The 124,511-nt window shown below is 41.3% G+C and overlaps 1 protein-coding gene and 1 gene segment (V, D, J or C); one reads left to right on the plus strand and one right to left on the minus strand.

The window, feature by feature from the left end:
• Positions 1-1,425: 1,425 nt before the first annotated feature.
• On the plus strand, positions 1,426-66,202 carry LOC132827240 (Ig heavy chain C region-like). The segment is given in 9 exon segments: positions 1,426-1,526; positions 8,798-8,851; positions 13,704-13,819; positions 13,960-14,301; positions 16,615-16,929; positions 26,925-26,988; positions 62,494-62,609; positions 62,748-63,089; positions 65,880-66,202. Coding segments are annotated over 9 exon segments (1,773 nt in total).
• A 31,998-nt stretch (positions 66,203-98,200) lies between these two features.
• gp1bb (glycoprotein Ib platelet subunit beta) lies at positions 98,201-112,160 on the minus strand. Its single transcript, XM_060844067.1, has 2 exons — positions 112,035-112,160; positions 98,201-100,797 (listed from the first exon to the last, which is right to left on the minus strand). The coding sequence occupies exon 2, from the start codon at positions 100,783-100,785 to the stop codon at positions 100,186-100,188; it is 600 nt and encodes a 199-aa protein (XP_060700050.1). The 5' UTR covers positions 100,786-100,797; positions 112,035-112,160; the 3' UTR covers positions 98,201-100,185.
• Positions 112,161-124,511: the final 12,351 nt, after the last annotated feature.

The following is a 124,511-nucleotide window of genomic DNA, read 5'->3' on the forward strand; positions in this document are numbered from 1 at the left end:
GGGTGGTGCTGGGGCTGGGGACAAAGCAGCAAAGAGTGCAATAGGTAAATTGTGGTGGGGATGGAGGTGATAGGTCAGGGAGGAGGGTGGGGGAAGGTAGCAAAGAGTACAATGGGTAAATGGAGGTGGGGATGAAGGTGATAGATCAGAGAGCAGGGTGGAATAGACAGGTGGGAAGGGAGATTGGCAGGTAGGGCAGATCATGAGGACAGTGCTGAGCTGGAAGTTTGGAACTGGGGTAAGGTGGAGCGAGGGGAAATGAGGAAACTGGTCCACACTGATGCCCTGTGGTTGAAGTGCTCTGAGGTGGTAGATGAGGCGTTCTTCCTCCAGGTGTCGGGTGGTGAGGGAGTGGTGGCGGAGGAGGCCCAGGACTTGCATGTCCCTGGCAGAGTGGGAGGGGACATTGAAATGTTAGCTCACAGGGAGATGGGTTGATTGGTGCGGGTGTCCTGGAGATGTTCCCCAAAGCACTCTGTGAGGAGGCAATGTAGGGGAGACTGTGTCAGGAGAAACTGATACAACAAATGACATTGATGGATGTGCAGGTGAAATTCTGATGGATGTGAAAGGCTCCTTTGGGGCCTTGGCTGGAGGTGAGGGAGGAGATGTGGGCGCAGATTTGCAATTCCTGCTGTAGCAGGGGAAGGTGCCAGGACAGAAGGGTGGGTTGGTTGGGGCGCATGAACCTAATCAGGTAGTTTTTGCGGAATGTGGAAAACGGTGGTGAGGGAAATATGTCTCTGGTGGTGGGGTCCATTTGGAGGTGACAGAAATGTCGGCGGATGATGTGGTTTATGCAAAGGTTGGTAAGTTGAAAGGTGAGGACCAGGGGGTGCTGTCCTTGTTTCGGTTGGAGAGGCGGGGTTTGAGGGCAGAGGTGCGGGATGTGGATGAGATGCATTGTAGGACATCTTCAACCATGCGATCTCTAAAGTAGGAGGCTATCTGGTGTGTTCTGTGGTGGAACTGGTCCTCCTGTGAGCAGATACGGCAGAGGCAGAGGAATTGGGAATACTGGATGGCATTTTTGCAGGAGGTCTGGTTGGAAGAAGTGTAATCCAGGTAGCTGTGGGAGACAGTGGGTTTGTAAACAAAGTCAGTGTCAAGTCGGTCATCATAAATGGAGATGCAGAGGTTCAGGATAGTGTTTTTCCCCACTGGTTACATCCCCTTTCACCTCACTGAAATTCACACTGACAATTCTTGCCTTTTGTCCCTTGCCATTTTTCACAAATAAACAAAACATGATAGTATGATTAATGATCCTTTAAAGGTCACCTTATTCCTCAGAATTAGATATTGCATGGCTCCTCTTCCTTTGCCCACGGGTGCAGGCTGGTGTAATTGGCAAACACGTGGCAAGTGTAAATTGAGGCAAAAATGTCAACTGGGGTACTCTAGTAGCAAAAAGAAAGAAGGCCCATGGAGGAGCAGAGCTACCTGGTGGAGCATGTAGGCAACTCGTTGAAGGCAGAAGAGCAGTGTGGGAAAGTCATTATTAAACTACAAGGCATAGGTTTGGGGTGAGAAGGGAAAGATTTAAAAGGGACTTAATTGGCAATTTTGTCATGTAGAGTGTGGTGCGTGTACCAAAACAGCTGGCAGAGGAAGTGTGGAGGATGGGACAGTTATAATATTTTAAGCACATCTGGATGGGTATTTGAATAGGAAGGATTTCGAGGGATATTGTTCAAGTGTCGATAAAGGGGATTAGATTCACTCAGGACATCTTTACGACTTTGACCGAAGGGTCTGTTTCTATGCTGCACATCTCTATGGCGGTAAGACAAAAATATTAATAACAAAGGCTCCATAGACATATGCACAAAGTACAACATCAAGGTGTCACAGCGAATTTTCAAAAAACAGAACTTCATGCTCAACTAGCATTGTGCCCAGTTCTGAGTACCACGAATTTGGAAGAATCTCAATTCACTCTGGATTGCACAGAAAACTTTATATGAATGGTTCTAGTGACGTGTGACTTCTGTTACGTGAATGGATTTAAGAAGCTGGGGTTTTTCAATGAATAGACAAATTTCAAACGAGATTGCTTTGACGCATTCGAAATGATGAGGAAATCAAAAGGGTAGCTATGGTGAAATATTGCTGCCATGAGTTAAAATCTGAAATACTATTTTTAATGTGAATTGAAAAGAAGCAAAAGTGGCATGAGAAAAACTGTATTTTATTCAATGACTGATTAAGATATCTGCTGCAATGTTTGATATTGTGATTGATACAAATTTAATCCTAAATCTCAATAGGGAACTGGGTAACTTTTAAAGAGATGTATTTGCAAGGCTACTGGGCAAGAATGGTGCAGTCAATTCTCGCTGAGTTACTCTTGTGGACGACCTGATGGATACGATGGTCCAAATGGCCTTGTTCTGTTCTGTTATTATTCAATGATACTCTAACATCATTGACATTGGTTATACCTGGACCCAGTTAGACATGCAACAAATTTTATGTATGCACAGAGACAGGGAAGGGGATTTTGTGGGACGAAATACAAATGAAGAACGCCTATGGCACAAGAGGGTAAATGTAAACTGACCAAGAGAAGGGAGTTGATCCAAGGCAGCTGGAATGTTAGAGAGGCTCGGTGTCTCGCACTATTGTCTCAGAGTGCCACGGACACAGGTGAGATTCCAATCTTGGGCAAAAGTTTGGAGTTTTAGTATTCTTCCAATGTCTGCGTGGCTTTCTTCCGTGTGCTCTAAAGATGTGCAGGCTCAGCGGAATAGCCACGGGAAATGCAAGGTTGCAAGGATAGTGTGGGATGCTCTACTGAGGGTTGGTGTGGACTTGATGGGACGAATGGACCGTTTCCACACTAATGGGTTCTAAGATTCCACATATGGTCATACAATACAGATGAGGCTGTTGGGCTTATCAAATCGACATCACCAAAAATAAAGTAATACATCAACTCCTCCTCCTCACCTGCACAAGTTCATGTGCTTTAATGTTATGATGATTCATCTGGGTAATTCAAGATAGAGGACAGGAAAAAGTTGTGGCTATGAGAGCTGTTCCTTTTTTGAGGTATTTTATGCATTGGAGGTGATTTCTTGGAATTCCTGGTGCAGCAATTACTGTTCTTTATGCTGTTGCATTGTTTTGAAACGTTGCAGGACAAAAGGTCTAAACAACGGCACTTTAAAAAAGAGGAGGACAGACAAAGCCATCATCTGACCACATCATCAGAGAAAGAAACCTATACTGCTATCTGACACAGCAGTGAATCTGCATAGTTACTGTCTTTGCTGCTTGAGTTCAAGTATCTCTGGACATTGGAGTGCATCCAGGAAACATTAACATACAGCAAAATTGACAGCTGATTATGGAGAATCATTGTGGGAGAGCTCACAGCACAGGAACTGGTAAGTGCATCGTTTACAAGGATAGCCTTGGTGTAAATCTACAATAGTGAGAAGAATGGTTTCCTTCTTGATTATGTGTTTTATTTAGATCTCTGTCTCATTTAACTTTTAGAAGTATAATCCAGAAGTATGAAGTTAGGCTGGAGCATTTTCTTAGCGCAATAAGATGATGTCATTTTCTGGGTCTGTAGATTGTAAAGGTGGCCTTTTCGGAGAGAAATGTACTCTTGCTATCAGATATGGGAAATTAGGGAGAGTTCCCATGTTGCTAATGATTATGTATGCGGAAGTATCTTTGGTTGCAAATCTTATCACATGGCATGGATCAGGTGAAGCATCAGTTAGAGGCAATAAGAAATTTACTAGAGCTAGGAGATGTACTGGATGGCAGTTATAGGAAAGGCGAAAAGCTGCAGATACAATCAGGCAGATGGGTTAACTCCAGGAAAGGTAGGAGGGAGTGAGAGGCAGTGCAGGAGTCTGCAGGGGTGATCTACATCTCAAACAAGTATGCTGTTTTGGAAAATGCAGGGGGGCGGGGTGGAGGTGATGGACTCTCAGTGGAATGTAACACGAACAGCTAAGTTTCTGGTCCTGAGAATGGCTCTAATTTAATGAAGGATACGTCGGGTTCCAAGCAATCGATTATGGTAGGGGGTTGGCTAGTCAGAGGCACAGACAGATGTCTCTGCGGTCAGCTGTGAAAAATCAGAGTGTTGTGTTACCTCGCTGTTGTCATGATCAAGGATATCTCAGAGAGGGTACAGAACGTTCTCAACCTGGACAGGGACCAGCAGGTGGTCGCTATACACATGGGAACTAACGACTTAGGAAGGGAAAAGAATGAGATTTTGAAGGGAGAATGTAGAAAGTTTGGCAGGAATTTAAAAAGGATGTCCTCGAGTGTAGTAATATCTGGATGACTCCTGGTTCTATGAGCAAGTGAGAGTAAGAATAGGATGATAGAGTAGATGAATTCATGGCTGAGGAAGTGGTGCAGGGAAGAAGGGTTCACATTTTTGGAACACTGGAATTTCTTCGGGACAGAAGTGACTTGAAGAAGAATGGACTGCATCTGAATTGCCAGGGGAGAAATGTATACTGGCAGGGAGAGTTGGTAGAGCTACTCTGGAGAATGTAAACCAGTAAGTTGTGGGTAGGGTGGGGCGGAAAATAGTGAGGAAAGACATCAATTTCAGATTGGGACAGTTGGGAAACGGAGTGAGTCAAACAGTCAGGGCAGGCAGCAACAAAGCAGAGAGCAAGGTATGACAGATTAATTAAACTGCATTTATTTCAATGAAAGAAGCCTAACCGGTGAGACAGATGAACTCAGGGAAAGGTTAGGAACATGGGACTAGGATATCATAGCAATTACACAGACGTGGCTCAGGGATGGACAGGGCTGGCAGCTAAATGTTCCAGAATACAATGCTATAGCAATGATAGAAAGGGGAGCAAGAGAGGACGAGTGATAATATTTTTGTTAAGGGATAGAATTTGGGTGGCTCCGAGAAATACGAAAGGAATAGTCGCATTATTTGGATTATATTATAGACTCCACCCCCCCTCCCCCCAGGAGTCTGCAAAACATTGAGAAACACATTTGTAAGGAGATGTCACTTATCAGTTCGAACAATAGGGTGGTTATGGTAGGCGATTTTAACTTTCCAAATATAGACTGGGACTGCCACAGTGTTTAGGGTTTAGATGGAGAACAATTTATTAAATGTGTACAAGAAAATGTTTTGATTCAATATGTGGATGTACCTAGTAGAGAAACTGCAAAACCTGACATACTCTTGGGAAATAAGGCAGGGCAGGTGACCGAGGTGTCAGATGTGGAGCACTTTGGGGCCAACGACCATATGTCTATTACTTTTCAAATAACAATGGAAAAGCATGGACTGGATCAAAGAGTTGCAGTTCTAAATTGGAAGAACGCCAATTTTGGTGATATTGGGATCGAACTTTCAAACCTTGACTGGGAGCAGACATTCAAAGGTATTAGGGATAAAATGGTAACTAGGAAGTGAATATGGTGGTTCAAAGCAAGACAGCCTTTGTGTGGACCCAGAAGAGATGAGGTTGTTACTAAACGAGTATTTTGAATCAGTGTTTACTACAGAAAAGATACAGAATGTGGGGCAACAGATGATGATATCTTGAGAAATGTCCATTTTACGAGAAAGAGGTGTTGGATGTTTTAAAATGCATAAAAGTAGACAAATCTCCAGGACCTGATCAGGCATACCCTAGAACTCTATAGGAAGCTAGTGAAGTGATTGCTGGATCCCTTGCTGAGATATTTGCTTCATCGATAGTCACAGGTGAGGTGCCAGAAAACTGGAAGTTGGCTAACATGGTGCCACTATTTAAGAAAGGTAGTAAGGAAAAGCCTTACTACTGAAATCGATGGTGGGCAAGTTGTTGGAGGGAATCCTGAGGGACAGTGGTGGGCAAGATGTTGGTGGAAATCCTGAGGGACAGGATTTACATGCATTTGGAAAGGCAAGGACTGATTAGGGGTAGTCAACATGGCTTTGTGCATAGGAAATCATTTCTGACGAACTTGATTGAGTTTTTTGAATAGGCAACAAACATGGATGACGGCAGAGTGGTGGACATGATCTGTATGGATTTAAATCTGTCTGACGAACTTGATTGAGTTTTTTGAATAGGTAACAAACATGGATGACGGCAGAGTGGTGGACATGATATGTATGGATAATCAACAACCCTGAGGGTTCACATCAGAGGATGAGCCTAGGTTTTCAGGAGATATCAACAATATCAAACATGTCATATTGCTGACTTTTTAAAATGTATTTCATTTGTTATGTTAAGGGAAACAGGCAAATAATTAGTCTACATTTCAGAGCAAAGTTCAAGCAAGGAAGGGTCTGTAATTTTCCAAGACTGTCGATTCCCTAAATGTGGCAATTGATCGCTTGCATGTTGCTTTGCAAATTCTGATTAAAAAACAACCTCAACGATCTCAGCAGGTGGACCTTTCAATCTCAAAATGTTCGCATTACAGATGCTTCATCATTTTCTTTGGCAAGGCGAATGCTGTGTAGTGATTTGATAAAAGTTTTCAAAATCATGAAGTGTCGTACAGAACTAATAATGCGAAATACTTTCACTTGCAAAAATGCCGAAAACCACAGGGCACCATCTTAAAGTGTTTTGCAAAAGAAAGAAACGAGATGCAAAGAAACTAAAACCCATTCACACAGCAAATAGTCGTAGAGTCATAGACATCTACAGCACAGAAAAGGTCCTTCAGCCGATTGAGTCTCTACCTGTGAAATGATCCACCTGCTTTTATCTCATTTAGCAGCATATGGCCTGTAGCCTTATATGCTTTGGCATCACTAGTGTGCCATCTAAATACTTAAATGATACGAGGTTTTCGGTTTCTGACATCCTTACAGGCAGTGAGTTCCAGATTCCCACCAACCTCAGAATGAAACAAAATATTTTCTCAGATTTCCTCTAAACCTCCTGCCTCTTAGCGTGTTTGAGATGGACTGTCTGCAATTTTGTGGAAACAGGCTTGACTGAAACATTCAAGAGGACATTGTTTGTTAATTTAAGTAGAAGGAATGAGCAGGGAAAACGTGGTAAGGGAATGGCAAGCACTAAGTCAAAATGCCCAGACAGCCAAAGGCAGACACCATTGGTTGAATGGCTTCCTCCTACACCATTCCTATGCTGCAGTCCATAGTATATGAAATATCATTCAGATAATTATTCGTGATAATACACAACGTGGTGAAAATTGTTGCAATACTTCTTGAATTTTTTGGAACAAGCTTCACACAACTCATTTACTCTTTACATTTGGCATTAGGCATTTGAGTGACAAAGTCTGTTTTATGCATTCCTATTTTATTGTATCAAAACCAACAATGCGTCGTGGCGGTAATGCATTCTCTTTCAAGATGCACGACAGGAACTCTTAAAGGTTCCAACAACAGCAGCTCCCAAGTCACATATTGCTCACATTAGAACCAAAAAAAGGAAGGCGTGAAGGAACAGCATCATCTGCAAGTTTCCCTCCAAGTCGCGGTTGTGATTTTAGAGCTACACATGCAGGTTAAAGGAAAATGTGATCGCCATTGTGCAATGCCCTAAGTTAGAATTTGCCCGAAAATCTGCAAAAGTAGTTGACCAATAAGTTTGCCAAGAGACAGTCTAAGATGGCAGAGGGTTTTAGTGCCCAATGCTATCTTGATTCCACTGGTAAGTGCAAATGAGTACCTTCTGGTAATTGTGGACAGACGTGTGTAAGTCAAGTGGCAGTGTTACCCCCCCAACCCCCCTTCAGCTGACAGTCCTATTCGACTGATATAAATTAATAGTTTTGATGATGATGCTCGCACAAACATTTGTATTTCTCAGCCAACTTGATTCTATGCTATTGAATGCTATCACTCAATGCTACCACTCCCAGTGTTTCTTTTGATCTTGAGTGCGATCTCATTTTTCTGCTGGCTGCTTAATATTTTGGAGCTGTCAATTAATTGAATCATGCATTGCCTTTTTCTCTGGATTCCTCCATATGACGCTGAGGTATAAAGACATTACTGTCATTACAACGCTCTGCACTCTAATTCCTAACTGGGCCAGCATCCTTCACTGTTTTCATTGGATTCACGTTGTTGATTACTCCTCTGCGTACGCAACGATCGAGGAAACCTTACTGGTCCAATCACCAGGAATTTCCAGGAGTCACTGGATGTTCCAAGAAGCTGGACCATAAAGGATTAATGTAATCCTGTTGGTTACACACGATAATCGTGCAATTTATGAAAGAGCATTTAGGACCCAGAGAAATTCACGAACTACGTTACATAGTCTTGTTAGGACGTCAGTTCTTTGCTACAACTCCTGTGCACTTTCCCAATTTGACAAGCAGACATTTAATTGTCAGTGTCAATACAATAAGCTAAAAAAAACCCAGCATTTTCTGGAGTCCAAAGTACTATGCCCATTGTGCAAGGGTAATGGTGACAGAATCTTAACGCCATTGATTTAACAATCCATCGGCTCAAGACAAGTTTCTGCCAACAGAGTTCAAATCCCGACAACGTACCTTCTTGTGGAATTACAACTCAATTGGTAAACTCTCGAACTGAAAATATCATTGATAGTTGGGAACACATGTCTATTACAATAATATCCTCCAGAGAAGGAAAACCTATCTGGTTTGGCCTACTCGTGAAACCAGATCTATGGAAATGCGGTGTGTTCTCAGCAACCGAATGAAATAGCTGAACAATCGATTAGGGATTGTTCTCTTCCCAATAAAGAATAAGTAAATAAAATGTACAAAATTGTCATTAGGTTCACGATAGCCTTGAATGCCCGTTCTTTCTGAATTTCTGTCTATTAAACAGCTGGCTTACATCACAAACGAAGGAGCATATCACCTTCTCCTCATCTATCAGCTGGTAAGCGCTGACGATCTCTAGCTGCAATATGGTATCCGGCCACTAGGTGGTAATATTGTATCATATATGTTTTAGATTAGATTAAATTCCCTACAGTGCGGAAACAGGCCTTTACATTTTTTAGATTAGACTAGACTTACAGTGTGGAAACAGGCCCTTCGGCCCAACAAGTCCACACCGACCTGCCGAAGCGCAACCCACCCATACCCCTACATTTACCCCTTACCTAACACTATGGGCAATTTAGCTTGGCCAATTCACCTGACCCGCACATCTTTGTGACTGTGGGAGGAAACCGGAGCACCCGGAGGAAACCCACGCAGACACGGGGAGAACGTGCAAACTCCACACAGTCAATCGCCTGAGTCGGGAATTGAACCCGAGTCTACAGGCGCTGTGAGGCAGCAGTGCTAACCACTGTGCCACCGTGCCGCCCAAATGTTTTTTATAACACTCCCCAATATGCCCCATACCCCTCAGATTAGATTAGACTTACAGTGTGGAAACAGGCCCTTCGGCCCAACAAGTCCACACCGACCCTCCATGTTTGTCAAGGGTATGTGAAAGATCTCTTTGAAAATCCTCCTGTAAAATGCATACCATTTACAATGTCCAAACCACGAAAATAGCACATTTATATTAAGACTAGCTATAATTCTTTACTTAAACTTTTTGATGTTTCATGAATTGTCCACAGCTCCGTTGCTTAAATTTGGTCCATAAAACCTCAAAGATACCTAAAACATGTGTTAGACCGCATGACATTGAATCAATAAGTAACGATGAGACATTAGTACCACCTTGCGTGTTCAACAATTCATTATTACATTGTATCGGAAGTTGCAGAGTTTCGACGTCAAATGTCCAATATGATCGTATCATCTCTACGCTTGCTCGCTAATTATTACTCCTTCATTAATAAGCGCAATAATATACTTCAATGGGAGCTAACTGGTGTATTTTGATATTAAACGTTGCCCCATATTGCTAACTCCATTCACAGGTACCAGTTAATGTTTTAAAGAGAGCACATTTGGCAATTGCACATTCATAACGGAAGCGTTGACCCATCTTCACTGCCACCGTGCTAAGTGGGAGGATTTTGAATACTTTCAGTAACCCAAGACTGAGCAGTCGTGAGACATTATGTCCTTTCGTCAGCAGCAAAATCGTATTCAACAAAAATCTTTAACTTCTGGTCTACCATATCCCTTACTCAGCCATTACCATCAATTCTGTTTCAATGCAGAACGTGGAAGACCAAACCCGGAGCAGCACCATACATATTTAAAATTAAAACATCAGCATGGTGAAGTTACAACACAGAATTACTTGCATACCAACTAACTGAAACGGCATGTGATGAACCAACAATGGATCAGATGCAAATTCTGCCGTCCTGCCACTATCAATTGTGAATGGTAGTGGACTGTTAAACAATTCAGTGGACGGAAAGGCTGATCAACTATTCCCAATGTTCTGGATGTAAGGTTCATCACTGCGTTGGAAGGTTAGCTTTCAGACCTTTCGCCACCATACTGGATAACATCATCAGTGAGCACACCACCCCCACCCCCCCCCCCCCCCACCTCCCCTCCCCCTCCCCCCTTCCCTCCCAGTGAAACGCTGGTTTTACGTCCCACTTTCTTTTTATGCATTTAGGTTTGCTTGGGTTGGTGATATCATTTCCTGTGTTGAAATCAAACCTTCCGGCTCAGTGAGCAAACTTACATCCAGAAACTCAACCTGAGCTACAAATCTACTTAGAACTCACTAATTTCCAATCTTACTGTTAAAAGAGCCCATGCATCAGTGTAACAGAGAAGGCTGAAGCATTTGCAACAATCTTCAGTCAATAGTGCCATGTTGGCAATCCAACTTGGCCTCCTTCAAAGGTTCCCAGCATCACAGATCCCAGTCTTCAGCCTCTTCAATTCACCCTACGTGATTTTAAGAAACGATTGATGGCACTAGATATTGAAACTGCTATTGACACTGTCAACATTCCTGCGATAGTACAGGAGAGTTGTGCTCCAGAGCTGGCTGTACACCGACGCAAGCAATTCCTGAGCAGTTGCAGTTCTGGCATCCAGTTAACAACGTGGAAAATCACCTGATCCACAGGGATAAGTGCAGAACGAATCCAACACAATCGAAGTCCAAGCAATTTACTCTCAGTCATCAGAAAAGTGATGGAAAGAGTCATCGACAGTATTAGCAAAGGATACCTGATTCGCATTAAGCTGCAGATTGACACTTGGTTTCTGTAGGATACTTTCAGCTCAATTTCGTGCCAGGAGGCCTGGGTTCAAGTTCCGTTTGCTCTAGACCTGTATAATAACATCGAAGGAGAGATTAATTAGAATGCATTTAAAAAATCGGTTTCAGTTCGATCACATGGGCACTGATCTTATTGCAACCGAGTCATAAACATGGCCAGAAAACCTGAACTTGAGAGGGGGAGTGAGAGTAAGTATCTCTGATATCGAGACAACATTTGGTCCATTCCTCCAATAAATCTAGAAATGGGCAGAAAACTCTCAGTCATTTTAGGTCATATCTAACACAAAGACCAACGGTTGTGCTGCTGGGCGATCAATAGTCTCAATTCCAGACATCTCTGAGGAGTTCCTCAGTAGTTCCTCCAAGTCCTACTGTAGGCCCAAACAACTTCCATTGCTTCATTAATGACCTTACTTCTAGCTTGAAGCTATAAATGTGGATGTTCAATGATAATTTCACAATGTTCAACACCCAACTCACACAACGTCTCAAATACTGATACGTGTCCATATGTACCAAGATCCAACCAAATGATAATTGGCAAGAGACATTCACAGAGCAGCAATGCCAGGAAGTGACATTTCCCACTTATTCAATAATCTGTTGAATGCCGTTAACCATAAATTGAACTGGACAAACTGTGGCTATAAGAGTAACTCAGAACCTCGGAAATTTGCAGCAATTAACTCATCTCCTAACTCCCAAAATCTGCCAACCATTCACAAAGCACGAGGCAGGCATTTATGGAATGCTCTCGATTTGCGTGGATAAGTGAAGGCTCAATAGCACTCAAGAAGCTCCATGCCATCCAGAAAAAGCGACCTGTTTGACTGGCACTTCATTCAGTATCTCCAAATTGCACACATCTAACCACAGATGATCAGGGACAGCATTGTCCATCATCTACCAGATGCACTGCAGTGACCCATCAAGGCTCCGTCGTCAGCACCTTGCAGAACAGATGTCTCAATCATTCAGAAGACCTAGAAGATTAAGGCCAGCATATGCATCGAAATATCACAAGCTGCAAGATTTCCTCTGTGTCAAACCAATCCTAAATTGGAACTATCTATCGCTGTATCAAAGTCCTGATCTCCCTTCCCAATAACACTGTGGGTATATCTACATCACCAGCTCCCTTTATCCAACTCCCACAACCACATAAAGAACATTGTTTGAAGGAGATGACTCACCAACCCCTCGGCGAAAGTGAGCACTGCAGATGCTGGAGATTAGAGTCAAGTGTATGGTGCTGGAAAGGCACAAGTCAGGCAGCATCCGAGGAGCAGGAAAATCGACGTTTGAGGCCTTTAATCAGCATCACCTTGTCAAGAGAAATTGGGAACATGCGATAATGCTTGGCTTATTCATTAGTGCATATCTCCCCCCGAAAGTGTGGATATGTTTGTTTTATATATGTGTGTATGTTTGTTTGTGTGCATACACACATCATAAAGATTTACTAAGTACACATGAAGAACTGCAGAAATGCAAAACATTTATCCCTGTTCAGCAAAAAAAATGTATCTGACATCTACAGGCTAAACAGCTAAACGTCAGCAGTTGGAAAACATTTGGTAACACCAGTTTGGCATAGCATTCTTAGGCACGCGGCAAAATCGGGATTTATGGGTGAAAACCAACAAGGACTTATTAAAGCGAAATTGTGTTTAACAAGCTTGATTTAGTGAAACGCTAAGGAAAGTTTCTGAATAGTGAGCATTTGATGATTGTGACTGGAGTTGTAAACATACCGTTTCACTGAGTACTGTGTAATAAACGTGGTAGCTAAAATGAACTGAATTCGCTTACAGGGGAGCTGTTCAATATTTAACTAAACGACAAAAATCAGAGAACCATGGTAAGTGGTTTTTTTCTCAGGCTTGCGTCAGCATGTGCTGCTCTAACTCCAGAAATGAGTGATGAAGTAATTGTGCTCCTGTCCTAATGGACTGTTGGCGTGGAAATGCGGGCATTTTTTAAAAAAGAAATTAGTTACAGACGACAATAACTCAGAATTACTGAAAATCTTGAGGAAAATGATTACATTTTCCCACAAGACAGAAAAACGACTAGGCACATGGCAAACGAAATTTAACAACGTGAGGTAAGAATTAATTTTGATAGAAATTATGAAAACAAAATGAATGCAAATGTAACTGAACTATTTCCATTATTCCAACCGTTAGGACAATCAGTCCTGAACTAACTTCGCCTTCCTGCATATGTATAAATAAAACCTATTTAAGTAACTTGTTCTTCGCCTGGACCTCATTGCTAATTCCCCAGTTAACACTGTTTTTGCTTTCCTTTATGTTCTTCGGGCTTCTGAACTACAAGCATAACACCATCTAATCTTCGTTCCTAACTGTGCCCCATCTTTTGTTACGCTGGATTCAATCATTCTTGTGTCATAATCTATGACTTTGGCAAATTGTTTCTCTTTTCTAAAAATAAGACTGCAATGCGTTTATGCAAATCCTATCTGAGGCTTGGTCCTGTTGGCCGATATCACGTGGTTGTAGATTTGCATGAATCATTAAAATTCAGTAATTTTCCTGGTTTGCAGGTACTTAATGGAGGTATTGGAAAGATCCCAGCAACACGTTGATGCCCCAACCAGTAGAACCTTCACCATGACTGAATGGGTTGGATTTCTCGCCGCACTGATGCTCTGTCTCCAAAGTAAGTAAACATGCTAATTTGCCTTATGGCTATTTTTTACGTTGCTTTTTTTGTGTTGTCACGCTTGAGTTTAACGGCCGTAAACGAAAAACAGTTGTAATTGCAACAAGTGATTGATCTCTGACTTGTTGCTTCACCAGGTACGTACGGGGATCCTGCGCTGACTCAACCAGGATCCATCTCAACATCCACGGGGGAAACTGTGAAGATCACCTGTACCATGTCCGGAGGCAGCATCGGTAGCTACTTCGCAAGCTGGTACTGGCAGAAACCCGGAAATGCCCCGGTGTTAGTTTGGGACGAATCTTATGATACGGCTTCGGGAATCCCAGACCGATTTACCGGGTCTGTGGACACATCGAGTAACAAGATGCATTTAACCATCACCAACGTGCAATCGGAGGATGCCGCCGATTATTACTGCGCGGTAGCAAGTAGTGGAATAGTGACATTCGGGAAAGGAACCAAACTAAACCTGAGCGGTAAGTTAACTGTGGGCCACCTCAACACGAGGTCTCGATTTGAGTTCGACATTTTTGTGGAAAATTACCGAATTGGAAACACCAGTGCCGAGTCTGGCCTAGCGATTGTATCCTGACCCTCAAAGCCCCGCTCCAAACGTTCAGTTTTACTTAATTACAATTTTCGCGCGACGCCGTTTTCATTCCACTGAAAGCAGCACCGCGATATAAACGCCGACCCGAGTGTGAGACGGCGGAAGGACAGTGTGGCGTTTTGCTCCAATTCCCTCTCATTTGTCTCTAAGCAGCGAAAACCACTCTCCATGATTTTCAGTTCTACCTTTCACATTAATCCAGATGACTGAAGTGAACGTAGTTTTTGTGCTGGGGTCAGTCAGTTTGACCAACGCTGATCCAATTTCTGCGGCGCAGTCACAGGCAGGATGGTTATTTTATTTATAGATCACCGGACTAGTTACTCTTGTTCGCTCAATCGTTCGGGCATGTCTTAGGATGATTTTTTTTCCCTCCAGATCATTGTCTCTGTAATTGAATTGCCGAATGTGTGGTTAATTTCAGTGAGTGGTTATATACAGAATGTGCAGATATTCCAACGGTGTGTAATATCATTTTTTGGCTGCACAGGTTGAAATGGGTTAAGGCGCAACATAAAACAGAAAGGCATCATTTCAGTACATTTATTCTTTCTTCAAACAAATGTCTCTGGTACACATCTCAGGAGAAGAAAAAATTACCGGAAAATACTTCGCGCTTTGGTATTAAGTTAATTAATGTCTTGGAATATTGTTGAATAATCCCGCGGGACGCCGTCTATTACAGTCTCAGAATATTCACCTATACTGAGGATGGTACAGGAGCTGTGGTAGAAGGAACTGGTAACACTTAACTGATTCCTCTCAATTTCAACCTGCACGTTGTAACAATGTACAGGTCAAAGCGAATCTCTCAGAATGCTTTTGCAGGAGCCGGTGTGGGATTGGGTGTACAAAGTTACAAATCACGCACACCAGGTTATACTCCAAATAAACCTGTTGGACTATAATCTGGAGTTTTGTGATTTTTAACTCTCAGAATGCGGCTACACTGTTTATTTGAGAGGGGCAACACTGGTGCTGGTTAGAAGCGCTGACGTGCCTGACTTTGGAACTCGGTGCCAGAACGAATTGCTGCAGCTTCTAGATCAAGATTTGGAAAAAGAACTGTTTTAATCATCGAATTACATAAACCGTTTCGCTCAGTGTTTGCAGCTCACTCTAGTTAAAGCGCGAATGGCTATATATTTATTTATAGTACCATGAGAATAATTCTGTTTAATCAGAAGAAAGAGAACAAACAAGTTGCTAAACACTACAAGATATACAAGGTTGAACGCAGGAGTGGTGTAGGGCGGGGGAGACAGGAAGGCGGTGCTGCGGGAGTGAGGGCGAGTGTAGTGGTAGTGATCAGATGAGCGCAGATGGTGCCCAAAGAGAGAGCAGCTCAAGGAATTAAGATTGGTACAGCATGTAACAGAACCTCAGGACAGGCCAGTGGCAGTCAATGTATACTGTTGAACTGCAATCATTTCTGTAGTGTAAAAACTGTGAGGCCCTTCACCGGTAAATAGCGCTGTGATAACGAGCTGTTGTCTTTCGCGACATTGTCTGAGAGATTGATGCTGGCCAGGGGCATTTGTGTTTGCATTTCCAAGACAGTGATGGATTCTGTTTATCCAATAAGGACGCAATTAGTTACAAGGTTGGCAAATATGTTTTAGGAAACTCAGTCGTTTTGTTGAAATGATATCTTCTAATTCCCTGACGCCACGGATGCCTCCGATCCTGGTACTTCGTACGCGATGGGAGAGCCCTCTGCGATTTTCCAGGTGTTGTCACTAATAGATTGTGGATACAGAAAATCTGAAATAAAAAGCAGAGACTGTTGGAGAAACTCAGCCGGTCTGGCAGTATTTGTGAAGAGAATTGACGTTTGGAGTCCAGTGACTTCGCGGGATTTTCTCTCTACAGACAATGTCAGACCTGCCGTGTTTCCCCAAATACTCTGCTATGTCCAGATTTATATATATATTTTCGTTTTAAATGTTCTCACGTTGGAGAACCTTCGTTTGGTACCTCACAGTTGGCAAAATGAAAAACAACTTCTCGGGTTATATCTTCCCTAGAGCTGTAGATCTCAGGTTCCAGTTTAATTTTCATCAAGCTAGGGTTTCTATTATGCTACTCTTTAAGTAGTGACTTCGAATTTAAAGAGATTTGAAGGGAGTAAAATATTAATTCCAGTTTTATTACAATTTCATTTATTGCTACTTTACAGAACCGCGGAGACCCACAGTTTCCCTCCTTCCACCTTCATCGGTTCAAATCACGGAAAAGAACACGGCGACCCTGGTGTGTTTGGTGAGCGGTTTTAACCCGGGAGCTGTGGAAATCGAGTGGTCGATAGATGGCAGTGTCAGGGGGGATAATGTTGAGACCAGTCGGATCCAACAGGAGACGGACAACACGTTCAGCGTGAGCAGTTATCTGACCCTGTCAGCCTCAGAATGGAACTTACACGAACTTTACTCCTGTGGGGTTAAACACGAGACTCTGACAAATCCACTTCAGGGAACTATTGCGAGATCCAACTGCATCTGACAGAAGATTGTCAGCAGATAAATGTTGTACATTTATCCCTCTTATTAGAGAAACTTATTGAAAACTAAGTTCCCCAATTAGCTATTACATGTTCAGTTTTAAACGGAACATTTCTAACAAACGCAATAGTTCAAATTGTCGGCTGCGTCCTGCTTTCTGTAGTTTAAAGAGCGTTCACCCTGAAATTATCAATGTTTCAATGTAACGTTGCAAATATAGCTTTGTAATAAAACTTGTGTCCCATGATCTCAGCTGCGGTTATTAATTTCTGTCCGACGTCACTGAGGCCACTTAGAGCAACATGCTGAATATGAAAAAAGTCAAGTTTAATGGTTTAATCTTATTTGGACACATACGATAGGTTAGTTGGAATTTATGAAATTAATCATACGACTTTTTTTAAAAGATACACTTCTCTAGCTCATATCGGTATAGGAATGAGCGGCACTTCATGCGCATGCTAAAGTCAAAAGCACATTGTGAAAGTGCTAACGCATCTGGGTTTACAAATTTAGAGTAAACGCTACGCCTGCCTTTTCTTTTGGGGACCTAATTCTGCAGTGCAGTTTCTGACGTGGCACGACAGTTTCTCTTTTTTTACGAAATAGTTTAACAACTTTAATTCTTGCTCATCATAGTTATTTTGACATTGGTGGCAATATATTTTGTGAAACATAACTGCAGATTTCATGGGGCTTTTTACCAGAAACCAACTCACTTAGAAACACGCTTGTAAAATTCTACTTCAGAGTAATCTTGAACTCAGTGCAATATCTATTCCTCTATGTTGTCTTTCTTTGGACTGACTAAACAATTGAACATTATCACAATTATAGGAAGAAAAGTTGCTAAAACGATCTGAAGTTTATTTTAGAAAGTATTGCTTGCAACGAATATTTCATAGATTGAATGCTTATGCGCCCGTTTAAGGTACCATAAAACATAACTTATAATAAGAACCTGGGAAGTGATAGACCTGGAACATCAAAAAGTCAATTTGCACAATGGGTGGAGGCAGAGTGAGGCTGTTTAAATAAACTCCGCCATCTGCAGATATCTAAGGGAAGCAGTTGGCAATTGGTTGGGAGGCAGGAGAGTGCCAACAAAGAGTAAGGATTCATTTCCTCATCGCCTGGGTGGGGAACTGGATTCTGGGAGCAACAAGTTCCAACGCAACCGCTTTTTATAACATATACTAAATACTTAGATGAATGGGAAGGGAGATGTATATAAATGTTTGCAGATACACAATGCTAAGTGTCACAGTGAGCTACATGGCATCCTCAATGAAATCCGGTAGAGAACGTGAATATCCAAAATACTGACATCAAAATATCGCAGTGACAAATTACGCGTCCACGCTGAACTTGAGAGTAACAGAAACGGATATTTTACTCAATCCTCAGATGTTCGGCATTGTGGATTAGTGAACAGATTTAGGTGCTCATATGAAAAAGGAATGAAAACCAGAGCATTATTGTAATAAGACATGGAAAAGACACTCATAATACTTGCTACAAGAAGACTGGAAATAGTGTTTCTCCAGTACAGAGTCGCAGTCAGACCATATCTGTTGTGGTACACTTAGTTTTTGGCACCAAAAGATAGATACCTCTACCGGATTTCATTAAGGCTGTTATGTAGCTCACTGTGACACTTTGCATTGTGTCATCTGTAAACTTTTATATACGTCTCCATTCCCTTTCATCTAAGTCATTAGTATATGTTTAAGAAAGCGGTTGCGCTGGAACTTTTTGCTCCCAGAATCCAGTTCCCCACCCAGATATTAGATACGTTGGCATTTGAAGGGGTAGAATACAAATTCTTCAAGATGATCCCCTGATTTTAAGCGTTTAATTGCCTTATCAAATTTCAAATATGTGTTTTGTATTCACTTAAATATGAAGGTTGAAAATTGGTCAGGTAAAGTTGTTGGAAACAATTAACAAAACACAGGTATAAACAAAAAAAAACTGCTGCAGCACATGATGCAAAAGAAAACTAGCGCAGTATTAAAACTGAACCCGATTAGCATTGAAATCAAGAAGAAACCCTTCACAAACTTTATTAAAAATCAGGCAGCGTCAAGAAACCTAGTGCTTCCAAATAAACCTATTGGACTGTAACTTGGTGTTGTGCGATTTTTAACTTGGTCCACCCCAGTCCAACACCGGCAACTCCAGATCTTCACAAACTTGCACATTGCTTTCAACAGTGATGCGTAATCTTCAAAGATAATCGGTGAATAGAAATTATCAAGATTGTCATTGCTATATCTTTGTTAGGTAAGGGTAGCCAGAATCCCCGAGTTCAACTTCCACCTGCTCCAGCAGTATGAAGAACACCTCTGACCAGATAAATGATAAAACACCAATCAGAAAATATAGAGCAAAGATGAGCCAAGGAAGAAAAGCTACAGATTAAACATAATCAATAAAATAACGAACGCTTGGTTTCATTGCTATAATTGGATAACGGTGCATTCTATATAGTGCCAATAATCTGTGTTGATCTGACTTGAAATGTGTGCATCCTCGAAATGCGAATATTGCTTTCAAACTATATTGTATTAAAGCAATAGGCTGAGGTCATGGGCTCGAGTTCCACCGTTGTATATGGTGGAATTTGAATTCGATTAATAATGAAAATCTGGAATTGAAAGCAGATCTGGAATTCGTCACGGAATATTTTTCTTAATTACTTCATTTATTAATGTCCTTTATAGATTACAGTGTGGAAACAGGCCCTTCGGCCCAACAAGTCCACACCGACCCGCCGAAGCGCAACCCACCCATACCCCTAAATTTTACCCCTTACCTAACACTACGGGCAATTTAGCTTGGCCAATTCACCTGACCCGCACATCTTTGTGACTGTGGGAGAAAACCGGAGCAAACCCACGCAGACTCGGGGAGAACGTGCAAACTCCACACAGTCAGTCGCCTGAGTCGAGAATTGAACCCGGGTCTACAGGCGCTGTGAGGCAGCAGTGCTAACCACTGTGCCACCGTGCCGCACATGGTAGCTCTGCTATCCTGAACAGGTCTGGGCCGCACGGGATTCCACATCTACATAAATAGTTAACTTTTAAATGCCATCTAAAATGTTCTAATAAGCAATTCGGATGCAAATGATCACTACAAAGTCTGCGAAAAGGAATGAAACTGGACTGAGCTCCCAGCAATTATCTCGGCACGAGAACCGGTAACAACGTACACCACAAAATTCCTTAATAATATGTCTTATTCATTCATGGGCATAGGCGTTGCTGATTGGGCCAGCATTCCTCGCCCATTCCTAGTGGCTCTCGTGAAGGTCTCAATGAGCTGCCTTCTTGAACTGCTGTAGCCCATCAAGTATTTTAGACCACGATGTTATGAGAGAGGAACTTCCAGGGTTTTGAACCAGTTACAGTGAATGAATAGCACTGGTTTTCCAAGTCAGGTTTGTGAGTTGCTTTGAGAAGAGCTTGCAGGTGGTGGTTGAAATGACTCCACGAAAGCCGATATCCTGTCACTAAGCCACCCTTTGTTTATAGGTACATGATACTGACCTAGCTAGCTCAGAGCCGGCTCATGGAGTAACCAGAACACTTGACGCTCCTCTGAATATCTGTCAACTAGGATTCTCTGATTAGTCTAGGAAAACAGCCCCAGTCAGGGAACTCAAATTCTATGAGGTTTACCTGGCTTACCTCGTTCCAATCACTACAATGTTATTCTCATGCATTTGCAGTCCTTGTTCTTCTGGATGGAAGTGATAAAACCAGAAGTTGGACGAAAAGCTGTACAGGCCCAGGTTCTGAGGAAGGGTCACCAGACCTGAGACGTTAACTCTGATTTCTCTTCACATTTGCCGCCAGAGCTGCTGAGCTTTTCCAGCAATTTCTGCTTTTGTTTCTGTTTTGCATCATCTGCAGTTCTTTTGGTTTTTAGATTCTGGATTTGGAAACTGCTGTCATAGGATCTTTGGCGAATTTGTCCAGTGCATCTTGTAGATAGTGGACACTGCTGCTACGAATTGTTGGTTGTGGAGAGAATGAGTGTTTTGGACGTGGTACCAATCAATCGGATTGTTTTGACCTGGTTGGTATTAAGACATTTGAATGTTGTTGGAGCTGCATTCGTCCAGGCAAATGTGAAATACTTTTTAATCACATTTCAGGTTTATACCTTGCAGAAGATTAAAAAATACTTTTTAATCACATTTCAGGTTTATACCCTGCAGAACAGGATTTGGGACGTCAGGAGGCGAGTTCTGCCACGGTATTCCTGGACTCTGACCTATTCTTACAACCATTGCATTTATATTAAAAGTCCAAATGTATTTCTGGTCAATAGCAACCATCAGGATGTTGAAAGTGTGGAATTCTATGATGATAACGTCATTGAATATTAAAGGGTGATGGTTGTAACTTCTCATTTTGGAGATGATCACTGCCTACTACTTGCCAGCCAAGAATTAACAAAATTTTACAGCCAGTTTATTTAGAGCTAACAAATATTTCCCCGGTCTTATTGCATTTGGACATGGAATGCTGCAATATGTGTAGAACTGTAAATGGTGCTGAATGATGTTTACTAGTCAGTGAACATTCTGACATCTGATTTTATGAAGGTGGGAGGATCATTGATGAAGCAGCTGAGAATGGTTAGGCCTCGGACACTTCCCTAAAGAACTCCTTCAGAGATGTCCTGGATATGTGATAAATGATCTCGAACAAGCACAACCACTTTCCTGTGTGCTATGTCAGATTCGAACCAGTGATGCAGATTTTCCTCTAACTCCCATTGTGATAATGCTGCTCCTTCAACGAGGCAATGTTGTCCTTTTTATCAGGAGGTCGTAAAAACACAGTTTCCAAAAAGTAGAGTTTTACAGCCACTTTGATTATAGCAAACAAATACTGCCTCAGTCAAAAGGCTTTCAAATTTTTGAAAAAAAAAATTATACATGAAAGAGGAGTGGCCAGTTCTCCTGGCTCATCTTGACTCTGGTTTGGGTTGTCAGCAAACAGGAGAATTGAAAAAGCTGCTGGACCCAAAGAAGGAGCTATAAGCTGACCCTCCTCTCTCTGTGACATCTCTCCTGTAAGACCGTGTGTTTGATTTTACCTTTTGTGTCAAGAGCTGTTTATGGGGATTGTTGCAAATGTTTGAAGCAACAGAATTAAGTTGGGCTAGTCTGCTGGGTTTTCCAGTGTGTTAAATTATTCAGGATTCTGTTCTCTTCTGTTTGCGTTTCATTTGGTAACCTTGAAGTGGAATTAACAGACAACCTGTTTGATCGTGTTGACAAACCAGGAGCAGATAAATGACACACCAGGTATCTTTAGCTCAGATAAATGTACTGAGTTACAACGGAAAGATGACAATTTAAAACAATTGCATCAAATGTCACACACAGAAAAATAATCTGAATGTATCCTTGAATGTCATGTTCTTAAAAATGATGTCTTAATGAGGAAATGCAGACCATCACATATTCAGGCAGATGGGAAATGGACAGACGTTCATCAAGTTGTATCACCAGTGGGTTATAGAACAGAGGTGTCGCGAGTTGTGCATGAGCTGACACTAGAGGGACATTTACGAGTGAGCAAAGCTCAAGTTACAATGCAAACGCATTTTTACTGGCCTGGACTGAGCAATGGTGTAGTTGAATTTTGCCAGGTATGTCATACATGGCAGGTAATTGGAAAACCACAGGCAATCATAAAACACACACACTTAATATCTATTCCTGAATTTGAGGAAATTTTTACAAGAGTCTTAATTGATCACCTATCTAAAACAAAACGTGGGAGCCAGCATTTGTTAACAATAATGGATGGATTCACTAGATATCCAAGGGCTGTTCTATTACACAATATCACAGCTAAAAGGGTTGTAGAGGAATTACTCAAAATTTTCATGAGATAAGGCCTTCCCACAGAGATACAATCAGAGCAACGGTCAAACTTCATCAAAAGTATTCAAGTAAGTTATGGACAGCTGAGGAAAAAGAATTCAAATCTTCTATGCACAAACCAGAGTAGCAGGCAGTGCTAGAAAGGTGGTATCAGACACTAAATACCATGTTGAGGATTATAGTCAGGACTATCCAGATGATTGGGATAAGGGAATTTCGTTAGTACCTTTTGTGAACAGAGACACATAAACAAATCAATCAAATTCAGTTTTTGAGCATGAAGTGAGAGGACCACCAAAATTCATTAAAGAGAAATTGGTACGCTAGAATTCAGAGACCACATATTTGGACTGCGTGTCAAATTTTAGGGAATGATAAATGGAGTGGGGGAGTTGGCTAGACAACATTTAAAAGTATCACAGCATACAATGAAACAGGAAGCAGACAGAAAACAAAAACTCACAATTTTGCTATTGTGAATGAGGTGTTAATGTTGCTTCCAGTGATAGGTGGACCTTTAGAAGGAAAGTTTAATTGATCTTATCAAGTCTAAAGGTAAATCAGTGACATGAGCTACTTGATAAGGACTCCGGGCGGAAGGAAATCTCAGAGCGTGTACCATGTGATTGTGCTCAAAAGGTATTTTGGCAGGGAAGGAAAGCTAAAAGAAACTTATTGGTTACAACACGGAGAGAGAAAAAACAACTTCAAAGGATTCTGAATAGGACATTCCTCAAATTTGACAATGAAGAAGTTGTCAAAAATTGGGATAAATTATTGAGTTACCTTCCACAGGAAAATCGGTATTACCTAAAAGAGATTTTACTATTACATGAGGAGGCATGTGGAAATAAGCTGGGATACACTAACCTAATTATGCATGGTATAGATATAGGAGATGCTGTCCCGATTAAGCATCATCCTTATAGACATAATCTTTAAAGTTAGCACAGTTCAAAAGGAGATTTAACGCATGCTCCAAGACAACATAATCAATGTGATTTACAGTGACTGGAGCTCACCCATAGCAATGATGCTGAACCCAGATGGCACCTAACGGTTCTGTGTGGACTATTGCAAAATGAATGAAGTTACACAAGCTGATGTCGGTAAAATTCCACATTTGGAAGACTGTGTTGAAAAGGTAGGACAAGCAACTAAGTTGGACTTACTCAAAGGATACTGGCAGGCACCTTTGTTTGCAAAAGTGAAGGCAAGATTGACTTTCATAACGCTGAATGGATTGTATCAGTTTAAAGTCATGCCATTTGGCGTGAAAAGATGTGCCAGCCACATTTCGGAGATTAACCAATAAGGTCACTTTTGGATTACCCTACATGTTGATGACCTGGTGATTTTTAATCGCACATGGAAGAAACAATTGCAACATTTATCATCATTGTTTGATGGACTTTGGAAGTCAGGCTTGGTGATAAACCTGGCTAAAAGTGAATTTGCCAAACCCAAGTCACCTTCCTGTGAGGTGTTATTGGACATGGATAAATGGCTCCCTGGTATGCCAAAACAATGGTAATGGGGAGTTCCCCATGCCATCAACAATAAAAGCAGTAGTACAATTCCTGGGATTGAATGGATTTTGTCGAACATTTATGCCAAGTTTTAGCAGATTTGCTGCTCTATTCACTGATTTGCTCAGGAAAGACAAGAAATTCCAATTGCCAACCGACTGACAGAGGCCTGTCGACACATTTGAAAGCTGTGTTAACCACTGCCGCAGTATTGGCCACACAGAATTACACAAAGCCATTCAAGGTGGCTATTGATGCAAGTGATGTGTGTGTCAGTGCTGTTCTCTTGCAAGGAGATGACGAGAAGGTGGAAAGATCTATTGGCCGTGTCTCCAGGAAACTGAACATTCATCAGCAGAAATATTCAACAGTTGAGAAGGAGTATTTGAGCTTAGTGTTGGTGTTATGAGATTTCAATGTTTATGTTATCAGTAACATATCTGAGACAATCATATACACTGATCATAACCCATTGATGTCTGTGGAGAAATTTAAGGACAAAAATTCCAGACTGTTTAGATGGGGCTTGTTGTTACAGCCATTCAGTTTGAAAGTTGCACATATGGAAGGACAAGAAAATATGATTGCTGATGCATTTTCAAGACTTGAAATAGAAACAGAGGCGTTTGATGGCAGGAGTAAAACAGACTGAAACAGAATGTAATAGTGCATGTTTATAGTCAATGACATGTATGCATGTGTTATAGAGTACTAACAGTTTAGGACTAAGGGGATTTAAAATTAAGCCATCTTTGGGTATTGATGGTTCATTTTTTTTAAAGGCGGTATATGTGATGATGGTGGTGCTCCTTTAAAAAGTTAATGTTGCGCATGTTTTTTTAAGAGATCGTAAGAACACAGGTTCAGAAAACGTTTAGGATTGAATGGTTTTATGGTCAGTTTGATTATAGCTAACAAATGCTGCCTCAGGACAAAAGGCTTTCACGTTTTTGCAAAACAAAAACCTGTACAATGAAAGGGGAGTGGCCAGTTATCCTATCTCAGCTTTGCGCTGGTTAGGGTGGTTAGCAAGCAGTAGAGTTGGAAGAGATGTTGGACCCAAAAAAGCAGGTCCAAGCCGATCCTCCTCTCTCTGACATCTCCTCTATAAGGTCCTGTACTTGATTTTACCTTTTGTGCAAAGGCAAGTATTGGAAACAACATCATTAAGTTGGGATATTTGCTGGATTTTTGGATAGGTTATGTTAGTCAGTGTTATGTTCTCTTTTGTTTGCTTTCATTCGGTAAACTTAGAATAGTTTATTTTTTATTTGTCATTTCTACCATGTATAAGTGAAACAGTAAAAACGGGGCAGCTACATGGACAGCACAAACTATACACTCATACGTGGCATAAAGTGCATAAGAAGTGCAAAACACGTAATTTACAGTGCAATAGTAGAATGATAAATAATAGACATTTTTCTTGCAGCAGTTCGAAGTCGTGCAAAGAATTTCAGATGGGAAAGAGTCCGATTACATCGTGTTAAGAAGCCTGATGGCTTGGGGGAAGAAACTGCTGCACAGTCTGGCTGTGAGAGACTGAATGCTCTGGTATTTTCTGTCAGACGGCAGAAGAGGGAAAAGTTTGGATGACGAGTATATGAGGTCTTCCACAATGCTCTTAGCCTTTTGGATGCAGCATTTGATGTAAATGTCTGCAATGGAGGGAAAAGAGATCCCAATGATCTTCTCAACTGTCCTCACTATCTATAGTAGAGAATGTGATTTGAGATGGTGCAATTCCCGAATCAGGCAGTGATGTAATAGCTCAAGGGTCTCTCAATGAAGCCTCTGTAGAATGTGATGAGGATGAAGGTTTGGGAGCTGGGCTTTCCTCAGCCTGTATCGAAAGCAAAGACGCTGCTGGGATTTTTTGGATGTGGAGCTGCTGTTAAGAGTCCAGGTGAGATTCTCCGCCAGATATACACCAAGGAATTTGGTGCTCTTCATGATCTCCACGGGAGAGTCATCGATGTGCAGCAGAGAGTAGTTTCGCTGTGCACTCCTATCAACAACCATGTCTTTCGTCTTTCAGAGAACGTGGTTGCTGGCTGTGCACCTGACCATTAGTGGCTGCACCTCCTCTGTTTGCTGACTCATCATTCATGCTGATGAGACCTTCCACAGTGACATCATCAGCGAACTTGGTAATGTGATTCGACCTGTGCATCATTGCACAGTCTTGTGTCAGCAGGGTGAACAGCAGTAGACTGAGCACCCAGCCCTGGAGGGTCCCGGGCTCAGTGTGATGATATTGGAGATGCTGTTCCCAATCCGGCCCGATTGTGGTCTCCCAATAAGGAAGTCCAGGATCCAGCTACAAAGGGAGGTATTTAGGTCCAGCAGACACAGCTTTCCAATCAGGTGCTGAAGAATGATGCAGAAGTCTCTGAATAGTAGCCTGATGTACCTGTTCTTCTTCTCCAGTTGGGTGAAGGCCGAATGGAGGGTAATGGAAATAACATCAACAGTTGAGCGGTTTAGCCGACACACGAACTGCGAGGTGTTCAGTTTTGTTTAAAAATTTGGTTTTGTTTAAAAATAGGTGGTTTTGCCAGCTGCATCACTCCTGGATATCTGTGTTACACCTGCAAAAACCAACTCGCAAAGTTAGGGTCTGGGCTACTTTTTGAGAGGGTTAACACCATTAACTCCAGTTTTGCTACAGCTCATTGGCAACAAACTCAATGAAATGCGGCCTTGATGTTAATAGCTGTCATTCTCACCTCAATTCTGAAATTCGGCTTCTTGTCCGTATTTGAACCAAAGTTGTAATGAGGTCAGGGGCTGAGTTAGTCTGGCAGTTAAACAGGGCGTGTTCATGAGCAGCTTATTGCTAAGCAAGTGCTGCCTGATGGCACTGTTGGTGACACATTCTATCATTTCACTGATGATCAATAGCAAACTGATGAAATGGGAATTGACCAGGGTAGCATTCGTCCTGATGTTTGTGTAGAGGACATACCTGGGCAATTGTCCACATTGCTGAGTAAAAGCTACTCTTGTAGCTGTGCTGTAATAGGTTGTCTAAAGGCGCTACAAGTTCTGGAGTACAAGTCTTCAGCACAATTGCCTGAATCATATCAGGGCCACTGACATTGCAGTACCCAGTGTCTCCATCAGTTTCATGATATCACGTGAAGTGAATCAAATTGGCTGAAATCTGGCATCTGTGATTCTGTGACCTCTAAAGAAGGCCGAGGTAGATCATCCACTCAGCACTCTCAGATGAAGGTTGTTACTAATGCTTCAGCATAATGAATTGCACTAATGTGTTGGACTGTTCAATCAGTGAGGATAGGATATTTGTGGAGTCTCCACCTCAATGAGTTATTTAATTGCCTATTATTATGGACAACTGGATGTGGCAACAGTGCACAGCTTACACCTGAACCGTTAATTGTGAGATCACTTAGCTCTGTCTATCACTTGCAGCTTATGCTGTTTGTCGATCAATTAGTCCTGACTTGGAGCACCATCGGGTTGATACCTCATTTTGAGGTATTGTGATTTGCTCCTGCCATGTCGTACTGCAATCTTCATTGAGTGGATGCTGGTGCCAAATGTAAGAGATCTGAAGTATTTCGGTAAAACAACATCCTGGCCAGGTCAGTCTCATGGATCACATTAATCAGATAACATCCTGGATGCTACCATTTTATTTTCTGTCATGTCCTACCAATAATTGCAGCCGAGGTGATGGTACCACATAGTATGCAGTCAGGAGGGAGTTGCTCTTAACAACATGAACAGTTGTTTAAGTCTTTAACAGTTAGTTCTAATTCTATGAAATCTCATGACATCATGAGAACGATGTGCAAGGCTATCTCCTGTTATTTCTCTTGTAGCCTTTCTCATCTATCCCCATCATGAATCAATTAGCCCCCATTTTGACTTCATTTAAATGATGCATTGAATGTGGCAAAGGCACAGAACAGATTCATGCTGGGCTGCTTTAATATTACTAACCAAAAGTGGATCTATGGCGCCACTGTTGCTTGAGCTGGCCAAGTCCTAAAGGATATAACTGGTCGACTAGATCTGTTGCAGGCGGTCAGGAAACTAAGGGAGAAACGCATATAGATCCCATCACCAACACTTTCATAAGAGATGCAGTCCTTGTGAAATCGATCCTTTATGCTAAGGATACCATTTATCCTGTAATATGATCCAACAAATGTGATGAAATGGTATTAGTTTTGATCTACTAACTCAGGACTGAGCATCTGTGTGTCTGTATGGATCATGAGAAGCAGCAGAATTATATTCAATCAGAATCTGTAATGTGATTGATAGCAGTTTGACCCAGCATATCTCCTTTTCTCCGACCAATATCAAGTCAGGAGATCAACTCTCACATAATCCAGAATTCAACAGAGCCAAAGCTAGCACCTTGCATACCTAAAGAAAAGGTGTCAATGTAACCAAACCATTGCACAAGACGGCGTTCATGCCAAGTATGTGATTGACAGAACTAAACAATATCCCAACTAACTGAGCAAATCTAAGCTCTGAAATCCAAACATACCAAGCCCTGAATGATTTTCAACAGCTAAACAACTAACTGGAGGATGTCAGATCATAAATAGCCCCACCTTTAGCCTAGGATGATCAGTGCAAATTATTATGGCAATGCATCTCTCATCAAAAGCATTAACTTGACAGTCAATCTCAGTCCCATTCTGAAGTTCTTAGCGTCACAGATGATAGTCATCCGTCAATTTTATTTACTCTGTGTAAGATCAAATAATCGATCATTGTCACATGTCCCCAAAGGGTTAACTGAAAAGTTTATAAGTGGCCACTTACAACGCCATGTCAGGTACACGGATACATAGTTACAATCCCCAGTTACAGATTAGAGAAGAAAACAAAGTTACATTATAGCTGTACAACGTGATAATAGACCAGAAAAAAAGCAAGAGAAAAAGTTAGAAAGATAAACATCACAGTTGCCCTTCGAAGGCTCTCCGCAGCAGTCCAATGCAGGGGACCTCCAAGTGGTTTGACTGCTGGCTGCTGACAGGCTCCACACTAGGCCATTATCTCCACGCGGCACTGAGCCCCTGATCCCGAGCGTCCCCATTCTGCCTGCTGCTCGCAGGCGTTCCCGTTCCTTCCGCTGGAGTCTCAGCTGCCCCGCTTTGAAAGCAGAGAGTCAGAGGCCGAGTGACCAAGACTGAGAGAAGGGAGAACAGAGGGAGAAAAAATGAAAAAGAATATGTGGAGCGGGAGAGCTCCGGCTGGAGATTCCTACTCCGCCGCTATTTTACTGTTTGGCTAAAGAACAGGATACAGGAAAGTCAATTGGCTTTGAGAATATTCCAAGAATAGTATGTTTTTTAAAAAATAATACCGACCCCATCCAAGGTACGCTGTTCTAGTATAGCTGGAACAACGGAATTTACCGCACAATGTGCCCAACTATAGCTTGTGTGCTCAAAGTAGGCATATCCAACATGGGCAATTAGAGTCCAGTAATAAACTCTTAGCTATTAGCAAACTGATGGAATGTGCCATGAAGAAACATTTTTTCAGGATGAACCAGATGACTGACGTTCATTTTGGGTTCCTACGTAAAGCCTTTGTCCAAGCGTTGACGTTTTGTGAACACAGCATCATAGAGAATGATTGTGCTTGACATCAAAGCGTTATCTGACCAAGTGAGGCTTGAGGAACATATACTCGGGGTCAGTCAGAGTCAGGGTAAAAGGCTGGATAAACTATGTTAAATGACAGAGGAGAAAGTGAGGGTTGCAGACGCTAGCGAGTCAGAAGCAAAAAGTGTGGTGCTGGAAAAGCACAACAGGTCAGACACCATCCAAGGAGCAGGACAGTCAATGAATGGCATAAACCTTTCCTCAGGAATGTTGATGGTGTGAGGGTAGGGGGTTGAGACATATGCGGTGGTGGGAGGAGGCTGAGAAATGGAGGAGGATAAATTCTTCATGGTGGGAATCCTTGGAAGAGGCTTTGCAGTCAGGTTTTCAGCAACTAGGAGGAAGTGAGGACTGCACATGTTGGAGAGTTAAAGAAAAAAACGCCCTTGTCCCTCCACATTCCTGATGAAGGGCTTATGCCCGAAACATCGACTCACCTGCTTTCTGGATGCTGCCTGACCAGCTGTGCTTTTCCAGCACCACACGTTTTGACTATGTTAATTAACAGAATCAACAGATCAAGCTCAAGGTATGAGTTGTGCTCCTCCTGTGCAGCTATAACCTTGTCTGCCTTCCTGTGACTGAGCACACTATGACCTCCATACCACTGTTTGCTATGATCTGTCTGTACTGATCGCAGAACAAAAGATTTTCCCTGTACTAGGTGCCTGTGTCGACAAAAAAAATCAAATCAATTGCAAGGATGTGTTCAAAGACACTCTCATGACTCGCAAATAGTTGTAGCTTTGGTACACAAAATACCGTTACACGTGCCATTCAGGACGAAAATCTATTTTCATTACCTTCGTATACTTCACATGTTCTAGCTGCCAACTAAATGCTTAATGTTAGTTGTTCATGAACCCAAACGGTTTAAAAAATACAACCTTGTTATAGTTAAGCGTGGTAGATTTATTTAAAGCTAAATTCTACCTAAAAGCATTGGAAAGTTAACATATTTTTCTAATAAAATTACATTGCACTTAAAATGATTAATTTTATAATTAGCTATTCCTGAAAGGCATGTAATGTTCTGACTGGCCCGAAAGTGCAATTGTAACTAGTTTTCGGGTCTTTAACTAAGATTTAGCTCAGAAATGTCATGATCCTTTGCTAGAGGTTTATTGGCTTGTACGCATATGATTTTGAATTGTGTCATGAAACCATTCAGGACTCCCGCTATCTTTGGGAGTCCGGTGTACCTGAATTGCACCTCATCTTAACAAATTACAGACTCAGAGTGGGTTTTTTCCTTTATTGCTGACAGGTTATCAAAGAGGAAATAAGGTTATTCTATCTGCCTTCCATTTTCTGCTCTCAGACATATGTCCAAGGTAATATTCAGTGTCTCTCTCAACAATTTTCCACACTGCCACTATTCTTCTTCATCCTTTTCATCCATGTTGTCCCTTATATAATGGTCTGTTTTTGTCTTTCATTTTGTTTCATCCTTCAAGGGGAAACATCTCCACTGGCTATAATCATGCTGAGCATAAAGAAGATAGTTGCAGTTGTTGAAGGTCAGTCATCTCAACCACAGGATGTCATTGCAGGAGTACCTGGGGATTCTGTCTTTGGTTCACTTATCTTCAGCTACTTGATAAATGATCTGCCCTCCATCATAATGATCAAACAATGTGCAACGTCATTCCAGTCAATTTCAAAACAGACTACACACGTACACAGTAAGAGCCGGATAGTATTTCAACTGCAATGTTAAGCTCCATTACTGCATTTTTACATTCCTCTGTATTTTATAATGTTTAACGTTATGAATTGGAAATAAACGTCGCAATTGCAAAGTTAGATTGACCAAATATCTTTATTTCATCAGGTTCGAACGGAATGCCTGTCCTGACTCAGCCAGGATCCATCTCAAAATCCCCAGGGAAAACTGTAAAGGCCACCTGCACCATGTCGGGAGGCAGCCTCGGGAGCGATGGGGTTCAGTCAGGTATTCCATATCGTTTCAGTGGGTCCATGCACTCATCGAGTAACAAGATGCACTTAACCAAAACAATCTGCAATCAGAGGATGCCTCCAATTATTATTGTAATGGGGAAGGACTTTCGAGAGAGGACCTAAGCTGAACCTGGGCAGTAAGTGAATTATTGATCATCTGAAAATTGGAATTCGGAATTAACCAACGTTCGATTGTGATTATTTGTTTTCAGTCGCAAATCTCTAAATCCACAAGCACGAGTGTGGAGTTATTCTCAGTCATCCCGCGATTATTTTTCGTATTCAAATCATTGCATTTCCTCGGTGCAGAGGCGCACGTCAAAAATGTTTTACAAACACTTGGCAAATTGACATTTTGTAAATCAGAAGGATTTCTCTCACTTGCTTTCATTGAGAACTTATGAATCGCTGATGTTCAGGGGACAGCAAGATACCTGCAGTCCAAGTTACTGCGCATGTCCTGACCCTGCATCGATATTGTATTAAGATGACATTGGCGCTGCGAGCTTTGCGTTGTGAGACAACCTAAAGGAATCCAGTTCCACTCGAACCTTATATCATACTGAAAATGTTCGGAACGACAAGCCATTCCTGCGCAGGGAGATGAAAACCACATTATTGCTGACAGAGTCAGTGTTTTGAGGCAAGTGTTTACGTCAGGAATTGTTCGGTCCGCATTGTCGTCGCTGAAAGAGTATTCCTGATGAAGGGCTTATGCTCGAAACGTCGAATTCTCTATTCCTGAGATGCTGCCTGGCCTGCTGTGCTTTGACCAGCAACACATTTGCAGCTGTGATCTCCAGCATCTGCAGACCTCATTTTTTACTTTACTGAAAGAGTACTATCAACTAACTACGGTAGTGCTGAGAAAGGACGCAGACATGTTTTTTAAAACAGCGAATGAGAGTGTTGGAAAAATTGATCCAAAGGATACAGTCAGACTTCTTTGATGAATACAAATTCTGTGATTCAACCCCATGGGGCCTTATAGATGTTACATCTGTGGCTTTCATAGCCCCACTCCAAAAACTGCAAACATTTCTGAAAATGTTCGTGCGATGCGTTTCCATTCCACTGAAAGCAGCACCGAGATTGAAGCGCCGTTCTTAATATGAGCCTCGGGAACTACAATATGACGCTTTGCTGCAACTCCCTCTCGCTCTTCTCTCCGCAGGGAAAGCCGTTTAGTGCAAGATTCGCAACCTTACCTTTCACAACAATCTCCATTACTACAGAGAACTTTGTTTTTGCGCTGGGCTCAGTCACTAATGATCAACGGAGATCCAGTTCTGTACTGACGCAGCCACAGCCAGGGTAGTTATTTCTTAGTCATTCATCGGACGTGTCCGTCCAATTGCTCGTTTGTGTCTGAGAATAGGTTTTGTTAACCATTGCCGCTGTACCTGCACTCTCTCAAGCGTTGCTGAATGCGTAATCTGTGACAATAAATTATTCGCAGAAAATGTCGATAATCTAACATTGTGTGTAATAATCATTATTTGGCTGTACAGGGTGAAACGGGCGAAGGTGCAATGTATAAACGAAATCTTCCTTTGTCACATTTGTTCTTTTTCTCGATACATCTCTAGCACATATTTCAAGAGAAAGAGGATTTACTGTAAAATATTTCGAATTTTTATAATCCTGTGAACAGATGATTTAGAATTTTGCTGAATAGTCTCGCGGGTCTCCTTCTATTTCGGTGTCAGAATATTCAGTTAAACACCAATTGTCCAGTGATTGTGACAATTGAAACTGATGACACTTACTTAATCACTCGCAGTTTCAACTCGTACATTTTTACTATGTACATGTCAAGGTGAATCGTTCAGAATGCGAATAGATTGTTCATGTGAGACGGGCAAATTTGATGCTGTGATGTAACTGGCATCAAAACTCAGTGTCAGAACCAATTGTCGCGGTTCAGAGTCTAGATTAACAATTAGAAAACGTGTTTTTGGGTTCCTTTATCTGGAATCATAGACGGCCCCTCATTAAGCTAAAGAAGCTACAGCTTCCACAGGCAAGGGGAGGACTGGACTTCCCAGACTTTAGGAAATATCAGTGAAGTTCCCTATTAAGTTACATAGCTGATTGGGTCTTGTTTGATCCACAATCAATCTGGCTGGACATCGAGGCCTCTCAAGTAAAATACCCACTTATTAGCCTCTTATTTTCAGACAAGAGGAAAATCATTACAGATCACTGTAAAAACCCCATAATACTAAACATAATTAAGGCTTGGAATATAATGCGGCAAAATGAGGGTAATTTACATAAAACATCCCCCTATGCACCGATAGTAGGAGCATGGGGATTCCAACCGGGGTTTACAGATGCCACTTTTAAACTCTGGAGATCCAGGGGTATCTCATGTTTAGGGGACCTATTTAAAGATGGGGTCCTCATGTCTTTTGAACAGCAGCATCAGAAATTCGGATTACCTAATGGAGACCTCTTTCGATACTTCCAAATTCGAGATTATATACAGAAGAAGACTACGTTATTAGATAGTCTTTATAAATCAGATAGAGAATGTAATGTCCTACGACCAGTGGAGGTATCCTCCGTCAGCACTATTTATCATTTACTACATGATGAAGTATCGGGAGATATGGACAATCTGTTAAAACATGGGATCAGGATTTGGGACTAGAAATCTCTATAGAAATGTGGAATGATATTTGGGGAAATGCTAGAAGAATTACTATCTGTAACAGAACCCAGGCTATCCAGCTGAAGATACTTCATAGGGCCAATATAGCACGGGCTCGATTGGCAAAATTTAAGTCAGGAGCATCTCCAATGTGTCCCAAATGCAAAATAGATGTGGGCACTCTTGTACATTGCCTATGGACTTGTCATAAGATCCGTAGATATTGCACTAAAGTAGCAAGTACCCAGACAGAAATTTTAGGAACGGAAATTAGAGTGGACCCTATCCTTTTGGGCTTTTCGAACTTTCCCTCCCTGGATATGCACGGGAAGAGACTATTTTCTATTCTCTCTTTCTGTGCAAGGAAAAATATTTTGGTGAGCTGGGTGGCTGAGGACCCCCCTGGACTTTCAAATTGGCATAGATTAATTATGGAATGTATTCCCCTTGACTTCCTTACAAATATGGTGATCCGAAAGACTGAATTATTTTATAAAATATGGCAGCCCTTCTTGAATTACATAAATGCAGATATTTCGGCCATCCTAACAAGGGCTTTTATTTAATGGAGATTACAAACCTGGCTGCTCCGGGGCCCCTTAGGAGAGGAATCCCGCATCAATACGGGTTTTATTACATTTGATGTTAATACATTCCAAGCATGTAAGAGACTCAAGTATACACTTTGGTTAGTTGTAGGTTAGATTGGTAGAAAGTTGACTTTTGTTTTTTTTCCTATTTCGGTATTTTTTTCCTTTGTTAAATTTTGACTATTGTATATTTGATTTAATTGTATATCAATGTTTGTATTTGAGAGTTTTGTTTATTTTTCTAAACTTGTAAAAATGTTAAATTTCTAATAAAAATATCTTGATTAAAAAAAGTGTTTTAATTCTTGCTTCAGATTAAGTAAACCACGTCACTCCATATTTGTCGCTGGTCTTAGTCAGTGCTAAGGGAAATTTATAAATACAGGATATAAGACCATAAGACATAGGAGTGGAAGTAAGGCCATTCGGCCCATCGAGTCCACTCCGCCATTTAATCATGGCTGATGGGCATTTCAACTCCACTTACCCGCATTCTCCCCATAGTCCTTAATTCCTAGTGAAATCAAGAATTTATCAATCTGCCTTGAAGACATTTAGCGCCCCTGCCTCCACTGCACTCCGCGGCAATGAATTCCACAGGCCCACCACTCTCGGCTGAAGAAATGTCTCCGCATTTCTGTTCTGAATTGACCCCCTCTAATTTTAAGGCTGAGCCCACGGGTCCTAGTCTCCCCGCCTAACGGAAACAATTTCTGAGCGCCCACCCTTTCCAAGCCATGCATTATCTTGTAAGTTTCTATTAGATCTCCCCTTAACCTTCTAAACTCCAATGAGTACAATCCCAGGATCCTCAGTCATTCTTCGTATGCTAGACCTACCATTCCAAGGATCATCTGTGTGAATCTCTGCTGGACACGCTCCAGTGCCAGTATTTCACTCCTGAGATGTGGGGCCCAAATCTGGATACAGTACTCCAAATCGGGACTAACCAGAGCTTTATAAAGTCTCAGTACCACATCGCTGCTTTTATATTCCAACCCTCTTGAGATAAATGACAACATTGCATTCGCTTTCTTAATCATGGATTCAACCTGCATGTTTACCTTTTGAGAATCCTCGACTAGCACTCACAGATCCCTTTGTACTTTGGCTTTATGCATTTTCTCACCGTTTAGAAAGTAGTCCATGCTTGTATTCTTCCCTCCAAAGTGCAAGACCTCGCATTTGCTCACATTGAACTTCATCAACCATTTCCTGGACCACTCTCCCAAACTGACTAGATCCTTCTGCAGCCTCCCCACTTCCTCAGTACTACCTGCCTGTCCACCTTTCTTCATACCATCGGCAAACTTGGCTAGAATGCCCCCAGTCCATTCATCCAGATCATTAATATATAACCTGAACAGCTGCGGCCCCAACACTGGACCCTGTGGGACACCGCTTGTCACCGGCTGCCATTCCAAAAAAGAACCTCTTACCCCAGCTCTCTGCCTTCTGTCAGACAGCCAATCCTCAATCTATGGCAGTAGCTCACCTTGAACACCATGGACCCTCACCTTACTCAGCAGCCGCCCGTGTGGCACCTTATCAAAGCATTTTGGAAGTCTAGATAGACCACATCCACTCGGTTTCCCTGGTCTAACCTACTTGTCACCTCTTCAAAGAACTCTAACAGGTTTGTCAGGCACAACCTGCCCTTACTAAATCCATGTTGACTTGTTAGAATCCGACCCTGCTCTTCCAAGAATTTAGAAACTTCAGCCTTAACGATGGATTCTAGAATTTTACCAACAACCGAGGTTAGGTTAATTGGCCTATAATTTTCCATCTTTTATCTTGATCCTTTCTTGAACAATGGGGTTACAACAGCGGTCTTCTAATCATCCGGGACTTTCCCTAACTCCAGTGACTTTTGAAAGGTCTCAACCAGCGCCTCTGCTATTTCCTCAGCCACCTTCCTCAGAACTCTAGGATGTAGCCCATCAGGGCCAGGAGATTTGTCAATTTTAAGACCTTTTAGCTTTTCTAGCACTACCTCTTTTGTAATCGCAACCATACTGAACTCAGCCCCCTGACTCCCTTTAATTGTTGGAATATTACTCATGTCTTCCACTGTGAAGACTGACGCAAAGTACCTATTAAGTTCTCCAGCTATTTCCTTATCTCCCATCACGAGCCTTCCAGCATCAGTTTGAAATGGCCCAATGTCTACTTTTGCCTGTCGTTTGTTTCTTATGTATTGAAAGAAAGAAACATTTTTGATGCGTGGCTTTTACAACGGGCCACATTTAATAGTCATAATCATGAGAATACTTTTGTGTATTGAGAAAAAAAATTAAAGTAACAGTGAACATTGATGTCGTCTGAAACATGACCTTCGGACAATCAATGCAATCAAAGTTAATAAATGACTCCTGAGCAGCAATGCATACCATCTACAAGATGTACTGTAGATATTCACAAGGCTCCATATGCATTAATTTCGAAACCCTCCACCAATGATACTAATAAAGACAAGAACAGCAAGGGAATACCAGCACTTGTAAGATCCCCTCCAAGACACTCACAATCCTGACTTGGAAATATACCACCGTTCCTTGATTGCCACTGGGTTAATACTCTGGATCTCCCTCCTTAAGCATGTCACGAGACATAGCAAGAGAACTGCAGCGGTTCAAAAGGCCGTTCACCACCACCTTGTCAGGGGCAACTAGGAAAGGCCAATAAATGCTTGCCAGCTAGAGACAACACATGTCTCACCGAGTTCACAAAAAGTACTTCAGAAGAGCAGACTCCGCTGTAAAGTAAGAATGCGGCAGGCCAGTTGAACACAGTAAGGATCACTAAACAACCATATTGTAATGAGCAGTTTGTTTTGTCGTTGTTGATTGGCAGATAGATTTTACCAGTGCAGATATGAACTTACTATTTGCAAATTAAAGTTAGATCGGGGATATTAATATCTAAGGTAGATGTAATCGGTTAAAATGACAGAAGTTAATTGTTGGAAAATATTTTCTTTTAGTGAAATATTATCTTTTGACACTCTGGTACCAAAAGATGTATTTGATTCTGGTACCTCAAATGCTTTAGGACAGCCCTGTGCAATGTACCAGGGTATTCTCGACAACAGGCGAAAGTGAGGACCGCAGTTGCTGAAGATCAGAGTCTGGATTAGTGTGGTGCTGGAAAAGCATGGCAGGTCAGGCAGCATCCAAGGAGCAGGAAAATCAACGTTTCCGGCAAAAGCACTTCATCCGGAATGCTAACTCTGATTTCTTCTCACAGATGCTGCCAGATCTGCTGTGTTTTTCCAGCAATTTCTGCTTTTGTTCCATTTCGATTCCAGTGCTGAAGAAGGATGATAGGACTTGAAACGTTAGCCCTGTTTTGTCTCCAGAGATCTATCAGTCTTTCTGTGCTTCTCAGGCAATTTCTGCTTTAGTTTGTGTCAGATTTTCAGCATTCACACTTCATTCCTTTCGACAATAAGACCAAAAGTCTTATGAGCAGAAATTAGCCCATTCAGCCCATCGAGTCTGCTCCACAATTCAATCATGGTTGATAAGTTTCTCAACCCCATTCCCCCGCTTTCTCCCTGTAACCCTTGATCCCCTTAACAATCAATAACCTATCTATCTCACTCTTAAATATACTTAATGATTTGGCCTCCACAGTCTTCTGTGGACATAAATTCCATAGATTCGCCAATCTCTTGCTGAAGACATTTATCCTTATCACAATTCTAAATGGTCTTTCCTTTACTCCATGGCTGTGCCCTTAGGTCCTAGTTTTTCCTACCAATGGAAACATCTTCTCAACATCTACTCTGTCTAGGACATTCAGTGTTTTTTATGTCTCGATTAGTCCTCTCTTCATCCTTCTAGACTCCATTGAGTATAAACTCAGAATCCTCAAATGTTTCTCATATGCTAAACTGTTCATTCCTGGGACAATTCTCATGAAGCTTCTCTGAACGAACTCCAGAGGAATACCTCCTTCCTGAGAAATGGGGCCGAAAATTGCGCCTTATAGAGCCTATGAAGTACACCCCTGTTTTTACATTCAAGTTGTCTCAAAATAAATGCCATCATTGTATTTGCCTTCTGATCTACTGACTCAACCTGCAAATTTACCTTGAGAGAATCCTGGACTAGAACTCCCAAGTATCTTTGCACTTGAGACTTCTGAATTTCCTCCCCATTTAGAAAATAGTCCACGCCTGTATTCTTCTTCCCGAAGAGCATTACCTCACATTTTCCCACGTTGTACTCCATTTGCCATTTCTTTGCTCACTCTCCTAACCTATCTAAATACTTCTGTGGCCTCCCCACCTCTTTAATGTTACCTCTCCCTATATCTACCTTTGCATAATCTGAAATCTTAACCACAACGCTCTCAGTTGCTTTATCTAGATTATTAATGTATAAAGTGACAAGTTGTGATCCCAACACTGAGCCTTGCAGAACATGCATTGTCATTGGCTGTCATCCTGAGAAAGAGCCATTTCTCCCCACTCTCTGCTTCCTGCCAGACGGCCAAGCTTCCTTTAATATCATGAGCCCTTATCTCAGTAGTCTCCTGTGCAACACCTTATCAAAGGCTTTCTTGAAGTCCTGGTAGATGCCATCCATTGGCTTTCATTGGGCTAATTTCTTCATTACTTCCTCAACGATTTGTTAGGCATGACCTCCCTTTGATGAAAGCATGTTGATGCTGCCGCATTTTGCCACATATTTCCAAATATTCAGAAATCTCATGCTTCACAATGGATTCCATGATCTTACCCAAAACCAATGTTAGACTAATTAATCTTTAATTTTCCATCTTTTGCCTTACTCTACTTTTAGACAGGAATATCACCTTAATGATTTTCCAGGTTTCTGGGACTCGCACTGATTCTAGTGATCCCTGAAAGATCATCAATCACACTACCATTATCTCTTCAGTTATCTCCCCCAGAATTCTGGCGTGCTGTCCACCTGGTCCAGATGTTTTATCCACCTTCAGGCCATTCAGTTTTTCTAGCACCTTCTCCTCGGCTCTTCCCGCTCTCTCGCTTGAATTTTTGGAATATTATTAGCGTCTTACACCGTGGAGACTGCCACAAAGTAATTGTTCAGTTACTTTGTCATTTCCTTGTTAACCACAATATCTCTCGAACGTCATTTTCTAGCGGTCCAATGTCCTCTTTTGCCTCTCCTTTGCCCTTTATACATCTAAGGAAACTCTTACAGTCTTCCCTTATATTACTGGTTAGGTTACCCTCATATTTAATCTTCTCTCTCCTTTTGTTTTGCTGCCCTCTTGCTGGCCTTTGTCATCTTCCCAATTATTTGGTTTCCCAATGCCCTTCACCTCGTTATGTCCTCTCCCATTTGCTTTCATGCTATCCCTGTCGTCCTTTGTCAGCCATGGTTACCTCATTCTCGTTGTACCATGCTTCTTTTCCCTCGGGATGAATTTCTGCTGTGTTTCTTGAATTACTCCCAGAAACTCCTGCCATTGCTGTTCCAATGTCTTTCCTGCTCGGTCCCTCTCCCAGTCTATTCTACACAACCGCTCCCTCATGCCTCTGTTGTTAACTTTATTCCGCTATAATACATTTCTGTGAATGTGAGTGACTCCACATAAGGAGTGCAGACTTTTGTGTACAAGTTTGCTGCTCTAAAAGTGATTGAAAGTTGCCTGACTCTGTGATGGATATCCTATCAGTCGACTAAATGTAAAAAAAAATAGAAGACGGAGTTCAATGGGAAAAAAAAGCATGACTTATCCATTTTGAACCTAATAGTAATGTAAACTAAACATTTACTTAATGTTGTGTCATGAGGAGCTGTGCACTAATGAATAGATATAATTGTCCATGAAACAAAAACGCTGAAATAAGGTGTATGCATGAAAATAGTGTGAATGCATTGCTGATGTTGATCGCAAGAGGATTGGAAAAATGTATGTAGAAATACTACATCCCCAACACAGAAACTTAATCAGACCATATCTGGAATTACACCTTCAGAATTCGGCAACAACATGTTTTGACTTGTGAAAGGGTAGAGCACAAATTTTTCTTGATTATACTTTTATTTTGAGTGTTAAATTGTGCGCAAAGATTTTGGAAGACTATTAATTTAGATGACTGTTTATATCAAAGTATTGCAAAGACATTTTTGTTTTATCCTTCCGTTTTAGAATGAAGGAGTAATCTATTTAAGTACTTCAAATAATCAATGAATGTCAGACATAAAATGTCTACCTCAAGTCGGATGTAAACCATTAAAATATATGTATTTTTAAGTTGCTGTTAGGTCATCAAAGATAACTAATTATAGGACATTTTCAAAAGGTCATTTGATATATCTATTGAAGGAGAAAACGTGAAGAAATATAGATGAAATAAAAAATGAGAAGTCAGGATCAAATATGCTTTGATTAACCAGCGAAAGCAAACTGCCTATTTGCATGCTATTTTTTTCGGTGCAATTGTTAGCAGTGAGAAACTATCAATACACCAGAATATGGTTGCACTGTATTCACTGCCAATAATATGTATTGATCTAATTTTAAATGCAGGTGGATGCAAAGTTTGAGAGGCATTTTCAATCACAATTATTCTGTCCGCTTTTGAAAACAAAACTGCTAATACATAAATCAGACTTTTTTTGCAGCCCACAAGCCACTCTCCGTTGTTGCAGTAGTAGCCAAGAATTTAATCAGACCAACATGAGACCACTTCTGAAGTACAGCATTTACAGTTGTGGTCTCATTGCTTACGGAAAGATACACATGATTTACAGGAACTAAGATGAAGATGCAAAATACTTATTCTCCTTGAAAGAAGAGTGATGTAGAAATTGAATAAAATGGCCCAGCTTCCTAGCATTATAATAATGAGAGATGATCGCACCGAAGTACGTAAAATTCTCAAGTTGCTTGAAAGGTAGATGGCATGATGATGCCTTAGGTGACAGCTGGATCTAGAAAAACGAGGGCGGAACCTAGTCATGTATAATCGGTATGATGATATAGTTATTCATCCGACAGCTTTGAATCTTTGGATGTTTACCCAACAGTGATAGGAATATTTAGAACTTCACGTACATTCAAAACAGAAGTTTTGTATCCAAAAGGATTCATGAGATTTGGGATAGGAATGAAAATAGAATTGAGTCAAAGAATATCATTATCATATTCAAACGTAGACCAGTCTCGAGGTTTTGAATTGCCCACTTCTATTCATTCTTATTTCTCATGTTAATTTTAAATTGAAATGAATCAGTCCTTTCTCGCTGTCAGCTGGTGCCATTGTTGATCAGTTTTAATTAAACAGCAGAAAGCATCTCTTACAGTTAAGGGCTGGTCCAAGGTTACACTTGCGAAAATAAACTCAACATAAGACTGGCAAACATGCCTTTTAGGATGGATTCAGTCACGTTTCCAAAACGACACCATTTTCAGCTACAGGCATTGAGTCAGCATTTCTTTTTCATCAACATGTGAAAATTGAATCAGATTTAGTGTTACAGATGTTCTGAATATTAATTCTGACTTGAATTCTATTAAGTTAGGGGTCAGCCCATAAGAGTGACGCACTGTGAAGCAAAACACTTCAAAAGAGTAGTTTTTGCAATAAATAATTTAATATTTTCCACATCACATTGTTCGTACTGGTGTTTCCCTCTTTATGAAGCCGAATGATGTTGCTGGGACTGAATGACAATTAATTTTCAGTGCTCGACAGAATGCACATCATTACATAAACATAAAACAAAGAACTGTGGATGTTGAAAATCTGAAACAAAAGAATGCTGAGGAAACTCAGCACGTCCAACAGATCTGTGGAGAGAAATCAGGGTTAACTTTTCAGATTCTTTAGTTCTCCACTCCAATTATCTTAGCAGTAATGTCGTCTCTGCTTTTATTGATATTTGTCTTCCATGGCAAACACAGAAACAAAGTATGGCTTAACTATTTTAATTGTATTCTGCGCCTCTGATGGTGTATTCTGACACAGTGGCAGTGTCACAACCTCTGGGTCAGAAGTTTCCGGCTCAAGTTCAAAAGACCCTGGAGTGTTTCATAAAATGGCTAAACAGGTTGATTAAAATACATTCATTAGTAATATGTTACATCCTGTCATCTTTCCTGATGGCCAGGAAAATTCCACTGGAATAGAGGATAGGTAAATTAATTCCACTATTGAAAAAGACGTAGAAAGGAACAGAGGTTTAAAGACTGAATGGCCTAGCATTGGTGGTGGGAACATTTTTAGAGCGCATTATCAGATATTTAACACCAGAGGACTTGGAAAATAGGTGAAGTACCAGAAAGAGTAAACGTGAATTTACGAAAGGGAAACCATGCCTCAAAAATCTTTTGGGAGTTTTTGAGAATGTAACTAATAATGTTGATTTGGTTTGGAGGTAGGCAACTGATATTGAACTTTCAGTAATATTTTGATAAGGTTCCAGAGAAAAGATAAACATATAAAGCAAATGTGCTTGGGATTGGGTTAGTGTACTGACGTGGATAGAGAGCTGGTCAGCAGGCATAAAGCAAAGAGGAATAAGTCGGCTATTTCCTGAGTGGCAAGCAGTAACTACGAGTCTACCATAGGGATCAGTGCCCATTCGCCAGCTCTATCCGCAATTTAAGCATGATTTAAATCAGAGAAATGAAGGTAATCTCCAGAGGTTCACAGATGACACAAATCTGTGTGGGAGGATCAATGTCAGGAGGTTGCCAAGATGCTTCGAAACAACATGAACAGGTTGCGTCTGTGGGAAAATGTATGGCAGGTAACGTTTATTGTGGATAAATGTGAGGCTATCCACTTTTGTAACAAAAACAGGAAGGCAAACTATTACCTAATCGGCTACAGAATTTAAAAGGAGGAAGGTGCACAATACCTGGACGCTTTTGTACACAGTCACTGAAAAGAAGAATGCAGATGTGGCAGGTAGTGAAGAAGGCAAATAGAAGTTGGCCTTCATAGCAACAGGGTTGGAGTACAGGAGCATGGACGTTTTGCTGCCAGTGTACGGGGCCTTGATAAGACCATAACTGGAGTAGTGTGTACAGTTGCTTTCTCCTTATCTGAGGAAGGATGTACTGACTATTGGTGGAGAGGATGAAGGTTTACCAGTCGGAGTCCTGAGACAGCAGGACTGCTGCTTGAAGAGAATGGATCAGTTAGGACGATATTGACTGGAAGTGGGAGAAATGAGGCAGGATCTCATCCAAACATATAAATTTTTAACGGGAATAAAAATTGAACACAGAAAAGATGTTCTCGATATCTGGGGAGTCCAGTACCATGGGGTACAGCTTTTGGACATGGAAACGGTCATTTAGAATGGAGGACTAAATAAATTGCTTCATCTAGAGAATGATGAGCCTGTTGAATTCTCTCCCACAGAAAGCAGTTGAAGTCTATTAAATAAATGATGTCAAGAGGAGATAGATCTCGCTCTTTGTGAAGTTGATAGTTCTTAAAGGGATCTGACTGCATGGAGAAGAAGTGAGAATATGGTGCTAAGATGGTTGATAAGCCATGATCAGATTGAATGGTAGGGCAGTTTCGAAGAACTTACACCTGTTCCTATTTTCAATTATTTATGTCAATTATTATTTGCACGGGGTAGAGTGATTCTATTTTATATCAAAGGCCATTCTATTCTCATATCCACTCCTTGCCTGCCTTACTACACTTTTCATCTCTATTCTTAGCTTGCTGTATTTGACATGATGTTAGTTTGAAGACTTAAATGACTGTATTCTGCATTCCCTTTTAATCTACCTGTGGAAGCTAATGCTGCGTTCTAATTTCTCCCTCCAGGTAAAGATATTGACCCTAAAGTCCTTTATGTATTGATTAATAACGGTATTAGATTTAAGGCCAATAGAATTGGCCTCTTGCACTGATGCAAATGTTTGCTCGAATAGTATTTCAAATTTTAGCAATCATTTTAACTGATATAAAGTGAATATGTTTTTAAATGATTCTATTAAGACCAGCAAATGATTGCTGTTGAAATGAATTTTATTAATCAATTTATTTACACTTGGAAGAGAAATATATGCTCGCTGGTTACCAGAGTAAATGTTGCGAAGTCCGAAGTCCCGAATGCCTATTTGCTTCTTGTAGAATGGTCATCGATGCTTTCAGTAAGAAATACCAAATAATTCCCAGAAATGAACTGATTAAAACTAAGTTCAGAACCCAAGAAGGCACTCCTGAAATTATCAATGCTGACGCAATTGCTGCCGTATATTTATGTGTCAACTGCTACTGCACTATTCTGTGCAAGGGGCACATTTTCTTTGCAAAATGTTTTTCTTTATGAAAATAACAAACTAAAATTGTTGCATTTTAAATCACAGTGAAGCAATTTAAATCGGGCACGTTGACTGAAAACTCGCTATAATTCCTACAAATATACTTCGATTTATCTGAAAATGTACGTGACCTTCATTCCCTGCCACTTTCAAATACTCCCGACCTGATCTAAAACGTGCATTTTCCCTAACTGTACAGAACACTCTCTGAATATAGAATATTCTTGCTGACATGCATTGGTAAACTAATTTTGGACTAAATGGAACACTAACCTACATGTAGGATGTAAAATTTACTCCTGGCACATGGCTCATGATACTCATGAGTGAAGAATTTGAATTTATATGAAGCATTACTCTGAGGACTGATTCTGGAAAATGTACTGCAAAGACTATTTTGTGAGGATTAGGGTTCTCAAGCCTGTTCAAACTGCTGGATCAGATAACTTTATACAATTGTGTTGAAGGGATTGGAAAGAATATTAGCACAGAAGATCACTGCGGATGCCGGAAATCACGAACTGGAATTGTAAAATTCACATTTCTAATTTTGCACACTAAAACTATTCCGGTTATTATGTGATTAGTTAAAATCCCCTGACACTACTGCCTTATTATTCTGACAAGGTCAGAAGTAACTCGATACCAGATTGTAGCCCAACATGTTTATTTGAATTCACAAGCTTTCGGAGCAGTGCTCCTTGATCAGGTGCCTGTTAACTCCCATTACTCAAGAATCCCCAACTCGTATTACCTTTCTATAGTTCATCGCCCCTGATCAGTTGCAAACGAAGAGAGCATTGAAATAACATTGACCAAGATGTCAGAACGTCCAGGTTCGCCATGGAAAATGGTAAGAAGCAATGGAGAGAAAAGAATTAATTGTTGAAAAGCAAATTTCAGTGAGTTGAGAAGGCTTTAGACTTTGATAAATTGGAATTCGATGGCACAAGATAAGTATGGATAGGAAATGCAGAGTCACTGTCCATAAACGTGTGTACCTCATTTGGTGTAGTGTTTGTCAGAGGATGGGAGAATTGAAAAGTTAGTCGAAAAAAGGTGTGCGGATAAGTCTAGTAACGACAGATCAGAGATTAACCTCAATTTGAAAAGGTTGTTGAAACACTAAAGTAGCATGATAGTGACAGTTACTTGAATAGATTTAGATTAATTAAGTAGGACAAGCAGTGGTCTTTTAGTAGACCTGGTAAACTAACTTTGTTGTTTTTGTTTACTAGTTTATATAGTGTTGTGTGGCGCTCATGAAATTTAAAATAACGTTCCATGAAGAGACTCACATAAGAGATTTGTTCACAAACCTAACACTCATGGAATGGAAATTTGGTTAATCAAAGTTCGTTAAGTAAGAACAGAGAGAATCGTGGGATTGGTTGGACGTAAGGATGGCCGAGAGGTCATTAGTTGGATCATTGCATCGGTTGATCACTGTCATTGGCCTGAACATGGGGGCATAATTGAACATTTAGAGGTGCGACAAAACGCTGAGGTGTTTGGAATTGTGAAAAGTATATGATAGATTTCAAGAAATTAGGTTTTTCCAGAAAATAGTTGACAATGGCAAGTAACATTCGTGCCGTGCAAAGTCTAAGCAATGATGATTTCCAGAAGGAGGGAGTCTAAAATTCGCCCTTTGACATTCAATGGTATTGCCATTACTGCATCACTCACTATTAACATCGCGTAGATTTTCTGGATTAATGATGTTAATACTGTGGCTTCAACGATGCTATGAATCCTGCATCCAGTGACTCATCACATAACTACCCAAAGCATGTTTGTTACCCACAAGACACAAATCACGTGTGTGGGGGAAAGCTATCCCTTTGGCTGGAGAATTTCAGGTATTGGAAAATGAAGAACATGAAAGCTTGGGAAGGATTAAAGTATGAATACCACTGGTGATCTGTTGCAAGGGGTCTGTCGAATGCTACACTAGTCAAAGGACCACTGTGGCAGGATGGGATAAGGATAGTGGAATGTTCCTACACCAATTAGCAGAGTACGGTTGGGGCTGAAAAGTCATTATGGCGGGATGAGATAACAACAATTAGTAAAGTCTGCCTCGCCTGCTAAATGTCATCATGGCAGGTTGGGACAGATCATGACAATATTTATTTAGGACATGGCATTAAATATTTCATTAATAGTTAGTTGAGTCAGCCTGCTTGAGACCCTTGACAGTAAAATATCTAATCCTGACATTAGAACAATATTAAGTAGAATGTAGGAAAAACTATAGTGGCAGAAGTAGAGCAACTGTGGTTTACTGTGTAGCTGGAGTGAGATAATTCTGACTAACACTGATGCTGATATGCTAAAAAAAAATTTTTCAAAAATGTTTTAAAGAGCCAAAGACCCTGAGGTTTGGGGGCATTCAAGAATTTGCTTTCTGAGTGTCATGGTCTTTTGTTTGCAAATAATAGGCCTACTCCTTGAAGAACTCTCCGCGTCTTCCGATGATTCTCTACATTTTGTCCACGGCAAGTTCCAGCATCACTCAAGCAGGTCGACACCAACCAAAACAAACAACCCGCTCAACTGCCACCATATCCTCAAATATGCACTCCCTGTATGATTGAAGCGCAGTTACGTTTAGATAGTATCTTCCAAACCGACAACCACTTGCTCTAGAAACAGAAGGATAGCAGGCACACCAACACATCAACAAATGAAAGCTTCCTCCTGAACCACCCACAATCCTGACCGAGGAATATTTTACCTTTGTTTCACTGTTACTAAGTTGAAAGCCTGGAATTTCCCTGCCAACACATCGTAGATGTAATTCACACTTGGACTGTAGGTGTTCAAGATGCCAACTCCCCACTACCTTCTCAAAGGCAATGAGGTATAGTCAATAAATGCCAGTCAGCAACATGCACATACTAGATTAGAGTGGTGCTGGAAAAGCACAGCAAGTCAGACAGCATCCGAGGCGAAGGAAAATCAACGTTTTGGGGAAAAGCCCTTCAGCTGGAATGAAGTCAGGAGAGATAAATGGTGGTGGGAGTGGGTGGTGCTGGGGCTGGGGAGAAAGTAGCAAAGAGTGCAATAGGTAAATTGTGGTGGGGATGGAGGTGATAGGTCAGGGAAGAGGGTGGGGGAAGGTAGCAAAGAGTACAATGGGTGTATGGAGGTGGGTATGAAGGCGATAGGTCAGAGAGCAGGGTGGAACAGACAGGTGGGAAGGGAGATTGGCAGGTAGGGCAGATCATGAGGACAGTGCTGAGCTGGAAGTTTGGAAATGGGGTAAGGTGGAGTGAGGGGAAATGAGGAAACTGGTCCACACTGATGCCCTGTGGTTGAAGTGTTCCAAGGTGGTAGATGAGGTGTTCTTCCTCCAGGTGTCGGGTGGTGAGGGAGGGGTGGCGGAGGAGGCCCAGGACTTGCATGTCCCTGGCAGAGTGGGAGGCGGCAATGAAATGTTAGCCCACAGGGAGATGGGTTGATTGATGCGGGTGTCCTGGAGATGTTCCCCAAAGCACTCTGTGAGGAGGCAATGTAGGGGAGACTGTGTCAGGAGAAACGGATACAATAAATGACATTGGTGGATGTACAGGTGAAATTCTGATGGATGTGAAAGGCTCCTTTGGGGCCTTGGCTGGAGGTGAGGGAGGAGGTGAGGGCGCAGGTTAGCAGTTCCTGCTGTGGCAGGGGAAGGTGCCAGGACAGAAGGGTGGGTTGGTTGGGGCGCGTGAACCTAACCAGGTAGTTTTTTTTGCGGAATGTGGAAAGGGGTGGTGAGGGAAATATGTCTCTGGTGGTGGGGTCCGTTTGGAGGTGACGGAAATATCAACGGATGATGTGGTTTATGCAAAGGTTGGTAAGTTGAAAGGTGAGGACCAGGGGGTGCTGTCCTTTTTACGGTTAGAGAAGCGGGGTTTGAGGGCAGAGGTGCGGGATGTGGATGAGATGCATTGGAGGACATCTTCAACCATGCGGTCTCTAAAGTTGGAGGCCATCTGGTATGTTCTGTGGTGGAACTGGTCCTCCTGTGAGCAGATGTGGCAGAGGCAGAGGAATTGGGAATAATGGATGGCATTTTTGCAGGAGGTATGGTGGGAAGAAGTGGAATCCAGGTAGCTGTGGGAGTCAGTGGGTTTGTAAAAAATGTCAGTGTCAAGTCAGTCATCATAAATGGAGATGCAGAGGTTCAGGATAGCGTCTTTCCCCACTGGTTACATCCCCTTTCACCTCACTGAAATTGACACTGACAATTCTTGCCTTTTGTCCTTTGCCATTTTTCACAAATAAACAAAATATGATAGTATGATTAATGATCCTTTAAAGGTCCCCTTATTCCTCAAAATAAGGTATTGCATGGCTCCTCTTCCGTTGCCCACAGGTGCAGGCTGGTGTAATTGGCAAACGCGTGGCAAGTGTAAATTGAGAGAAAAATGTCAACTGGGGTACTCTAGTAGCAAAAAGAAAGAAGGCCCACGGAGGAGCAGATCTACCTGGTGGAGCATGTAGGCAACTCGTTGAAGGCAGAAGAGCAGTGTGGGAAAGTAATTATTAAACTACAGGGCATAGGTTTGGGGTGAGAAGGGAAAGATTTAAAAGGGTCCTAATTGGCAATTTTGTCATGTAGAGTGTGGTTCGTGTACCAAAAGAGCTGGCAGAGGAAGTGTGGAGGCTGGGGCAATTATAACATTTTAAGCACATCTGAATGGGTATTTGAATAGGAAGGGTTTCGGGGGATATTGTTCAAGTGCCGACAAAGGGGATTAGATTCACTCAGGATATCTGGACGACTTTGACCGAAAGGTCTGTTTCCATGCTGCACATCTCTATGACTAGAAGACACAAATGTTACTAACAAGGGCTCCATGGACAGATGCACAAAGTAAAAACATAGAGGTGTCACAGCGAATTTTCAAAAAACAGAACTTCATGCTCAACTAACATTGTGTCCAGTTCTGAGTACCACGACATTGGAAGAATCTCAATTCACTCTGGATTGCACAGAAAACTTTATATGAATGGTTCTAGTGACGTGTGACTTCTGTTACGTGAATGGATTTAAGAAGCTGGGGATTTTCAATGAATAGACAAATTTCAAAGGAGATTGCTTTGACGTATTCGAAATGATGAGGAAATCGAACGGGTAGCTATGGTGAAATATTGCTGCCATGACTTGAAATCTGAAATACTATTTTTAATGTGAATTGAAAAGAAGGAAAGGTGGCATGAGAAACACTGTATTTTAATCGATGACTTATTAAGATATCTGCTGCAATGTTTGATATTGTGATCGATACAAATTTAATCCTGGATCTCAAGAGGGAATTAGGTAACTTTTAAAGAGATGTATTTGCAAGGCTACTGGGCAAGAATGGTGCAGTCAATCCTCGCCGAGTTATTCTTGTGGACGACCTGATGGATACAATGGTCCAAATGGCCTTGTTCTGTTTTGTTATTATTCAATGATACTCGAACATCATTGACATTGACCTGGACCCAGTTAGACATACAACAAATGTTATGTATGCACAGAGACCAGGAAGGGGATTTTGTGGGACGAAATACAAATGAAGAACGCCTATGGCACAAGCAGGTAAATGTAAACTGACCAAGAGAAAGAAATTGATCCACGGCAGCTGTATATGGCAGCTGTAAAGTTAGGGAGGCTCGGTGGCTAGCACTATTGTCTCAGAGTGCCAGGGACACAGGTTAGATTCCAATCTTGGGCGACAGTTTGGAGGTTTAGCATTCTTCCAATGTCTGTGTGGCTTTCTTCCGTGTGCTCTAAAGATGTGCAGGCTCAGTGGATTAGCCACGGCAAATATAAGGTTGCAAGGATAGTGTGGAATGCTCTACTGAGGGTTGGTGTGGACTTGATGGGACGAATGGACCGTTTCCACACTAATGGGATTCTAAGATTCCACATATGGTCATACAATACAATATAGATGAAGCCGTTGGGCTTAGCAAGTCGACATCACCAAAAATAAAGTAATACATCAACTCCTCCTCATCACCTGCACAAGTTCATGTGCTTTAATGTTATGATGATTCATCTGTGTAATTCAAGGTAGAGGGCAGGAAAAAGTTGTGGTTATGAGAGTTGTTCCTTTTTTGAGGTATTTTATGCATTGGAAGTGATTTCTTGGAATTCCTGGTGCAGCAACTACTGTTCTTTATGCTGTTGCATTGTTTTGAAACGTTGCAGGACAAAAGATCAAAGCAACGGCACTTTAAAAAGGAGGAAGACAGACAAAGCCATCATCTGGCCACATCATCAGAGAAAGAAACCTATACTGCTATCTGACACAGCAGTGAATCTGCATAGTTACTGTCTTTGCTGCTTGAGTTCAAGTATCTCTGGACATTGGAGTGCATCCAGGAAACATTAACATACAGCAAAATTCACAGCTGATTAGGGAGGAATCATGGTGGGAGAGCTCACAGCACAGGAACTGGTAAGTGCATAGTTTACAAGGATAGCCTTGCTGTAAATCTACAATAGTGAGATGAATGGCTTCTTTCTTGATTATGTGTTTTATTTCGATCTGTGTCTCATTTAACTTTTAGAAGTATAGTCCAGAAGTATGAAGTTAGGCTAGAGCACTTTTTTTAGAGCAGTAAGATGATGTCATTTTCTGGGTCTGTAGATTGTATAGGTGGCCTTTTCGGAGAGCGATGCGGTCTTGCCATCAGATATGGGAATTTAGGGAGAGTTCCCATGTTGCTAACGATTATGTATGCGGAAGTATCTTTGGTTGCAAATCTTATCACATTGCATGGATCAGGTGAAGCCGCAGTTAGAGGCAATAGGAATTTACTAGAGCAGGGAGGTGTACTGGATGGCAGTTATGGGAAAGGAGAAAAGCCGCAGATACACTCAGGCAGATGGGTTAACTCCAGGAAAGGTAGGAGGGAGTGAGAGGCAGCGCAGGAGTCTGCAGGAGTGATCCACATCTCAAACAAGTATGCTGTTTTGGAAAATGCGGGGGGTGGGGTGGGGGGTGGGGAGGTGATGGACTCTCAGAGGAATGTAACACGAACAGCTAAGTTTCTGGTCCTGAGAATGGCCCTAATTTAATGAAGGATACGTCGGGTTCCAAGCAATCGATTACAGCAGGGGATTGGCTAGTCAGAGGCACAGACAGATGTCTCTGCGGTCAGCTGTGAAAAATCAGAGTGTTGTGTTACCTCGCTGTTGTCATGATCAAGGATATCTCAGAGAGGGTACAGAACGTTCTCAACCTGGATAGGGACCAGAAGGTGGTCGCTATACACATTGGAGCTAATGACATAGGATGGGAAATGAATGAGATTTTGAAGGGAGAATGTAGAAAGTTTGGCAGGAATTTAAAAAGGATGTCCTCGAGTGTAGCAATATCTGGATGATTCCCGGTTCTATGAGCAAGTGAGGGTAAGAATAGGATGATAGAGGAGATGAATTCATGGCTGAGGAAGTAGTGCAGAGAAGAAGGGTTCACATTTTTGGAACACTGGATTTCCTCTGGACAGAAGTGACCTGAAGAAGAATGGATTGCATCTGAATTGCCAGGGAGTAATGTATACTGGCAGAGAGAGTTGGCAGAGCTGCTCTGGAGGATGTAAACTAGTAAGTTGGGGGTAGGGTGGGGCAGGAAAATAGTGAGGAAAGACGTCAATTCCAGATTGGGACAGTTGTGAAAAGGAGTGATTCAAACAGTCAGGTCAGGCAGCAACAAGGCAGAGAGAAAGGTATGACAGATCAATTAAACTGCATTTATTTCAATGCAAGAAGCCTAACAGGGGAGACAGATGAACTCAGGGAAAGGTTAAGAACATGGGACTAGGATATCATAGCAATTACAGAGACATGGCTCAGGGATGGACAGGGCTGGCAGCTGAATGTTCCAGAATACAAATGCTATAGCAATGATAGAAAGGGGGGCAAGAGAGGGCGAGTGATAATATTTTTATTAAGGGATAGAATTTGGGTGGAACTGAGAAATACGAAAGGAATAGTCACATTATTTGGATTATATTATAGGTTCCCTCTCTCTCCCCCCAGTAGTCAGCAAAATATTGAGAAACAAATTTGTAAGGAGATGTCACTTACCAGTTCGAAAAATAGGGTGGGTATGGTAGGCGATTTCAACTTTCCAAATACAGACTGGGACTGCCACAGTGTTTCGGGTTTAGATGGAGAACAATTTATTAAATGTGTACAAGAAAATGTTTTGATTCAATATGTTGATGTACCTAGTAGAGAAACTGCACAACCTGACATACTCTTGGGAATAAAGGCAGGGCAGGTGACTGAGGTTTCAGATGTGGCGCACTTTGGAGGCCAGCGACCATAATTCTATTAGTTTTCAAATAGCAATGGAAAAGCACGGACTAGATCTAAAAGTTGAAGTTCTAAATTGGAGGAACGCCAATTTTGGGGATATTGCGATTGAACTTTCATACCTTCACTGGGAGCAGATATTCAACGGTATTAGGGATAAAATGGTAACTAGGAAGTGAAAATGGTCGTTCAAAGCAAGACAGCCTTTGTGTGGAACAACAGGAGATGCGGTTGTTACTAAACGAGTATTTTGCATCAGTGTTTACTACAGAGAAGATACAGAATGTGGGGCAAGAGATGATGATATCTTGAGAAATGTCCATTTTACGAGAAAGAGGTGTTGGATGTCTTACAATGCATAAAAGTTGACAAATCTCCAGGACCTGATCAGTTATACCCTAGAACTCTGTGCGAAGCTAGTGAAGTGATTGCTGGGTCCCTTGCTGAGATATTTGCTTAATCGATAGTCACAGGTGAAGTGCCAGAAAACTGGAAGTTGGCTAACATGGTGCCACTATTTAAGAAAGGTAGTAAGGAAAAGCCTTACTACTGAAATCGGTGTGGACAAGTTGTTGGAGGGAATCCTGAGGGACAGTGGTGGGCAAGATGATGGAGGAAATCCTGAGGGACAGGATTTACGTGCATTTGGAAAGGCAAGGACTGATTAGGGATAGTCAACATGGCTTTGTGCATAGGAAATCATGTCTCACGAACTTGACTGAGTTTTTTGAATAGGTAACAAACAAACCATTGGGGCGGCACTGTGGCACAGTGGTTAGCACTGCGGCCTCACAATTCCCGACTCAGGCGATTGACTGTGTGGAGTTTGCACGTTCTCCCCGTGTCTGCGTGGGTTTCCTCCGGGTGCTCCGGTTTCCTCCCACAGTCCAAAGATGTGCGGGTCAGGTGAATTGGCCATGCTAAATTGCCCGTAGTGTTAGGTAATGGGGGTAAATGTAGAGGTATGGGTGGGTTGCGCTTCGGCGGGTCGGTGTGGACTTGTTGGTCCGAAGGGCCTGTTTCCACACTGCAAGTAATCTAATCTAATCTAATTGATGACGGCAGAGTGGTGGACATGATCTGTATGGATTTCAGTACGGTGTTCCTCATGGTACACTGATTAACAAGTTAGGTCATATAGAATACAGAGAGAACTAGCCATTTGAGTAGAAAACTAGCTTGAGGGTAGAAAACAGCGATTGATGGTGGATGATTGCTTTTTAGCATCAGACACCGAAAAACAAGGATTAGTCTCACCATCCTGAGCTTGGCATTTCCTGTGAACATGCCATTATATTCAGCTAAGTGGAGAGTGAGAATCGATGCAAATGAAGCGAAACAGTCTCAAGCCTCACATCAAAAAGTTGCAGCTTTGCAGCATATAATTCATATACACGAATTTATAGGCAGTTGTGCATAAGTTTAAACTTCATCAAAGAACCATTAGGCGATCTGTATGTACAAGCAGATAGCCACGATCATCCATTTACAGAGGCTGTGCAGATAATCAACAACCCTCAGGGTTCACATCAGAGGATGGGCCTAGGTTTTCAGGAGATATCAACAATATCAAACATGTCATATTGCTGACTTCTAAAATGTATTTCATTTGTTATGTTAAGGGAAACAAGCAAATAATTATTCTAAATTTCAGAGCAGAGTTCAAGTAATTTTCCAAGACTGTCGATTGCCTAAATGTGGCAATTGATCGCTTGCATGTTGCTTTGCAAATTCTGATTTAAAAAAAACAACCTCAACGATCTCAGCAGGTGAACCTTCCAATCTCAAAATGTTCGCATTAGAGATGCTCCACCATTTTCTTTGGCAAGGCGAATGCTGTGTGGTGATTTGATAAAAGTTTTCAAAATCATGAAGTGTCAGACAGAACTAATGACGCGAAATACTCTCACGTGCAAAATGTCGAAAACCACAGGGCACCATCTTAAATTGTTTTGCAAAAGAAGGAAACGAGATGCAAAGAAACTAAAACCCATTCACACAGCAAATAGTCATAGAGTCATAGACATCTACAGAACAGAAAAGGTCCTTCAGCCGATTGAGTCTCTACCAGTGAAATTATCTAACTGTTCTTATCTCATTTATCAGCATATGGCCTGTAGCCTTATATGCCTTGGTATCACTAGTGTGCCATCTAAATACTTAAATAATACGAGGTTTTCGGTTTCTGACATCCTTACAGGCAGTGAGTTCCAGATTCCCACCGACCTCAAAGTGAAACAAAATATTTTCTCAGATTTCCTCTCAACCTTCTGCCTCTTACCGTGTTTGAGATGTACTGTCTGCAATTTTGTGGAAACAGGCTTGACTGAAACATTCAAGAGGATATTGTTTGTTAATTTAAGTAGAAGGAATGAGCAGGCAAAACGTGGTAAGGGAATGGCAAGCACTAAGTCAAAATGCCCAGACAACCAAAGGCGGACACCATTGGTTGAATGGCTTCCTCCTACACCACTCCTATTCTGCAGTATATGAAATATCATTCAGATAATTATTCGTGATAATACACAACGTGGTGAAAATTGTTGCAATACTTCTTGATTTTTTGCAACAAGCCTCACACAACTCATTTACTCTTTACATTTGGCATTAGGCATTTGAGCGACAAAGTCTGTTTTATGCATTCCTCTTTTATTGTATCAAAACCAGCAATGCATCGTGGCGGTAATGCATTCTCTTTCAAGATGGACGACAGGAGCTCTTAAAGGTTCCAGCAATAGCTGCTCCCAAGTCACATATTGCTCACATTAGAACCAAAAAAAGGAAGGGGTGAAGGAACAGCATCATCTGCAAGTTTCCCTTCAAGAAACGGTTGTGATTTTAGAGCTACACATGCAGGTTAAAGGAAAATGTGATCGTCATTGTGCAATGCCCTACGTTAGACTTTGCTCCAAAATCTGCAAACGTAGTTGACCAATAAGTTTACCAAGAGCCAATTTAAGATGGCAGAGCGTTTTAGTGCCTGATGCTACCTTGATTCCGCTGGTAAGGGCAAATGAGTACCTTCTGGTAATTGTGGACAGACCTGTGTAAGTCAAAATCAGCAATCAGTGGCAGTGTTACACCCCCCCCCCCTTCAGCTGACAGTCCGATTGACTGTCATAAATGAATTGTTTTGATGATGATGCTCGCACAAACATTTGTATTTTTCAGCCTACTTGATTCTATGCTATTGAATGCTGTCACTCAATGCTATCACTCCCAGTGTTTCTTTTGATCTTGAGTGCGATCTCATTTTTCTGCCCGCTGCGTAATTTGTTGGAGCTGTTAATTAATTGAATCATGCATTGCCTTTTTACCTGGATTCCTCCATATGATGCTGAGGTATAAAGACATTACTGTCGTTACAACGCTCTGTACTCTGATTCCTAACTGGGCCAGCATCCTTCACTGTTTTCATTGGATTCACGTTGTTGATCAGTCCTCTCGTACACAACCATAGAGGAAACCTTTGTGGTCCAATCACCAGGAATTTCCAGGAGTTACTGGATGTTCCAAGAAGCTGGACCATAAAGGATTAATGTAATCCTATCGGTTACATACGATTATCATGCAATTTATGAGAGAGTATTTAGGACCCAGAGAAATTCACGAACTACGTTACATAGTCTTGTTAGGACGTCAGGTCTTTGCTACAACTCCTGTGCACTTTCCCAATTTGACAAGCAGGCACTTAATTGTCAATGTCAATACAATAAGCTAAAAAAACCCAGCATTTTCTGGATTCCAAAGTACTATGCCCATTGTGCAGGGGCAATGGTGACTGAATCTAAACGCCATTGATTTAACAATCCATCGACTCAAGACAAGTTTCTGCCAACGGAGTTCAAATCCCGACAATGTACCTTCTTGTGGAATTACAACTCAATTGGTAAACTCTGGAACTGAAAATATCATTGATAGTTGGCAACACGTATCTAATACAGTAATATCCTCCAGAGAAGGAAAGCCTATCTGGTTTGGCCTACTCGTGAAACCAGATCTATGGAAATTCGGTGTGTTCTCAGCAAACGAATGAAATAGCTGAGCAATTGATTAGGGATGGACAGAAACTATTAGTTTTGCTCGTGATGTTCTCTTCCCAATAAAGAATAAGTAAATAAAAGCTACAAAATTGTCATCAGGTTCATGATAGCCTTGAATGCCCGTTCTTTCTGAAGTTCAGTTTATTAAACATCTGGCTTACATCTCAAACCTAGGAGCATATCACCTTCTCCTCATCTATCAACTGGTAGGCGCTGACGACCTCTAGCTGTAATATGTTGTCAGGCCACTAGGTGGTAATATTGTATCATATATGTTTTAGATTAGATTAGATTCCCTACAGTGCGGAAACAGGCCTTCGGCCCAACCAGTCCATACCGACCCTCCATGTTTGTCAAGTAAGTCTATGTGAAAGATCTCTTTGAAAATCCTCCGGTAAAATACATACCACTTACAATGTCCAAACCACGAAAATAGCACATTTATATTAAGACTAGCTATAATTCTTTACTTAAATTCTTTGATGTTTCATGAATTGTCCACAGCTCCGTTGCTTAAATTTGGTCCATAAAAAACTCTAAGATACCTAAAACATGTGTTAGACCGCATGACATTGAATCAATAAGTAACGATGAGACATTAGTACCACCTTGCGTGTTCAACAATTCATCATTACATTGTATCGGAAGTTGCAGAGTTTCGACGTCAAACGTCAAACGTCCAATATGATCGTACCATTTCTACGCTTGCTCGCTAATTATTACTCCTTCAGTAATAAGCGCAATAATACACTTCAATGGGAACCAACTGGTGTATTTTGATATTAAACGTTGCCCCATATCTCTAACTCCATCCACAGGTACCAGTTAATGTTTTAAAGAGAGCACATTTGGCAATTGCACATTCATAACGGAAGTGTTGACCCATCTTCACTGCCACCGTGCTAAGTGGGATGGATTTTGAATACTTTCAGTAACCCAAGACTGAGCAGTCGTGAGAGATTATGTCCTTTCATCAGCAACAAAATTGTATTCAACAAAAATCTTTAACTTCTGGTCCACCATATCCCTAACTCAGCCATTACCATCAATTCTGTTTCAATGCAGAACGTGGATAACCATACCCAGAGCAGCACCATACACAGTTAAAAGTAAAGCATCCGCCTGGTGAAGTTACAACACAGAATTACTTGCATACCAACTAACTGAAACGGCATGTGATGAAACAACAATGGATCAGATGCAAATTCTGCTGTCCTGCCACAATCAATTGTGAATGGTAATGGACTGTTAAACAATTCAGTGGACGGAAAGGCTGATCAACTACTCCCAATGTTCTGGATGTAAGTTTCATCACTGCGTTGGAAGGGTAGCTTTCAGACCTTTCGCCACCATACTAGATAACATCATCAGTGAGTCACCCGCACCTCCCCTCCCCCTCCCCCCCACACCCCGATGAAATGCTGGTTTAATGTCCCGCTTTCTTTTCATGCATTTAGGTTTGCTTGGCTTGGTGATATCATTTCCTGTGTTGAAATCAAACCTTCCAGCTCAGGGAGCACACTTACATCCAAAACCTCAACCTAAGCTACAAATCTACTTAGAACTCACTAATTTCCAATCTTGCTGTTAAAAGAGCCCAGTGCATCAGTGTAACAGAGAAAGCTGAAGCATTTGCAACAATTTTCAGTCAAAAGTGCCATGTTGGCAATCCAGCTTGGCCTCCTTCAAAGGTTCCCAGCATCACAGATCCCAGTCTTCAGCCTCTTCAATTCACCCTACGTGATTTTAAGAAATGATTGATGGCACTAGACACTGAAAAGGCTATTGACACTATCAAAATTCCTGCGATAGTACAGGAGAGTTGTCCTCCAGAGCTGGCTGTACACCGACGCAAGCAATTCCCGAGCAGTTGCAGTTCTGGCATCCAGTTAACAACGTGGAAAATCACCTGATCCAGAACGAATCCAACACAATCAAAGCCCAAGCAATTTACTCTCAGTCATCAGAAAAGTGATGGAAAGAGTCATCGACAGTATTAGCAAAGGATACCTGATTCACATTAAGCTGCATATTGACACTCGGTTTCTGTAGGATACTTTCAGCGCAATGTCGCGCCAGGAGGCCTGGGTTCAAGTTCAGTTTGCTCCAGACCTGTATAATAACATCTAAGGAGAGATTTATTAGAATGCATTAGAAAAAATCGGTTTCCGTTCGACCACGTGGACTCTGATCTTATTGCAACCGAGTCATAAACATGGCCAGAAAACCTGAACTGGAGAGGGGGAGTGAGAGTAAGTATCTCTGATATCGAGATAGCATTTGGTCCATTCCTCCAATAAATCTAGAAATTGGCAGAAAATTCTCAGTAATTTTAGGTCATATCTAACACAAAGACCAACGGTTGTGCTACTGGGCGATCAATAGTCTCAATTCCAAACATCTCTGAGGAGTTCCTCAGGAGTTCCTCCAAGTCCTGCTGTAGGCCCAAACATCTTCCATTGCTTCATTAATGACCTTATTCTAGCGTGAAGCTGGAAATGTGGCTGTTCAATGATAATTTCACAATGTTCAGCACCCAATTCACAACGTCTCAAATACTGATACGTGTCCCTATGTACCAAGATGCAAACGACAAGCAACCAAATGATAATTGGCAAGAGACATTCACAGAGCAGCAATGCCAGGAAGTGACATTTCCCACTTATTCAACAGTCTGTTGAATGCTGTTAACCATAAATTGAACTGGACAAACTGTGGCTATAAGAGTAACTCAGAACCTCGGAAATTTGCAGCAATTAACTCATCTCCTAACTCCCAAAATCTGCCAAACATTCACAAACCACGAGGCAGGCATTTATGGAATGCTCTCAATTTGCGTGGATAAGTGAAGGCTCAATAACGTTCAAGAAGCTCCATGCCATCCAGGAAAAGCGACCTGTTTGATTGGCACTTCATTCAGTATCTCCAACTTGCACACATCCATCCACAGATGATCAGGGACAGCATTGTCCATCATCTACCAGATGCACTGCAGTGACCCATCAAGGCTCCGTCGTCAGCACCTTGCAGAACAGATATCTCAATCATTTAGAAGACCTAGAAGATTAAGACCAGCATACGTATCAGAATATCACCACCTGCAAGAAGTCCTCTATGTCAAACCAATCGTAAATTGGAACTACCTATCGCTGTATCAAGGTCCTGAATCCCCTTCCCAATAACACTGCGAGTGTACCTACATCCCAGCTCCCTTTTATCCAACTCCCACAACCACATAAAGAACATTGTTTGAAGGAGAAGACTCACCAACCCCTAGGCGAAAATGAGCACTGCAGATGCTGGAGGTTAGAGTCAAGAGTGTGGTCCTGGAAAAGCACAAGTCAGGCAGCATCTGAGGAGCAGGAAAATCGATGTTTCATGCCTTTAATCACCATCACCTTGTCAAGAGAAATTGGGGGCATGCGATATTGCTTGGCTTATTCATTAGTGCATATTTCCCCACGAAAGTGTGTATATGTTTGTTTTATATATGTGTGTGTGTGTTTGTTTGTGAGCATACATACATAATAAAGATTCATTAAGTACACATGAAGAACTGCAGAAATGCAAAACATTTATCCCTGTTCAGCAAAACAAATGTATCTGACATCTACAGGCTAAACAGCTAAACGTCAGCAGTTGGAAAACATTTGGTAACGCCAGTTTGGCATAGCATTCTTAGGCACGCGGCAAAATCGGGATTTATGGGTGAAAACCAACAATGACTTATTAAAGCGAAATTGTGTTTAACAAGCTTGATTTAGTGAAACGCTAAAGAAAGTTTCTGAATAGTGAGCATTTGATGATTGTGACTGGAGTTATAAACACACCGTTTCACAGAGTACTGTGTAATAAACATGTGAGCTAAAATGAACTGAATTCGCTTACAGGGGCGCTGTTCAATATTTAACTGAACGACAGAAATCAGAGAACCATGGTAAGCTGTTTTTCTCAGGCTTGTGTCAGCATGTGCTGCTCTAACTCCAGAAATGAGTGATGAAGTAATTCTTCTCCTGTCCTAATGGACCATTGGCATGGATATGCAGGCATTTTTTAAAAAAGAAATTAGTTACAGACGACAATAACTCAGAATTACTGAAAATCTTGAGGAAAATGATCACACTTTCCCACAAGACAGACAGAATAAATTTTGATAGAAATTATGAAAACAAAATGAATGCAAATGTAACTGAACTATTTCCATTATTCCATCCTTTAGGACAACCAGTCCTGAACCAACTTCGCCTTCCTGCATATGTATAAATAGAACCTATTTAAGTAACTTGTTCTTCGCCTGGACCTCATTGCTAATTCCCCAGTTAACACTGTTTTTGCTTTCCTTTATGTTCTTCGGGCTTCTGAACTACAAGCATAACACCATCTAATCTTCGTTCCTAACTGTGCCCCATCTTTTGCTTATCTGGATTCAATCATTCTTGTGTAACAATCTATGACTTCGACAAATTGTTTCTCTTTTCTAAAAATAAGACTGCAATGCGCTTATGCAAATCCAATCTGAGGCTTGGTCCTGTTGGCCGATATCACGTGTTTGTAGATTTGCATGAATCATTAAAATTCAGTAATTTTCCTGGTTTGCAGGTACTTAATGGAGGGATTGGAAAGATCCCAGCAACACCTTCTTGCCCCAAGCACTAGAACCTTCACCATGACTGAATGGGTTGGATTTCTCGCCGCACTGATGTTCTGTCTCCACAGTAAGTAAACATGCTAATTTGCCTTATGGCTATTTTTTACGTTGTTTTTTGTGTTGTCACGCTTGAGTTTAACCGCCGTAAACCAAAAACAGTTGTAATTGCAACAAGTGATTGATCTCTGACTTGTTGCTTCACCAGGTACGTACGGGGATCCTACACTGACTCAACCAGGATCCATCTCAACATCCCCGGGGGAAACTGTGAAGATCACCTGTACCATGTCCGGTGGAAGCATCGGTAGCTACTATACCAGCTGGTACTGGCAGAAACCCGGCAGTGCCCCGGTGTTAGTTTGGGACGAAGTTGATGATACGGCTTCGGGAATCCCAGACCGATTTACCGGGTCTGTGGACTCATCGAGTAACAAGATGCATTTAATCATCACCAATGTGCAATCGGAGGATACCGCCGATTATTACTGCGCGGTAGCAAGTAGTGGAATAGTGACATTCGGGAAAGGAACCAAACTGAACCTGAGCGGTAAGTAAACTGTGGGCCAACACTAGGTCTCGATTTGAGTTCGACATTTTCGTGGAAAATCACCGAATTGGAAACACCAGTGCCGAGTCTGTCCGAGCGATTGTATCCTGACCCTCAAAGCCCCGCTCCAAACATTCAGTTTTACTTAATTACAATTTTCGCACGACGCCGTTTTCATTCCACTGAAAGCAGCACCGCGATATAAACGCCGACCCGAGTGTGAGACGGCGGAAGGACAGTGTGGCGTTTTGCAGCAACTCCCTCTCGTTTGTCTCTAAGCAGCGAAAACCACTCAGTCCATGATTTTCAGTTCTACCTTTCACATTAATCCAGATGACGGGAGTGAACGTAGTTTTTGTGCTGGGCTCAGCCAGTTTGATCAACGCTGATCCAATTTCTGCGGCGCAGTCACAGGCAGGATGGTTATTTTATTTATAAACCAACAGACTAGCTACTCTCGTTCGCTCAATCGTTCGGACATATCTTAGGATTCTCGACCCCCACCCCCTCCCTCCCAGATCATTGTCTCTGAAATCGTGCTGCCGAATGTGTGGTTAGTTTCAGTGAGTGGTTATATACAGAATGTGCAGATATTCCAACGGTGTGTAATATCATTACTTGGATGCACAGGGTGAAATGGGTTAAGGCGCAACATAAAACAGAAAGGCATCATTTCAGTATATTTATTCTTTCTTCAAACAAATGTCTCTGGTACACATCTCAGGAGAAGAAAAATTTACCAGAAAATACTTCACGCTTTGATATTAAGTTAATTAATGTCTTAGAATATTGTTGAATAATCCCGCGGGACGCCGTCTATTACAGTGTCAGAATATTCACCTATACTGAGGATGGTACAGGAGCTGTGGTAGAAGGAACTGGTAACACTTAACTGATACCCCTCAATTTCAACCAGCACGTTTTAACAATGTAGAGGACAAGGGGAATCTCTCAGAATGCTTTTGCAGGAGCCGGTGTTGAACTGGGTGTACAAAGTTACAAATCACACACACCAGGTTATACTCCAAATAAACCTGTTGGACTATAATCTGGAGTCTTGTGATTTTTAACTCTCAGAATGCGGCTACACTGTTTATGTGAGAGGGACAACACTGGTGCTGGTTAGAAGCGCTGATGTGCCTGACTTTGGAACTCGGTGCCAGAACGAATTGCTTCAGCTTCTACATGAAAATTTGGAAAAAGAACTGTTTTAATCGTCGAATTACATAAACCGTTTCGCTCAGTGTTTGCAGCTCACTCTAGTTAAAGCGCGAATGGCTATATATTTATTTATCTTACCATGAGAATAATTCTGTCTGATCAGAAGAAAGAGAACAAACAAGTTGCTAAACACTACAAGATATACAAGGTTGAACGCAGGAGTGGTGTAGGGCGGGGGAGACAGGAAGGCGGTGCTGCGGGAGTGAGGGCGAGTGTAGTGGTAGTGATCAGATGAGCGCAGATGGTGCCCAAGAGAGAGTAGCTCAATGAATTAAGATTGGTACAGCATGTAACAGAACCTCAGGACAGGCCATTGGCTGTCAATGTATATTGTTGAAGTGCAGTCATTTCTGTAGTGTAAAAACTGTAAGGCCCTTCACCGGTAAATATCGCTGTGATAACGAGCTGTTGTATTTCGCGACATTGTCTGAGAGATTGATACTGGCCAGGGGCATTTGTGTTTGCATTTCCAAGACAGTGATGGATTCTGTTTATCCAATAAGGACGCAATTAGTTACAAGGTTGGCAAATATGTTTTAGGAAACGCAGTCGTTTTGTTGAAATTGTATCTTCTAACTCTCTAACGCCACGGATGCCTCCGATTCTGGTACTTCGAACGCGATGGGAGAGCCCTCTGCGATTTTACAGTGTTGTCACTGATAGGGATGGGAGCGGGAAGATGCAAATCAATAAACGATCTGAGCCTTAGGAATATGAACTATATAGAAATACAAATATCAATGTAAAAATCCCATCCCCAATCATCGGCAAAGGAAGGGAAAGAAGTATGAATTAAGAATAAGATCAGGTTGATGACAATGGAATAAATGTCGCAAAATGTTGTTTTCACAGCAGTAGTAACAGGTTTTATACCAAATTCTGATTTGCCCGTTTTACTTTGCGTCTAACCCTCGGTTCCTGGGACACGATGACAGGCTGCATAAGATAAGTATTTTGAACGGATTATTGAGATCCCGTCTCATTTCAAACACGCACAAAAATTGTGGATGCAGAAAATCTGAAATAAAAAGCAGAGAGTGTTGGAGAAACTCAGCAGATCTGGCAGTATTTGTGAAGAGAAAAGCAGAATTGACGTTTGGAGTCCAGTGACTTCGCGGGATTTTCTCTCTACAGACAATGTCAGACCTGCCGTGTTTCCCCAAATACTCTGCTATGTCCAGATTTATATATTTTTTTCGTTTTAAATGTTCTCACGTTGGAGAATCTTCGTTTGTTACCTCACAGTTGGCAAAATGAAAAACATCTTCTCGGGTTATAGCTTCCCTAGCTGAAAATATGTTGCTGGAAAAGCGCAGCAGGTCCTGCTGCGCTTTTCCAGCAACACATTTTCAGCTCTGATCTCCAGCATTTGCAGACCTCACTTTCTCCTCGAAGATTATATCTTCCCTACAGCTGTAGATCTCAGGTTCCAGTTTAATTTTCATCAAGCTATGGGTTTCTATTATGCAACTCGTAGCTTTAAGAAGGGACTTCGAATTTAAAGAGATTTGAAGGAAGTAAAATATTAATTCCAGTTTTATTACAATTTCATTTATTGCTACTTTACAGAACCGCGGAGACCCACAGTTTCCCTCCTTCCGCCTTCATCGGTTCAAATCACGGAAAAGAACACGGCTACCCTGGTGTGTTTGGTGAGCGGTTTTAACCCGGGCGCTGTGGAGATTGAGTGGTCGATAGATGGCAGTGTCAGGGGGGATAATGTTGAGACCAGTCGGATCCAGCAGGAGACGGACAACACGTTCAGTGTGAGCAGTTATCTGACCCTGTCAGCCTCAGAATGGAACTTACACGAGGTTTACTCCTGTGGGGTTAAACACGAGACTTTGACAAATCCACTTCAGAGAACTATTGCGAGATCCAACTGCATCTGAGCGAAGACTCTTGTGCATTTATCTCCCACTTTATTAGAGAAGCTTCTTGAAAATTAAGTTCTACAATTAGCTATTAGACGTTCAACTTTAAACTGAACATTGAAAACAACCGCAATATTTTAAATTGTCAGCTGTGTCCTACTTTCTGTAGTTTATTGCGCGTTCACCATGGATGATCAAAGTTTCAATGTAATGTTGCTAATATCGCTTTGTATTAAAATCTGTGTACCATGATCTCAGATGCGGTTGTTCATTCCTGCCCGATATCTCTGAAGCCACTTATAACAGCATTCTGAGAATAAAAAAAGTGAAGTTTAATGGGTTTACGCTTATTTGTACACATACTGTAGGTTAGTTGGAATGCAGAAATTGCATGCAAGCATGGGGCGTTGTCTGAGTGTAACATTTCATGAAATTAATCTTACGACATTTTGGTTTTGGAAATAGACCTAACCAACTCATGTCGGTATGGGAATGAGCTGCACTTCATGCACTTGTTAACGTCAAAACCGCATTGTAAAAGTGCTAACGCGTCTGGGTTGACAGATTCAAACTAACGCCATGCCTGCCTTTTGGGGATGAAAAATGTGTTGCTGGAAAAGCGCAGCAGGTCAGGCAGCATCCAAGGAGCAGGAGAGTCGACGTTTCGGGCATAAGCTCTTCTTCAGGACCTAATTCCATAGTGCAGTTACTGACAATACACGACATCTTTTCCCCGAAATAATCCAACAACGTTAATCCTTGCTCATCATAGTTATTTTGACATGGGTGCCAAAATATTTTTTCAAAACATGGCTGCGGATTTCGTAGGGCCTTTATCTGAAACCAACTGACTTAAGAACCATGCTTTCAAAGTTCTACTTCAGTGTATTCATGAACTCGATTAAGCATCTTCTTACGACATATTGTCTTACTTTGGACTGACTGATCATTTTAACATATCATTAAATGTAGAAATATAAGTTGTTCAAACGATCTGAAGTTTATTTTTAAAAGTATTGTTTACTACGCATATTTTGTCAGATTGACCGCATATGCACTCATTTACGATACCATGAAACAAACATTATAATAAGAACCTGGGAAGGGAAATAATAGACCTGGAACATCAAAAATTAATTTGCACAGTAGGTACGTGCAGGGAAGAACATATAAATGATCTTCGCCATTCTCGAATATATAAAGAAAACTGTTGGCAATTGGTTGGGAGGCAGGAGAGGTCAAACAGGGAGCAAGAATTCCTCATCGACTGAATGCGGAACTGGATTCTGGAAGCAATAAGTTCCAGCGCAACGGCTTTTTATAACGTATAGTAATGACTTGGATGAAAGGGTAGAGAGATGTATAAGCAAGTTTGCAGATAATATTAAGTGTCACAATGAGCTACATGACATCCTTAATGAAATTGCGTTTACTTTTAAAACTGCGATGGCTTTCTTTCGCCTCATGGATTGCAACAGTATCTCTTGTCCATATTTATCTTTTGTTAATCGTTTTCCAAAATTTGACTACATCAATTGTCCATCTTAGAACTTAAGGAATACGAAGCATATTTTGAAATTTGATAGTACAACTAAAGGTTTAAAATAAAGGGAACACCTTGAAGAACTTGTTCTCTACCCTTTCAAAGGCCAATGTATCCCCTATACATTTTGATGCCAAAGACTTCCACAGATATGGTCTGACTGAGACTCTGTATTTGGGGATCATTATTTCATAATTTTAATTCCAACCTTCCCGGGGCAAGCATTATACACGCCTTTTCCAATTCGTATACACCTGTGCACTAGTTTCCTATGTGTTTTCAGATGGGCGCCAAAATCTATTCACTAATCCACAGTGCCGAACGTCTGAGGATTGAGCAAGATTTCCGTTTGTGTTATTCGTAAGTTCAGTGTGGACGCATCATTTGTCACTGCCGAACTTTATTTCTGTCAGTGTTGTGGTTCTGTTCGCCGAGCTGGGAATTTGTGTTGCAAACGTTTCGTCCCCTGTCTCGGTGACATCGTCAGTGCTTGGGAACCTCCTGTGAAGCGGTTCAGAGGAGGTTCCCAAGCACTGACGATGTCACCGAGACAGGGGACGAAACGTTTGCAACACAAATTCCCAGCTCGGCGAACAGAACCACAACACTGACAGAAATAAAGTTCGGCAGTGACAAATGATGCGTCCACACTGAATTTACGAATAACACAAACGGAAATCTTGCTCAATCCTCAGACGTTCGGCACTGTGGATTAGTGAATAGATTTTGGCGCCCATCTGAAAACACATAGGAAACTAGTGCACAGGTGTATACGATTTGGAAAAGGCGTGTATAATGCTTGCCCCGGGAAGGTTGGAATTAAAATTATGAAATAATGATTTCAGTCTCAGTCAGACCATATCTGTGGTAGTACACTTAGTCTTTGGCATCAAAATGTGTAACGGATACATTGGCCTTTGAAAGGGTAGAGAACAAGTTCTTCAAGGTGATTCCTTTATTTTAAACCTTTAGTTGTACTATCAAATTTCAAAATATGCTTCGTGTTCCTTAAGTTTAAAGATGGAGAATTGCTGTTTTAGAAAACGATTAATAAAAGATAAACGTGGACAAGAAATACTGTTCCAACCCATGAGGCGAAAGAAAACCATCGCAGTTTTAAAAGTAAACACAATTACGAGTGGAATCGGGAAGAATCCCTTCACAAACTTGGACACTGCTTTCAACTCTGGTGTATATCCTTCAAAGGAAAACGGTGAATAGAAATTATCAAGATTGTCATTCACGTATCTTTGTTACGTAAGGGTGGCCAGAGGCCCGGGTTCAACTTCAACCTGCTTCAGGAGTGTGAAGAACACCTCTGAACAGATTAGTTCGAAAATACCTATCAAGACATATAGAGCAAAGATGAACCCAGGAAGAAAAGCTACAAATTAAACATTATCTAATCGAATAATGAACGCTTGGTTGAATTGGTATAACAGGATAGCGGTACATTCAACAGTGCCAATTATCTGCATTGGTCTGACTTGAAATGTGTGTGACCTCAAAATGTGAATATTGTTTTCAATCACAACACAATCATATTATATTAAAGTAATAGTCTGCGGTCATGGTTTAGAATTCCAGTGTCGCATATGGTGAAATTTCAATTAAATTAATAATGAAAATCTGGAATTTAAAGCAGGCTAGTCTAATTATGTCAATGAAATCGTTACCAACTAAAATAAACAAAAAATCTGTTTCATTCATTAATGTTCTTTATGGATGGAAGCTCTACCATTCTCAATAGGTCTGGGCCACAAGTGATTCCACATCTACAGTAATATTTAACTGTTAAATGCCAACTGACATTTCCTAACAAGTGATTCGATGCAAATGATCATTGCAAATTGTGGCAAAAGGAATGAAACCAGACTGAACACCCAGTCAGGGAACACATATTCTCTGAGGTGTCCCTGGCTGATCTCGTTCCAATCACTAAAGTGGTATCATCATGTATCTGCTGCCCTTATCCTTCCACATGGAAGTGGTAAAACCAGGAAATGCACGAAAAGCCCAGCAGCCCCGGGCAGACGTGGGACATTAACTCTAATTTCTCTTCACAAATGCTACCAGAACTGCTGAAATTCTCCAGGAACTTGTTTTTGTTTCTGGTTTACATCAACCACAGTTCTTTTGGTTTTTAGATCCTGGGTTTGGAAGCTGCTCTGTTAGGATCAATGGCGAATTTGTGCAGTGCATCTTCCAGATAGTGAACACTGCTGTTACTACATTATTGGTCGTAGAGGGGATTAGTGTTTTGGATGTGTGACAATGAATTGGATTGCTTTGGTCTGGTTGTCGTCAAGACGTTTGATTATTGTCGGAGCTGCGTTCGTCCAGGCAAGTGGGAAGTATTTTTTGTCTCATACCTGGTTTATGCCTTGCAGCAGATGAAGAGATTTTGGGGCGTCAGGAGATGTATTACCCGCCGCGGCACTCCTACACTTCAACCTGCTCTGACAACCATTGTATTTAGAGAATATGAGAAGTACAAATATCTTTCTGGTCAATTGTAACCCACCCACCTCCCCCCCCCCCCCCCCCCCACCCCAACCCCCTCTCGGCATTAATATCGTCGGATTCACTGATTTTATCGCCATTGAATGTTAAGGGGCGATGGTTTTAATTTCCGGTTTGGTAGCGTGTCACTACCTAATATCTGCCAACCAACGTTTAAATATTGCCCAGGTCTTATTGCATTTGGACATGGATTGCTGCAATATCTGTAGAACTGCAAATGTTGCTGAATGTTGTGCAATAGTGATTGAACATTCCGACTTCTGACTTTATGATGGAGGGAGGATCTTTGATGAAGCAGCTGAGAATGACGTCCTTGAGATGTGTGAGCTGAAGTGTAGCAATCACACCGACTTTCCTATGTGCCAGTGATGTGAATTTTCCTTTGATCCGCATTGTGAGATGCTGTTCCTTCAAAAATGTTATGCTGTCCTTGTTTTTCCTGTCCTGTTTTGTTATATAATCACAGGTTCCGAAACGTCTGGGGGTGAAGGGATTTAGTGCCTGTTTCATTATAGCTAATCAATACTGCCTGAAGCGAATGGCTTTCAAGATTTTGAAAAAAAAAGCACTTGTTTAATGAATGAAGAGTGGCCAGTTCTCCCGGCTCAGCTGTGCTCTGGTTTGGTTTGGCTAGCAAGCAGTGGAGTTGAAAAAGGTGCTGGACCCAAAGAAACAGGTCCAGGCTGAACCTCCTCTCTCTGTGACATTTCTCCTGGAAGACACTGCGTTTAATGTTACCGTTTGTTCTAATTGCTTTTTATGGGGATTGTTGCAAGTATTGGGGACAGCATAGATAAAGTGAGGAGTGCAGATGCTGGAAATCAGAGTCGTAGAGTATGGTGCTGGAACAGCACAGTCGGTCAGGCAGCATCAGGACGAAGAGCTTATGCTTGCAATGTCAATTCTCCTGCTTCTCACTTTCTGCCTGACATGCTGTGCTTTTCAAGCACCACACTCTTCGACTTGGGAACAGCATCATTAAGTTGGGATAGTCTGTTGGGTTTTCGGAAAGGGTTAAGTTATTTGGTATTCAATTCTCTTTGTTTGTGCTTCATTCAGTAATCTTGTAAGTAAGTTCTGTATTGTTTAAAATTAAGTAGTTTGACCATCGGCATCACTCCTGGATATCCATGTTACACGTGCTTCAACCTCCTCACATTGTTCGGGCCTTGGCTACTTTCTTGAAATGCTTTGAGGGGTGTGGCCTGGTCCAGAGCATCATTAACTTCAGTTTTGCTAGGGCCCGTTCACGACAAACTCAATGAAATATATCCTTGATGTCAAGGGCTGCCATTCTCACCTCATTTCTGAAATTTGGCGTCTTGTTCATGTTGAACCAAGATTGCAATGAGCTCGGAAGTTGGGTTAGTTTGACAGAACCCAAACTGGGCGTGTTAGTTCGCGGTTTATTGCTAAACAAGTGCTGCTTGATTGCACTGTTGAGGACACCTTCTATCATTTTACTGTTGATCAATAAGAAATGATGAAGTGGTAATTGGCCAGGGTATTATTACTTAGAACATAGAACAGAGAAAATTCCAGCACAGCACAGGGTCTTCGTCCCTCGATGTTGCTTCAACCTGTGAAACCAATCTGAAGCCAATCTAACCTGTATTATTCCATTATCATTCATATACTTTTCCAATCAAAGCTGTTGAAGTTGGCGAGTCTACTACTGTTGCAGGCAGGCTGTTACGTTCTGAGTAAAGAACCTACTCCTTACATCTGTCCTGTGTCTATCACCCCTCCATTTAAGGCTATGCCCCCCTTGTGCTAGCCATCACCATCAGAGGAAAAAGGTTCTCACTGTTGACCCGATCTAATCTTCTGATCATCTTGTATGTCTTTATTATGTTACGTCCCAACCTTCATCTCTCTAATGGAAACAGCCTCAAATCCCTCAGCCTTTCCCCTAAGACATTCCCTCCATACCAGGCAACATCTTGATAAATCTCCACTGCGCCCATTCCAATGCTTCCAAGTCCTTTCAATAATGCAGCAACCAGAAATGTGCACAATACTCCAAGTGTTGCTGCATCAGAATTTTTGGCTGCAATATGACTTCATGCCTCTGAAACACAATCCCTGTACCAAAACAGTTAACGTGTTGTATGCCTTCTTAACAACCCTATCAACCTGGGTGCAAATTTTCAACGATTTATGTACATGGACACCAACATCACTCTGCTCATGCACATACAAATAGCCTTACCAATAGCCCAGTGCTCTGCATTCCTGTTGTTCCTTCCAAAGTGAATGGCCTCACACTTTTCTGCATTAAGCTATGTTTGCCACCGCTCAGCCCAACTCTGCAACTTATCTATGTCTCTCTGTAACATGCAGCGTTCTTCTGCATTGTTCACAACTCCACTGACCTTAGTGTCATTCACAAACCCATCCTTCTGCACCCTCCTCCAGGTCATTTATAAAAATGACAGACAGCAGTGGTCCCAAAACACCATGAGTAACTGAACTCCAGGATGAACTTTTCACATCAACCACCACTCTGTCGTCTTTCAGCTAGCCAATTCCTGATCCAAACTGCTAAGGCACACTTCAATCCCATACCTACATGTTTATTGAAATCCATATGCACCATATCAATCGCTTTAGCCTCATTCATCTCTTTATTCACCTTCTCAAGGAACTCAAAATGTTTTGTGAGACATAACTTACCCTTCACAAAACCGTGTTGACTATACCTAATCAAATTATTCCTTTATAGATGATTATAAATCCTACCTCTTATAATTCTTTCCAACACTTTACCCACAAATCAAGTAAGTCTCACGAGTCTACTCCCCTTCTTGAACGAAGGGGGCAACATTTGCTGTCCTTCAGTCTTCTGGCACTATTCCTGTAGACAATGAATGCATAAAAATCAAAGTCAAAGGTCCTGAAATATCCTCCATGGTTTCCCAGAGAATCCTACAATAAGTTCCATCCAGTCCAGGGGACTCAGATGTTTTCACACTTTCCAGAATTGCTAACAACTCCTCCTTATGAACCTCAATCACGTCTCGTCTAATACTCTGTATCTCAGTGTTATCCTTGACAATATTGTCTTTTTTGCTGTGCAAATACTGCTGAAAGATATTCATTTAGCACCTCTCCTACCTCCTCGGACTCCATACACAACTTTCCACGACTGTTCTTGAGTGGCCCCAATCTTACTCTACTCATCCTTTTATTCCTGACATACCAGTATAAAGTTTCAGGGGTTATCCTTGATCCTACCTGTCAAAGACTTCTCATGACCCCCATGGCTCTTCTTAGTTCTCTCTTTAGGCTCTTCCTGGCTAACTTTTAATACTTAAGCACCTTAACTGAGTCTTCACGTCGTATCTTTACATAAGCCTCCTTTCTCCTCTTGACAAGAGATTCAACTTCTTTCCTAAACCACAGCTCCCTCGCTCGACTACTTCGTCCCTGCGTGACAGATGCATACTTATCAAGGACACACAGTAGCTGTTCTTTGAATAAGCTACACATTTCAATTATGCCCATCCCCTAGTCTCCTTCCCCATCCTATGCATTCTAAATCTTGCTTAGCAACATCATAATTGCCTTTCACCAGGTATAACCCTTGCCCTGCTGTATATAAGTATCCCTTTCCATCATTAAAGTAAATGTTAGCAAACTGTGGTCACCATCACCAAAGTGCTCACCTACCCCCAAATCTAACTCTTGGCCTGGCTCATTACCCAGTGCCAAATCCAATGTGGCCTCACTTCTTGTTGTCCTATTGACATACTAGTGAGGAGAAAATGAGGAGAACTTTCCTTCCCACATGGTTGATGATGCCCTCCAGTGCATCTCCTCCACTTCTCGCACCTGCACCATTGAAACATCCACCCCCCCAACAATCGCAACGAGGGCAAAACACCCCTGGTACTCACCTTGCACCCCACCAACCTCATTCACTGCCATTCCCACCACCTGAAACATATTTTCCTTGCTGCCCCTATCTATGATTGAGAGAGACCATGCTCTCCATGACTCTCTTGTCAGGTCCACGGTCCCCACCAACCCAACCTCCCCTCACAGCATCTTCCACTGTCATCACAAAAAGTGCAAAAATCTGCACCGACACCCCCCGCCTCCCTCCATCCAAGTCCCTAAAGGATCCTTCCACACCAATCAGAAGTTGACCTGTTCTTCCACACACATCATTTACTGCATGCATTGCACCTCATGTTGTCTCTTCTTCATTGGGAAGGCAGGACGCCAACTTGTGGAATATTTCAGAGAACATCTCTGGGACACCCGCACTAACCATTCCCATCAGCCTGTAGCTGAACACTTTAACTGCCCCTCCCACTCTGCCAAGGACTTGTAGGTCCTGGGCCTCCACCATTGCCAAACCCTAACCAACCAACATACGGAGGAAGAATGCCTCATATTCTGCCTTGGGACACCTCAACCACACAGAAACACTGTGGATTTCACCAGTTTCCCTATTTCCCCTCCTTCTAGCTTATCCCAATCTCCCAACTTGGCACTGCCCTCTTAAATGGTCCTACCTGCCTATCTTCCTTCCCATCTATCTGCCCCACCCTCCTGTCTAACTTATCACTTTCAACTCCCATCGTCCTCTACCTATCCCTTTCCCAGCTACCTTCCCCACAGCCCATCCCCCTCCCTTTATCTCTCAACACCCTTGGCCCACTAGCCTCATTCATGATGAAAGGCTTATGCCTGAACCGTCGATTCTTCTGCTCCTCACATGCTGCCTGACCAGTTGTGCCTTCCCAAGACCACTCTTTTCGACTAGCTACATATTGTGTCAGGAAATCCTCCTGCATAAATTGGACAAAAACTGACCCATCTATAGTACTCGAACTATAACATTTCCAGTCAATATTTGGAAACTTAAAGTCACCCATAACAACTACCCTGTTACTTTTGCTCCTATCCAGAATCGTCTTTGCAATCCTTTACTCTACATCTCTAGAACATTTCAGAGGGCTATAGAAAGCTCCCTTTCCTGTTTCTAATTTCATCCTATACTACCTCAGTACACGAGTTCTCATTAAACATTCTTTCTGCCACCGTGATACTGTCCTTGACTAACAATGCCACACCTCTCCCTCTTTTACCACCTTCCCTATTCTTACTGAAACATTTAAATCCCAGAACCTGCAACAACCCTTCCTGTCCCTGCTCTATTCGTGTCTTTGAAATGGCCACAACATCGAAGTCCCGGGTACCAACCATGCTGCAAATTCACCCACCTTATTCTGGACACTCCTAGCATGAAAGTAGACACACTTCAAACCACCTTCTGGTCTGCCGGTACACTCTTGCGACCTTTAAACCTTATTTATGACCTCACTAGTCACAACCTCCTATCAGTGGAACTCCAATTCAGGTTACTATTCCCCTGCAGAATTAGTTTAAATCCTCCTGGAGATCAGTGCCAAATCCCAACCTTGCGCCCCCTCCAACCCCCCCCCCCCCCCCTCACTACCAGGGTATCGGTACCTCTCTGGTTCAGGGGTAGAGCATCCCGTTTGTAGAGGTCCCACCTATGCCAGATTAAGCCCCAATTATTCAGATATCCGAACCCCTCCCTCCTGCACCATCCATGTAGCCTCTTGTTCAACTGGTCGCTTTCACCATTCCTCACCTCATTTGCACGTGGCATGCATAACAAATCAGGCATAACAACAAACCAGAGATAATAACTCACCCACCTTAGCTCACTGAATGTCTGTCTTAAGTCCACATCCCCATTTCTACCTATGCCTTCGTATCTATCTGGACCATGATCAAGGGTGCTCTCCCTCTTCCTTAAACATTTCAAAAACATGATCTGAACCATCATGAATCCTGGCACCTGGGAGTGAAAACACCAACCGCCTGTCTCTCTCATTCCCACAGAATCTCCTATCTGTCTCCCTAACTGTGGCGTCCGCAATGATTAATGCTCTACTCCTCTCCCCCCTTTCCTTCTGAGCAACAGGGACAGATTCTGTGCCAGAGACCTGTACCCCATGGTTTACCCCTGGTAAGTCATCCCCCAACAGTATCCAAAATGGAATACCTATTATTGAGGGGAACGGCCACAGAGGATCCCTGCATTGTCTGCCAGTTCCCTTTCTGTCCCGTGATTGTAACCTATCTACCGTTTTTCCTGTGCCTGAGGTCTGACTATCTCCCTGTAAGTCCTCTCAATTGCCCTCTCAGCCTCCCAAATTATCCAAACTTCATCCAGCTCCAGCTCCAACTCCAATTCCCTAATGCGGTTTTTGAGGAGCTGGAGTTGGGTGCACTTCTCGCAGATGAAGTCAGTGGGGACACTAGTGGTGAACATTATCTCCCTCATTCTACAGGAGGAGCATTCAATTGCCCTAACATCCAAATCCACTGTTCTGAATTTCTGAAGAGACTACTGAAAAAAATCTAGTAACTATTCGTTCTGCATTTTATGTATAGGAAATACCTGGGCAATTGTTCACATTGTTGGTAGAAACTAGTTTGATACTCCCAGATGAAAGTTGTTATGAATCCTTCAACATTGATTTGCACATTTGTGTCGGACTGTTCAATCATTGAAGAAGGGATATTTGTAGAGTCTCCACCTCAAACGAGTTATTTAATTATCCACTATTACTCACAACTGGATGTGGCAACAGTGCACAGGTTACACCTGAACCATTGACTAGCTCTGTCTATCACTTGCAACTTGTGCTGTTTGTCACTCAGGTAGTCCTGATTTGGAACTTCATCATGTTGACGCGTCGATTTTAGGTATTCTGGAGTTGCTACTACAAACTTCATTGAATGGAGGACTGTGCCAAACATGGGAGATCTTAAATAGTTTGGTAAAACAACGGCCTGACCAGGCCAGCCTCGCGGATCATGCTAATCAGATAACATCGTGAATGCCACCATCTTCCAGTATGGGTCCTGTCCTACCAATAATTGCAGCCAAGTCGATGGTACCACATAGTAGGCAATCAGCAGGGGGTTGCTTTAGGAGTATTTAACAGTGATTTCTAATTCCATGAAACTTCATAGCATTATGTGAACCATTTGCAAACCATGTGTAATCTCCTGCTAATTTTCGTATAGCCTTTCCTATCTATCCCCACCATGAATCAATTAGCTCCTATTTTGACACCACTTAGATGACACATTGAATGTGGAAAAGCACAAAAGTAACTCATGCTGGGCTGTTATAATATTAACAACCAGAAGTGAATTTGTGAAGCCAACATTGCTTGAGCTGGCCATGTCTTAAAGGATATAACTGATAGACTTTAAGCAGGTGGTCAGGGAATTAAGAAGAGTGAAATATGTTAGATCCCATCCTCATCACTATACCTTTGTCACAACATGGTTCAAGTGAACCCTTCTGCTAATGAAACTGAAACATCCAGAAAAGCTCACCTCACCTCCGTCACTCATCTGTTAAAATTTGAGTGACAAAGATATCCCAAATTCCACGATGTACAGAAAATAATAACAATTTATTCATTTACTCTGAAAACTAACATTAATCAACAACTATTCCGAACTCTAATCTGCCATTCTCTTAACTGCTTATTATCTGCCTCCAACTCTGTAACAATATACTGTTCTTATTTTAAAAAGTCACTTATTAAATTTACAACAACTTAATTTCAAAACCATACAGCAGCTGTCATCTCTGGAGTCTTTCTTCGTTTTGTTGAAGATCTCCCTGGGTCATCATTTTTTTTACTGTGAAGATGTTTCATATGAAAAAGATACTCTTGATAGAGCGTGTTTTCAAATGGCAGTCTTTCTTGATGGTAGTTACTCTCTCGATGGCAATTACTCTGTCTGACTTTTAAATGCCGTTTTTAGACCCCAAACAATGGATTGTCTCATTGGCTCGATGTTGGCAAAAACAATAAATTCAAACTTGATTGGGTTTTAGTATCCTGAGGCATAATTTAAATTGATTGGTTAAATTCCAATTATTGTCAAAATAGCAACTATTCACGTATCTATTTCACGGCCAAGTGTTACACATTTTCATTTTCCAGTAAACTCTGAGACTTCTAGCTATTCATATGACAGGTGCTTGTAAGTTCACAGTGCAAAACAGCATTCATTCCCTGTTAAAGGTGCATTACACGCCTTCATCTTCACATCACTGTTAACTGACATCTGTCCACAACAATGTTTATAAGAGACAGAGTCTTTATGGAGTCGATGCTTCGCTTTACACTAAGGATACCATCCACCGTGTTATATAACACAACAAATGTGATGAAATAGCATTTGTACTGATCTACTAACTCAAGACTGAGCATTCATGACCATGTGAACAACAGAATTGTATTCAATCAGAGTCTGTAATGTGATTGAGGGTAATATGACCCAGTCTATCCCCAGTTGTATGAATAATATCAACCCAAGCAGTCAACTCTCATATGATCTAGAATGCAACAGGCTCACCAGAGCCAGCACCTTGCATACCTAAATAAAAGGTTTCAACATAGCGAAACCACTGCACTGGACTAAGTTCATTCCACCTATTGTAGGAAACACATAACTGACAGAGCTAAATGTCACCCCAAATAACTGAGCAGATCTAACCTCTGAAATCCAAATATATCTCGTCCTGAATGACTGTCGATTGCTAAACAACTAACTGAAGGAGATCACATCAAAATACCCCGTCCTGAGCCAAGGCAAAATATAAGGTAGGAGTATGATAGAGTACTCCTCACTTGGCTGGATGACTGAATTACCAACAATACTCAGGAATCTTGATACCATCCAAAACAAAACAGTCAACTTGTATAACAACCCACCTAACACATCCACCATTCATTCTCTTTACCACCGACTCTCAGTTCAGCAATGTGCATCATCTAGAAGATGCACTGCAAGAAATTAGCAGGGTTCCTAAAAGAGAACTTTCCAAACCTGCAAACTCTAATGCCTCCACTCTTCCAAAGTAAACTATTAACGCAGTAGTTAGATTTTACTGTGGTCTCATTTTGCTTCCTTTCACTGGTACTACAGCTTTGTGACAAAATAATCTCCTGGTGTTGAGACACACCAGGAGAAAAGTGTGTACAGTATTGATCTCATCACCGACTGAAAGATTACTTTGTGGGAAGAAAATAAATTTTACAATACTTGTTTTTGAGTTGTGGAGATTATCCTACTTGTCAGATTAGGCATGTGTTCCATAGTTTGCAGAAGATTGAGAGGTGATCTCACTGAAACATAAACAAATGATAAGTTGCTTGAAGGGTAGATGGAGTGTTGTTTCTTGGACATCTTAGTTGAGAAAGAGTAGGAATTATCCCAGTTTAAACCATTTGGCAATGGGATATGAAAAAAGACAGTTTTTTTGCGGGTGTATGGTTTGCATGGCCAGTTTAGATGAACAATTTGCAATCGAGAATGTTGGAGGCAGATTGCTTTTGCATATTGAATGATTTATGGGAGTTAGAATAAGATGGAAAAGTGGAATTGCAGGAGAGAGTATCCATGAGTTTATTCACTAGTTGACCAGGCCCAAGGGTCTAAGGGTCCAGTACTGCTCATATGTATTTCTCATGTTTTTCATTTTACTTTGATCGAAATGAAAGAGACCATTTTTCTTTGAAATGTAATGGCGCTATCGGGCAGACTTAGTTCAATTGCAGTGTGACTCAAACATTCTGGCATAATGTGACACTAACTAAACTAAATTCAACCTGTAAATAAACGATAATGAAATAAGCATGTATAACTGAAATATCTGCATAATGAGCGAAAATCAAGCCATATTTCCAGTATGCATCCATTTACACTGAGGAATTTCAGACTGTCTTAGATTCACAGAGTCAGAGATAGATACAGCATAGAAATAGACCCTTCAGTCCAACCTGTCCATGCCGACCAGATATCCCAACCCAATCTAGTCCCACCTGCCAGCACCCGGCCCATATCCCTCCAAACCCTTCCTATTCATATATCCATCCAAATGCCTCTTAAATGTTGCAATTGTACCAGCCTCCACCAGTTCCTCTGGCAGCTCATTCTATACACGTACCACCCTCTCTTTTATATCTTTCCCCTCTCATCCTAAACCTATGCCCTCTAGTTCTGGGCTCCCTGACCTCAGGGAAATGACTTTGTCTATTTATCGTATCCATGTCCCTCATAATTTTGTAAACCTCTATAAGTCACCCCTCAGCCTCTGACACACCAGGGAAAACAGCCCCAGCCTGTTCAGCCTCTCCCTGTAGGTCAGATCTTCCAACCCTGGCAACATCCTTGTAAACCTTTTCTGAACCCTTTCAGGTTTCGCAACATCTTTCCAATAGGAAGGAGACCAGAATTTCACGCAATACTCCAACAGTGGCCTAACCAATGTCCTGTACAGCCACAACATGACCTCCCAACTTCAGTACTCAATACTCTGACCAATAAAGGAAAGCATACCAAATGCCTTCTTCACTGTCCTAACCATCTGCAACTTCACTTCCAAGGAACTATGAACTTGCACTCCAAGGTCTCTTTGTTCAGCAACACTCCCTAGCACCTTTTCATTCGGCATATAAGTCCTGCAAAGATTTGCTTTCCCAAAATGCAGCACCTCGCATTTATCTGAATTAAACTCCATCTGCCACTTCTCAGCCCATTGGCCCATCTGGTCCAGATCCTGTTGTATTCTGAGGTAACCCTCTTCACTGTCCACTACACCTGCAATTTTGGTGTCATCTGCAAACTTACTAACTGTACCTCTTCTGCTCGCATCCAAATCATTCATGTAAATGACAAAAAATAGAGGGCCCAGCACCGATCCTTGTGGCACTCCACTGGTCACAGGCCTCCAGTCTGAAAAACAACCCTCCACCACCACCCTCTGTCTTCTACCTTTGAGCCAGTTCTGTATCCAATTGGCTACTTCTCCCTGTATTCCATGAGATCTAACCTTGCTAATCAGTCTCCCATGGAGAACCTTGTCGAACACCTTCCTGAAGTCCACGCAGATCACATCTACTGCTCTGTCCTCATCAATCTTCTTTGTCACTTACTCAAAAAACTCAATCAAGTTTGTGAGACATGATTTCCCACGCACAAAGCCATGTTGATTATCCCGAATCAGTCCTTGCCTTTCCAAATACATGTACATCCTGCCCCTCAGGATTCCCTCCATCAACTTGCCCACCACTGAGGTCAGGCTTACCTGTCAAAACTCACTGGCTTGTCTTTACCGCCCTTCTTACAGTGGCACCACGTTTGCCAATCTCCAGTCTTCCAGCACCTCACCTATGGCTATCAATTATACATATATCTCAGCAAGAGACCCAGCAATCACTTTTCTAGCTTCCCACACAGTTCTCGGGTACACCTGATCAGGTCATGGGGAATTATCTGTGATCCTGCAAGCCTCAGGAGGAGGCTGCAATGAATCATCCACTCAGCACTCCTGGACGAAGCAAGGGATAAATGCTTCTGCCTAGACAAAGTCTTTTTCCTGGGGTGGAGGAATCCAGAACGAGACGGCATAGGTTTAGGGTGAGAGGGGAAAAATATAAAAGAGAACTGAGGGGAAACCTTTCGCTCAGAGGGTGGTGTGTGCATGGAATGAGCTGCCAGAGGAAGTGTGGAGGCTGGTACAATTATAACATTTAAAAGACACCTGGATGGGTAGATGAAAAGGAAGGTTTAGAGTGATAGGGGTCGGGTACTGGCAGGTGGGACTAGATTAGGTTGGGATATCCAGTCAGTACGGACGAGTTGGACCGAAGGTCTGTTTCCATGCTAAACATCTCTATGACTCTAAGTGATCATTACATAATCATGGTTAGTGTAATTATAGAAAATGTAATTAAAACTGCAACCAACCAAATTTCAGTAATTTGTACTTTAAACCCTAGATAAACACCAGGCGGTGGGGATCCCCAGTGGAGGGCCCTCTACGCAGGAGTCCTCCCCGTTTCTCTTGGGGATCTGGGGTGGAGGGTGCTGCAGGCGGCAGTCCCCTGCAACTGCAGATTGCGGTGGTTCACAGACTCCCAGCCCAATTGCCTGTTCTGTGGCACTGTGGAGTCCGTGGACCATGTGTATATTGGGTGTGGGCATTTGCACTCCCTTTTTGATTTTCTTAAAAACCTTCTCCTCTGCTTTTGGTTGCACTTCAGTCCCACGCTCCTGATCTTCGGGCACCCGGTGCGGAGGAGGGAGGGCAGGTCTGAAGACCTCCTCGTGGGCCTGCTCCTGGGCCTGGCTAAACTGGCCATAAACAGGTCCAGGCAGCGGGCCGTGGAGGGGGTTGTTAGGGCCGACTGCCTGCCCCTCTTCCGCGGTTTCGTTCGGGCCCGGGTGACCTTGGAGAAGGAGCACGCAGTGTCCACCAACACCCTGGAGTTGTTCAGGGAGAGGTGGGCGCCGCAGGGAGTGGAGTGCATCATTTCCCCCTCCAACTCTATTTTGATCTAGTCCCTGCCCTCCCCTTCACTGTTTGTTCACACAGCATTGCCCTTTGATGTGAAGGGCACTGCTTGTCACAGGCCACTCGGGTGTTTTCCTACTTTTCCTGGTGGTGGAAATTGAATAAAGATTTGTACACCTTGTCTCTCACTGTGTCTCACACCTGCGCACACACACACCATGAGTGCTGGGGTTAAAAATAATAAGCACTACCGCAGTTAGGCGGTAGTGTGGGGGTTAATAATAGAAACAAAAGAGGAAAAAACAAGATATAAACAGGAGAATTGCCCTTTGATGTGAAGGGCACTGCTTGTCACTGGCCACTCGGGTGTTTTCCCGGAAACAAAACCCTAGATAAACACCAGGCGGTGGGGATCCCCAGCGGAGGGCCCTCTACGCAGGAGTCCTCCCCGTTTCTCTTGGGGATCTGGGGTGGAGGGTGCTGCAGGCGGCAGTCCCCTGCAACTGCAGATTGCGGTGGTTCACAGACTCCCAGCCCAATTGCCTGTTCTGTGGCACTGTGGAGTCCGTGGACCATGTGCATATTGGGTGTGGGCATTTGCACTCCCTTTTTGATTTTCTCAAAAACCTCCTCCTCTGCTTTTGGTTGCAATTCAATCCCACGCTCCACCCGGTACGGTGGACGGAGGGCAGGTCTGAAGACCTCCTCGTGGGTCTGCTCCTGGGCCTGGTCAAACTGGCCATAAACAGGTCCAGGCAGCGGGCCGTAGAGGGGGTCGTTAGGGCCGACTACCTGCCCCTCTTCCGCAGTTAAGTTAGGGCCCGGGTGTCCTTGGAGAAGGAACAGGCGGTGTCCACCAACACCCTGGAGTTGTTCAGGGCGAGGTGGGCGCCGCAGGGAGTGGAGTGCACCATTTCCCCCTCCAACGCTATTTTGATTTAGTCCCTGCCCTCCCCTTCACTGTTTGATCACACAGCATTGCCCTCTTTGACGTGAAGGGCACTGCTTGTCAGTGGCCACCCGGGTGTTTTCCTATTTTCTCTCTCACCCAAAAAAAGGGCACTGCTTGTCACAGGCCACTCCGGTGTTTCAAGAAAAAAAAGAGGATAAAAAGAAAACCAAAAAAAGCAGCATTTTTTGTCACTGGCCACCCGGGTGTTTTCCTATTTTTCCTGGTGGTGGATATTGAATAAAGATTTGTACACTTTGTGTCTGTCACTGTGTCTCACACCTGCATACACACACTATGGGTGCTGGGGAAAAAATATAAGCAATACCGCAGTTAGGCGGTAGTGTGGGGGTTAATAAAAAATGAAAAAAAGAAGAATAAAAAAAAGAAAAGGAAAAAAAACCCTAGATAAACACCGGGCGGTGGGGATCCCCAGTGGAGGGCCCTCTACGCAGGAGTCCTCCCCGTTTCTCTTGGGGATCTAGGGTGGAGGGTGCTGCAGGCGGCAGTCCCCTGCAACTGCAGATTGCAGTGGTTCACGGACTCCCAGCCCAATTGCCTGTTCTGTGGCACTGTGGAGTCCGTGGACCATGTGTATATTGGGTGTGGGCATTTGCACTCCCTTTTTGATTTTCTCAAAAACCTCCTCCTCTGCTTTTGGTTGCAATTCAGTCCCATGCTCCTGATCTTCGGGCACTCGGTGCGGAGGACGGAGGGCAGGTCTGAAGACCTCCTCGTGGGTCTGCTCCTGGGCCTGGTCAAACTGGCCATAAACAGGTCCAGGCAGCGTGGAGGGGGTCGGTAGGGCCGACTGCCTGCCCCTCTTCCGCAGTTACGTTAGGGCCTGGGTGTCCTTGGAGAAGGAACAGGCGGTGTCCACCAACACCCTGGAGTTGTTCAGGGAGAGGTGGGCGCCACAGGGAGTCGAGTGCATCATTTCCCCTCCAACTCTATTTTGATTTAGCCCCTGCCCTCCCCTTCACTGTTTGATCACACAGCACTGCCCTTTGATGTGAAGGGCACTGCTTGTCACAGGTCACTCGAGTGTTTTCCTTTCTTCCTGGTGGTGGAAATTAAATAAAGATTTGTGCACACACACCATGGGTGCTGGGGAAAAATAAGCACTACCGCAGTTAGGTGGTAGTGTCGGGGTTTAAAAAAAATAAACAGGGGCTGTGGTTTCACTGTTTTGATCACACAGCATAAAAGAAAAAATAAACCCTAGATAAAATACTTTGTTTTTGTCCCATTTCTGCATTATGTTTGATTCTCATGATCTTTGTCGCCTCTTTCTTCAAAACACTTTTTCCTCTTCTCCGAAGCTCCTTTCTTGACCTATCCTCCTCCCTCAGTTCTAATTGGCCACACTCAGATGACGAGAGCACTTCCGCCTTGAACAACTCGTTGATACTTCAGTATTTTCCCAGATAATTAGTAATCTAAAGCCCTTCTTTTTGCACCATTTATCCAGTCCACAGTAAATATATTTTGTCTTTATATTTATGCTCATATTACAGTCTGATACTCAGAGTTTGGGAATCCTGATGCTTGGGTGCCCAAACGTTTTTAACTATTTTACATAAGGCAAACGCTTTGCTTGCTAGGGGATTCTTATTGTTCTTAACCATCACATTGCTGTATTCTTCTGGGCAATTGGTTATCCTTTGGGATAATGGGTGTACTCTGGACTAAGAACAGCTTCTTCCCCGCTGTAATCAAACTTTTGAACTGACTTCTCAAATATTAAAGTTGATCTCTCGCTGCACCTTTTCTGTAACCGAAACACTGTATTCTGCATTCTGTTCTATTATCCAATGTACTTTTGTATGGCTTGATCTGCCTGTACAGCACGCAAATCAATACTTTTCACTGTATCTCAGCACATGTGATAATAAATCAAATCAATTTGCTTTTTCGTCTTTACCGGTATTTAGTGCTTAAAAAAAGGCTTGTGATTTCCAGTCGACTGCCCCGTCCAATGATCTGCCACGCCTTCCTGTCTTGCCACATCGCCACGTACTCCTGTAGTGCTGAATTCCTAAGAGTTGTTGTAGAAGACATCAACCTCCCCGATGTAACTTTCCGTGTTAATCACGTAAATACTAGGACCCCTGACTGTGATTAACAATGAACGAAGCCTAGAGTATATTTTTGGGTAGGTTCAGAGTACCTTGCCTTGGTGTTCAACACCAACGTCAATTTCATACCATGTTAGAGACTTGTCCTGAATTACTAGGGCAGAGCATTTCTGCCCTTAGGAAATTTAAACTTCAGCTGGATATACTTCGTCTGTTCGCATGTCCGAATTTCCTTTACTTCCCGAACAACTGCGGCGAACATTATAATGATTTCTGGTTCTTGGACCTGGATTTCATGAAACCTTTTTTCAATTCGTCATATCAATTGCGCACAACCATGTCAGCGACCCCTGGTTTTTTTTGTTCTACCGTTCTCTCCCTACGACAGGTTGCAAAAAGAACCTGCCATATTTCAGTTCTGATGAAGGTCAATCAGCGTGAATGGTTTGCTCTGTTGAGCTTTTCCAGTATTTTCCGTTCTTACTTCAAAATCGCCACTTTTCCTTCCTGCAGCAGCCGATGATGCATCACTTGTGGACACCGTAGCACGTCATTTAGTGGTGGAGAACTTGCCTGGTCAAAGCTTGGACGATGCAGCAGCTCTGGTGATGTGCATGTATGTGTGTGAGGGGCCGAGGAGGGGGGAGCGCTCAGGATTTTATATTGGTGAAGTGTGCTTTGAAAGGGTGGTTTTGAGAGCGAAGGGAGGATTACAAGGCTGGTGTGTTCAATTGTGTGAGCAAAGAATGTGGCACTTGCCCGGTGTGTGTTTGTGTGTGTGTGTTTGTGTGTGTTTCAGTGGGAGCAGATGGGCGTAGCGGGGAGAAGGGAAGGGGAAGGGATTTGTTCATATGTGCGGGATATGTGCATGCTCGCGTTTGGCTATGTGTTGGAGACGCAGTCGTTCTGGTTGGCTTAGGGTGAGGTTGAGTGAAGTGAGTAGGTCTGTGATTAAATGTCCTAATGTCCACATATCCTGAGCATCTCACATTCGGACACTACCCATCTCCCTTCCCCTACCGTACCAACCAACCCTTCCACCCCGTGGCTCAACACTTTAACTCTCCCTCCCACTCCACCGAGGACATGCAGGTCCTTGGACTCATCCATCGGCAGAACATAACAACACGATGGTTGGAGTAAGAGCGCCTCATCTTTCGCCTGGGAACCCTCCAACCACAAGGAATGACCTCAGATTTCTCCAGTTTCCTCATTTCCCCTACCCCCACCTTGTCTCAGTCGGTTCCCTCAACTCAGCACCGCCCTCCTAACCTGCAATCTTCTTCCTGACCTCTCCGCCCCCACCCCACTCCAGCCTATCACCCTTACCTTGACCTCCTTCCACCTATCACATCTCCATCGCCCCTCCCCCAAGTCCCTCCTCCCTACCTTTTATCTTAGCCTGCCTGGCACACTCTCCTCATTCCTGATGAAGGGCTCTGGCCCGAAACATCGAATTTCCTGTTCCTTGGATGCTGCCTGACCTGCTGTGCTTTAACCAGCAACACATTTTCAGCTGCCTCGATCCTACAACAGGGCGACTGAAAGTAATACTCAGCACTTGCTGCCCGGTTAAGAAATGCTTGTGGAGTTCACAATAATGTTTAAGTAGTGGAAGAGTGATCGTTATATGGAAATGTTTTCACTTTATATCCAACAAAAAACGAACAGCAACATAGAATGGAGTGCAATCGTGTATTGTTGCTGGGAACAGAGGGTTTGAGATAAATAGAAAGGCTGGTTACGCCGGAGAACAGGAGGTTGAGATGTGACCTTATACGGGTTTATGAAAGAATGAGAGGTATAGGTAAAGTGAATGGCAGGTGCCTTTTACCTAAGGTAAGCGATTTCAAGCCTGGCGGTGGGTCTGGGCATATTTTAAGGCGAGAAGAAAAAGATTTTTTTTAAGAAACACAAGAGGCAACCTTTTTTACACAGGGACTGGTTCGTGTGTGGAATGAACTTCCAGAAGATTTGGTGTATGCAGATACAGTTATAATGTTTAAAAGACAATTCAGTGATTACAAAATATGTTTGGAGGGATATGGGCCAAACGGAGGCAGATGAGCTTAGTTTAGTTGTAATTATGGTCAGCATCGACTGGTTTGACTGAAGGGACAGTTCCCATGCTGTATGACACCACGACTCTAATTGCCCCAAATCATGATCATTTACTTCAATACCTTTCTTTATTCTCAAAGTACTCGCTGACCCGCAGAGTTTGCGGTCTTTTTTGCAATGCACAAGTTGCTGCTCAATGTACACCATCTCTCGGTCCCAGGTATGTAGAGACCGCGGTAATAGGAAATTCCAAGCTCTTCATAAGGTACACTGATTAATCTGCTGCATTGCAATCGATGTCATTTACTCTCCATGAAATTCGCTCTCCTTTTAAACATGAAATTAAATACCTCTTGGAAAATTTAGTTTTCGGATCGTAATCGTCAAGAATTGTGGTATTTCCCGGGTTTGATTTCTGAACAAAATCTTTTGGGGCCATTAGTAGTGCATTGTAAGGAAATCGAAATCACGAAGGCGTGGATCAAGAGATATCCAACAGGATACGGTCTGCTCGCCGCCAAAGATACACTGCAGCCTGAACTCGCTTCCGTTTGAACAGTGATTAATTCTATAAAGACTCATTAGGTCAAATTATAGAGGCTATTTTGCAAGAATTTCAATTGATTGTCAATGTAACAGTTTGTTTAATTGCGTAATACCTATGTTAACTGGAAGCTAATAGAAGGGGTTCATGAGGCGCAGCGGTCGATTAGCGGCCTATCCCTAGACTGGGAGCCCTGGGTTCAAGCGCGGCCTTCTCCAGAGGTGTGTAATAATATTCTGAACAAGCTGATTAGAACAATAGGTTAAAACGATAACGCAGGATTGTGCTTCTCCCCACCTTCTATCACTTTTAAAACTATGGTTTTTGCTTGTAAATATTCACTTGGCTCCACGAATGTTTGGCTGTGGTGGTGGTCAGTGAATTTTTTAAAAATGAAGCCGACCATGTTTGGAGTTACTGTGGCACAGCGATAGTGTCCCAATCTTGAATTAGGCGACCTGGGCTCGAGTCCTACCTGCTCCAGAGGTATGGAAAAGTATGTCTCAACAGCTGATTTGAATATATCTGTAGACCCAGCCCAGTCAATGTCTTCAAATAACGTGGAAACTAATACAAACTCTGTCAGCACTACTTCAGCAAGTCCTGAGTTAGTCCAACATTAAAAATACCCGAAATTCACTTTTGCAAACGTCTGTGGAGCCAATTCCAAGAATCGAGTTACCAGCCGCGAGGTAATACATATTTGCATAACTAGTAGGTGGGGCTTAACACCCTGCCATGTAGATGCTCTTAAAGTGAGGTTTGGGTGGTGCCGTATCATTAAGTTCGAGTGAGTGGGGAAAAGTTTCATTCTAACTTTGATTTTTAAAATGTACAAAAAGAGCGGGTGACTCCGTATTCTCGCTGCCCTGGTACTTGGTTTGCAATGTCAGTACGACACTATCAATCATTTACTTTTAATTCTTTGTATTACCGCTCTTTGCATGAGTCTGATGAGTTGCAATAATTGATATGGTTGAACCTGAATTACAGTCATTCCTTATGATTTAGAAGAAGGTCGTTTAACATTAACGTTTTATTTCGCCAGATACTGAGGCCTGGACCAGTGCTGGCTCAGTCAGGGTCCGTTTCAATCTCACTGGGGAAAATGATCACAACCATCTGTACCATGTCCGGAGGCAGCATGGGCGGCTATAGTGGGAGCTGGTAATAGCTGAAACCCGATAGTGCCCCGGTTTTTGTTTGGAACGACTATGATTCCAGCAGAGGACCGGGGATTCCTGGTCGATTCAACGCGTCCAGAGGCACGTCGAAGAACGTTACGCATCAATTTCCAATGTGCAGACCGAGGATGTCACTGATTATTATTGCGGTGTCTGGCATTCCACCTGTGGTGAATTCACTTTCGGGAAAGGAACTAAACTGAGTGTGGGCAGTAAGTACAATCTTCACTGTTTAAATCTGAGATTCTTGAATTTCGAGTTCAGAAGATTTGAGTGCATTCGTTTGCAAACAGAAAATTTGCTTTAGAATTTCCATTGATCATTCCTTCATTAGCTTTTGCTATTAAGGTGAAAATGCGTTTCTATTTTGTTAGCTAAATGTCCAGAAACTGTCCAACTAAAATAGTAATATTAGTGATATCAATGTAAATCCCTCTGAACAATTATTTTCGGTGGAGGCCGTGTGTAATTCACTTACTTCCTAGTTATTTACAGTTCGTTGCTGTTTAAAACTTATTTCTAATGCATGCCAATCTGCATGAGATCCTACTGAACATCATGTAGATATTTATGCTTGACATCTATGTACTGCTGCTGTAATTATTGTCGCCTGTAAGATATTATTTCACCAAAACTTTACGCTGACATGATAGCACTAATATTCCGAATCAGAAAGTTGGGCGGTGAGTACTCAAGGCAAATTGATTGATACTCAGACTCGGTGGATATGGATTGGTTAGTGCGCCATTGTCAATGTTGTGATTCACTTCAGACATAAATTCATAATTTCACCACAAACTTATGAACATCGATGATTAATGGTGATTCGCCTTAAACAGATATAAACTACATATATGAATTTAAAGTATTTTTTTATCAAAGATAAAATGAGTGACGTGGTTTGTTGTGGAAACAGAACATATGAGAGGCATTCGACCCCTCGAGCCTACTCTACTATTCATTATAATTACGTCTAATCATCAATACCCAAATCCTGCTCTCTCCCATGCCCTTTGATCCCCTTCGTCACAATAGCTGTATCTCGCTCTTCGAATTTCACAGGCTCGCCACTCTCTGCGTGAAGATATTTCTATTCATTTTAGTGCTAAAACGTTTAAATTATAAACCATAGTTATGGATTCCCCACCACTGGGAACATCCCTCCTACAACTAACCTGCCTAGTTCTCATAGAATGTTGGTAGGTTTCCATGTGAAATTACAACAATATGCAGCCAATTTGTTAGTTCGATTCCATAGGGCATGACTCTGCAGTCGACTCGCCTTCTCTGTATTATGCAGTGTAATAAAATCATTCTCCCACTGTCTCAGTTGATGCTCTCGTTTTCTTGCTTTAATTATCTTAGCATTTATGACTGTTTTAAATGTCAAAATTGCTAAGTTCCATGTTAATCATCTTTTGCAAATTTACGTAAAGCTTTGGATGAAAATGATTTTGCTTGAGAGATCATTTGGCAAAATTAATTTGGCTAAATTTCCCTTATATGTTGATTGAATTACAATCAAGTGTAAGGTGTATACGTATTAACTGCAGGACACAGATCAATTGGCACGAACACATTTCATTTTGAGTGCATGCTTCGAGAATTACTGCTACAAAGGGAATATCTAGGGATGATGTTTAGAACACAATCTAATTGAAAAAATCACACACACACACACACACACACACACACACACACACACACACACACACACCTAACTTACCAGATCTTGAGACCATCTACCAACATGTGCAAAATCTGGCACTCAAAACTCTTAACGTCCGGCATTGGAATTCACATACCATTCAATTGTGTGATTCGTAGAAAACCTTTTTTGGCAGTATGATACCAGGTAGCTCTTTAAAATTCTGTAAATCCACTAGCAGGATAGGTGTACCATTGTGAGTCTCCTTTCTTAAGCCAATATCTCCAATACTGAGTCAGCTGCAGTGGGCAGGCTGCTTTGTCTTCATCTAGGGCATAAGACTCTCTAAACAGATGCACTACCCGAGCGCCATAATAAGAAGCAATTACTAGAAGAGCACGGATGTGCTACAAAGAAAGCCTCCCTAAACAAATGTAACATCCCCACTGACACATGAGAATTGCTTGCCCGAGAACACTCAACTGGAGAAGAAGCATTTGCTCAGGTGTCAACTACTTTGAGTGTCACCGAGCATGTGCAGATCAAACATAATTAGCAGCAAGAGCGCGCAGAATCCAAAATGTCCTATCCACCAGCCTCAAACAACACCTGCCTTAAACATTACTTGCCCCACCCATGCCAGAGCCTGTGGCTCCAGAATTGTACTGTTCAGCCATTGTGGAACCCACTACCCCCTACCTCCACCCAACTCCGCAAATGCAAGCAGGACATCTTCGAAATTGAGGGATTTACAAAGATGAAGATATAGGATATAGAATATAATCCCTACAGTGTGGAAACAGACCCTTTGTCCCAACAAGTCCACACAGACCTTCCAAAAAGTAACCCTCCCAGACCCATTCCCCTACTCTATTACCCTATATTTACCCCTGACTAAACACTTAACCTACATATCCCTGACCACTATGGGAAACTTAGCATTGCCAATTCACCTAACATGCACATCTTTGGGTTGTGGGAGGAAACTCATGTAGACACGGGAGACTCTAGATTACTAGTTCTAGTGACGTTGCCAGACCTTTTGTTAAAACGAAAAGGATGAATGTGTGTACATTGTCTTGTAGTCTGCGAAGGTAAAGGTTCTGCATATTATTAGACTAGCTTTCAGTACGCTATTTTTCCAATGATAATCAAATTCAGGACCACCAAATGCCTATCTGTATCCATTTTCTTTTATTCATTCAAGGGACATTTGCTGGGCCCAAATATTTTGTCCATCCTTATTTGCTGAGGAGAGGGTAGTGAACAGCTGGCATTTTGATCATCACAGTCCATGTGTTGGAGGGAGACCCACAATGCTGTTAGAGATGCAGTTCCAGGATTTTAATCTAGCAACACTGCAGGGACATAGAATCAAGCAATCATAAAGTAGAGGAGAGGCCCTTCAGCCAACTGAGTCTGTACCATCAAAAGTGTGGTACTCAGTCCACTTTCGCGCAATAGACTCACAGTCTCACAATAACAGTGATATATTTCCAAAACAGGATGATGAATGACTTGCAGAGGTATTTATGGATGGTAGTGTTCCCTTATCCTGTTCCCCTTTTGTTTTTAGATGTTAGTTGTCATGGGCTTTAGAAGGTTCTGTCTGTAGAGCCTTGGTGATTTTCTACAGTACATTTTGTTGGTAATGCACATTGCTGCTACTGAGCATTACTGGGGGCGGGTTTTGAATCTGTGGATGTTATACACATTAAGCAGGCTCCTTTAGGGAGTCAGGTGGTAAGTTGCACCTGCAGGATTCCTAACTCTGACTTTGTCTTGTGATGTCATGTCACACTGGAGTAGTTCATTGGAAATCAAATCCCATTCTTCCTGGAGTCATCATAAATGTGAAAAGTCTGCACCACTAAATTGCTCAGTTCCAACTAACAGCCTAGCTCAAGTCAAAAGAATGTGGATACTAATTTTTCCATTAACAAGCAAGTCACTGTTAATTGCAAATAAATTGTTTCCAAGCAATGACAAAAAGAAACATGATTTGCTAGCATATAATATGTTAACTTAAACTCTAACCTTTTCAAACTTTCCCATATACATACAAATAGACATGCAAGGGACAAGACAAATTTGAGAGAGAAAGAAAAAAGTCACAGAAGCACAGTTCTGGCACTAGCACAGACTGCAGGTGTTGACGAGTTGTTTTCTTTTGGATCCTATTGAACAGGCTGGTTGAGGAAGCGGTGGGGGTGGGGAGTGCTGCAGAAGATGTTGAACTGGCTAGAACAGTGAGGCAAAGAAGTAGCAGATGGTGCAATATGGGAAATCATGAAGTTATACACTTTGTGGGAGGAATACAGACAGAGAAGAAATCTAAAGCGCAAAAGGAACTTAGGAATCCTAGTTCAGGATTTCTTTAAGGTTAACATGCAGGCTCTGTTGCCAATTAGGAAGGCAAATGTAATGTTCACAACCATTTCAAGAGAGCTAGAATGCCAGAGCAAAAGAGGTACTGCTGTGATCATATAAAGCTCTGGTCAAACCACATTGGGAGCTGTTTTGGGCTGGTATCTAAGGAAGGATGTGTTAGCATTACAGACAGTCCAGAGGAAGTTTGCAAGAATGATCCTAGGGATGAAGGGTGTGCCAATAGAAGAAGGGGTGAGTACAGACCCCAAAATGTGCTTGGTAAAGTTTTGAAGGATGGGGTGGGGGGGAGGGGTCGTGGGAACATCTCATTGAAGCATACAGAATACTGAAAGGCCTGGATAGAGTGGACATAGAGATGTTTCTACTAGTTTCTAACACCCTCAGTGAAGGGCTGACACCTTACAACTGGGATGGTGGTAAATCTATGGAATTCATTGCCACAGAGGGCTTAGGAGGTTAACTCATTGAGTGTATTTAAAATAGAGACAGATAAGTTATTTTTCAGTAAGGAAATCAAAGATTATGATAACAATGCAGAAAATAGTATTGAGAAACATATCAGCCTTGATTGAATGTAGAGCAGACTTGATGATGGCAGAGTAGCAACTCAGCACAAGGGCTCCTGCTCAGAACTCATCTGCTCCAATTGCTTTTACCTTTTTTTCTTAACTTTTTTTTACATTAACCTATTTATCTTCTGTGTAGAGCAAGTTTGTGCAGTGTGGAGGAGATCAGCATGCGGGAAATCAAACATCACAGGGAAGTGAGCACATAGATACAACTAGACCTGCTGTGTCTGTCCGTTACTTGCAGGTTTTAGTTCAGATTTTCACATTTTTTTATTCCATTTGCTTTATTTGCAGATTCCTTGCTATGTTTGGTGAGAAAACCAAAGTTTTCTACATCAGAACTAAATAGGGCTGGAAAATAAGAGGATTGAGTGGAACAGTTGGTGCGGGTGCCCAGAGTAAAAACTAACAAGAATGCAAATGGTAATAAAGGAGTGATCTACATGCAGAATAGGTGTTACTGAAAAGCTTTGGACAGTTCAATGTATGTTGGCTTTGCTGAAAGCACACAACAAGATACTGGGGATGGCGGTATATTTAAAATGGAGGATAGTAATCATATTGTAAACTTGTTGCATTCAATATTGGGTGGTAAGCCGTGTAGGCAGGAAGTGAGGTGCTGCTCTTTTGGCTTGTGCTGACCTTCCCCGGAGCACTGCGACAAGCCTAGGCTGGAAATATTATTATGACAGCAAGAGATTATGTCAAAGTGTTTTGTTGTTTATGTTGCTTGACATTTCAATGCATTCTCTTGCTGCCATGTCATAACTCACATTCTTCTTGACTCTAATGAATAATGGTTTCACCTGTTTGACTGTTTTCGATTGTCAACTACTTCATCCCATGAATCAGACTAGTAAATCTCTTTTGAATTCTGTCTGACAGCAATATACCTTTTATTAAATACTGGTGACCAAAACTATACACAGTGCTCTGGTTTCTACCTCACAAACACTCTGTACAATGGTTTGATTCTTGCTTATTTCACCATGTCTGCTATGGATTTATTCATTATTTTGTGTTGGCTTCCTACCTTTCATTAACTGGATATTGTTATCATTGTTACCACTATTGATAATCTGTGTCTCACTCTCCTTTTTTGCTAACATTCAGATCATTTTTAGTTTTACATTTGTATCAGCAGTCCCTTTCCAGCTTCAATATTTGTTTAAATTATTGTCTACTGCCCTGTAGTGTGATCAGTTGTTATCAGTGTTCCCTAAATTAAATTTTTTAAAAGCCAAATTCTTAAGACGTTGATAATACTTCTTGATGTTGCTGTGATTTCTTGACCCTTTAACTTAAATGCATTCCAAATGGGCAGGTTCATCAACCCAGTGTGTTTCAGGAGCAACCTTCTGTTCATGTACAGCAGTGACTTTATTACAATTTGCACTTATTCACTGTAATTCATGTAGCCACTATATTTTTTATTCTTCCATCGCCTATGAGTTTCACCGTAAGCGTCAACATGTCTGTCATCCTCCACTAATAAGCTATTATCAAGCGATAATGTTTGATCATCTTGAACTGTTGTGGTTTACAGTGGAATTAAAGAGGGGTTTCCTGGGTTTTCATCTAATGACATTGAATTAACAGCAATATGCATGCCTTGGAAAGGAATTTGAAGATCACATTGCTCTTAAATGTCTGCTGTCCTTGTCTTTCCAGGAGATCTAGCTTATGGGCTCAGAAAGGGATGTCAGAGGAGCCTTAATGAGTTGCTGCATTGCATTTTGTGGACGGTAAACACAAATATCACTGTACGTGGATGATGGAGATTAGGGGCTGCAGGAATCAATCTTAAAGGTGGCAAATAGGTTGTTGGTGTCCAGCTTCCTGAGTGTTGCTGGATTTGCACTCATCTTCCACGAAAGTGCCAAATACAACTCTAACAGCACTCCAACAGTGTATTACTTCTGACATGTATTTGTGAATGTTTAGCAGGCTTTTGGGCAGTCAAAAGGTTGGATATTGACCCCAGAACTCTCAACATTTGTCCTGTACTTGTAGCCACAGTATTTATATGGCTGGCAAAAATAGAAATTGCTGGAAAAGCTCAGCAGATCTGGCAGCATCTGTGGACACAAATCAGAGTTAACTTTTTGGGTTGAGTGACACTTAATCAGAACCGTTCCTCACTTGACCCAAAACATTAACTCTGATTTCTCTCCACAAATGCTGCCAGACCTGCTGAGCTTTTCCAGCAAATTCTATTTTTATCTCTGATTTACAGCATCTGCAGTTCTTTTGATTTTTATTTATATGGGTGGCCCAGTTAAGTTTCTGATCAATTGTAACCTTGAGTTTGTTACATTTAGTATTAGTGACAATATCGAACGTTATTTGTTGGAAACAGTCTTTCCTTAATAAATCTCTGATCACAGCTATATCTCCAAACAACCAAATCTAATAGAACAATATACTGAAGATTTATGTCATACAATTAATGAAGACCCAAGCAGAGAATCATGGCAGAGATTGTAAATACAATATATTTATCGCTTCCTGCAGAAATTAACTCAGAACAAAACAACAAAGATTAACAGAATTGATTAAAATTAAATGGTAATGCGTGATAAAATATGTACTATATTTTTTAACATGTGGAATTTGGATTTTAAAAATAGAGATAAATGGAGTTTGGTCAGTTCTTTGAAGGTAATCATTATTTTAAAAGGTCAGAAAGTTATACTGGAGCAGTGAGCTACAGAAATCGCTTCCAATACGCCATGTGACTTCAACCAAGTGCCAGCTAGGACATTTGTAGTGTTATTAAATGGAATGCTTATTTACTGCTGAGTTTTACAACAGACCCCAGCCTGCTAGTTTAGTTGTCTCCTAGCAGTTCAGGAGGAAAAAATATTTTAACATTGGAGTCTGTTCTTTTTTCATTCATGAAATCAATCAGACTAACTGAAGTGTTGCGAGTTCATTGAGTTTCCAAGCTGGGAGAGTTGTATCAATGTTTTCAAGTTGTTAGAACTGAGGAAGTTTAGGCTATTAGAACTGTGAAATTTTCTGGTGAGAAGATTCTGAAAGCAATTGTAAAGTTGCATCTATAATCTAAGGAAAAGCTCATGGAAGCAGTCAGTCGAGTAAAGCTAATAAATTGAGAAAGGGGTGATATTTATCTGTATTTGAGCATCGGTAAAAAGTGGTGTTGGGAAACAACTTGAAATTCAGTTTTGCTGTTTATGTTAAGATCTTTTGGCTACATACATATATGTGTGTAATATGGATTTGTTCCATTTTCCTTTCGTGTAATAACTGATATTCTGCTGTTGAACAACGTCTACAGTCTAGTGTATATATGCTTCAGCGGCCAACCACCACAGTAACCAATTGCAAAGCTTAAGCATCTGATTGAGCAGGTCACTTGTCTCTTAGCAGTCCTGAAGAAATGGTTGTCCTCAAAATGTTAATTATTTTTCTCTTCACAGATGCTGCCAGAACTGATGGGCTTTACCCCAACTTGCAGTTCTTATTTTGTGTCAGATTTTCTAGCTTCTGTAGTATTTTGCTTTGTCTGTCAAGCCAGGATGTGCCATGTCCACTGTTAAAACCAGTTGGATCATACTATTTGTAAAAGTATTGCAGAATTTTGGCAGTTAGTGTTGATTCTAATTTATCTTAAATTCCGATATGTTTTGATCTAAAGTTTATTGTTGAATATTTACTTTCTGCTGTACTACCAGTAGTAGACTGAGCTACACCAGTAATAGATATACCAGGAAGGATATACCTGTCATAGAGGGAGCACGTGTCTGGTTGACTCAGGTGATTCTAGAATAGTGGACTGGGGAGAGACTGAGTCTGTATGTTCTGGAATTCAGAACAATGAGAGGTATTCTTATATACCGATGAAAAACTCTTAAAGAAGTAGGCTGAGATGATTCAGAAAGGATGCTGTCCCTGACATAGTGTATCGAATCAGGGGAAACAATCTCAGAATGAAAGGGGAACTATTTAGGACTGAGACAATGAGGGTAGTGGATCTTGGGAATTCTCTGCCCCAGAGTACTGTGGAAATCCAGTCTTAGTTTACATATTTCTGAAAAAGTGTGCGTTTGTACAATTGGCACTAATGAGGTTCCGTTGTGAAATATTTCTTAAACGCTAGTATCCATCGATAACTACCAGGATAACCGTATTGGTGCAGTAAATAATCTTTATTCAGCGCAAGAAAGACTTGATACATTACGGTATCTCGAACGATAGAAGCGGTAGTAGTTACACTGCCCTCGCACACCCAAAATAAATGGGCATCTACTCTCTATTGGGACGGCAAAATTCAGGCCAGTGTCTGGTGAATGGTAGGGATAGTTCGACTGCCAAATGGTGCGTTTAATATTCATGTTCTTGCGTTATTGGCAGTAATTTAAAATCTTAACAAAGCCAAGGGCTTCATTGACAAGTTTATATGCTGCAGACTATCTGCATGAACTGCGAAACTGTTTGACAACATTGTTTTGAACGCCAACATTTACATTGATCAACTTCAAATGTACCGTCACCACGGTAATTCCAGTAGGCCGTTGTGTTAATTCTGCCTCATAACATCTGCATTCGATTTTATTTCGTTTAGCTGCATTTCTTACTGTTTTGAATCGAAGTCTTTGTCGCTGTGGAGCTGATTGAATTGAATAATCGCGGGCAAACAACCTAATCGAATAGAAAGTGAAGAGAGTTCACGTCGGCATTGCCTGACGGGTCTCGGCCTATTACTGGTTCCCTGGCCTCATGGGTGTTTTTCATGGTGGTGCAGCATTGGTAAAGTTATTTACACATCTGGCGTTTTCACTGTGTCTCACGCCCACACGCCAAAACAAAAAACTCATATAACTAGAAAATTACAATCTTCTCAGCTGAGAAAAAAAGAGAGAGACAATAACGTGAAGAGAAGGAATAAAACAGTGAGAGTGCTGTCTTCACTCTGTGCTGCCCTGAGCAATTGACAGTGGGGTGATACTTTGATTGGAAAAGCATGCAAGACAGGTGCTGTAACGCCACTGCGACTAGTAATCCAGAATGCCAGATTAATGTTTTTGCTGACGTGGGGTCGAATCTCATTCTGGCAGACAGTGAAATTTGAATTCAACACAAAAGCGAGCCCAATAGCGACCATTCTCAAGAAGGGTCACTGGACCTGAAACTTTCATTCTGCTTTCGCTCCACAAATGCTGCTATACCCGCTGAGGTTTTCTAGCAATTTCTATTTTTGTGATTTTAATCCATTGTCCTAAGACCCATATGGTTCACTAATGTCCTTATCTGGCCTCTGGACGATTAGAGATGGACAATAAGTATTGCCCTAACCAATGAAGTCCAAATCCCACGAACGCATTTTTAAAAATGCACAATACAGGTAGCTACTGTCTATAATTTCTCACGGTATAATATTTGCTATCATAAATTTTCATTCTATCAATGATATAGCTGCTACAAAATGACCGATATTTAGCATTTTTCAGCAGACCTTATGTTAGAAAAAGCACAATCGATTGATTACAATAGTAAAGCTTTTGCCGAGTTAAATTTATAGCAATGACAAAAAAAAATCCAAGCTTACAATATATATTTCAGAATGCTAACTGTTCTATCCCTGTGCAAATCCTTTCAATGCATTCCGGAATATCAATAGAACCCCCCACCGTCGTTAGAAATAAAATTCCTTTTTTTTTTGGAAAAAAGTTCTTCAACTGCTGCAGTGCTGTGAGATTCTTAGTTCTCTTTTTGGTGTATCACCCGCTCACTTGCCAGTATCTGGATGGATTGAGACTAAACGTTGGCGCGGCTTGTATTTAACTTCCCAAGCCGTCGTGAAAAATAGCTTTATTTTCATTAACAGCTAAATCTTAAATTCTCATAGCGTCGCCATTAATCAATCTCAAACGAGGCGTAACGTGTAAGACTCGCTAGTTAATCCAGGACTCTTTATATTTGCATAGATTTTAAGCAAAGTAAGCTTGACATGTCTCCTCTATTAAATTGGCTGAGAAATTACAGTAACAGGCCTAAAATGGTGAAAACTGAAATAATTGTCACACGGGAACAATGTCAAGTGGGGTACAGGAAGCGCAATAAATAAACCTGTTCCCCGGACTCTGAAAATGTTGGGCCCAGTAAACATTTATTTTACATCGCATTCCGAAAATGATCGTCTTTTCGTGCCCGGGTCGCCTCCTTGGCAAAACTTTCAAATCTCCTGAGGAAGACGATGACACCAATCAGCAGAATGGCCTGAATGATGATTAAGGCGAAGAGCAAGATCTGGCAGATCAGAACCATGTTGCAGTACCACTCCTGGCAGCTCGATATTATTTCATCCTCCGTTAGATACAAGATGAGCCTTCCCTGGAGCTCCGCCGGGGAGGAGCACTTTAATTCCTTGTACATAGTTCGGTTTTCCTGCTTGAGGAGCCAGGATCGCAGATATAAAATGTCGCAATCACATCTCCATGGGTTCCGGTCCAATGAGACTGACCTCAGCTGCCTCAGAGTGTCGAAAACGCCGCTGGGGATGGAAGTTAGTTTGTTGTCATTCAGTTTGATCTCGGTGACGTCAGCGTCAAAGCGTTTGGGAATGGTGTCTACATTCACATTCAGACTGCTGCAATCCGTAGAGGTTCCGGTACAGCGGCACATCGGCGGACATTGGAAAACCAGTGGAACCAAGGAGAGAAACACAAGGAAAACCTCTTGTGGTCTCCCCATTGACATCCCTGCAGACAACATTCACGGGTTAGCCTGGAAAAAAAAGGTGAAATGTGACAGATTGAGAAAAGAAATGCACACACAAAGCAAATGCAATGCTTTAACATAGCCCAATACACTTGTTAAAGAAAACCCTTCTATCTAAATTACAAATTCAGACGTCTTAGGTCTAATTATTAGACACAACTTGAAAATTGGAATCAGAAAGGATAATGGAATGCTGACCCTTATTTCGAGGGAGTTGCAACACATTAGTAGTGAATTCTTATAGCACAGTACAAGTTTCACGACACGTCGGGGAACTCCTCTGTTACTTAAACTAAATACCCAGAAAAGTTCACTTCGCCCCGTAATCTGTTAAAATATGAGTGACAGAGAACTCCCAAATTCCATTGTTTAATGAAAATTTATTCTTTAACCCTAAAAGTGAAATTTAAAGAACAACTATTCACAATTCTAAGCCACCCCCCCCCTCTCTTAACTGCTTATTACCTGTCTCCAACTTTATAACAACATACTGTTACAACAGAACACATTAAGTTTACATCAATTTAATTTCAAACCACGCAGCGGCTGTTGTCTTCCGTGTCTGTCTTCTTTCGGCTGAAAATCCCTTGAGGTTGTGTTCTTTCTTTTTACTGTGAAGATATTTCATATGAAAAAGGTACCTTTGATCGAGAGTGTTTCAATCTTTTGGGTCTCTCTCTTGATAGCAGTTACTCTCTCTGATTTTCAAAATGCCACCTTTTTAATATCCCCAACATTGGGTTTTCTCATTGATTTTATGTTGGCAAAACAATAAATTCAAACTGGGTTTTAGTATCATAGAATATAATTTAAACTGATTGGTTAGATCCAAATTGCTGTCAAAACAGCAACCAACTCAGGTATCCAATATACAGTCAAATGTTACATATTTTCCATTTTCCAGCACACTCTGAGACTGTTATCTAGTCATATGACATAGATGCTTCTAGGTTCTCAGTGCAGAACAGCATTCACTCTCTCTTAAAGTTACAGTACACACCATCAATTTCATAACAACAAGATGCTGGTGAGACCACTTCTGGAGTATCATGGGCTGTTTTGGTCTGCTAATGTAAGAGAAGATAACGTTTAATTGGAGGCAATTCAGAGAATATTCACTGTAATGATCCCTGGTATGAAGGGATTGTCTTATGAGCAAAGGTTAAACAGATTGGGACTCTACCCACTGGAGTTTGGAGGAATGAGAGATTATCTCATTGAAACATATAGGATTTTAAGGGACTTGACAGGTTAAATGCTGAGAGGATGCCTCCCTGAACTCCATCTCCACATATCCACCCACTCCTTTCCCCATCCCACCCCTGCATTCATCTTAAATACCACCTTTTTCCCAGCAACTGTAAGTTCTAAAGAAAGACCATTGGCCTCGAATCATTAACTCTGCTCTTTGTCCACAGATGATGCCAGACCTGTCGAGTTTCTCCAGCAATTTTGGAATTTACATCAAAGTGGCTTTAAGAAAAGAAACTAACTACAAGGAATAAGATTTGACCAACAGTCTTAAACAATGCCACAAATCCACAAATCAACATGACTTCATGTTGTAGTCCATTCTAGATTTGCTAGAGTCACACATGGGGCTGGGAAACAAGATAAATGAAACATATGGTACGATAGTTAAACCCTACTTGGGCGATGATTGTATGTGAGTTTCATTGTGGAAACATGGATTTATATTGAGCCACACGGAGCCAAATGTCCTTGGATTCCCATTTTCATCTAAACCAGTGTCTGAAACCAGTGAAGGAGTATGAAGGAGCCAGTGGATTGTCTGACGCAAATGCATTTGCTGAGTAACTAAATGGGCAAATGTGTCTGAGTTGCACTTTCTTCAGAAACCATGATGTGGAGGTGCCGGTATCAGATTGGAGTGATCAAAGTCAAAAATCACACAACACTGGGTTATAATCCAACAAGTTTATTTGAAACCACAATCTTTTGGAGCCTTGCTCCTTCTTCATGTAGCTAGTGAGAAAGTATACACAGACACAGAATTTATAAGTAAAATATCAAAGAGTCATACAACTGATGCAAAACCTAGATGGCTGTTAAGTCTTCAATCAGTTAGAATGGAGTTGCAGGTTTTGATTGATTAATATGTAAATCCCAGAATTTCTTTCAAGTCACTGCCCCAATATAACTTAAGGCTTTATCAGTATAAAAGAGGTGATATCACAGGTCAGATAATGCATTTCAGGTGTGACACCTTGTTTAAAGTCTCTCTGTGACATTACCTGGAGTCAGACTGTTTTTATTTCCAAAGTAGGAATTTATGAAATGCCACAATGACTGACTCTACAGTTTGTGTTTTTTGAACATATTAAACAATTAAGACCTTCATTTCATTCTAGCTGATTAAATACTTAACAACCATCTAGACTTATTCAACACATTTGCAATTGTTGTATGACCCGTTGATTTTTACTTATAAATTCTGTGTCCAGTGCATCCTTTCTCACTAGCTACCTGAAGAAGGGGCGAGGTCTGAAAGCTTGTGATTTCAAATAAACCTGTTGGACTAGAATCCAGTGTCATGTGACTTTTGACAGTCATCATAAACTCAAATAATGTGTCCAATTAAGAAGTGTTAAATACATACATGAGAAATAATCGCGTATACATTATGCCTAATTTGTTTTGAAAACACAAGTATAATGAACCTATTTCAACCATCATGCCGATAACAGACTTGCTCAATTTGTTCCACTCTTTAGCTCTTTTCCCATAAACCTCCCATTCATTTCCTTTTCCAGCATCTATCCTTTTTTTTAATGAATGCTACTATTCGCCTACTCTCATGTTATTATCTATTGCCTCGAGGAGAGGGGTATGGTACATGAGTATCGATAGATTGAAGTTATTACTGGGATTTTTTTTATGCTTTTCAACCACGTGCTCTTTGATGATCTATGAAAAAAGAGAGCAATGAAAATGTTACAATGGGAGTAAAATTGAATCAGCCAATTACATTTTCCTTTTTGCATAAAGAAGATTTGCTTTAGGAAGCAGGATTTTATGTTTGTAGCTATTTCAATCAGGACTAGTTCTATGATGTACACATATTCGTCAATGAATAAGGGGGCAGCTCATAGAAACCCATAACATATTATCAGAACGTGACAGGGTAGAGGAAGGAAGGATGTTCATGATGATGGGGGGGTCCTGAACCGGGGACACAATCTAAAGAACCTGAGTAGGCCACTTTGGACTGAGACAAGCAGAAATGCCTTTACCCAGAGTGATGATCTCATGGAATTCTCTGCCACAGAAAGCTGTTGAGGCCAAAACATTGGAAGTTTTCAAGAAGGGGTTTTATATGTAGTTCTTAGGACTAGAGGGTTCAAATGATATGGGGAGGAATTGGAAACAGAGGACTGAGTTAGATGAAGGGTGATGATCATATTGCCTGGCGGAGTAGGTTTGGAGGACTAAAAAGCCTACAACTGATCCTGTTTCCCATCTTGCCTTGCTCCCTAGCAATTCTTTCTCGTTTGATTTATCATATGCCATCGCTAAGCACATGTACCTTGTATTTGTCTAGTCTTCTCAATGTCTCCTTAAAATCGTAAAAGTAAAATTACTTTGGGGGCATTTTTCTTGCATTAAATGTGCTGGAATCAACTGACAGAAATCCTACATGCCGCCTTCTTAAGATAGACGTTTCTTAAGATAAAATGGGTCCATGTTGGGTCTGTGGGTGGCAATCCCACTGGGCCCCTGTGTAAGAGATAACAAGAAATCTCAGGTACTCGCATCAGTCAATTATTGATGAGCCCCTTCCAATATACTCATCATTTTACTCACATGTAATTTCACACGAAACACCATAAACAGAATAAATCAGGAATAAACCTGCACATCGAACAATTTATTCGATATGGATGTGTACTTCCCAATCATTCTGACCTACTGGCTGAGAAAAATTTTGGTTTTTTTTGCAATCCTGCCCTAAAACATTAGATCGACTCCACACGCGATTGTGTTTTGGCATCGGTAGTTATTCATGTGTGTCAAATTCCTATCTACGTTTACCAAACGAGATACATATTGCTTCCCACAAAAATTCTTTCTTTCTTCTAAATTAAAGAGAAATCAATTTTACATTCCATTATTTGGATGCATTGTTTTCAACCCCATCTATTCACACTAAACGTCTTCATTTTTTAAAAACTTCGATAACACCATTCCTGCCGAAGAGAGTGATCTCTGCTCCAGCTGATAAAGGGGCTAAGTCACAACAAACACGTTCGATGAAATCCACAGTCCCACCCCGCTATCTCGTTCAGACCTGCACAGAGTGCACGTGATATTAGACCAACAAGTCATAACATGAACTCATTGCCTTCAAAAAGTCGTTGAACTCTGTAGTTATTAGTATTTCTATTTCTACTGTTTGGTTGTTTAAAATTCGTTGATTTATTTGACCGATAATATTTCAGAGTAACTCGAGGCAGGTGTAAAGGGTTTAGAGTATGATGGACAATTATAAATTAAGTGACGGGTGGGTGAGAGGAGACGCTATGGACAAAACTAAAGGATGTGGTAGCATTGACAACGATATTCAGACAGGGACAGGAAGGGACAGAGAATATAAACAGAAAAACAGCAAATAATAAGGTTGAACGTGGAAAAACGTGGTAAAAAATCAAAAATTATGGCTTTTTGCTTCAGTATGCATAATATTCAGAATATAACAGATGATTTAACAGTACAAACACAAGTTAACTGGTCTGATCTTATAGCTGTTGCAGAGACATAGTGAGAAGCAGATAGGAACTAAATAATGTGAGCTTCTGAAAGGACAAGCAGGAAGGAAAGAATAGCGAGGTAGCAGTATTGGTAAGGAATGTAATAAATACAATAGCAACAAATGATCTTGACTTGGAAGATGCAGAATCCATAATAATGGAGGAAAGAATAAAAAGGGAAAGAAGACTGTGGAAGGAGTAATCTATAAGCCTCCTAAGAGATGGTGAGATATTGAATACATTAGGAGTAATGAGGACATGTAGCAAAGGCAGTATATTATTCATGAATAACTTTATAAGTAGATTGGGATAATCAGATTGGTAGACGAATCCATGAGGAAGAGTTAATAGAGTGCAATTAGGATGGTTTCTGAGAAGAATGTGTTGTAGCTCTAGCCAGGGGTTTGGCTATTTTGGATCTGATGATATGTAACAAAGCAGGTTTTATAAATAAAGACAGAGTGAAAGATCCCCTCAGGAAAAAAAAGTCCCTATAACATGGTAGAATTGAGCATTCAGTTTATTACTGAGGAACTTGAATTAGAAGTTGTTGTATTAAACTAAAATAAGGGTAATCACAAAGGAATGGGAGCAGAACTGGCTGGAGAGGGTAGGAAAGGAGTTCAGCAACAAAGATGGATGAGGAACAACAGCAGATGTTTTAGAAAATAGTTCATGACTCACAGCAAAGCTGTATCCTCGACAGGAAGAAGGATTCTAGAATGGGACTGGTTAAAAAAAACATACAACGTAGCAAAGAGTAATGGTATGTAAGATGATTGGGAAAGATTTACAAACTGACAAAAATGACCAAAACAAACTAAAGAAAATAATCGTTGAGGGTAAATGTTCTAGGAATGTCTAGATGGGCCACAAGAACATCTTTAAATATATAAAAAGAGAAAGATGAAAATGAACATAAGCCCCTTAGAGAATGAGGGTGGGGAAATAATAATGGGGAATCAAAAAATGGCAGAGGAGTTGAATGAATCCGTTGAACCACTCTTTAAAGTTGAAATCATTAATAGCATTTTCAAAATTACTAACTGTTCAAGCAGCAGAAGAGGAGAGCAATTACCACTAGAGAAAAAGTGATAGAGAAACAATTTTGGCTGAAGATGAATACAATACATCCCTGGACCTGATGTGATACAGCCTAGAATATTACAGGAAGTAACAACAGAGATAGTGGATACTCTACTGGTAATCTTCCAGGAATTGTTAGATTCTGGGAAACAACTAGAGGACTGGAAAACCGCCAATGTAACATAAACAAACAGTTATCAAGATATATACAGCAAACCCTTTGGTCCAATTTGTCCATGCTGAGATATCCTAAATAAATCTAGTCACATTTGGCCCAAATCTGTCTAAACACTTCTTATTCACATACCCATCCAGATGCCTTTTAAACGTTACAATTGTACCAACTTCCACCACTTCCTCTGGCAGCTCAATCCATACCTGCACAATCCTCTTTATGAAAAAGTTGCCCTTAGATCCCTTTTAAAACTTTCCCCTCTCACCTGAAACCCTTTAGGTTTGGACTCCTCCACCCTGGGGAAAAGACCTTGGCTATCCAGTCTATCTATGTCCTTCATGTTTGTATAGACCTCTATAAGGTCACCCCTCAGCCTCTGATGCTCCAGTGAAAATAGCCCCGGTCTATTCTGTCCCTCCCTATAATTCAAATCCTCCTATCCTGGCAATATCCTTGTAAATTTTTTCTAACCCTTTTCAAGTTTCACAACATCCTTCCTATACCAGGGAGGCCAGAATTGCATGAAGTATTCCAAAAGTGGCCTAACCAATGCCCTGTACAGCTGCAACATGACCTCCAAACTCCTAAACTCAATGCACTGACCAATAAAGGCAAGCATATCAAATGCTTTCTTCACTATCTTACCTACTTGCAGCTCTACTTTCAAAGAACTATGGACCTGCATTCCAAGGTCTCTTTGTCCAGCAACACTCCCCAGAAGCTTACAATTGAAGGTATAAGTCTTGCCCTGATTTGCCTTTCCAAAATGCAGCACCTCACATTTATCTAAATTAAATTCCATCCACCATTTCTCAGCCAATTGATCAAGATCAAGATTGTACTCTAAGGTAACCTTCCTCACTCTCCACTACACCTCAATTTTGGTATCAAACTTACTAACCACACCTCCTATGTTCACATCCAAATCTTTCATATAAATGTCAAAAAGCAGTGGACCCAGCACTTATCATTGTGGCACACAGCTGGGCACAGGCCCCCAGTCCAAATAGCAACCCTTCACCACCACCCCCAATCTTTGAGCCAGTTCTGCATCCAAATAGCTAGTTCTCTCTATAATCCATGTGATCTAACCTTGCTAACCAGACTACCATGAGGAGCATTTAAAAATGGAGACAAAATAATGGGAATGATAGACCAATCAGCTTGAAGTTTGTTCTTGGGAAAATGTTAGAAAGTATTATAAAGGATAGAACTGCAGAGCATTTAAAAATACATGATATGATTGTGCAAAGTCAGCATGGCTTTATGGAAGGGAAGTGATGGTTGATAAATGTATTGGAATTCTTTGAGGAGTAAACAAGCAGGACAGATAAAGCAAAAGCAGTAGATGGAATGGAATTGAATTTTCAGGAACCATTTGATACTGCACCACACATTAGGCTATTTAACTCATTAAGAGTCCATTGAGTTGGACGTGGCATTGGGATAATGGGTGCATTTACAGTATGGCAATCTGCAACTAGTGGAAGGACCCAGCGATTAGTGTTGGAGCCATAGTCATTTACAATATACATTCATGACTTGGATGAGGACAGGGAATATACTTAGCCAAGATTGCAGATGACACAAAAATATATGGAAATGCAAGTGATGAGAATGGCACAAAGAGTCTCAAAGATATATAGTCAGGTTAAGTGAGTAGGAAAACATTGGCAGATAGAATATAATATGGACAAATGCGAGGTTATGCACTTTATATTGTAGAATAGAGGAATTGAATATTATTTAATTGGAGAAAGTAAAAGCAAAGTAAAACCTCACAAGGTTCACTAATGTCCTTTAGGGAAGGAAACTGCCATCCTTGCCTGGTCTGCCCTGCATGTGACTCCAGACACAGAGCAATGTGGTTGACTCTTAACTGCCCTCTGGGATGGACAATAAATGTTGGCCTAGCCAGTGATTTCATCATCCCATGAATGAATAAAAACAAAGTCACTGTTGCAAAGTAGGAAACAGCTCCTAACTTATTTCTAACAAAGTCCCACACACTGCAACAGATTATGACCAGTCAATTTTTATTTAGTGCTACTTCAAGGCTAAATTTGGCCTTGGATACAAAGGAGAAATCCACTTGTCTTTGTAATGGTGCAAATTGGATATCTTCCTTCAAACTGAAATGGCAGATTGTTATTGTTTGGTTAAGAGTCTTATCCAAAAGTCAGAACATCTAGTAATACTGCCTTCCTTCAGTGTACCCTCAAGTCTTTGGAGTAGAGCTTGAACTCGACCTCCTTTCTCAAAGGAAAACAGCTACCAACTCATGAATGACTGAAACATTACTACACTCTGGTGCGTCTTAGGTATAAATTTTCAGTTCTGGAATCTCCACTTCAACTCCTCCCTCTCTTGACTTACAGAATTTGCTTGAGACTTAACACAGTCATCTGCTTATTTAACTCGATATTGATATTGACTAATTGCCTTTAGTCAAATTAGCTGTCTGCGTGACTTTAAGACAGCTTTTAAATACAAATGTTTGTTATTGAAACAAAACAGTCCTAACATTTTATTTTGGAAATTCTGAATGACCCTGGAATAATTATTAGATACATCCAAGGGTTTTGCATCCTTTGTTTTCAGTCAGGCAGAGCAAAGTGAGTTTGTAAAGTGAAGTTCCCCTAAAGTGACGTTCCCCTATCACTGGAAATAAAATTTGCTTTTATTCTACACCCAAGTAAAAGCACCCACCATCTTTATGTATCCAATGACCAATTTAAAAATGCATGTCCTTATTTATGACCATTTTCAATGCACCCCATTCAGAATTAAAGCTGCTGTCCTTACCTGAAATATAACACATTGAAATGCTGATTGGGAGTTAGTATCAAAGATCCACTTGTCCTTGTTGATGCAAGATATTACAAATAGAATTCAATGAATGTTAACATTTGTAGGTTTATAGATCTTTAATGAGACCACTTTAAGTTCTGATTTTTGGATAGTGAAATATAGGGTGACAGTAACAGTTCAACACCCAGCTTCAGCACACAAGTGCTGAGAGTTGACTCCAATAGGATGACCATAACATCAATGAATTCCTCTGGTGTAAGTTACAGGGTAATGCATTACTTTCAGTTTCATGGGAAATCCAGAGTTAATGGGTTTTTTTTGCACATTTTCTCTCAATCTCCTGTCACAATTCAGTGAAACATTGACAGACACCTCAAAGACTATTTTGACTAGTTGAGTGCAGTTCTGGACAGTTTTAGCTGAATCTACTCTAGGAGAATCACCTGGAATTCTTTCCCCAAGTATAATAGACTGTTCAAATAAATCACACAAAGTAGGGTGTGAGAAAACATTTGTTTTAAAATCTTGTTACCTAGCAAGATATTTTGAAATATTTAAAATTGATTTTCATATCTTATAGGCTTTTACTGCACTTTCTACATCTCTATTTTCAGAAAATGCTTAATTAAGAATAAACTCATTATTAATTTTAGGCAGTGGTTAGTGATTTTTTTTGCTAAACTATTGCTGTAAATGGGGGGCAATTGTTAATTTTGGGAGATCTAAATGTTTGGGCGAGAGTTTGAATTATGGAGATATCAGTCTACTCAAAGAAATTGTCCAAACAGAACAATTGGAAAACATCCCAAATTATACAGCAAACATTACCGAGCATAGAATGATAGAGTCACAGACAGCATGGAAACAGATCCTCCAGTCTAACTCATTCATGCTGACCAGGTATCCTACGTTAATCCAGTCCCATTTGCCACCATTTGGCTCATATACCTTTGCATCCTTTTTGTTCATATTACCATCCTGATACCTTTTAAATGTTGTAACTGTACTAGCCTCCACCACTTTCACTGGCAGCTCATTCCATACACACACTACCCTCTGCATGAAGAAGCTTGCTCTTCAGTCCCTTTTAAATTTTTTTCCCTCTCACCTTAAACCAATGCCCTCTCATTTTGGACTCCGCTACCTGAGGGAAAAGACCCTATCTATTCACCCTATTGATGCTCTTGATGATTTTATAAATTTCTATAAGATGACCCTCAGCCTCAAACATTTCAGGGAAAATAACCCCAGCCAATTCAGCCTCACCCTCTAACCCAAAGCCTCCAAACTTGGCAACATCTTTGTAATCTTTTCTGAACCCTTTCAAGTTTCAAAACATCCAGCAGGGAGACCAGAACTGAATGCAGTGTACCAAAAGTGGCCTAGCTGTAACTTGACCTCCCAACTCCTGTACACAATGCACTGACCAATAAAGGCAAGTTTACCAAACATTTTCTTCACTAACCTGTCTACCTGAAACTCTACTTTCAAGGAACTATGAATCTGCACTCCAAGAGCTCTTTGCTCAGCAACTCTCTTCAGGAACTAACCATTAAGGGTATAAGCCCTGCCCTGATTTGCCTTTCCAAATGCAGCACCTCACATTTACCTAAATTAAACTTCATCTCCCACTCTGCCACCCCATCTGATGAAGATCTCATTGTACTCTAAGATACTCTACTTGGCTGTCAACTACACCAACAATTTTGGTGCATCTGCAAACTTATAAACTATACCTCCTACGTTCACATCCAAATCTTTAATATAAATGGCAAAAAGCAGTGGACCCAGCAGTGATGCTTGTGGCTCATCACTGGCCATAGGCCTCCAGTCTGAAAAGCAACCCTCCACCACCATCCTTGGAGCCCTTCTCCCTTGGAGCCAGTTCCCAGCAGGCTAAAATAAACTGCGACCTACTGGTTGCATTCTCCCACTAGGATCCTCTAGCATCCTACTCCATTACAGCCTTGTAATACCATGAACACATCTGTTTATTTGAGCTTTGATGCCATCATTGCTGAAATCTCCGAAATACGTATGCCTTCGTACAGTTCAAGTGTCTCACACTCTCTCCCATTTTCTCCTCTCATTGCAAACCTATGACCCTCTTTAACGCAAACAAAATTCTGAAAATGCGCAATTGAAAACAGAAGGCGTTGAAATTATCAATAGGTCATGTACTTAGTCAAAGCCTGCTTTCTCCCATATAACATTTATGGCATTTCCAACAACCTCAATTTAAGCACATAATGGAAAGAAAGATAGCATTATCATTTCGGACGAGGTCATTAACCTGAAAAATCCTCCTTTCTCCGTATATGTCTGAACTGCCGAGTATTTGCGGTTTTCCCCCCTTTTGATTATGGAACATTTTATTTCCTTGTATCACCCCGTCTTCTTACCTAAATTGAGCATCAAAATCTTTACTTATCCCTCCTTTAAACGTTTCAACGTTGGCGCTGCTGCTTGATGGGTTTCAACTATGGATGTGAAGCGCCTACACAAAAGATGGGCTCAAAACAGGCTCATCAGCTTTCCGAGATATTTAAATATATCCGGCTGCTGTAGCAGATGAGTTGGCAGTTTTTTTTTGGTGTTATCTCTGACACCCTCTTGGAATTGCACATCATCTCAGTATGATAACGAAACCTGCTAAATGGAATTCAAAACTTTGCAAACAAAACCCAGGCAGCAGTTGCCTTTGCTGTAATTCTGCAGTTAAAATGCCCTTCCTTCGGCAGAGTGTAAATTAAATGCTCTCACCACATGATCTCTGAGGCCGGGCGAATTTCGATTTCACTAATACAAATGGAATAACATTCATCAAAATAAAATAAAGTCTCTTGGAGATAAACACTACTTTCACTGAAGATACGTAGACTTCCTTTCTGTTACAATTATTGTCAAACAATGCACATTTTCGTACAGTGTATCCAACTCAAACTTTGGAATAGTCTAGACGTCTCCTGAAAAAATCATATCTTCTGCTCCCTTGAATGGTTCACTATGTCTTTCAGGAAAAGATGCCTATGACTCTTAACAATATTTCAGTCTCATAGTTGCATAGTTACCTTCTGATATGGCCGAGCCAGTTATTCAATTATATCAAACTAGTACAGAAACTCGATTAAGAACTTCACACACACGCACACACACGCACACCCAGTCCAAGTAGAACTGTGAGTATACCGACACAATACATGAACTGCAGACATTAAAGAAGACAATTCATCATCATCCCATCAAGGGCAATAAGTAGCCAACAATATCCACATCCTGTGGAAGAATTATTTTTAAGAAGCCCAGTAGTGTTGAAACAAGTTCCTAGGGCTAGTGCAACTAACCTATACATCCTGAACACTATGAGCAATTTAACATGGTCCCTCCACCCACCTTGCACATATTTGGACTGCACTTCTACATAGAACATAGAATAGTACAACACAGTACCGGCTCTTTGGCCCTTGATGTTGTGCCGAATGTTATCCTACTCTAAGATCAAACTAACCTACATACTCTTCACTGTATATCCTCCATGTTCCTATCCGAGAGTCACTAAATGTCCTTAATGTCTCTGCCTCTCCTACCACTGCTAGCAATCATTCCATGCACACACCACTCTCTGCGTAAAAAACCTACCTCTGACACCTCCCCTAAAACTTCCTCCAATCACCTTAAAATTATGCCCCCTCATGATAGCCATTTCTGCCCTGGGAAAAAGTCTCTGGCTATCCACTCCGTGCATGCTGCTCATCATCCTGTACACCTCTATCAAGTCACCTCTCATCCTTCTTCGCTCCAAGAATCATTTGAGAATAAGAGCAGTATTTAATCAAGTAAGTAATGGATGAAAGACACAGGAAGATGACATTAGAAAATTGTGCTTAATAAAACATAATAAAATACATTTCATTCAAGTCTGCTCCACAATTATATGTAATCATAGTTACTCCTCTGACTCACCTCAATTCTCCTGCCCATATCCTTTGATTCCCTGAATGGCTTAAATTGGTCTATCCCACCTTAAATATACTCAACAATGGATCATGAACAACCCCCTGGGGTAGAGAAATCTAAAGGTTCACAAGCTTATGACCGAAGAAATTTCTTCTTGTCTCCACTCTAAATGATTGCACAATTAACATTAAACTCTGCCGCTGTGTTCTGGATGCCCCAGCTTGAGAAAGTAACCACTTAATATCGACTATATCAAGTTCCTGCAATAAAGCACTCTGCCAAATGACTTTGATAATCTTCTCAGGGAAGCAGCGATAGGATAAGCCCACTTCTTTGCCCATAGGTTCTTGAGGACACTACCAGCCATCCACTGCCTAATGGACTAGTGGCAGAGCATTCTGGATTTTGACCCAATTTGAAGCACCAATCAAATTGTGAGAATTCACATCTGTCCAGGAATATATTTACATAACTGTTTGTAATAACTCACATGTGCAGACTGTGACATTAGAAGAAACCTTCTTATAACAATAAATTGCGTAAATTGAGGTTGTTGGAAATGCCATAAATGTTATATTGAAGAAAGCTGGCTTTGACTAAGTACATGAAATATAAGGGTAGATGGCATTATCTGTATGGTGAACTTTGTTGCACTCTTTCTATGGTAAGTACCTTTCTGTTTTCTAGAAGAGATCTCAACAAGTTTCTGTACAATTACGGAAATTTACCTTTATTCTTTTTCCAGTTCTCTTGCAATAAAGAACCTTTCAAAAGTGGCCTTCCTAATTCTTTGCTATACCAGCCAGTTAGCTTTCAGTGACTTATGAGCGAAGACACCTAGACTCCTTTGGATGTTTACATATCTCAGTCCTCCACCATTTTAGAACTATTCGGTGCCTCTGTTCTTTCTAGCATAGTGGATAATCTCACATTTATATTCAATCTGCCATGTTTCTGATCTTTCTGTTAACCTGTCCAAATCCCATTGAAATATCTTTGTAACCTCATCATAACTCGCTTTCCCACATGGCTTGAGTCATCAGCAAATTTGGAAAATTTATCCCCACACCCAAATCATTCATACAAGTTGGGGACAGTTGTGGCCCAAGCAGAGATTTTTGTGGTGCAGCACTCATCACAGCCTGCCAATGTTAGATTTTCCTATTCTCTGCTTCTGTCCATTAATTAATTCTCAGTCCATGCTAGTGTATTGCCTATAATTCCTTGCAGTATAATTTTGTTTTCAAACTACTTGAGTAGGATGTTGTCAAAAGCCTTTCCAAAATCCAAGTAAAGCACATTCATTGGTGCCCTCCTTTATCTGTTCTGTTAAATATGTCCTCAAATAAAAGCTCAAAAAGCTTTGTTGAATATGTCTCCCCTTTTATAAATCCATGTTGAATTCACCTAGTTTTATGATTATTTCTAAGTGATCAATTATCAGTTGTAGAATAGATTTCTCTACGGATGATGATAGACAAAAGTTATGTAGTTTGCCATTTTTCTGTTTCCTTCTTTCTTAGATAAAGTGGTTACATTTGATATTTTTCAATCTGCAGGAAAAAATTCCAGAATCTATAACATTTTGGAAGATGAAAATCATCCATTATCGTGATAGAGACCTTTTCCCACACTCTTGGATGTACACCATCATGTCCTTGGGAAGATACCATATTTCAATCCTATTAATTTCTCTAGTGTTACTTTCTTACTAATACAAATTTCTTTCCAGTCCTCATACTTGCTAATCCCTTGTTTTCCTAGTAGTCTGGAAGGTTTAGACTTAGACTTAGACTTAGACTTACAGTGTGGAAACAGGCCCTTCGGCCCAACAAGTCCACACCGACCCGCCGAAGCGCAACCCACCCATACCCCTACATTTACCCCTTACCTATCACTACGGGCAATTTAGCTTGGCCAATTCACCTGACCCGCACATCTTTGGACTGTGGGAGGAAACCGGAGCACCCGGAGGAAACCCACGCAGACACGGGGAGAACGTGCAAACTCCACACAGTCAGTCGCCTGAGTCGGGAATTGAACCCAGGTCTACAGGCGCTGTGAGGCAGCAGTGCTAACCACTGTGCCACCGTGCCGCCCTAGGTTGTACTGAATCTTCCTCTGTGAAGACATGCACAATGTTTTTGTGTAGCTTCTCTGCCATTTCTTTATTCCCATAGTAAATTCTCATCTTTAACTATATGGACACACATTTGTCGTTGTTAATCTTTTTCAATTTACATAAGTAGGCATACTTTAACAGCCCATTTTTATATCTTTACTAATTTAATTTCATACTTCATTTTCTGTTTCTTTATCAGCTTCCTGGCCTTCTTTTGCCAAGCTCTAAACTGTATCTCAGCAGATACAGCTAATATATATTATGGTACAATAGTTTCATAGGAAAATAGAATTGTAGGAGTATTCCTGGTGGCATCATTAGTATTGTGATGTGCTACAGAAGTAATGAAAAGCAATGACAAGAAACCAGAGTTTAGAAGGTGTGGAATTGTTATAATTGTTCTATTCTCCCGGGCTGAAATTAGCATTGTTCTCAAGATAAGAGATGAGGGCAAACACAAATCTTTCTCACCTTATAAGGAAATAGACATACCAATGAATTCAAATTTTTAGAAGTTGGCAATTACAAAAAGGCATCGAAATTTGCATAAAAATATCTAGATTAGAAGCAGATGTAGGCCACTCGAGTCTGCTGTGCCATTTAAAAAGTTCCTGACAGATCTGTTTGTGTTTTGAATTCCATATTCCCAAATAGCCTGGCAATACTTGATTCCTTTGACTAATATTTATTTCCACCTTAAAAGTATTCAATGACTCTGCATCCACTGATGTCTGAGACAGATTTCCAAAGTCACACAATATTGTCTGAAATGGGTAACCCATAATTTCTAAACCGTGCTCCCTATTTCTCAGTAATCCACAAGAGAAAACACCGTTCCCATGTCCACCTTGGCAAGACCATCCAGAATCTTATGCAAATAATCAGGTCAGTCCGCTCTCTTCTCAACTCCAGTGAATACAACCCCAGTCTGCCCAACCTTCCTTCAGAAGTCAATTTGCTTATTCGAGGTATCAATCTGGTAAACCTTCCCTGAATCACTTCCAATGCATGTATATCCTTCCTTAAATAATGAGAGAAATACACAGATAGTGTTTGAAATGTGGCCCCATCAAAGCCCTATATAATTGAGGCATAACATCCTTACCTTATATTAAATTCCTTTCATAATAACAATTAGCATTCCATTAGACTCCTTAATTACTTGCTGGACCTGCAAACTAACATTTTTGTGACCCACCAAAGATCATGATTTAGATCCCTCTGCACCTCAGAATTTTGTTGTTGTTCTCAGTTTAAATTGAAACTCAACTTTTTTAGTCTTGATATCCAAGTGAACAATTTCATATACACCTACATTATATTCCATCTGCCCACTTATCCTGTCACCAAAATCCATTGGTGCACCCTCCTTAAGTCCTCTGCACAAAACATTTTCCTATATATCTTTGTGTCATCTGCAAATTTAGCTTTACTTCCATCATCTTAGGCATTGATATAAATTGCAAAGACACTAAGGCTCCAGCACAGGTCCCACTGCTTGCATTGTGTCAATCAGAACAAGATTGACTTTTGCATACTCCGCATATTGCCAGCTAGCTTATCATCCATGCCTAGTGTGTGCAATAACCCTTTCTGTGGAACCTGTCAAATGTCTTCTGCAAATTGAAATACAGTAGATATTCTGGTTCCTTTTTACCCACTTTCAAAGAACACCAGCAGGCTTGTTAAACTTGATTTCCCTTTCACAAAACCATGCTGACCATTCTTGAGTTTTTCAAGGCATCTAACTGTATCCTCCTTAGTAATCAATTTTATCACCATGACAGATATCAAGCTAACTTACCTTTGGTTGCTTTTTTTCTGCTTTTATTCCTTCTTCAATAGTGGAGTGATATTTGTAAATTTCCAGTGTTGACTATGGACTGACAATGAGAAAACGGGACACTATTTTAAAAAGGAATTAATGTACAATGCGTTGTGTGCAATTTTGTAAAATCAAATGAGATTAACTGGTGCATATGAAGCGTACTGCTTTTGGCAAAATTTGTTGTGGGCTCAAGAGAAGTCAGCATAGCTGATTAATTTATTGATCCTCTGATTAACGGTGCTGCAAACTCTTTGGGTGGAGTGAATCAAACAGGAAAGAGCAAAGAGATCCCTGCATTTGTTGGATTCTAAAATTGATATCTCTGATTTTCTGTCTAAAAAGCAGTAAGGTTACATTTGAGAGAACTGAGGGAAATGATTCTCAAACCTCAATGAGAACCAAAAAGTCTCCAGGTCAAACTATGCAAGCAGTGAACTAAAAACTGACCATCGCTGTGCAGATAACATTGAGTAATTATCAAGGAATTGAAGAACGGGAAACCAACACACCTAATTTTGTGGTTTCGGATTGTTGATACTGTCCTCTTACTATGTTTTTCCATCCACTCATAATTTTTGTGGTGTGTGTGTGTGTGTGTGTGTGATAATTTTAAAAGACCTAAAGTCCAAGCTACATAAATTAGAAATCTTGTCCTTTTACCAGTATTGTTAAAAGTTAAATGTGCTGCAATAAAAGGTTAGGGCTTTATTTTCCTGTTACAAAATAAATCTGGCATAGTTTGCTTTTACCATGTGTAGCTGTCAGTCAAAGGCAAATTGGGATTTTCACAAGCTTCATTAATTCTTCCCATTTATCATGTGTCCAGGAATGGTTGAGCATGACTGTCAACCTCAGTGAACCATGACACCAGTCTGATGAGACCTTGCCTGAATCTAGCACATATTGGAAAATTAAGACCAACACATCTACTAACCACTCAGTTACCTTTTTAAGACCCCGGGATATAATGCATTAATACCCAGGGCCTTGTCAGTCTGCAGCTCCAGTAACTTGTTCAGTTCCACTTTCCGAGTATTTGTAATTTCACTAAATTTCTCAGTCTGTTCCACCTCCTGATCTGTAACTATTACTGGAATTCCTTTTATATCCTCTATAGTGAAGACACAAGCAAAATATTTCATTTGTCATTTCTTTTTCGTCTGCTTTAACTCCCCATTCTTACACTCCAGAGGATTAACATGCACTTTTCTTAGTTTTTTGAATACCTGTTAGAACTCTTGCTATCCATTTTAAATTGCTCACTAGTTTCTTCCCATTATTGTTACTAAATACTAATATAGCCCTTCTGTGCTGTCCTTTATATTTTTCCCAATCATCAAACTTGCTGCTCATCTTTGGACAATTAGATGCTTTTCATGAAGTTTAATGTTTTCTTTCACTTCTTTAGATAACTGTGAGTAAGTCTTCCTCTTATAATTTTTCTTTATAGTTGGAGCATATTTATTCTGACTATTCTGAAATATCCACTTAAATGTCTGCCACTACTCTTCCATCAATCTGTCACCAAATGCACTTCAGCTAGCTTAGCTTTCAGGCCCAAACAGTTAACCATATTTAAATTTAAAATACTAGACTTCAGCTCATTCTTTTCCCTCCAGAAGGTGGATCTCAAATTTACTCACATTGCGGTCACTGTCTACTACAAACATCTCTATGGTTAGTCCCAGAACATGCTGCTCTAAGAAATTATTTCAAAAACGAACTCCTCATCCTGGCTACAATCGTAAGTATGTTTTTTCAAGTTTACATATGGATTAACATCACTTACGATTATTGCCATCCCTTTATCTCAAGCACCTAATACCTCTTTTTGTCCACTACATCCTATGTTGTGCTCATTGTTAGTAGTATTTTGCTAGTGACTTCTTTCTTCTACTATTTATCATCTGCATCCAAACTAATTTGACATCCTGATTGCCTGAATCAAAATCATGCTTAATTATTTCATAAATGCTATCAATGGCTAGTGTTGCAACCCTCTATCTTTATTTAGTCACCCATTTTTCTAGAATGTCATACGTCCCTCAATTTACCGCCCAACCCTTATCATTGTGCAGCCACATCTCCATATGGCTATCTTGTCATTTTTTTTACCTCAATGCATGCTATGTGTACTATGCTCATTCAGATACCAATGCCTTTAGCTTTGTCTTTTTGATATCGTTGTAAAACCTAGTCTTGACTGCTGCTGTATTGTTAGGTTTATTCATTCTGTCTCTCACTATCATTCCCTGACTTTCAATTTCCCATATTACTACTTTGCTCTCCTGCCCTGACAACACTCCATGACGTATTTCATCTATCCATGCTTTATTATGAGGACCAATATTTACTTTAAAGCTCACATTATTTATGGGACTTGACAAAATAGCTGTGGAATGATTGTGCAAGAGCTTAAGATCAGATAAGCTCAGAATAAGGGGTCACAAATTTAAGATAGAGATGAGGAGAAATGAGTTCTCTGAGCAAATTCTTTACCTTTGAGGGCTGTTGAAGCAGAATCATTAAGTACACCAAGGCTGACATGAAGACAATTTTCTTAACCAGTAAGGGAAACAGTGGAGTCGAAGGTGATCAGATGAGACATGATTTCAACGAATGGTAGAGCAAATTTGATGGGCTGAATGGCGTTTTTCAACTCTTATGTTACATGGTCTTTCCTTTTGCTACAAACCTTTTCACCCTTAGAATTAATAAATTTTGAGACATCCTCGAGATATTCCTTCAGGATGACTTGTTGAGCCTTGAGATACACCTATGCCATCATATTTTCTGAGATCTGGAAGAATATATCTGCATGTACAACTGGGGGCCTCTGCTGAAGATAGAGAGATTTGGAATTATTCTCCATAACTGCAGGATCCTTGGTTTGTATTTTGCTGTTTTGAGACGAGGGTGGGGTGGCATTTCTAACTCATTGTGTTTCCCTCAGATTGTAATACGCATATGTACCAGTGAAGCATCAAAATCGATGGGCAGGAAATTCTGAAGCTTAGCAAGAGCTTCCATCTCGAACATCCAGGTACCATATTTAAAAGGATAGCACTGCGCTCTCCTGAAGGCTGCCAAGGAGAGAATTGAAGTTCTTTTCTTAAGCATCGGTAAGAAGAAGTCAACCTGATTGATGAACACAGTCTGGATAGAGGGGACTGCACGTCAGTGCCTGTGGGCAGACGATGAAAACATAGCTACAGCATCACAAGAGGACAGCTTATCAGTTTTCGTCTGCCAGGGTATGTACTGTTGTTTTCTTAATGTTCCATGTCTCCATGCGTGTTAGCTAATCATCTCCATCAGACGCCACACATACAATCAATGCCTGTTACCAATGCCTGGATGTTCGAGCTGGAAGCTCTTGCTAAGCTTCAGACTTTCCTGCCCATCGATTTTGATGCTTCACTGCTACATAATGGTACTACGATCTGAGGAAACACAATGAGTTAGAAATGCCACCCCACTCTCATCTCAAAACAGCAAAATACAAACCCAAAATCCTGCAATCATGGAGAATAATTCCAAATCTCTCTATCTTCAGCAGAGGCCCCCAGTTGTACATTAAAATATATTCTTCCAGATCCCACAGTGGTACAGCCTCTCATATATCTGCCAGGATTCCCACTTAAAACATAAAAGGAGCTACAATGCTCAACACTCTAAGCTCTGTCTAGGTATTTTAGGTGTTGGAGGTGATTTCCTCAAATTCCAGGAGCAGTAATTTCAGTTTTATAAGCTGTTGCATTGTTTTGGGACTCTGGGGAATAACAGATCAAAACAACAACACTTTGAAAAGGATGAAGAGAACAAAGGTAGCGACCACTTGCTCAGTGAGAGAGAGAGAGAGAGAGAGAGAGAGAGAAAGAAACTTACATTGCTGTCTGACTCATCAGTGAATCTGCACAGCTACTGCCTTTGCTGTTTGATTTCAGGTATTTCTGGACATCGGAGTGCATCTAAGAAAATTTAACAAACCATGAAATTCACAGCTGACCTTGGAGGAACCTCTGTGAGAAAGCTCACAGCACAGGATCAGTTAAGTGCATGATTGTTAAGTATAACCCTGTCTTTTTTCAATAGTGTGTGGTTTCTTTTTGGTTATATGTTTTATTAAGATCTGTCTCTCGATTAAAATTTAAAAATACAAACCAAAGGTACTAAGTTAACCTGGAACAGTGATTTTTAGAGCTGTTAAAGTGCAAAGATGGCCTTGAGTAGAGTGATGTGCACTTCTTGTCAGATGTGGGAGATTAGGGAGAGTTTCCATGTTACTGATGATTATGTCTGTGGGAAGTATGTTTGGCTGTGAATTATATCAGAACTTATGGATTGGTTGGAGCAGCAGTTAGAAGCAATGAGGAATTTAAAGGAGCTAGGGAGTGTAATGCATCACAGTGACAAGAAGGAAGATACAGTCAAGTAAATGGGTTACCACCAGGAATGGTGGGAGAGGGAGGCAGGTAGTGCAGAGCCTCCTGTGGCTATCCCCATCTCAAACAATTATGCTGTTTTGAAAAATGTGTGGGTTGATAGACTCTCAGGGGAATGTATCATGAACAGCCAAGTTTCTGGTACAAAGACTGGCTCAAATATAATGAGGGGTATATCAGGTTCCAAGTGATCGATTGTGATGGGGACTCTCTCGTCAGAGGCACAGACAGATGTTTCTGCGGCCGACAGCAAGAAATCAGAATTATGTGTCGCCTCGCTGGTGCCAGGATCAAGGATATCTCGGAGAGAATGCAGAATATTCTGAAAGGGGAGTGGGACCAGCAGGAGGTTGTTGTACACATTAGAACTAATGACATAGGAAGGAAAAAGGATGAGATTCTGGAGGGAGAATATAGGAAGCTAGACAGGAATTTAAAAACGAGGTCCTCAATGATAATAATATCTGGAATACTACCAGTGCTACAAGCTAGTGAGGGTAGGAATAGGAGGGGAGAGCAGATGAGTGCATGGCTGAGGAGCCAGTGACGGGAGAAAGGTTCACATTTTTAGATCATTGGAATCTCTTCTGGCCTAGCAGTGACCTGTATGAGAAGGACCGATTACACCTGAATTGGAAGGGGACTAATGCTGGAAGGTAGATTGGCTAGAGTTGCTTGGGAGGATTTAAACTAGTAAGGTGGGGAGGAATGGGACCCAGCAAAGAGATGAGTCTGAGACTGGTACAGTTATGAAAGGGAGCAAGTCAGACAGTCAGGAACAAAGCAGAGAATAAGATAAATTAAACTGCATTTATTTAAATGCAAGAAGCAAACCAAGGAAGGCAGATGAACTCAGGGCACGGTTACGAACATGGGACTAGGGGATCATAGCAATTACAGAGATGTGGTTCAGGGATGGACAGGACTGAAAGCATAATGTTCTAGCATACAAATGCTTTAGGAAGGATAGTAAGGGTGGGGGCAAGAGAGGAGGGGGAATGGCATTTTTGATAAGGGATAGCATTACAGCTGTATTGAGAGGATATTCCCGGAAATACATCCAGGGAAGCTACTTGGGTGAAACTGAGAAATAAGAGAGACTTGATTATCTTATAGGGATTGTACTATAGATCCCCAATAGTCTGCAGGAACTTGAGAAATAAATTTGTTAGGAGATCGCAGTTATCTTAAGAATAATGGGTGGTAATGATAGGGAATTTTAACTTTCCAAACATTGACTAGTGTTAAGAGTTTAGCTGGCGAGGAATTTGTTAAGTGCATACAACAAAACTTTCTGAGTCAGTATGTGGATGTACCTACTACAGAAGGTACAAAACTTGACCCAGTCTTGGGTAATAAGGTAGGACAGGTGACTGAGGTGTCAGTGGGGAAGCACTTTGGGGCTAGTGACCATCATTCTATTCATTTTAAAATAACAATGGAAAAGGATAGACAGGATCTAAATGTTAAAGTTCTAAATTGAAGGAAGGTCAATTTTGATTGTTAAAGCGTTAACTTTCAAAAGTTGATTGGGGATGTATGTTCATAGGTAAGGGGACAGCTGGAAATTGGGAAGCCTTCAAAAATGAGATAATGAGTGTCCAGAGATAGTATATTCCTGCTAGGGTGAAAAGAAAGTCTGGTAGGTGTAGGGAATGCTGGATGACTCTAGAAATTGAGGATTCGGTCAAGAAAAAGAAGGAAGTACATGTCAGGTAAAGACAGGATAAATCGAGTGAATCCTTGGAAGAGTATAAAGGCAGTAGGTGTACACTTATGAGGGAAATCAGAAGGGCAAAAAGGGGATGTGAGATAGCTTTGGCAAATAGGATTAAGAAGAATCCAAAGGGATTTTATAAATACTTTATGACAAAAGGGTAACTAGGGAGAGAATATGGCCCATAAAGATCAGCAAGACAGCTTATATGTGGAACTGCAGGAGATGGGGGAAACACTAAATGAGTATTTTGTATCAGTGTTTACTGTGGAAAAGAGATTGGAAAATACAGAATGTGGGGAAATAGATGGTGACATCTTGAAAAATGTCCATTATTATAGGGGAGGAGGTACTGGATGTCTTGAAATGCATAAAGGTGGATACATCCCCAGGACCTAATCAGGCATACGCTAGAACTCTATGGGAAGCTAGGGAAGTGATTGCTGGGTACCTTGCTGGGATAATTAGATCATGGATAATCACAGGTGACATGTCAGAAGACTGGATGTTGCCTAACGTGGTGCCACTATTTAAGAAAGGTGATCAGGAAAAGCCAAGGAACTATAGACCAGTGAACCTGACATCACTAGCGGGCATGTTGTTGGAGGAATCCTGAGAGACAGGATTTAAATGTATTTGGAGAGGAAAGGACAGATTAGGGATAGTCAACATGGCTATGTATGTGGGAAATCATGTCTCACTAACTTGACTGAGTTTTTTGAAGAAGTAACAAAAAATATTGATGAGGGCAGAGCAGTGGGCGTGATCTATATGGACTTCGGTAAAGTGTTCAACAAGGTTCTTCGTGGG

The sequence above is a fragment of the Hemiscyllium ocellatum genome, chromosome 24 (assembly GCF_020745735.1).
Source record: "Hemiscyllium ocellatum isolate sHemOce1 chromosome 24, sHemOce1.pat.X.cur, whole genome shotgun sequence".
NCBI classification, from domain to species: Eukaryota; Metazoa; Chordata; class Chondrichthyes; order Orectolobiformes; family Hemiscylliidae; genus Hemiscyllium; species Hemiscyllium ocellatum.

Bases quoted from the DNA above. Each gene is read 5' to 3' on its own strand.
- gp1bb (XM_060844067.1), bottom strand. From the start codon at position 100,785: ATGTTGTCTGCAGGGATGTCAATGGGGAGACCACAAGAGGTTTTCCTT.